The sequence below is a fragment of the Anabrus simplex genome, chromosome 1 (assembly GCF_040414725.1).
Source record: "Anabrus simplex isolate iqAnaSimp1 chromosome 1, ASM4041472v1, whole genome shotgun sequence".
Taxonomy (NCBI): Eukaryota; Metazoa; Arthropoda; class Insecta; order Orthoptera; family Tettigoniidae; genus Anabrus; species Anabrus simplex.
Window position 1 is genome coordinate 1,686,840,193 of NC_090265.1, and position 144,179 is coordinate 1,686,984,371.

Sequence of the window (144,179 nt, forward strand, 5' to 3'; positions counted from 1 at the left end):
CATTCCCTAATTTATGCAAGCTCCCTTAGTTTCGCTAGGTGGAATTTCTTCAATCAATTGAACTTGCTTATTAGGAATTCAGGCACTTCAACAAACAAGGACTCTCAAAGACATTTATGTTAGTGTGCCAGATAGTTCTCGACTATCAACGTGTCAATTCACAAAGACTATCTTTTCAAGATAGAAGTGTATATAAAGACAGTAAACCTGTACATATTGTATAAAGACAAACTTTTCTCAAGATTCAATATTCATTTTTGCTTCAAAATAAATTTCTGTTATTTGTGTAAATATCATAAAGTGAAGCAATAAAAGTTGTGTTTTGTAAACTTCAACCTTGGTTACAACACAACTCTATGGCGACGAGGTAAAAAAGCACACCTCTACAATTCTTCGGCCCCAGTCGCCAACTCTATGGCGACGAGGTAAAAACAGCAACAAACTACACGTCATCAGCCCCAATCGCCAACTCTATAGCAACGAGGTAAACACGACACTACAATTCAACAGGCCCAGTTGTCAACTCTACGGCGACGTGCTAAACAACAACGACACTCCAACCAGTTCTGACACACAGCTTACCTTACTCTTTCTTGCACGCATCTCGCAATGGCTACTGCGGAACAACTCGCTACGGTCTTCCAAGCCTTACAGCAGCAACAACAACAGTTTATGCAACAACAACAGGCAGCATTAATTCAGGCTATTCAAGCTATTTCTGTCTCTACACAGCCATCAGCTATTCCTCCGTTCTCTGCTTTTGATCCGGCTAAGGAAGAATGGTCAGTTTATTTAGCCCGTTTACAACAGCATTTCATCTGCCATTCTGTCACAGATGATCAACGCCGCCGCGCACTATTTCTTAGTTCGGTTGGCAATGCTACGTGTGAATTACTACGTAAATTAAGTCCGGAAGAACACTTATCTGAGGTACCCTTCACGCAGCTATTGGCCCGTCTCACGGAACACTATGCCAAAGCTCCTCACATAGTGGCTGCTCGCTATAAATTTTTTCAGAGCAGAAAACAACCCCATCAGACACATACTGAATGGATAACTGAATTGCGTGGTCTAGCTAAACCCTGCCAGTTCATCTGCTCCAAGGACGGTTGTGGTTCATCCTACACTGATTCTCTCATTCGGGACATGATAATTTTACATACTCCTGAAGACAAAATACGTTTTGACGCTGTCAAGCAGAGTAACCCTTCTTTAGAAGACGTCCAGCGTATTGCTACGGTTTATGAGCTTACTACCAAGACTGCCGCAGCCATAGCTTCTCCACACGAAGTTGCACAAGTCTCGCCTCAGGCCCGCAAGTCCTCTGCTACAGTGAACCGTACGGATAAGGCGCTCTCCACCAAACATTCTCGCCAGGTTCCCTCTCGTAATGCTACACGGAAGCCCAATTCTAAAAGCACCTCGAAACCCCTGCCTTCCTGCCGAGGTTGTTTCAAGCATCATGAACGTCGTGACTGTCGTTTTTTCAAAGCTACTTGTGAACGATGTCATAAACTTGGACACATTAAGACTGTCTGTCAAAGTTCGCTCCGCCCTGCTAAGACTACTGCAGCACGCCGGAAGCATATACAGCCCCGCCAAGACATGGAAGTTGATCAGATCAATCTTCTTCTTCCCACAAAGGATTCTCACAAAATCATCATTCCTCTCTCATTCTCTGATCGATCTGTCGATTTTCAATTAGACACTGGATCTCCTGTCTCTATTATTAACCTGACTACCTACCACGACTTAGGTTCACCTTCATGCTCTCCAGCTGACATCCAGCTTGTGACATTTAACAAGAAGAAAATTGACATCAAAGGTCAAATCAAGCTTCAGGCTAGTTATAAAGGAATTCAGAAGGCCATTCCTCTTCTCGTAGTTAACAACTACACTGCATCAAACATTATGGGCATGGATCTATTTAACTTATTTGGTTTCCAGATACATGACAACATTAACGTCGTATCTACATTGCATCCTACTTCTGACGTTGCCGCTCTCCTAGCGCAGTTTCCTGAAGTCTTCGACTCTCAGCTCGGAACAGCCAAAGACTATACAGCTCACATACAGCTGAAATCCGGAGCTAAGCCTCGCTTCCTCAAGGCACGTCCAGTACCCCTAGCACTTCAAGACCAGGTCACGAAAGAATTAGAAAGATGGATACAAACTGGAATTGTTGTACCAGTTACTTCTAGTCAATGGGCTACTCCACTCGTGGTAATCAAGAAACCTGATGGTAATGTTCGACTTTGTGGCGATTTTCGATCTACAGTCAACGCACAATTCGACACAGATATCTTTCCTATTCCACGTCCAGAAGACTTATTCCGTCGTCTCTCTGGTGGACAATTCTTCTCTCGAGTTGATCTTAAAGAAGCATATCTCCAGCTACTTTTAGACGAAGAATCTAAGAAATTTCTCACACTCAACACTCCTCTCGGACTGCTACAGCTCCAGCGGCTCCCATTGGGTGTTTCATCCTCAGCGGCTATTTTTCAGCGCTATTTGGCTCAACTCACCGCCTCCATTCCCGGTTGTGCTAACTACCTGGATGATATTATTGTTACTGGAAAAGATCATCAGGAACATCTAACCAATCTACGCCTCCTTCTCCAGAAATTGAAAGACAATGGCCTACGAGCGAATCTCGCTAAATGTACCTTCTTTCAGCCTCAAGTTCACTACCTAGGACATATACTGGATAAGAATGGAATTCGTCCTAGTACACAGAATGTCTCAGCGATAGTAAACATGCCAGCACCTCAGAACCTCAAGCAGCTTCAGTCCTTCATAGGCAAAGCGAACTATTATAATAAGTTCATTCCACGCTTCGCTACAGTGGCAGCTCCATTAAACGCTCTACGTAAAAAAGGTGTTAAGTTTCAGTGGACTCCGCAATGCCAACAGGCATGGAAAACAATCAACAACGCCTTAATTCAAGCTATACAACTCACTCATTTTCAGCCCGACAAGATCATCACGCTAGCTACTGACGCTTCAGACTACGGTGTCGGTGCCGTTCTCTCCCAGAAGGATTGTCATGGACAAGAACGCCCCATCGCCTTCGCTTCGAAAACACTTAATGACCATCAACGTCGATACTCACAGATAGAGAAAGAAGCTTTAGCCATCATCTTTGGTATTCGCCGTTTCAATGAATATCTCTATGGCAACCATTTCCTGATCATTACCGATCATAAGCCTCTCGTACACTTATTCCATCCTGGTAATAAGATCCCAGAGAATTCCCTCAGAAAGCTTCAAAGATGGTCCATGTTCCTTTCTGATTATTCCTATCAGATTGTCTATCGAGCCACATCCCAGCATTGTAATGCTGATGCCCTCTCCCGCTTACCCGTTGGTCCTGATACTGCCTTCGATTCTCAAGAATCTGAATGTCTTCAGTTGGACATAGAACTTGAAGATACTGTATCCAGTTTTCCTATTGATGCTCCCTGCATAGCTAAAGCTACGGATAAGGACAGTACACTTGCTACTGTACGTACTTACATCCGCAACGGTTGGCCTCTTCAGAGCACACTTCCTGCCCACCTGGCACCTTATCATCGTATGCAGCATCGTCTCACGACTCGTGCCGGAGTTGTATTACTAGAAGCAGGCACCATCTTCCGAGTGGTTATCCCACTTAGCCTCCAGAAACAAGTTCTCGAATTATTACACCAAAGCCATTGGGGTATCTCCAGAACAAAGCAACTCGCCCGTCAACACTGCTACTGGCCCGGTATTGATGCCGCCATCGAAAAGCTAATACGTCATTGTGAGCAATGTCAAACGAATCAGAACGCCCCGTCTTCTGATCTCGCTTCATGGCCTCCTGCTACTACTCCATGGGAACGAGTTCACATCGATTTCGCAGGTCCTTTCCTCAATTCCATGTGGTTAATAGTCATCGATTCACTGTCAAACTTTCCATATGTCGTGGATATGCATTCGACTACTACAACCGAAGCTACCATTCGTGCTCTCCAGAAAATCTTTACTACAGAAGGCTTACCACAAGTACTCATTTCGGACAACGGACCTCAATTTACAGCTACTGCTTTTCAGAACTTTTGTACACATAATGGCATTCGTCATATCCTAGCACCACCTTTTCACCCTCAATCTAATGGTGAAGCTGAACGCTTCGTACAAACATTTAAAAGAAGTATGAAGAAAGCTGTCTCTTCAGGCTTAACTAAAGACCAAGCCTTGCTCCAACTCTTAAACAACTACAGAACTCTACCCGGCGCTGATAATATTACTCCTGCACAGAAGCTCCATGGACGACCTCACAGAACTTTACTTTCTCTGTTACAGCCTCTTCCGGCCCAGCATAAGACCTCACCAACGAAGTTCTCCCTCAACGACAAGGTCTACACCAGGACATTCAAATCCAACCCACTCTGGATACCTGGAGTCATCTGCAGATCTTTGGGTCATCGTCTATACGAGATACAGACTACGGAGAAACGTATCTGCCGCCATCAAGATCAGATACGTCTGCGCTACCGCCCCTGTCCAGCTATTGATGCTATTGCTAAACCAGATAAATCTATTGCCGAACGAGCTTTAGATCATTTAATAACAATGGGTTCCTTTCAGGACGAGACAGCGCCACTCCGCCCAGTTCCAGCTCCGGACAATACAACAGAGAAATCAGCAGCTCCGCCCCAGCATCGCAGTCGCCGCCAGCGCCGCCGCCGTTTCACGCCGTACCGGCGTATTTAGGAGGGGAGGGTGTTGTATGTCCGGCGCTCCCGTCTCGCTCCGCCAGCCAGCTGCAAGCGCGCCTGTGTATCATTCTGCTAGCTTCGACGCGCAGCCCTCAGTGCGCGTGCCTGACCATCGAGTGTACTATAAATAGGAGCTCCCTACCTGCTCACTTGCCCACTTGCCCCGGTGTCCAGCTCCAGAATACACCCTACGTCGAGCACGGAGGCTACTCCTCTTGAAAATGTGCTTCGACCAGGTGGACTGAATTTCTGGCAGTACGAGGTTTCACCTCTGGTCACCGCTCCCTTACCTGTTTCCGCTGCCTATGCTCCGTAATTCTTTTACAAGCCATTTTCATTCCCTAATTTATGCAAGCTCCCTTAGTTTCGCTAGGTGGAATTTCTTCAATCAATTGAACTTGCTTATTAGGAATTCAGGCACTTCAACAAACAAGGACTCTCAAAGACATTTATGTTAGTGTGCCAGATAGTTCTCGACTATCAACGTGTCAATTCACAAAGACTATCTTTTCAAGATAGAAGTGTATATAAAGACAGTAAACCTGTACATATTGTATAAAGACAAACTTTTCTCAAGATTCAATATTCATTTTTGCTTCAAAATAAATTTCTGTTATTTGTGTAAATATCATAAAGTGAAGCAATAAAAGTTGTGTTTTGTAAACTTCAACCTTGGTTACAACATTAATTACTGCATCTTGCCACTAATGGAGAAAAGAAATACGGAACATCTAGGACAAATGTCAGATTATTTCACTGGAAGACTTAAGGAAAATTTCAGTGGACTTTCAGTAATGTTTGTGGAATTATTATATTATTATTCTTATTATTAAACATTGAAAATTTACAGGATTTAATTTCATCTAAATAAACAAATGAGTTTAAACAAGTTTCTGTGAGAAAATTCCCTTGATTAAGAATTAACCGTTCAGAAATGTGTATTGATGTAATGTTTGTACAGAAGAATTAAGTTATTTAACTAAAACTATGTTATTATTGTTAAATTGTTGTATTTCCTGTTATGAATTCCAGCATAATTTCTTCATCCTCTGTGAATCATTCCCTCCTTTGTATTCCATTTTTCATTTGTAACTAATTATTTCCATTATGTATAATATCCGATTTGTTTCTAAGTCAGCACTAAGACAGAAATATTTACCAAAATAATGAAAATAAAATGTTCTAAATAAGAAATAAAGGGAGGTTTCCGGCACGTTAAAGAGTCTTAAATGGGACGAAATTCCAGTTTACTTTGGCTTATAATTAGTGGTATATACGAAAGACCTTGATTATTAATTAATATAATTATTTTATTTTCCAGTAAAATGTTAACTGATACTTCATGAGTAAAACGTAGGTTAATTACTAATCACCAAGGGTCATAAAATTATTATTAACTAAAAAATGGTAACAATCAAATTAAAGCCCCTTATTGTTATTTACTATCAATCTGAACTTTTATGAAATTTCCAGAAAACGGAGTGCGCCATCTCTCCGCCTTTCTTCTGCTTTAATTGGTCTCGGTACAACTGAATGTGCTTTAATACCCTGAAAGAGCATCTTTTGAAAACGTTTTGTAAAGCTCACAAGTTCTCATCATCAAAGTAATTCGTTCAACAACCGTTGCGCTTCAGGAGTGACTGCCTATTCTTGTGACGTCATCAGCCGTGCTGTGAGGCCTGTTGTATTAGTAGGTACTGGCACGGTGCTCTGTAGATTAAAGATGGCGTATGACAGCTGACGAAATTACCCGCATGATAGCAGCACGGTGCTCTGTTGATTAAAGATGGCAGATGACACCTGTCAAAAAAAGCACATGGCTTTGTTTCCAAACAAGAGCACGTGGAATTTGCCGCCACCACATTTCAAAGGTATCTAACTAAAGAGGGCAGCACTATGCTCTGTTGATTAAAGATGGCGGATGGTAGCTGTCAAAAAAGCACGTGAGTTTGTTTCCAAACAAGAGCACGTGGAATTTTTAAATATGCCGCCACCACATTTCAAAGGTATCTAGCTAAAGATGGCAGCACGGTGCTCTCTTGATTAAAGATGGCGGAACTTGAGAACTTTTCAAATTGCCCGCTACTGCGTGCTTAAGGTAGTAGCCATGAAGAGGGCAGCACGGTGTTCTGTGGATTAAAGATGGCGGATGACAGCTGACGAAATTGCCCGCATGATAGCAGCACGGTGCTCTGTTGATTAAAGATGGCTGATGACACCTGTGAAAAAAAGCACATGGCTTTGTTTCCAAACAAGAGCACGTGGAATTTGCCGCCACCACATTCAAAGGTATCTAGCTAAAGGGGGCAGCACTGTGCTCTGTTGATTAAAGATGGCGGATGACGGCTGTCAAAAAAGCGCGTGAGTTTGTTTCCAAACAAGAGCATGTAGAATTTTCAAATTGCCGCCACCACATAGAGGGCAGCACGGTGCTCTCTTGATTAAAGATGGCTGCTGTCATGTGGAATTGCCTGCCACCACATTTCAAAGGTATCTAGCTAAAGAGGGCAGCACGGTGCTCTCTAGATTAAAGATGGCTGCTGTCAAAAAGCATTTTTCAAATTATCCGCCACCACATTTCAAAGGTAAGTAGCTAAAGAGGGCAGCACTGTGCTCTATAGATTAAAGATGGCGGATGACAGCTGTCAAAAAAAGCACGTGGATTTGTTTACCGATTCAAATCTCGCGCTAGTGAGGTTAAGTTGGTAGCACTAAGGTTTAGGCCCGTTAAGACGGCAGCACTGCCGATGACAGGTGACGAATTTGCAGCTACTGCGATAAAGAGGGCAGCACGGTGCTCTGTAGTTTAAAGATGGCGGATGACAGCTGTCAAAAAGCACGTGGATTTGTTTACCTATTCAAATCTCGCGCTAGTTAGGTTAAGTTGGTACTACTGAGGTTTAGGCCCGTCAAGATGGCAGTACTGAGGTTAGCGATGCGTTGTTGTCTGTCAAAATGCACGTGGCTGTCAAAAAACACGTGGATTTGTTTACCAATTCAAATCTCGCGCTAGTTAGGTTAAGTTAGTACTACTGAGGTTTAGGCCCGTCAAGATGGCAGCAGTGAGGTTAGCGATTCGTTGTTGTCGATGATAGCTGTCAAAAAGCACGTGGCTTTGTTTACAAATTCAAATTTCCCGCGGGTGGTGGAGGAGACCTCTGGGAGGCCTCTGGCTGTGGTGGTGGTGGAGGAGGCCTCTGGGAGGCATCTGGCTGTGGTGGTGGTGGAGGAGGCCCCTGGGAGCCGGTGAGGGTGGTGGCGGCTGAACCCGCCTATTATACTACTAGCCATCTTCCCAATGTTAGGAAGGTCCGTCAGATACTACCAGACAGAGAAGTTCAGTCATGGATGAAGCTGCAGCACAAAGGAAAGGGCGTTGGACTCTTCCAGTAATACACGCCAGGGAACAAATGGATAAGAAATCACCGAGGCTTATCCTGTGCCATCCAGATGACAGCGAACGTGTGCGCCGTTCGCTCCGTACTGGGAAAGTCCCAGGACAACACCCTCTGTCGGCGTTGCCACAGAGAGCACGAAACTCTTGCCCATGTCCTGGGTGTCTGTTCCGCCATCATACAATTCGACACATGATCGCGACCTCGCTGAGGGATCACGGTTTCACGATGCACGAAGAGGTTTTTGACCTAGCTACAGGCAGGAGTAACATCGTATTGACATGATAGCCTTTCAACCAGCTAGCAAGCAAGGACTAATCTTAGATCCCACAATACGCTTCGAGTCGCACGTTGGCCAGGCCGAAGAGGTGGACGCCGATAAGAAGTCGATTTACCAGCCAACCGTGAACCACTATGAGGACTTGTATAACCTAGACAATATTTCCGTCCATGGACGCATGATCGGAACTCGAGGCACAATCCCTAAATTTCTTGTATAGGTATGGCATTCTCTCGGTCTCAACCGAACAAGACTTCTCGACATCGCTATCGCCGCAATACGAGGTTCAGTAACCATACTCCGCAACCATTTATATAACATTTGAAGAACCATACATCATGCCACATTCCAAATTCGTTTCCAACTTATTCCTGAGCCTTGTGATAGGTAGGCATACTAGCAAACTTAGAAGACAAAATACTGTGTAGTTGATATAATTTGCCCTTGTGGAAGCCTCCTCATGGGGAAAGTTGTATTAATAAAAAAATAATTAAAAAATAATTAAAACATAAATAAAATTAATAAAATAAAATTTTATCGTACGTTTTACAGATATCATCGTTTTGATGATCATCTTGTATTGCTTCAACTTGTTGCTTATAATATTGTTTCCTTTTCTTCCGAATCAATTTACTGCAATTTTTCTGTTTCTCTCAGTAGGCTTGCTCTATAACAGGATCCCTATTAGACCGCAACCATTCTCTACATAAAACCATTACTTCATTCACTGCATCCTGAAATGTCGGATCAAACCATTTCTTTTTAGTTTTACTCTATTTGGGTAAACAACTCTCTGCTACTGATAGAATACTGTACATTGTTTAATATTATTCTATTCTGTATTCCCTATTCTGTATTCCAGTTTACCTCTACCACTTCATTTTTCTCTGTAAGTGTACTATTATCTAACAGTTCGAATCTATTTTCAATTTCAATATTATATTTTACTCTTTCCTCTGTTATTTTTAAATTTTCCATTTCATATTTCTTATTGAAATCAGAAGAAGACTTCAGTGTTGTTTTCAATTTAATTTTGATTGTTGCAATCACTAGATTGTGGTCACTTCCCATTTCAGCATCTCTAAAGAATCGGACGTCAGAAATGGCATGTCTATGTGGTCAATCTGATTTGCTGTTTTGCCATCATAGGTATACCAAGTTTCTTTATGTATTTGTTTGTGAGGAAAAGTAGTACTACTAATGATCATGTTAGCTGATACAGGAAAATTTATCAGCTGTACTGCATTAATTTTCATCACTTTCATTATGCAGGTAAATGAAATGGCGTATGGCTTTTAGTGCCGGGAGTGTCCGAGGACAAGTTCGGCTCGCCAGGTGCAGGTCTTTTGAATTGACACCCGTAGGCGATCTGCGTGTCGTGATGAGGATGAAATTATGATGAAGACGACACTTACACCCAGCCCCCGTGCTAGTGAAAGGAAATTAACCAATGATGGTTAAAATTCCCGACCCTGCCGGGAATCGAACCCGCGACCCCTGTGACCAAAGGCCAGCACGCTAACCACTTAGCCATAGAGCCGGACCATTATGCAGGTTTTCTGCACCGATAGTGGGCTGGAAGAAATTATCTTTTTCTATTTTTTGCATTGAAGTCACCCTATATTATCTCCACATCATGGCGTGGCACTCTATTCCATTTCCGGCTGTATGGCTAAATGGTTAGCGTGCTGGCCTTTGGTCGCAAGGGTCCCGGGTTCGATTCCCGGCAGTGTCGGAAATTTTAACCATCATTGGTTAATTTTGCTGACACGGGGGCTGGGTGTATGTGTCATCTCCATCATCATTTCATCCTCACCACGACGCGTAGGTCGCCTACGAGGGTCAAATCAAAAGACCTGCACCTGACGAGCCGAACTTGTCCTCGGACACTCCCGGCACTAAAAGCCATACGCCATTTCACTCTATTCCATAATTCTGATAAATCTTCATAAAAGGTATCCTTGATATAATCTTTTTCATTCGATGGTGCATAACAGTTTATTAAGGATCAATTAAACCATTTGGATCTTAATCTTAAATAGCACAGGTTAACAGGTTCAAAGGAGATGACTGAAGACGGGAAGTTATTCAATACACAAAAGGCAGTGCCAAACTCATGTGATCCGCTTTCTTTACCACTACCGAGATCGATAGCTGCAGTCGCTTAAGTGCGGACAGTATCCAGTAATCGGGAGATAGTGGGTTCGAACCCCACTGCCGGCAGCCCTGAAGATGGTTTTCAGCTGTTCCCCATTTTCACACCAGGTAAATGCTGTGGCTGTACCCTAATCAAGGCCACGGCCATTTCCTTCCCACTACTAGCCCCTTCCTATCCCATCGTCGCCATAAGACCTATCTGTGTCGCTGTGGCGTACAGCAACTTGTAAAAAACTTCTTTACCACTATTGAAAAAGTATACTTTTCCATATCCTGTATATCTGTTCCCAGTAATCTTGTTTCCTGTATTGCTGCAACTACAATTTCGTATTTTTCTAACTGCTGACTTAACATTCTAAAAGATCCAGATTTATACATCGTTCGTACATTCCATGTACCAATCCTCATATCCGATTTCCAGCCAATAGTCGTCTTATTGTGAACATCTATGTGAAATGTTCGTAAAAAGCATTGTTTTCCGCAAAAGGGTTGTTAACCCTATGTGCAACCCCCAACCTGGAGGACCAGTCCATTTTTTTTCCAAGGTAGGTGGTTTACTTCCTACTACTCTCCAACTAGCCAACGGCCGTAGCCTTTTGACACGCCGTGAGATCTCCGAAGTTAAGCAACATTGGGCGTGGTCAAGATTTGGATGGGTTACCACGCGCTGTTGGTGGGAGTAAGGGAATGGAGGAGCGGAAAGGAACTGGCCACCCTACCGTTCGTAAACTCCGGCTCAGGCACACCTCTGCGGAGGTTCGAACCTGCCTTCGGGCAGAATACCTTACCTAACCTAACCGAACTCTCCAACTCTACTGACTACAGAGCCGGCGAGCTTTCCCAATAACAATGGGACGCACCCGATAGAGGTAACTGGCAAATCCCCACGAATATATTGATGACAATTACTCGTACAATTGTTGCCTTAGAGCCAATACAATAACCACAAAAAACAAACAAACACATGAAACAATCAATTTCACAATTTCACAAGAAATAAGGTGTTTGTCAAACCAATTAATGTACTCAAAAGCCTTCAAGTAAACCAATGGATAACATCCCAAAAACAAGCAAGTTCCATCAGTTCACTACAATTCAGTCTCATAAAAAAAAAAAAAAAAGCAACAAACTAGTATAAGGAAAACTTTAAACTTCAAAGAATAAGAATGACTTGTTTATAGTACCATAGCAAACATCACTTATCCTTCACACCATAATTTTCACATCCCCCCCTCCCAAAAAACTACTAAAATATTCAGGATACCAGTATAATAATAATAATAATAATAATAATAATAATAATAATAATAATAATAATTTCGTGTGGCTATTTCTAGCCGAGTGCAGCCCTTGTAGGGCAGACCCTCAGATAAGGGTCGGCGGCATCTGCCATTTGTAGGTAACTGCGTGTTATTGTGGTGGAGGATAGTGTTGTGTGTGGTGTGTGAGTTGCAGGGATGTTGGGGACAACACCAACACCCAGCCCCCAGGCCATTGGAATTAACCAATGAAGGTTAAAATCCACGACCCGGCCGGGATTCGAACCCGGGACCCTCTGAACCGAAGGCCAATACGCTAACCATTCAGCCAACGAGTCGGACTAGAATACCAGTAAATGTATCTATCAAATATGACTTAAAGTTACAGAAAAGCAGCAACAAATGTAAATAAATTCAGTAAAACTATTATTATACTGTAATAGTATTAATACAGAACTCTTCACACATGTTATCATCATGGTTTATAGAGGAATTAATTAATTAAGATAAGTACATTTTTCCCTGATACACGATTTAATTCAAAATGAAGACATGCTTAGAGACAGGAGTATTGTCCATGATACATGCTTATCTGAGATCACGCTCTGGTTCAGTATCTTATCTCATTCCAATCATCTGATTGATTTGGTATCTTCGAATTTCAGTCAAGTAATCCCAGGGTTTGATTCTTTTAGCGCACCTGAGTGCTCGTGTCCTACCAGATAGTACTCTAGCGCTCATCTACTGTGGCGATGGGGGAAGCTGCAATAGTTCCTGCTCATCACAATGCAGAACACTGACAGGCAGGAAAGTGAAGTACAGTTGTTTTGATATATTGTTGTTGGGTTAGACACTCGCGCGCTATCCGTGTCACAGATCCTTGCACCAACATTAATAACTACGGGACGTCATCTACACATGTAAATACAGTTCAAACCACAGAACATACTTTCACACAAGGTTTAATTCTCCAGACATTTACAAACCTCAAACAATCACATCATTTTCCTTTTACTTTCCAATGAGTACATAACCAAGTTCAACGAAGTAAACAACACAAAGAACACGTATTACTGGTTTCTCACAATTGTGGCAGATTATCAAGTCCTTAAAACTAAAGCAAGCGGCTGCGCTAAAAAGGTCACGTAGCTATCAGCTTTCATTCGGGAGATAGTAAGTTCGGAACCCATTGCCGGCAACCTTCAAAAAGGTTTTCCGTGATTTCTCATTTTCACAGCAGGCAAATGTACCTTAATTAAGGCCACGGTTGGTTCCTTCCCACTCCTAACCCTTTCCTAACCTTTCCTCGACATAAGACTATCTGTGTCGGTGCGACGTACAGCAATATCTAAAGTCTCTTCTTCTTCTACCTCTTTTCCCACACTGATAAAAACACATGTGGATTTGGCCATGTTTTACGGCCGGAGGCTCCTCCTGACGTCAGCGTTATGTGGAGGGATGTAACCACTATTTCGTGTTTCTGTGGTTGTTGGTAGTGTAGACTGTTGTTTGAATGTGAAGAGGATTGTGTTGGAACAAACACAAACACCCAGTCCCCGAGCCAGAAAAATTAATGAGACGCGATTAAAATTGTTGTCCCGAACGGGAATCGAACAAGCGATCCTATGAACCGAGGGCCTCATCGCTGAAAATTCATCCAAGGAGTCGGACCTTAAAACTAAAGGGAGAGGGCTAACGAGTCTGTGGTAAGACCCCAACTAGAGTAAGGTTCCAATGTATTGGACCATCACCAGGATTACTTGATTCAAGAACTGGGAAAAAATCCAAACAAAAGCAACGCGATTTGTTCTGTGTGATTTCCGACGAAAGAGTAGCGTTACGAAAATATTGCGAAGTTTGGGCTGGGAAGACTTGGGAGAAAGAAGACGAGCTGCTCGACTAAGTGGTATGTTCCGAGCAGTCAGTGGAGAGATGGCATGGAATGACATTTAAGCTTGAATGAATTTTTTAAAGGTAGGAAGGATTATAATATGAGCCCGCCTCGTAGCCATGATCGTTACGGCGTCAAGTTTAGTCTATATGGCCTGGCACCGTGCTTATCCGGTTCGAGTCCCGTTGGTAAAACACTTTTCACCATCAGAATGTTCGCCGGCAGGGTAGAAGAGGTGGTGGAATACAATCTGTAATCACTAGATTGCGTGCCAAAAGCCTGTATTCAATTCTAAACCTCTCTGCAGTGCTCATATGGAGTGAGGGTATATGACGCTGTTGATGGTGATTCGTCCGTCGGCTGGAGACGTAAAGCTTTGAGCAGACCCCTTGGTATTAATCGCCACGAGTAGGCTACGTGCTGATACCGGGTTTCACCCTCTCGCTACTTCATTATCATTAGTCATCAAACATTCAGACGCGCAGGTAAGCCATGGGTATCACATAAAAATACCTGCACCAGGCGAGCCACACATATCCTCGGACGCTCCCGGCACTAAAAGCCGTACGATAAATATATAAAATTATAATATGAAAATAAATTTGCAATTTAATAGGACAAATAGGATCAAATACGCGTTTATAGGAAGAGGAATTAGGGATTGCAATGGATTGTCAAGAGAAATATGCGATACATTCCTAACTTCTTTGAAATTAGAGAGTACGACAATATTTATATTAAGAAAGAATATAACACAGGACGAGGTGCACAAAGTTTGACGGATATTGCTCGGTTCTGATGATGATGCTTGTTATTTAAAGGGGCTTAACATCTAGGTCATCGGCCCTCTACTTTTCTTGAGGTCCGGGAAGTATACTCTTCTGACATTCCAAAGTGCAGTATTAGTATTGTTTTGTTCATATGGCCCCATCCCCCTACGGGTAGGGGCGGTAAAATAACATCCCCGGTTCCCTGCCTGTCGTAAGAGGGGACTAAAAGGGGCCCAGGTGCTCTCAACTTGGGAGAGTGGGTTGGTGACCACGGGGCCCTGAACATTACTTCCACTTACTTGTGACTGGCTCCTCACTTTCATCTATACTATTCGACCTCCCTTGGTCAACTCTTGTTCTTTTCCGACCCCGACGGTATTAGGTTTGCGAATCGTAGTGAGTCTTTCATTTTCACGCCCTTCATGGCCCTTGTCTTCTTTGCTGATTTCATTTTTCGAAGTGTCGGATCCCTTCCATTTTTTTCCCTGATTAATGTTATATAGAGGATGGTTGCCTAGTTGTACTTCCTCTTAAAACAATAATCACCACCACCACCTCAAATGGCCTCAGCTACTGTGAGCACTTACGATGCGAGTGTTGAATGCACCTTTGCCCACCTTCAGAAACCCCATTACTTCTGCCGGCTTTGAATCCACGCTCTTCAGATCAGGAGGCGGACACACTTCCTCTGAAGCACAGAGGGATCAGACCGCCGATAATGCTAGACACAGTTATTAGGAACTTCAAAGCCATCTGGACCACGACAAGCCATAGCACAGGTAACGTCTGTTATCAAGGTGATGCCGGCCGTGAAAGAGTAAACTGATAACAAAGTGATTACACTGGATTTTTCAAGACGAAGTCCTGATCGAACATCTTTGAAGTTTATTGAATGAACGTATTCATTAAAAGTAACTTCGCACTCGTACATTTTCTGCGCTACACGGAAAAGCATGGAATCATAGATATTGTTTTGGGCTGAGAAGACGAGAAAGCGAGTACAGATTCTTTAGTTGTTCCCTTCTTAATAGCCTCTTACAACATGCAGGGGGTACAGATAATGCATCCTATGACTCCACCCACAGGCGAATAAAGAGTTCCGATAAATCGAAAGAATGCATCCACACACACAAAAGAAATGGTAAGACTCATGTATGTATGTTCAGTCTTCAGCCCTAAGGCTGGTTGGATCCTCGACAGCTCTGCCATCAGCTGTCATAGATGGCCTAGGCATCACTGAAGAGGCGTACTAGGGAAATGAGGAGTGAGGTAGTTTCCCGTTGCTTTCCTCACTGAGCCAGAAGTTGCTATTACATATCAGTCTGCCAAGCCCACTGAAATGCATGCACCAACCGACCCTATGAGCAACGTTTTCACAGCATTCATGGCAGGAACTGGCTGCACAAGGAATGGCATTACTAGCATCGCTCATACCTCAGTCACTTTCATATTGTCAAAGCCAAGGATAAGACAGAGACAGATCAATGAAAGTAACAAAATTGCTCTAGCCCATACCAGAAGACATAGTGCACTGTAAACACTAGGTCCTGCCAGAAAAGGCATAGTTGCGAGAAAATGAAAGACATTCTAGACTTCGTAAATACAATACAAAACTGATGATGATGATTATGTTGTTGTTGTTGTAGATTGTCCAACCCTTGTCCCGTTTCTCTACGGGGTCTGGTGGTATGAGGTGAGGTGAGATGAATCTGTCGTGGCGGGTTTTTATGACCGGATGCCCTTCCTGACGTCAACCTCATCAGAGGAGTTAATGAGATGAAATAAATGATGTGATATATGTGATACTAGGAATTGAATTGAATTGAATTTATTGATAATGATGATATACATGCCACTGAGGCTGAAAAGCCCCTTTATGTAGCGTCTACTTATAACACAATACAAGTTTATGAATATACTAACTACATTTTAGAATATTAAAATATCAAATTAAACATTAAACTTAAAATTAAACTTAAAATTAAAATACAGATACCAATTCCAATAAAGTTAAAACATAAATCATATAAGAAGTAGAAAAGCATATCATTCGATTTTTTAATATTTTAGGCTACAAGAATCTCAGGAATATAAAAAACAGAAACAATTTTCTTAGAAATATACATATTTCTTATTATTGGACACAAGAATACCTGATCTCAGCCCCTTGCGTACTCCTCCAGGAAGATAGATGTTAAGGACTGCTTTAGTTGGGTGCAGTTCCTGTCATTTGCGAAACGGTGAAGGTTAAAGACATTGAAGATACGGGATGCAGTGCAAACAAAAGATTTGTTAAATTTAGTACGGAGAGAGTGAAACCCAGTGCCGGCACGTAGTCTACTCCTGTCGAATAGCACCAAGGCTTAACGTCTCCATCCGACGGACGAATCACCATGAGCAGTGTCATATGCCCTCACTCCATATGAGCACTGCTGAGGGGTTTGGAATTAATTCCAGGCTTTTGGCACGCAATCTAGTGATTGGAAATTGTATACCACCACGTCCCCTACCCTACCGGCCAACATTGTGTTGGTGAAATTTTTTTTCGACCAACGGAACTCAAGCTGGCTGACCTCGGTGTCAGACCGTTTAGACCTCAACGCCTTAACGATCATGGCCACCAGGTGGGCTTTATTATTATTATTATTATTATTATTATTATTATTATTATTATTATTATTATTATTATTATTATTATTATTATTATTATTATTATTCTACCGCTTTTCCCACACACGTGGGGTCGCGCGTGCGAACTGTGTCGTACATGTGGATTTGGTACTGTTTTGCGGTCTGATGCCCTTCCTGACGCCAACCCTACGTAGAGGAATGTAATCACTATTTGCGTGTTTCTGTGGTGGTTGGTAGTGTAGTATGTCGTCTGAATATGAAGAGGAGAGTCTTGTTACAAACACAAACCTACGGTCCCCGAGCCAGAAGAATTAATCACACACGATTAAAACCCCGACCGGGCCGGGAATCGAATCTGGGACCCTCTGAACCGAGGGCCTTAACTCTGAGTATTCAGCCAAGGAGTAAGATTATTATTATTATTATTATTATTATTATTATTATTATTACTGTACCGGGAGGTGCGCCTCAACGCCGCGCATTCGAACTAGTGCCTAAATGAACTCCTCTATTGGTAAAACAGTGAATCTGAAACTACACCAACTTGGAACTTTAATCAGAAGATGTCACCACTAAAATATTGAGTAATTTTGTTATTGTGCAGTTTCTTAACCTGAGTGAATTTCTACTTGTTTTGTTTGACATTCATCAAGAAGTTTGGACATTTTTCCACAGCAGATACCACTAAAAACTATGATCATGCACCCTGGTGCGAGTTGTAAAAAGTTATAATTTAAAGAAGTTTTGTATTTCTAGATTTTTTGTAATTGATTGATGTTCATTTATTTTTGGGTTGGCAATATTTCCTTTTTCTTTCCGCCAGTTTTGAATCTAGCCAATCCCTAATTTCTGTATTTAATTTTCAACCTATCGCAGGCTTCTTGTTCGATTCTAAGTGTAACTTTGAAATTCATCCAATAAAATAGAGAGGGTGTGGCTAGTTTAGTCTTGAATGATCTCGAACCTTCCATGAGGGTTTATAAACTGCGGATTTTCTCGTTTCTTGACCAATTGATCGACATCTATCTGAGTGTGTGTGTGTTAATCGGGAGGCGGGCGGCTAGAACATCTACAAGGTAATGGCCACACAACTGTATTCTTTCTTCCTACCTCCGCAGTTTAATCCTAGGAAAAGGTCCAAATCATTTACTATGTAACCTACTTTTCTAAAATGTAACTTCTCTTTTAACTTCATTAAATCTTTAACTGTAGTCCAGGGATAGAGAGTGATGTACCCTCTCGAGTTCCCTTTCATCTTAATTTGAGGTGGCTACGTTTTCACAACCTTTCGTTTCTGTAATATATTAAAGTTATTTCCATCCGTGCCACCTCAAGTAGTTTGGGAATAGCCCCTGCTTCATCGGCCGAGAGCCCTAGTGCAGTGTACGCCTCCACTCAGTTTGTGTTCGGGCCGTTTATATAGCCGTTGGTTTCGGATTCACTGTAGGTTGGGTACTAGATACTCCTGTATAACATTATCTTTCAATTTGTAAGTTGTACCTTGATGGGCGAGTGATTGTAATTTTATGATATTGCCTTGAATAGGCTAGAAGATACTGAGAGCCTGTTTGCTCTTTTTCAAAGTTTTGGTAAGATTAAAGAGTGCCTTTGGAAGGCTAGATATTGTAATTTTGGGAGCAAGTGCTCTTGAATTAGGGGATTTCTGCCTCTCAGTAAATAATTCCTCTTCTTTTGTAAAATTGTAAAACTGGTGGCATAAGGCCCAAAGTATTAAGGTTCTGCTACTTGTACCTGTAATATGTCATGAAAAAATTGTTAAGTTTGAAGTTCTGAAAATATAAACTTCAGTTTAAGTTTTAAATTAATTTTGATATTGTAGTCAGACCCATTCAGCCCGCACCTTCTTTCATCATCTCTTTCTGCTCCACGGGTATCCCTGGAACAATTATTATTATTATTATTATTATTATTATTATTATTATTATTATTATTATTATTATTATTATTATTATTCAGTCCTGTGGTGTAGAGGTAGCGTCCCTGTCTCTTGTTCCAAGGTCCTGCGTTCGTTTTCCGGCCAGTTCAAGGATTTTAATTCAGGACAGAGGAGTAGAACAGGGTTCACTTGATACGAGATTTTTTCACGGTCTTAGTTACAGGAAGAAAGCGCACAGTGAGAAGATGACGCTACTGACCTAGTGTAGATAGAGGAACACTGGTTTCCATGGTTACAATAGTGTCGGGAAATCGATGACGCTGATCAGTTCCAAATAGACTTCTAGCCAATGTGTTAACGCGTGCACGATATGATGTTACATAATCCTAAAGTAAACGACTCTTGTGGGGTCTGAACCCAGGATTATTCACGTTTAGCCTTGCGCTTAGCGCAGTATGAGGTAGTGGTCCCGACTTCGAAGGTGACACGTCATTAGGTAACATTATCTATTACTTGATGTTAGTTTAATGTCACATTTCATGATATTTACTTCGTGACTACTCCTCGTAAGTGTTAAACATGCACGGTACTTTGTAACATTGTCATTTATTTTGAAACAATTCTGTTTCCAATAACAGTTTGCTTTGGCAGAAATGAGATTTCAACTTTCGGCGGCGCAGGTGGCCCCCTACACTTGGTGCCACTTACTCGACTTGATATCATAATCCTGGGGAAGTAAAAGTGCTCTGCGACTATTCTTCTCACACTTGTCTTATACTGGATCCGATTCACTCCTCAACGGCTACTGAAAAATGTCTCCGAACATGCACTGGAATACGCTAGAGGCAATGGAAATTGCAACAACATGAAGAAGTATGCCACAATGTTCCAAGTAGGCCTTATACAGGGTGCGCCGGTGTGAGGCAGTAGTGCGATGATAACACGTAAAGATGCACCTCCACGCACATGTAGGCACAGATCAATATTATGGTGTATCCACCCGGACCTACAAGCCACTGCTGAATCGTGAGCGGTAAAGAGTCAATAAAAATCATGAATACCGTGCTAGTTGGCCGTGCGGTACGGGTGGCGCAGCTGTGAGCTTGCATTCGGGAGATATTGGGTTCGAATCCCACCGTCAGCAGTCCTGAAGTTGGTTTTCCGTGGTTTCCCATTATCACATCAGGCAAATGCTGGGGATGTACCTTAATTAAAGCCACGGCCGCTACATTCCCAGTCTTAGCCCTTTCCCATCTTTCGTCGCAGAAAATCTTCGATGTGTTGGTGCAACGTTAAACAAGTAGCAAAAAAAAAAGTCCAGAATCACGTCCTGCGGAATTGCCGGCCAAGCTTGTTGCAATGCGAGGGTCTGATCGTCACAGTTCGGGGTGGCTGAGGGAGTTCTACAACCGTCTACGCAGCCATCTTCAATATGGCTTAGGTCCGGGGACCTGGTTGGCCCCTGCAAAAACCGTAATGTCTTAGAGAGTTTCCCTGCAATATGACGACGACAGTAGTGGCCATTTTCCTGCTGAAACATTCTATGTGCAACGGTCGCCATCAAACGAAAAACCACTCGATTGACAATCCTGTCCACATACTGCTGAACAGACATTGAGCACTCAACAATCGCTAATGATGATTTCACATGGAAACCTCCCGAGTGCTTCATGACCAGGGAATGGATTTCTGTATAAATACATATCTATTTAGGAAACTAAAATTAATTATATTTTGTATGATCTTTACGCCGGCCCCGTGGTGTAGGGGTAGCGTGCCTGCCTCCCACCCGGAGGCCCTGGGTTCGATTCCCCGCCAGGTCAGGGATTTTTACCTGGACCTGAGGGCTGGTTCGAGATCCACTCAGCCTACGTGATTAGCATTAAGGAGCTATCTGACGGTGAGATAGCGGCCCCGGTATCGAAAGCCAAGAATAACGGCCGAGAGGATTCGTCGTGCTGACCACACGACATCTCGCAATCTGCAGGCCTTCGAGCTGAGCAGCGTCGCTTGGTAGGCCAAGGCCCTTCAAGGGCTGTAGTGCCATGGGGGCGGGATATGATCTTACGAATCATGACGTGAGGAGATGAAAAATTCTGTGTTTATTTTCCATATTTTTCATATTTTGGAGTTTAGCATATATGTTCTTTATTTTTAGTCATTAAAATCAATACACTCCATATTTCAAAAAAGTATTACATTCTATTAAATTAACAGTCCTCTCAATAATGGAGATACACATTAATAATTTATATTTAATCATTTAATATTTTTACTTCATGTGCAGCTTAACAACCAGCAGTGTGTCAGTGATTCCCCGATTATTTCGTAATTTGGGCATTCCTTTTCGTTGCTTTATGGGACTCTATTAGGAACGTTCTGCATGCCATAAACTCCGAAGTTCCAGCCTCAGCTAAAGCTACAAGAACAGTTATCTGTGACACATGTGTGAGGAATGACTAAAGTTTCATTCAGCATAATTTTTCATGCATCATAAAAGCACTCAAATGATTGCAAAACTTGCATCTGTCATTTTATGAAAGTTTCAAGATTGTGAATAATACTGTAGAACAACTAAACTGTGATAGAGTTACAGTTGCAGATATAGCAAAAATGAAGATGGAAACTGTACTTTCAAAAAATCTTAGTGGACATTGTGGAGTTCAAATAATCTCTCATTACCTCTTCTGATGTAGATCTTTCCAGTACCTAAAATAACATTTTGTAATCCATTGTTTTGCTAACAGGGAATTAAAAAATTTGTTTTCTTCGAAGTTCATATTAAAATGAGAACTGCAGCTTTATGTTTCATGTAGGTCTACTTTGTTTAGCTTCAGTGAACTTCAATATTGAATAGAAATGACGTTTTTTTGTCATTTTAAGTCCATATACTGTATACTGTAATTCCATACCGGTATTTCATTAAACATAACTAAATATATATGTATATATTTGATTAATTTTTACTACATATAAATCCTTTCCCTGCTTATGACAATAACATCGACGTGGACTCTCTCTCCAGTACGCCTTCGGACACGATCACTGCGGCTCAGCATGGCCGTTCCAGACACCAGGACAGCCTCACACATCGATGTTGGTTCAGTGGAACAGCTGCTGCAAGGACATGGGATTGTAAACCAGCTGCAGCAAACGATTACCAATTGATTCTCCCGTAATGTGTGCTGCCACAGTAGTTCGACTTTCAGCTACTGTTGCTCCGGGGTCCGGTGTGATGTTGCGATCCTCCCGCACTGGTGTTCTTCCTGTTTCTCCGAGCATGTCGCCCTTCATTTGACCTCTGCAGCCATAGCTCGTACAGATAACCTACCCTGACGCAGACCAGTTATACTTACCCTCTCAACCGGTGACAATTGCTGATATCAAATACAGTAGAGATAATACGCGACACTCAAGCGAGATATCGGGGGACAGCTATTAGAGCTCTCTCTAGCGGATTGACCTGAGAACTACTGATTCTCTCATAAGAGCACGTGCATTTGTGTGTGAAGTTTTTGGTGTTATTTACAGTGGCGAAGCGTGAACTAAGTAAGGGGGTAGACAGAAATTTATTTTATTTAAACTGTTTTAATCATATTATTATATGGAATTTTGTTTTCGACGCATACATCTGTATTCAGTATTATATTAATGACTATGAAAATAAGACAAACACTATAACTACCTATAACCCTATGTGCACTTGCTTTATTTTTAAATATAGGCGAAATAAGCCGCGGGAGTTGTCAAATAACATACTTTTAGAATAAAAATAGCAATATATTTCATTGTTATGTAGATTTAATGAGAGAAATAAGAAATAAATAGTTGTTCGTACAAGTCACCTTAAAGAATATTCTTGTAAATGAGTTTAATCCGCCTGTCCTTCATTTCGGCAAATATATCTATTACTCTCGTCTTGAAGTCAGGAGTCTTGCTAAGATTCCACAGAAATTTCTTCTCTATAGCTAGAGTTCCCAAGTTAGACAGTCTCTGGTTGGTCATCCAATTCCTTAAACACGTTTTAATTAATTTGAATGCACTATAGCGCGTTCACTAGAAACTCACTTTAACGGAATATACAGCATCAAGTTAAGCAATTTTTTTTCCGTATGCGTAGGCCTACTCTGGAGTACCTTATTAAGACTGGAAACCAATAGTTATTGGGGTTATAATACCGCAACTAATATTGGCGGGCAAGAAAATACACGTACTTGAAGGGTTTTGATGCTGTCATTCATTTATTAGGTGTAAGTTTACTATACTTCATATTTAAATATTATTAATTTATGTTTAGACGTGTCTTATAATAAAGTAAATTCAAATTAATAACATTAAAATCATGTCTAAGATGGTAGCCAATAAGAGCACTTTTACAAGAGAGATCCAAATACTAGCCAATGAGAGCAAGAAGAGACGCTGGTAAGTCTGTCTACTGGGCGGAGACATCTCGCTATAGGAAAGTCATAGTTCCACAGTCAGCACCTACAGATAGCGTTAGTGTTGCTCTATCTGAAAGCTTTGAAAATCAAAGGGAAAATACACAGAATGGACAGCGTCTACTTTCGCCTACGTGCTTCGTGTAACTAACGCGAGCCTTAGCATTGCCGAAGTGAGACGAAAATAAGTAAAGGGGGGAATACAATAATGTCACGAATCTGGAAATATTTAATGTTCTAAAAAGTAATTGAATTAACTAGACAATATTTTTTTTTCACAAAATGTTAAGGGTACACGCTGTCTACCCCGTCTCCCCTGACGCTTCGCCCCTGGTTATGTATGCGTTTTCAGCGAGTTCACATAATTAAATAGTAGTGTGTGCCATTCCTTGATATCTCCTCTCAACATGAGGGGAAAGGTATGTGCTGTGTTTGGCTGCAGTAACTATGAAGAAGCCTTTCTCGTGGACAGTCGAGATTTTCTTCTGAAGACGCAGAGCAAAGTTGTCTGCGAAACGTAAAGAATTTCACCTTATTTTATTGACACGGCATAAGCCCAAAAGCCTATATCATGTCTATAAGTACGGGCCGTGAAAGCATCACTGGCAACATAAATAATAATATTAGTTTTAGGAAATAACTGCGTATTTTAATTTTGAAATCACAGTCACATACCATAATGGCCCAACCACGCAGTCTATCATACATCCCCAGTCACATGAAACAGTCAGAGGTGTTCAGAAGGAAATCTCTGCAAGCAGTTTTTAATTTTATATACTCTACGTCTTATACAGTTCCTAACATCAGCTGGAAGGGCATTCCAAAGTCGCGACCCAGTCAAAACGAAGGATTTATTGTATTTAGAAGAGCGGTTAACGGGAATAGCGAGAGAAGAGGTATTAAGATTATGGAATGAAGACAGAAAATGAAATTTCGAAGAAATATATAGGGGAAGATTTTCATCTAGAGTTCGATATACGACGTCACTACTCTATGTATTCCGATAGCTTTAATGTCCTCAGTGGCGTACTGGACATTCTCCTGACAGCTGTCCAGGTAATGAATCATTCATATGATGGACTTTTGTTCCCAGAATATTAATACTAGTTGTTATCTCGTCCTGATAATGGTCGACTTGCAATTCATTCCCATACACTTGAACTCCTATCTGCTCGGACTATATAAGTGGAGTTCCACGCTGACCATCCCTTGTTTCTTCAATATGGTGGCGAGGAAAGAACGGAAAGTTCGGCCTGTGGCCGTCATGGAGCCGAAAGAGAAGGAGGTGAAATCTCGCATAGGGTTCGATCCCATGGCGGTGACATGGATGGAGAAATACAGTGACACTATGGATAAGATCTGGTCTCGAATACCGAGCTTCCTAGCAAAATGTATCGTGACGGCTTCCGTCTTCACCCTGGGAGCAACCATGAGAGGTGAGTAGTTCATGAATGTAAACGCTCTGAAGGTATTCACTCTGTCTGAGTCCCATTTTCAAAACGCATAAAAGCATGACTTAGGCCTACAGGTCATGAAACATGAAAATACGAAACGATTATTATTATTATTATTATTATTATTATTATTATTGACATTTCATTCGCCGTGCTGGTTAGCGATCACGAGACGGGCTACCGCAAGTTCTCCCGACCTCTGCTGCTGTGACAGGAAGGTTCTTGTCATGTGGTAGATGTTCAGCATGACAGCTTTCTACATTCCTGGGAGTGTTTAGACGACGTCCAAATCCTGCAGGTGTTGTTGCAGCTTATTGCGCACAAGTCCTGTGGCAGAAATGACTGAATTTCCAGGTCCATTCCGCACAGTTTTCGAACTACAGTGTACTTTTCAATCTTCTAGACATAGGCCTGGTAGAGATTGTGATCTGAAGGGACCGTCACATCCTTAAGAGCAGTCTTCCTGTCAATAAGGACAATATTCGGCCTGTTTGATCTTATGGTCCTGTCTGTCTGCAGAGATCGGTTCCAATACTGCTTTAACCTTTCATTTTCGAGCACATCAGACGTCTGTACTCATAATATGGAATTTTTTGATCTTTATGTCCCGACTTGATTCTCAGATCTTTATGTACAATTTTCGCTACTTCATCAGGCCGATGAGTATATTCTTTACCTGCCATGAACTCACTGTACGCTCCAGCGTCTCAAGCTGTTTCTCCGCATCTCCTGCATCCGTCGGTCACTTCTTCCTTTAAGATATATTTGCGGTAGTTACGGGTGTTTATAACTCTATCCTGAATTGCTATTTCTCCATGGAATTAGCTGTGTTTTAGCCAGGGAGTGGATTACAGTCTGTCAACATATGGGAGACTTAGATGGTGAGGTATTTCAATCTGAATCCGTCTTCCATCTTTTTCTGGGTCAAGAATTTTCCTCGTAATTTTCTGCTTCCTGGTTTGCTGTAGTTGTTCTGTGTTGGCAAATTTTTGAGTCGACATGCTTTTAAGATTGAGGAGTCAGTCAGCACAACAGAACAGCTGCGAATCGATTTTGACTGAACAGATTCCTGTCTATTATTTCTGATATATCCATTTGGGCTTTCTCCAGGTCCTTGTTGACTTCTTGGATCCATGATATGCTTTTCAGTTTTCCGGTGAATATCATGATCTTGTTTGTAAGCTTTGTTACTGGGAGTTTTTGAACGTGTAGATAGAAGTTTATTCTTCGTTTCCTGATGTCTGCTTCCAGACTTGACAGTTTCTCTATTGTTTTACGGGATATCAATCTGAATCCTTCTTCCGTCTTTTTCTGGGCCCAGCATTTTCCTCACGATTTTTCGTTCTTCCTTCAGGAAGTTTTCTAGATCTTTTCTGCTGAGTATCAGCGTTTCGCTTGCGTACAGTAGTTTGTGGAATGACATCAGTAGACGAAAGAGCTTGAGCTAAGCTTTTAAAAGTAGGAAAGGCCATAACATGGAAAGTTTATATATTTATTTCACACCACCAACAGAGATGTTTCTCCAATTACAGGTAGCTTAGTCACTATGCATTAATTATTAAAAATAACGAATGTCAGAAAGAACTTAATATCTAAAAATAAAAATATACAACATTATTAACAAGTAGAGCAGCAAACGGAATTTACAGCACATTAATACTGTTTCAAGTTTGAATATACTTAATATCTAAAAATTAATAAAAGAAGTAGAATTTTTCAGGTTCGAAGTGGACTTATGACCTAAAATACTTAATATCTAAAAATGAATTAAAAAGTAGAAATACAGAAACATAAAATAAATTAGGAATTAGTATCTACAAAAGAAATAACTCCAATCTTAAACTGACACCAGTTAAAGCAACTGACATATAAAAAAAATCATGGAAAGTAACGCATGAAATATATGTGTGTGGTAAGAGATGAGTTGTGGTAATCAGTATGAACAGCACATTAAATCTTAAGTACAAATAGACGTTAGTAATGTCAATTTGTTTGCAGTTTTCTCTACATTTTCTTTATCTATATTTAAATTATATAAATTTAAATAAAATAAAACACTAAAATGAAACACAAATTAACCAAGAAATAAGTATAAATGTAGTACATATATACACCTATAGCGTAAACCTTCAGAAATAGTGAATTTAACTCAAAGTGCCCAGCATAGTGCGACCATTACTGTAACTGTGTGCCTTCTTCAATAATTTTACATAATAATTGTATCTAACAGCAAAGTCTAGATTAAGATCAGGAAATTTATGAACTGTGACGTTATAAGTAGTACACATTCTGAACATCAGTGAAGTGTGGTGCTGTAGTTTTATCTTGAATTGTGACCAAATCATTCATTGAAATGTACAAATGCAAACGTTGAGGCAATTTTCTCACGCGCGACCTCTCGTGCTCTTTAAAAACTCACGCAATTTTACCAGATATTGCAAAAATATTGATAATTTTTTACATTGAGAAAATATTGTTACTGGATAATTATGTTAGTACTAGTTGAAAGGCAGTTAAACAGGGCACATATTTATATTTTTATCAGAGCACTCACTGCAAAAGGAAAATAGCAGCTCGAGTGTTAAGAAAAGCCTAGGTAAGCAAATGATAGGGAATCTGCCACCTGGATGACAGCCCTAAATGCAGTTCATTGATTGATTGATTGATTGATTGATTGATTGATTGATTGATTGATTGATCACCGAATTATAGTGTCTAATCTTTGTGAGTATGGATATGTATTTTAGTTGTAAATGTCGCGTGTTCTCTCGTATGCTCTCTTGAGTTTCTGTAGGCGCTTTCTCCGTACTTTCTTTTCTAAACCAGTTGGTTCTAGGATCTCGCCGAGGTATTTCAAGTATGGAGGCCAATTTATCCGTCCGTATTTCGTCGTTAGTTTCTCAATGTTGAATCCAGTGCAAATGAACTCAGTTTTCTCAAATGAGATTTGTAGCCCAGCTTTTTTAGCGCATTCCTTGGAGGACTTCTATCTGTTTGCTTGCTCTTATTATTATTATTATTATTATTATTATTATTATTATTATTATTATTATTATTATTATTATTATATTCGACCAGCTACGGACCTCGTCATTTCAGCTATTTTCTTCCATTGTCCTTAACTTTTGCCTAGTATTCCCACATTTCTTTTCATTAGGTTTCTTTTCTGTCTTCAGTCCAGTTTTCGTCCGTTTTGAGTTTTGCACTTTTTCTGGAAACCACGGTTCCTTCAAAGTTTTTATCGCTGGATTTATTGGCATGCAAAAGTAAACTTTGTGAGATAAACTTCTGGTACCCTCGGCGTCTCCGAAAACCACAAAAGTAGTTTGTGTGATATCAAACATGTTGCTATTATTATTATTATCCATTTCATTAATAATTTTCTGTGTATCAAATGGTTTTAAACCGTATTCTATGTCATACTATTGTTGTGGTTTATTTTTGATTTAGTTTCTCTTAAAATCGCATATATTTCTAAATAATTGTTAAATATTTATTTATTCTAAACAAAAGAGGGATATCCGACCGCAATTGCGGGTGACCGCAAAGGTCCGGAAAACAATACATTCTTTATACATAATAGAAATGTAACATAATAATTCATTATTATCTAATAAGAAATAAATGTTGGCTTAACATTGTCAATATCAAATATTCATTTAATTATTTACTTCTGTATTAAATGCACTGATTTACATGGCGGGACTCAGGCTATGGAGCCTGTCCGAAATGTATCTATTTATTTATTTATTTATTTATTTATTTATTTATTTATTTATTTATTTATTTATTTATTTATTTACCGAGTGGAGTGACCGCGCGTGTTAGCGCGCTAAGGCTGTGGAGCCAAGCTCCGCATTCGGGAGGGGAGTGGGTTCGAACCCCACCGTCGGTTGTCCTCAGAATGTTTTTCTGTGGTTTCCCCAGTTTCAATTCCCGGCAAATGCCAGGAGAGTTTCACAGCCGATTCCTTCCACATCCTTACCCAATTTCATTCACCATAATTCATTTCATCTTATCTAGCAACAGGACTCATACAATTCTTTACTTTTGTATTTATCTTTACTTAATTCGACACTGATCCTGCACATTATTATAATATTTTAGAATTTAAGCCAAATGTGTTTAATATCCCGATTAGAAACGCCAAAGTGCCGAAATTTTTCCCTAAACTTGTTTGTTCATCTAATGACCGCATTTAAGCATTAATGAATATATTTGTTTATTTGTGGGGTTGTGATTACCTGAAAGTCTCAGCTCCTTGCTATCGAGTCGGAAGGCCAATACCCGAATTTGGGTGGATTCCGGGTTCGAAATTCTTACCTGATATATCATGTGTGGTCAGGAAGGACGTCCGGACTTAAAGCTTCAACCAAAATATTAAATGAAACAGGTTGTTCAAACGACCCCTGATAAGCCTGGGATGAACTGCAGAAAGTGTATTTATTTATTTATTTATTTATTTATTTATTTATTTATTTATTTATTTATTTATTTATTAGCTTCTACCCTCGGTTTCGCCTACGCGTTCATGTTTTCCAGTATCCAAAAAATAATTTTTGCAAGCATTCGGGATAGGAAGGGGCTGCCTGGCCAAGGCGGTAAAGGCGTGCTCAGTTCACCCGAAAGGACGTGGGTTCGATTCCCCGTCAGAAGTCGAAAACTTTAAGAAACTTCCGGAGGTGCACATGGCCATTAGGTTCACTCAGCCTACATCAAAAATGAGTACCAGGTTAATTCCTGGGGGCAAAGATGGCCGGGCGTAGAGCTAACCACTCTAACCCAATTAGTGCCGGAGTTAAGGATAGTGGAAGCCTTTATCTTCCACCGCTCGAAGGGCCTTCATGGCCTGTACGGAGATAACTTTGCTTTTATTCGGGATAGGATACAAATGTATGACATTCAACACGTGAACAATCCGTGGCCAGATTCGTTGTGGGTGACGGAAGAATCTCTGTCTTGTTCTTAGTTATCAGGTGACAGATTCCCTATCATCTGTTTACATAGGCTTTTCTTAAATATTTTCAAAGAACTTGGGAATTTATCGAACAGTTCCCTTGATAAATTATTCCAATCTCTTATTTCTCGTCATATAAATGAATATTTGCCTCAACCATCCTCTTGAAAACCATCTTTATCCTGATGTTCTGATCTTTCCTTCTTTAAAAGCCGAGTTGAGTGACCCAGACGGTTGAGGCGCTGTCCTTTTTACCCCCACCTTGGCAGGTTCGATCCTAGTTCAGTCAGGTGGTATTTTAATGTGCTCAAATACGAAAGCCTTGTGTCGGTAGATTTACTGGCACTGAAAAGAACTGCTGAGGGACAAAATTCCGGCACCTCGGAGTCTCTGAAAACCGTAGAAATAGTTAGTGGGACGTAAAATAAATAACATTATTAGACTATTATTATTCCTTCCTTAAAAAGCTCCACCCAAGCGTATTCATCTACTAATGTTATTCAACGCCATCCCTCCAGTGACAGTTCGAAACATATCATTTAGTCGAACAGTTCGTCTCCTTACTCCTAAGTCTTCCCAGCCCAAAGTTTGCAACATTTTCGTGACGCTACTGTTTCCTCGGAAATCACCCAGAACAAATCGTGCTGTTTTCCTTTGGATCTTTACCATTTCTCGTATCAAGTAGTCTCGGCGTGCGTTCCCATACAATGGAACCATACTCTAACTGGGGTCTTACCAGAGACTTATACGCCCTCTACTCTTCATCCTTACTGCAACCCCTAAATATCCTCATAACCATGTGGACAGATCTGTAACCTTTATTTACAACCTCGTTAATGCTGTTACCCCAATGGCGATCTTTCCTTATGTGCTTATAGGTACTTACAGTGATTCCCATGAGGTAATTACAAAAGTGTCCACCAAGCTCGATAGCTGCAGTCGCTTAAGTGCGGCCAGTATCCAGTATTCGGGAGATAGCAGGTTCGAACCCCACTGTCGACAGCCCTGAAAATGGTTTTCCGTGGTTTCCCATTTTCACACCAGGCAAATGCTGGGGCTTACCTTAATTAAGGCCACGGCCGCTTCCTTCCAACTCCTAGCCCTTCCCTGTCCCATCGTCGCCAAAAGACCTATCTGTGTCGGTGCGACGTAAAAAAAAAACAAAAAACTGTCCAGGTCCTTTTTGTGGACGCTCACAATTCTGTGACTCATTTATTACTCTATACAGTATAAAATCATCCGCAAATAGCCTTAGCTGTGATTCCTGTTCTTTTTTCGTATCATTTATATAAATAAGAAAACACAAAATTCCAATAATACTGACTTGCGTGATCACCCTTTTAATCATTACAGGATCAGATAACACTTCATTTACGCTAATTCTCTGAGTTATATTATACATTTAACCACCCGTTCATCCACTCTTTTATCTAGTTCAGTAGCTCTCATTTTCGTCAGCTATTTCCCATGATTTGCTCTATCGAAAACCTTGAATAGTTCAATCGCGATACAGTCCATTTGGTGTACTGAATCTAAAATCTATATATATAAAATAAGAGTCATGTCTGTACATTGCTCAGAATTTGAAAAGAATGGCATTTCTGTATCGGTCATGTCCACAGTAACAAGGAAATGCACTTTTTACTTTTCCGTAATGTCTGTCTGTCTGTCTGTCTGTATGTATGTATGTATGTATGTATGTATGTATGTATGTACACGCATCACTACAAAACGGCTAAATATAATGTAATGAAAATCGGTATGAAAAGTCGAGAAATAAGTCGCTACAATCTAAGCCATAAATAATTTTATTCACGCTGATGAAAATGGTAGTTTAGGGGAAGACCTAAAACTTTATTCTCAAATATTTATATTATTAATGGTCCTATCTTAATGAAAATCAGTATTCAAAGACAGAAAATAAGTCGCTACAATCTAGGTCGTAAATACTCTTATTCGCGCTGAAAGAAATGGTAATTTAGGGGAAGGCCTAAACTTAAATTCTGGAATTTTTATGTTATTAGTGGCCCTATCTTAGTGAAAATCGGTATGCAAAGTCGGGAAATAAGTCGCTATAATCTAGGCCATACTTATTTTTATTCACGCTCAGTGCAGTGGTAGTTTAAGGGAAGGCCTAAAATGTAATTCTCAAATATTTGTGTTATTAGTGGTCCTATCGACAAATACTACATTACTAAAGTTATATAGTATTAAATTTCCGATCATTTATGTCTTATACATTTTACCGTACCAGCTATGATAACAGAGATATTCATGATATTTTTGCTGCTAAATCCATATCAGCGCCAAGTCACGAGAAAATGGATAAACAGAATTTAATGAAAATCGTTATGTGAAGTCGGGGAATAAGGAACTACAGTCTACACTATAAGTAATTTCGTAAGATATCCTAATATCGCAGAGTCGAAAGAAAACTAAATGTGAAGGCCTACAATACAGAAAGCTCATAACACTGAACAAGAATAACATTACATTGACCATTGTTTGTTGTGATGTGCTTTGTGTCTTTTGTTGCCAGTCATGTCCGATAGACGGGATTACCGCTGTATACCGAGTATATTTTTAATTTGCTTTACGTCGCACCGACACAGATAGGTATTATGGCGACGATGGGATAGGAAAAGGCGAGGAGGGGAAAGGAAGCGGCCCTGGCGTTAATTACGGTATAGCCCCAGCAATTGCCTGGTGTGAAAGTGGAAGACCACGGAAAACTATCTTCAGGGCTGTCGACAGTGGTTTTCGAACCCACTACCTCCCGGATGCAAACTCACAGCTATGCGCCCCTAACCGCACGGCTAACTCGCCCGGTCGTACCGAGTATAACAGCTTGCCTGAATATTGGCGGGAAGTAGCTGGGGAGTTAGATAACTTTCTTCTTAAGCATGCCAATTCTCTGGTTCATAAATTTTCTGATATTACTGGTTCATCACAGCAGTCAATCCGTACTCTGAGGCACTGACTGGAATGCGCAGTGTGTATGTTTAACGGAACAGTGGCAGAGGAGTGTTCATGGCTGTCTGCGGCCTGGTCATTCCAGCACTGGAACTTTGGACTGTTAGATCGGCATCGTAGTACTATTCGTTAAAAGTGAGAACATGTGCGGTTTTTCATTTGATCGAGTATTTTATATGACAACATTGCTTTTAAACCCTGTATTCCTACTGACGTTTTTGTAATGGCCTAAATTAAATGTAGTTAGGAAAACCACAAAGACAGTATTTCTGAGAATCCCGTAGAGAAGCATGGGTACATCACCTAGTATCTGCTATAGCTTGCTGAAATCCTACAAGTTGAGTTTCACTGGGACAATCTTTCCTAAATTGAAACTGCCTTCTAACCAACCAATTAGCCATTTCGCAAACGTGTCTAGTATAATCAGAAAGAATGTTTCCCCAAAGCTTACGAACAACACAATCATGTCAAGCAGACTGGCCTGTAATTACCCGCTTGTAATTATCACCCTTTCCCGCCTACACTGGGGCTACTATTACAACTTTCCATTCATTCGGTATCGCTCCTTCAGGCAAAGAGTAATCAAATACGTATTTCATATATGACACTGTATCGCAACCCATAGCGTTTAATACGTGTATGTTGAGTAATCAGCCCGAAGGCTGGTTTGATCCTCGACAGCTCGTTGATCAGCAGTTAAAGGGATGACCTAGGCGTCACTGAAGGGGTGTACTAGGGAAATGAGGAGTGAGGTACTGCCCCGTTGCTTTCCTGACTGAGCCAGAAGTTGCTATTATACACTGACTGACAGAGCAAATGCAACACCAAGAAGGAGTGGTTCGAAAGGGATGAAAGTTGGGGAGAAAACAGAGACGGCACGGACGAATAATTGATGTTTATTTCAAACCGATATGCAGGTTACACAATGCGTACGGCATCGACTCAGTAGGATGTAGGACCACCGCGAGCGGCGATGCACGCAGAAACACGTCGAGGTACAGAGTCAATAAGAGTGCGGATGGTGTCCTGAGGGATGGTTCTCCATTCTCTGTCAACCATTTGCCACAGTTGGTCGTCCGTACGAGGCTGGGGTAGAGTTTGCAAACGGCGTCCAATGAGATCCCACACGTGTTCGATTGGTGAGAGATCCGGAGAGTTCGCTGGCCACGGAAGCATCTGTACACCTCGTAGAGCCTGTTGGGAGATGCGAGCAGTGTGTGGGCGGGCATTATCCTGCTGAAACAGAGCATTGGGCAGCCCCTGAAGGTACGGGAGTGCCACCGGCCGCAGCACATGCTGCACGTAGCGGTGGGCATTTAACGTGCCTTGAATACGCACTAGAGGTGACGTGGAATCATACGCAATAGCGCCCCAAACCATGATGCCGCGTTGTCTAGCGGTAGGGCGCTCCACAGTTACTGCCGGATTTGACCTTTCTCCACGCCGACGCCACACTCGTCTGCGGTGACTGTCACTGACAGAACAGAAGCGTGACTCATCGGAGAACACGACGTTCCGCCATTCCCTCATCCAAGTCGCTCTAGCCCGGCACCATGCCAGACGTGCACGTCTATGCTGTGGAGTCAATGGTAATCTTCTGAGCGGACGCCGGGAGTGCAGGCCTCCTTCAACCAATCGACGGGAAATTGTTCTGGTCGATATTGGAACAGCCAGGGTGTCTTGCACATGCTGAAGAATGGCGGTTGACGTGGCGTGCGGGGCTGCCACCGCTTGGCGGCGGATGCGATGATCCTCGCGTGCTGACGTCACTCGGGCTGCGCCTGGACCCCTCGCACGTGCCACATGTCCCTGCGCCAACCATCTTCGCCACAGGCGCTGCACCGTGGACACATCCCTATGGGTATCGGCTGCGATTTGACGAAGCGACCAACCTGCCCTTCTCAGCCCGATCACCATACCCCTCGTAAAGTCGTCTGTTTGCTGGAAATGCCTCCGTTGACGGCGGCCTGGCATTCTTAGCTATGCACGTGTCCTGTGGCACTCGACAACACGTTCTACAATGACTGTCGGCTGAGAAATCACGGTACGAAGTGGGCCATTCGCCAACGCCGTGTCCCATTTATCGTTCGCTACGTGCGCAGTACAGCGGCGCATTTCACATCATGAGCATACCTCAGTGACGTCAGTCTACCCTGCAATTGGCATAAAGTTCTGACCACTCCTTCTTGGTGTTGCATTTGCTCTGTCAGTCAGTGTATATCATTCTGCCATGCCCACGTAAAGGGATGAACCAATCGACCCTATGAGCGATATTTTCACACAATTCATAACAGGAACTGACTGCATAAAGAATGGTATTATTAGCATCGTTCAAACCTCAGTCACTTTGATATCGTCAAAGCCAAGGATGAGACACAGACAAGTCAGTGCAAATAAAAAATTTGATCGGGACATAGTGGGCTCGAACCCCCCTGTCGCCAGCCCTGAAGATGATTTAACGTGGTTTCCCATTTTCGCGCCAGGCAAATACTGGGGCTGTACCTTAATTAAGGCCACAGCCGCTTCCTTCCCATTCCCAACGTCGCCATAAGATCTATCTGTGTCGGTGCGACGTAAAACAAATAGCAAAACTTTGATCTAGAAGACTTAGTGCACTGTGTACACTACGTTTCGCCAGCAAAGGCATGCCTTTAATACAGTAGGTATATCTCCAGAAATCTTGTCAATCCCAGATGCTTTTCCGGCTTTCAACTTTTGTATCTTTTTATAAATGTCTTTATTATCATAGGTCAATTTCAGTAATTCGCCAGTAGTCACCTCCTCTATGTCCGGCTCCATGGCTAAATGGGTAGCTTGCTGGCCTTTGGTCACAGGGTCCCGGGTTCGCTTCCCAGGAGCGTCAGGAATTTTAACCTTAATTGGTTAATTTCGCTGGCACGGGGGCTGGGTGTATGTGTCGCCTTCATCATCATTTCGTCATCACAACGCGCAGGTCGCCTACAGGAGTCAAATCAAAAGAATTGCATCTGGCGAGCCGAACTTGTCCTCGTACACTCCCGGCACTAAAAGCCATACGCCATTTCCATTTTTTTTTTACTTCCTCTATCTGGATATTATCCTTAAATCCAATTACCTTTACATACTCCTGAATGAATACTTCTGCGTTCTGTAAGTCCTCTCAGATTCCAAATTCAATCGCAATTGTAATTTTACTGACTACTTGTTACAAACGTTATTTGTAATCGTAACTGAGTAAAACACTTGTCAGATAACTGTATGTTAGTAACCGAGTCGAAGGAGATTGGTCATATTGTGATTTGACAACATTCGCAGCGGAACAGTATTCACTTAGTTGTGACGAGGTATTCCACGTTCAAAGGACCTGCGGGCGTTGCTTCGACACAGACTCTACACATTATTTTAATATTCTAGAATGTTAAGTTTGTTTGTCCAACCCTTGTCCCGTTTCTCTACGGGGTCGGGTATGAGATGAGATGAATCTGTTGTGACATCGACCTCATCAGAGGAGTTAATGAGATGAAATGAATGAAGTGTTGTATGATAGCAGGAAGGAAGAAGTCGAAACCCGGTTCCGGCAAATAGCCTACTTCTGTCGAATAGCACCAAGGGTTCTGCTCAAGACTTAACGTCCCCATTCGACGGACGAATCACCATCAATAGCGTCGTATGCCCTCACTCCATATGGGCACTGAGGAGAGGTTTGGAATTTAATCCAGGCTTTTGGCACGCAATCTAGTGATTATAAATTGTATACCACCACCTCCCCAACTTCCCTGCCGGCCAACATTCCGATGGTGACAATTTTTTCGACCAATGGGACTCGAACCGGCTAACCACGGTGTCAGACCATTTAGATTTCAACGCCTTAGCGATCATGGTCACAGGCGGTCTTATTTTAGAATTTTAAGTAGTGTTTAATATCCCGATTAGATGCGACGAAGTGCCGAGAAATTGCCCTGAACGTGTCTTTTCATCTAAGTATTGCACTATACAGCTGCTCTTTGAAGGCGTGGAGGTAGGTCGCTACGTGTTATCCCACCAGGACGCCGCCCATGACAGAATGCGAGAGATAACGCGTCAATGTCAACAAGTACATTATAAAGTTCGAAAGAGTGTAATATTATGTCGAGAAATATTGAGATAAGAGCCGGGTTATCACGAGAACACAATGGTGAGAAGAATGTCAGGATTAATTACCAAGACCATGCCAGATGTTCACTGGAGCGCACAGCCAGCTGTGTTGTTTTCTTCAAGTGGCTCTTATCGGCAAAGACGTGATAAGAGAATAAGACTTCCTATGCAAAAAATATAACGACTTGTTCTTATCATAATATATTACTTTCAAATATAATGAAACCTCCGTGTAACGTAGATCGATAACGCCATAAATCTGTGGAAGATCTCGGCAAATTTCCTATCTTAATATCGTTAATTATTAATCATGAGTGTCAAAAGCAATTTCGGAAACATGTTGTTGTGACAATATACAGGGTTTCTCTTATAAACCCAGACCGAGAGTACGGTGTTTGCACTCGTTACAGCAGCTGCCTCAGCCCAACTTACGTCGCGCGCGGCCGCCCTACTTTAAGCGTGTCTACAAGCTTACGTGAAACCTTACCTTATAAAAGATGCTCGAAGTGCCATCCTTTATAATGAGGGACTTCATAGACACCATTAGGATTTTCTGCACACCAATAGCGAGAATTATGACTGTTCATGCGACCATTAAGATGATAATGATGATGCTTGTTGTTGTAAGGGGCCTAACATCAAAGGTCATCGGCCCCTAATGGTACGAAATGAAAGAACAAAAATTGCAAAGGCATCCACTGACCAAAATAAAAAGAAAATATGCCATGAAGAATGAATGGATGGACAGGAACTCAACAAAACACAAAACAAACAAACAAAAACCAGTGGATCGGACGCAATACGGATCGAAAATGACATTATTACCGACCAAGGAACCACTTATAAAGCACAATGATGCATGGTGTCTAAAGGGGGTGCAAAATCCACGTCTAAGGCCCCACAGAATGGTACATGTCGCGAGTAAAATAGAACCATGGTATGTGTCATGTAGGGGTATTAATCAGAAGTAGCGAAGACTCACGGTGTTCCACAAAAGATGGTACTACTCACAAGTATTGCAATACGTACAAGTAACGCAGACCTATGGTGTGTCTCACACAATGGCCCAACTCAGAGTCAACGCAAACCGAGAAGGTTCCCCACCTAGGTGTACTAAACACGGGCGCCGGTATTACCGTGGTGTTCCTCACAGAGTGGGTACTAATCACAGGCAACGCAGACCCACGGTGCTGCTCATATAGTGGTACAACTCACAGGCTACGTCCAGACCCGCGGTGTTGCACACATGGGTACGATGCACGGGGACTGGAATCCACCAGGCCAGGCTTTTACTGCTACTAATCACAAACTTATTTCGTACCGAATTTAGTGGTACTACTCGCAAGTACAGGCAACCTATGGTGTTCCCCGCGTGATGGTACGATTCAAAATTAGTTTCATGGTTCTAATTCAGTCAGCACTTGGTCGCCCCTTTTAGTCGCCTCTTACGACAGGCAGGGGATACCGCGGGTGTATTCTACATGTGCGTCCCCCACCCGCAGGGGGTAGTGTGTTTGGTCCGCGAGAGGTATTTTATTTCCCTCAAGTCCGCCGGCAAGCCGGTTAGGACCCCCCTATCCGCCACCTGGGACGCGCCACGTGGGAGTATCACCTCTCCCCCTGCTACGCCTGCGTAGCAGGTTCGTGGACCATTAAGATGAAACCAGGCCTCAACCGAAAAGAAAACAAGCTTTGAATCGAATAAACGATCATTCAATAATGCAAATTACCACTCACAATACCTCACTCTTGTGGCTGGATCAGCAGGTTTTAAACACTGGGCCCGTGTAAATCAGCACGGTTTGATGTGTAACAATTTGTAGCTCTGTGTGCAGAAGAAACCGAAACCCCTACTTGTTGTGGTGGTGGTGGTGGTGATGATTATTGTTTTAAGAGGAAGTACAACTAGGCAACCATCCTCTATATAACACTAATCAGAGAGAAAAAATGGAAGGGGTCCGACACTTCGAAAAATGAAGTTATCGGCCAAAGAAGGTCAAGGGCCACGAAGGGCGTGAAAATGAAAGACTCCCTAGCCCTCGCAAACCTAATAGCGTAGGGGTCGGAAAAGAACAAGAGTTGACCAAGGGAGGTCGGATAGGACAGATGAAAGTGAGGAGCCTGGCACAAGTAAGTGGAAGCAATGCCAGGACTCAGCTAGCGGCCCCGTGGTTGCCAACCCACGCTCCAAAGTTCAGAGCCCGTGGGGTCCCTTTTAGTCGCCTCTTACGACAGGCAGGGGATACCGTGGGTGTTATTCTACCGCCGCCACCCTCAGGGGGGCCCTACTTGTTGTGCTAATTTTGTGAGTGATTTATTCGGTGACCGTTCAAGATTCGCTTTTCCTCTGTTGGAACTGTTTGTGTGCGCGCATGTTTTTTTATTATTGAGTACTGAGGCGGTAGTTACAAATTTATTTACAATTATGTGAATCTGTGCTCATGAAGGTGGCACTTTACCAGGAAATTGCTGAACGAATGCGTCGCGTACCCGTCGAACCGACTCGTACTTAAAGTAACTTTTACATACGAAAATACGGTGTTGCAATGATAACCGTCTCACCATGTTAACAGATGCTATGCCGAACATGTGCACGCGCCTTACAAGGTGAAGAACTACGCGCGCGCCTCCCGTACAGCTGCTTAGGTCTCGGAAAGTAAAAACGCCGCTGGACGGTCTGCGTTTATAACAGAGATCCGGGATGTCTTGACCTCGAAAGCCGTAAGCTGTTCCCTGCGGAGGGTAGGAGGTATGGCTAATGATCAAAGGATGGGAATTTCTACGAATGGATCGAAGTGTGAAATACACAACTTTTAAAAATAGACAACCTTCCCAGTTACTTTATAGTGCCTGGGTTTAATCCACGTCTGGCCCGTGCTCAACGTACCTACATTTCGAAACAAAATTAGCAGCGAATTTTAGAAATCTACGTCGGCAACATATCAAGAAAAGAAAGATGCGAAACTGAAGAAAATTATTGGAAAGCGATTGAAGAGAGGAGTTCCAGATTATGTGGATGATGCTGCAATAAAATGGTTTAATTGAATGAGAGATCAAACAATTCCTACAGGAAGTTCTATGACATGCCAAGAAGCCCTAAAATTTGTCATACTAGTAACGTGTTGTTTTAAAATGAAGATGTATACTTTTTCGCAACATACCAGAGAAATGAATGAGAAAAATCTCCGACCCGGCTATTCTATTGAAGGTCAACTTTAGGATTCTAGCAAGATATGGCCGATATTTTAGACTCAGGAGGTATTGACCTATTGAAGGCTTTTAATAGGGTATATCATGGGAGACTTCTGACAAACATGAGGAATACTGGACTACACGAAAGAGTGACTGAATGAGTGCTACATTTCTAGAAAATAGAACTCAAGAGAATTAGAATAGGTGAACCATTATCTGATCCTGTAATCATTAAGAGTGGAGTTCCTCAAGGCAATATCGTTGCACATTTATTATATATAAATAAAGTAAAGATCTGGAATCAGTGATGACTTTTCGCGGATGACTTTATACCGTACTAGCAAATGTACCCGTGCTTCGCTACGGTATTCTAAATTGTATACGGATATCGACGTAAATACTGTGCGTGCAGCAAATGAGATTGTTTTAAAATTGCATATCTCTTAGCCTTATCCGAGAAATAGCATGGGGAGGTCCACATATGTTGTTTCCAATGTAAAGTGAGGGTTGCGGAGTTGTGATGATAACGGCAGGCTCACTTGCCTACTGCCATTCACAATCGAGTTGGCAAGTTTACATTATAATTGCAGGCCCCAATGCCTACTGCGCGGTCACAATCGATTTGAGGAGTTTTAGTTACAATGGCAGACTCATTTCCTACTTTCAGACAGGTTACAGTTGAGGAGTTTTTATTATAATACCAGGCAACTTCCCTACCACCAGTCAAAATTGAGTTGTGCAGTTATCATTATAATGACAGTCCCCGTTTACTGCTGCTAGCCAGCTTACTGCCAGTCACACAGAATTAGTGAGTTTTCATGAAAATAGCAGGCCACTATGCCTAATGCTAGTCAAATTTTAGATTGGAACATTTGTTTATAATGGCAGGCACCCTGGCCTAGAGCCAAACACAATAGAGTAGGGGACTTTCGAACAAAACTGCATGATCCCCTGCCTTCTGCAAGACAAATCGAAAAGTGAATTATTCATTAAAATGGTAGGCCCTCCTTACTAATGCCAGTTACACAGGAGTTGGAGAAGGACCCCATTCCTACCGCCAGCAGTCAAAGTCGGTGTAGGGAGTACTGATTACAATAGCAGACACATCCTTTCTCGATCGCTACAAATCGACATCAATGAATATATACAGATGGACATACGAAAGTATATGAATGTTTACAGTATTGCAGACCTTCATTTACAGATTAACTGCTGCTAAACGGTACGTCATATCGACAAAGGATTGTACCGTAAGGCGCAGTATTTAGCGATCTAAATGGCTGGTCCTATGATATTTTCTCGCATCTAATCTTTTCATGGGTCAGATTGAATCAGAAACGTTGAATAGGTTGAAATTTGTGTAAGAATATCTTACATTGCATTACTTTTCGGATAATTATGTGACATAGCATTTGGCTCACATATGGGTACTGGGTGGGCCAATGTTCGTGTAGAGTTTGATCATACTATCTTTCCTGCAAGTGATTGAAATTATGCACATGAGAAGAAAAGGTTTAGAAATTAATTTCCATTAAGGCAGGTAGATTTCCATTAAGTTTGGTTGTGTGTATTTTGAGGGAGTGCAAAATCACGGTTTCAGTTTCGTATAAACCCCCAATTAGTTCAGGGATTTAGAAACAATATTTGCAGTAAAACATCCCCAAAGGACAGGTGGATTCTAAATATGAATTTTGGTGGAAATATATCCAGTAGTTTTCAAGTTAGAGAAAGACAAACAGACCAACAAACAAACAAACAAACAAACAAACAAAGAAACAAACAAACAAACTAACCAACAGACACCAAGGAAACCTACCCTCGGACAGATGGATGCTACATATAAAGTTTGGTTCAAATATCTTGTTAGTTTTCAAGTTGTAAGAAGTACGCTTTAAAAGCACCCGCTCTTGCGTTAAGTCAGCTGGGATTTGTACCGAAAAACGGTCCGTTAATGATATCTCCTTACTAAATCCTGTTATCGAAATGATACATATGAGAAAAAAAGTTTAGAAATTAATTTTCATTAAGGCAGGTTGATTTCCATTAAGTTCGGTTGAGTATACTTTGAGGGAGTGCAAAATCACGGTTTCGGTTTCGTAAAAATCTCCACTCAGTTCAGGGATTTAGAAACGATATTTGTGCTAAAACCTACTCAAGGACAGGTGGATTCTAAATATGAAGTTTGGTGGAAATATATATTTAGTAGTTTTCAAGTTATAGAAGGACAGACAAACAGACAAACAGACAAACAAACAGACACCAAAGCTAAAAATGATGCAGATGGTCATTATTACACCTGAAACGGATAACTGTACGGAAATTTCGCCAAAATAATCAATGTACAGACACACGGTCGTTACGATTTTATTTACATAGATGACGGATAAGCATGAGCACGTTGAAAAGTATAGACTTCCACTTCGATATTCATTTGACGTATAAGGGAGAGAGATACGACAAAATGTCACAGGACCAAACTTGTAGATCACTCCGAATTGAAAACTTGTAGATCACTCCGAATTGAAGGGACATTGTGCCATCCGTTTTGTGATACGGCTTACCGTTTAGCCAAAAAATAGCTCAAAAGGAATGTCTGCAGTCATTAAAATTGCCTCCATATTTCGATATCTTTGGGGGTAAAAAGTGAAAAATTGAAACATCTTGGAATTTTCCCGTCGGTTAGGGACCAAAAGCTATACTTTCACCAAATTTCAATTGTCTACTTCGTCTGGCAGGTTGTGCCGCCATCTTGATTTGGGGGATAGGGGATAAACATGAGGAAATTCCCGAAAATTTTTAAGCCCACGAAACCTATAGGTTATCGTTTTGGATATACTATACGACTGTGTTCTTATGCTGAGCCCAAAATTTGAGCCCCCCCAGCGTGCCCCCTTCAGGGAATTTTGAGAATTTCCGATTTTTCTAGGGATCCTGGGGTCATCAGTTTCCCTCGTACCAAGTTTCAAATTTCTGAGATTTCTGGAAGTGCCTCATTAATTCACGTCTTTTTTCATTTTTAAATATTTATATATACATCGCTCCAGCCCGACTTGCTTTTATATATATAGATACAATTAGCTGTTCGGCATTCAAATAAGTATACTGAGTTTGATTGCTTTAGCTGTCCGGCTCCATGGCTAAATGGTTAGCGTGCTGGCCTTTGGTCACAGGGGTCCCGGGTTTCATTCCCGGCAGGGTCGGGAATTTTAAACATCATTGGTTAATTTCGCTGACACGAAGGCTTGGGTATGTCGTCTTCATCATCATTTCATCCTCATCACGGCGCGCAGGTCGCCTCCGGGAGTCAAATCAAAAGACCTGCACTTAGCGAGCCGAACATGTCCTTGGACACTCCCGGCACTAAAAGCCATACGCCATTTCATTTCATTGCTTCAGCTCTTGTGGTTCCTCAGAAAAGCGTACCTAAAATTTTGTATATGTCACTTTTAGAAACGTAATGTTAGCTGACGGCTGACGTAGGGTTCCTAGGTTTCATTTCAAAAAATAGTGGACTTCCCAAATTCTTAACATAGACGTAGGCCATTCACTCCTGAAGGAATCACGGAAAGAAAACATGTTACTGTCATCTTACGATGTTACGATTTTATTTGAATAGGAATCAAATCAATAAAAAGATGAAACGTTAATAACTTAAAAAGAATTACGGTTATTGTTCTTTATCTCCCCATTTTCCAGATGTCTGTCTGTTAGGTCATCAGCCCAAAGACTGGTTGGATCCTCAAATAGCATCACCAAAGGCTATGCAGTTATAGGGAAACCACAAAAACCAATGGCAGTACCAAAATGAGGCGAACTAGGCAAGATGAGGAGTGAGGTAGTTTGCCATTGCTTTCTTCACTGGGCCAGACAGTGCTATTGTAACACAACTAAGAAAGTACACTCATGTCCCCGTCCCGCGATGGTTCAGTTCTTTTGAGGCACAACGGAGGTGGATGGAGAGTTGCTATAGTAAGCCCTGTGTATAAAGGAAAGGGTGATAGACATAAAGCTGAAAACTACAGGCCAGTAAGTTTGACATGCATTGTATGTAAACTTTGGGAAGGCATTCTTTCTGATTATATTAGACATGTTTGTGAAATTAATAACTGGTTCGATAGAAGGCAGTTCGGTTTTAGGAAAGGTTATTCCACTGAAGCTCAACTTGTAGGATTCCAGCAAGATATAGCAGATATCTTGGATTCTGGAGGTCAAATGGACTGTATCGCGATTGACATGTCTAAAGCATTTGATAGGGTGGATCATGGGAGACTACTGGCAAAAATGAGTGCAATTGGACTAGACAAAAGAGTGACTGAATGGGTTGCTATATTTATAGAAAATAGACCTCAGAGAATTAGAATAGGTGAAGCTTTATCTGACCCTGTAATCATTAAGAGGGGAATTCCTCAAGGCAGTATTATTGGACGTTTATGTTTTCTTATATATATATATATAAATGATATGAGTAAAGGAGTGGAATCGGAGGTAAGGCTTTTTGCGGATGATCTTATTCTCTACAGAGTGATAAATAAGCTACAAGATTGTGAGCAACTGCAGCGTGACCTCGATAATGTTGTGAGATGGACAGCAGGCAATGGTATGCTGATAAACGGGGTTAAAAGTCAGGTTGTGAGTTTCACAAATAGGAAAAGTCCTCTCAGTTTTAATTACTGCTTTGATGGGGTGAAAGTTCCTTTTGGGGATCATTGTAAGTATCTAGGTGTTAATATAAGGAAAGATCTTCATTGGGGTATGGGATTGCACATGGCTATGAGGGTGTTTAGGGGTTGTAGTAAGGATGTAAAGGAGAGTGCATATAAGTCTCTGGTAAGACCCCAACTAGAGTATGGTTCCAGTGTATGGGACCCTCACCAGGATTACCTGATTCAAGAACTGGAAAAAAATCCAAAGAAAAGCAGCTCGATTTGTTCTGGGTGATTTCCGACAAAAGAGTAGCGTTACAAAAATGTTGCAAAGTTTGGGCTGGGAGGAATTGAGAGAAAGAAGAAGAGCTGCTCGACTAAGTGTTAAGCTGGCTGCATGTACCTTTTTCACAACATGGCCGGCCATCACTCATCACATTCTACAGAACTGTTTATTTCACTCTTGGTAGTTTCACAGGGCTTGAGTCAGTTTTCCCCTTTCGATGCACTTAATTCTACATTTGTCGATTCTAAATTCCATACAAAAGTCTCTCAAAAAACGATTCGTTAGATGCAAACAAATGAATCGTTATCGGTTTGAGTTCAATTTATTGAAAGACTGGCTGTAGTGCCCGGCTCTGCTCGGGGACTTTTTTTAAAGTTTACTACAATCAATCAGTCAATACTGATCTTCATTTAGGGCAGTTGCACAGGTGGCAGATCCCCGATCTGTTGTTTTCCTAGCCGTTTCTTGAATGATTCCAAAGAAATTGGAAATTTATTGAACATGTCTCTTGGTAAGTTATTCCAGTACCTAACTCCCCTTCCTATAATCAAATATTTGCCCAAATTCGTCCTCTTGAATTTCAACTTTAACTTCACATTGTGACCTTTCCTACTTTTAAAGATACCACTCAAACGTATTCGTCTACTAATGTCATCCATCCCTCCACCGACAGCTCGGAACATACCACTTAGTCGAGCAGCTCGTCTCCTTCCTTCTAAGTCTTCCCAGCCAAAACTGTGCAACATTTCTGTAACGCTACTATTTTGTCGGAAATCACCCAGAACAAATCTTTGGATTTTTTCCACTTCTTGAATCAAATAATCGTGGTAAGGGTCCCATACACTGGAAGCATGCTCTAGTTGAGGTCTTGCCAGAGGATTGTAGGACTTGTATTACCTGTTTGAAGTGATTTTTGTAGATCGCTTTATTGTGACGTTTACTGATAGTTGACGAACTCTTTTGTAGATTTAAAAATGTTGTTATGTGTATATACAGATACACAGTAATTTTTAAGTTAACATTATTTAGTACAACTAACTTATAAGTCCGACACGTTGGCTGAATGACCAGCGTACTGCCCCTCGGCTCAGGAGGTTACGAGTTCGATTCCCGGCCGGTTTGGGGATTTTAATCGCTTCTCATTAATTCTTCTGGCTCGGAGATTGGATGTTTGTGTTTGTCCCAACACTCTCCTCTTCATATTCATACAACACATACTACCATTCTACCGAAATCCCTCCATATAGGGTTGGCGTCAGAAAGGGCATCCGGCCGTAAAACAGAGCCATATCCACATGTGCACTGAAGTTCGCACCCACGGCTCCACAAGGTGTGGGAAAAGCGGTAGAAAAAGAAATAAAGAAAGAAGTTATAATTGTACGTATTTACGCGTCGTGCTATAAATATGATGTACATGATTCCAGCTGACACTGAGACTGTCACCAATCAGCCGAGGGACCCCGAAAACTATAGAATCTACATTCTTCTATCATTTTAGACATTTTCCTTTTCACCCCTTCTGAATCTCATGCCGATGGAGGCTGAATTTGGACTTAAACGGCATCCAGAGTGTCACAGTTTATCTCAGCGGCCCTTAAAACTATAGATTCAACACTAATATCAGTCGTTTTCGATTATTATTACATGTCATCCCCTCCCCTTCACAATATTATTTTACAGATAGTAAATAATATGTGCCGGCCCCGTGGTGTAGGGGTAGAGTGCCTGCCTCTTACCCGGAGGCCCCGGGTTCGATTCCCGGCCAGATCAGGGATTTTTACCTGGACTTGAGGGCTGGTTCGAGGTCCACTCAGCCTAAGTGATTAGAATTGAGAAGCTATCTGATGGTTAGATAGCGGCCCCGGTCTAGAAAGCCAAGAATAACGGCCGAGAGGATTCGTCGTGCTGACCACACGACACCGCGTAATCTGTAGGCCTTCGGGCTGAGCAGCGGTCGCTTTGTAGGCCAAGGCCCTTCAAGGGCTGTAGTGCCATGGGGTTTGGTTTTTAAATAATATGTGTACCAAGTTTGCTTTAGAGCTATTCTGAAACATAATCTCGGTCATTTTGGACATTTTACAGTATGATTTACAGAGCTTATAATATACCCAAGTCAGAAGCAGATCGTAAAAATGAGTTGATACTATTTATTTTATAGCAAAAAGAAACGGGTTCAACAGGCAATTTGTGGATAAAATTATTAGCAAAATTGAGAAGAAATCATTTTCCACATTAACCAAGGATACCAAAAAGAAAGAAGATAGTTACGCCCTTTTTACCTATAGTCACAGTAAAATATACGAAATCACGAATGTTTTCAAGAAACTTAATATGAAAGTTTCTTTTAAAACAACCAATAACAAAGCTCATCTTTTCTTCAATCAGCACACTATCAATAACGGCAGTAGCAAATTTCAGAAATTAGGTGTTTACAAATTAAAGTGCCAGCAGTGTTCAGCCAGTTATATAGGACAGACAGGCCGCAATTTTAACATAAGGTATAATGAACACGTTAATGCGTCAAAGTACGGCAGATTCTCAGCATTCGGTTCTCATATGGATGATACCAATCATACATTCATGGGCATACAACAATATCTGGAGTGTCACTATTCATCTCAGCGACCCCCAAAACTGTGCATTCTACGTTAATATTGGTCGTTGTCTATTATTTTTTATACTTCATCCCTTTTCCATCCTCGCCCAAAGGGGTACTATGGGTGTATTACCCACACAGTATTTTTTCCAGATAGTAAGTCATATATGTACCAATTCTGGTTGACAGATATGCTGGAACATCCATAATCTTTTGCCACTTTGGACTTTATTCCCCTCTTCTCACCGAATGCTGATAAGAGTATGGAAATATGGTTCCAAAAACAATAAATATCTCAGCAGATTAACGCTAGCTATGAGTTTAAGATCTTTTAACAGTATATCTCGTTGGGATTGTCTTCACTCATGTACGTGTGTACGTCGAACACCAGGCCTGTATTCTACTGTAGAATCCTTGAGCTGACATTGGCATGGTTACGGCCGGTTGTTTCTTAATCCGATTTCTAGAGCGGGGGTAGTGTGGTGCCAGTATTTCCATAACGGTTGATTTTAGGGCCTTAAACATGGTTTTTGGGCCCGTATAGTTTTACCGAGGTCAGGCTTAAGATGAGCTTCGCCTCGGCCTTGTGCGATAAATACGATATTTCGCCTACATTAGCCTATGTTAACGTGCCAAAGGGTCTAAACCTAGGGAATGGATGGGCCTGTTACTATTTTTTTGTAGACGTGGTTACCCGCAGGATTTGGTTCAGATTGGTGGAACAGTATGGATTTGTATAAGTAGCAGACAGATATTCTGCTTTATATATATTTATGATGATTTGATTCTTCCAAAGGGAAATTTGACATTTTAAAATTTTCTTTATTGCCTTCCTTTTCACGTCCAGGTCCCCATAAATCAGAGATGGCCGTAAATGAATACAATTCCCGCACATTGACACTGGACTCTACCGTAATTTACCAGCGAATGTGTTTTCTCTGCAGGAGAGTGGCTGGTGGTACTGGTGCACATCGCCAAGTATTTTGGATTCCAAACTGGTGAAGCGACCAAAGATTTCAGCCTCAATTGGTCCGAGTTCAGCCTTGAGTCTATCTACCTGAAGAACCTGGGTTACTATTGGCTGGCTGCCTCGTTTGTGTCATACGGCATGTACTTTGCCATCGGAGGATTTCTACACGTAAGTAGATCGCTTATCTTACACTAAACGCGATTCAAAGTTTTAAATCAGTTAGTTCAAAAGATTCAAGGTTATAACAGCATTAAATTACGAGATGCCATTGGCTGCTATAGTCGCAAATTTAAAAGATGCGTTTTGACAATTCTTAGAGGGAGGTCCGTTTGCTGTCTACCTGGATGGGAAGAATCAGTAGCGGCGATTGGGGGCTGAGAGGGAGAGCCCCCCCCACTTTTGGAGAAAACAATCCATTTCAAGCCTTCTTAAACTAGGAATTATTAAAAAAATGTACAAGCCCTGTTGTCTTATCAGCTAATTCTTTCTTTTATTTTCTTTATATTAACAAAATTATTGGCGGAAATACGTTGCGCGTTATAAACTTCATATTAGAGCCTGTATTGTCAAAGTATCAACTTGTGAAAATTTGAATTTTATAATTCCACTTTACAATACTGTAATTGTCTTTATTAAAAAGACTACATTAAATTATACTCGTGAAACATATTTCGTCCTCTTATGGGACATTTTCAGTCACAAATACAAAACATTAAAAATAAGGCGAGGACACGTTGAAATAAGTACATAAAAAGTCTTTGTATCCTGTGATGCGGCGTGATGGCGTCTTGTCAATTTTCAACGTTAAAATGGCGCGGCGTAAACATGATACGAAGCATGAAGTCCAATTAAAATCATAGGTTAAAATTGTTGTTCACAACAACAAATTGTCAATTATAATACAACGTAAGTGGCTGTGCGAATAAAATTATGTACATATTGGACATAAAACCGTGTTGTGGTAATGCCACACTAAAATAGCTTTCTTGATTAGGAGGTGGAGTTGTACTGATGATGCAAGTTGAACTTGATTGTGTGTTGACAATAGGGTCCTAAAAAAAGAAAAAGAAAAATATGATTGAACTGAAGAATAAATTCAGTTAAAATATGAACTAAGAGCCCATCCAGTCACTCACCTCCTTGCCCGTCCTACGTCGACCACTCCACCTCAAGTGCTAAAGCTAACTGAGTGACGTCCTCGAAGGTCGTTGAGGACTGACTGTGAGGGGAGGTTGAGGGGAGTTTGATGTAAGAGGAGAGGCGTGAGGTAAATTATTACTCACGCGCCGTCGTGAAAATAATTTATTGATTAACTCCTCGAAAAGTACATTGATATCCTACGATATCTCATTAAGATTATAAATCGGGTTGCATTTTTGATCATATATATATATACAAATGTTTTCTAAAATATTCAGTAGATTTCCCTTCTTGCATAAATGGAGAATTTGAAGACCTTGTTGTATGCCCGTGAATGTCAATCAATCAATCACTACTGATCTGCATTTAGGGCAGTCGCCCAGATGGCAGATTCCCTATCTGTTGTTTTTCTAGCCTTTTCTTAAATGATTTCAAAGAAATTGGAAATTTATTGAACATCTACCTTGGTAAGTTATTCCAATCCCTAACTCCTCTTCCTCTGAACGAATATTTACCACAATTTGTCCTCTTGAATTCCAACTTTATCTTCATATTGTGATCGCTCCTACTTTTAAAGGCACCGCTCAAACTTATTAGTCTACTAATGTCATTTCACGCCATCTCTCCGCTGACAGCTCGGAACATATCACTTAATACCAATATAGTTGGTCCGTTATTGGACACTATAAATTTTCCAGCTAACTCATTCTTAGAATTTCATAGACTCTTATCCTCAAAGGATAACATAAACTTTTAGCCCGATCTCATGTTTTAAACTTTAAATATCTATGACCTAATCATAAGTTCTTAAGATTGAATCACAAGCCATTTTTCAAGATTTTAGACATACCAAACGTTTGTAAATATTTGAGAGCAAACTTATTCCACCATAATTTGAAATGAATGTATTTTTATCAACTTTTCCACTATTAAGTTCTAGTTAATAAGGCACGCTACCAATGATTCTGTCTTCTATGATATTAGTAAAATAAGTTTAATATTGTAAAATGTACAAATAGTTTTTAAGTCATTAGTTGTAAACATAAACCAAACTTTGAGATTCTAGATCGGCTGATGATGCTCTATAAGGGAGCGAAACATGTCCCGCTTATAACTTTTTATAAGAAACTCTAAATGTAATAACATTTTAATGCATTGAATAGTTGCAACATTTTTGTAATGCTACTCTTTTTGTCGGAAATCACCCAGAACAAATCGAGCTGCTTTTCTTTGGATTTTTTTTTCCAATTTTTGAATCAAGTAATCCTGGTGAGGGTCACGTACACTGGAACCATACTCTAGTTGGGGTCTTACCAGAGACTTATATGCCCTCTCATTTACATCCTTACTACAACCCCTAAATACCATCATAACCATGTGCAGAGATCTGTACCCTTCATTTACAATCCCATTTATGTGATTATCCCAATGAAGATATTTCCTCATATTAACACCTAGGTATTTACAAGGACCCCCAGAAGGAACTTTCACCCCATCAACGCAGTAATTAAAACTGAGAGGACTTTTCCTATTTGTGAAACTCACAACCTGATTTTTAAACCCGTTTATCATCATACCATTGCTGCTGTCCATCTCACATTATCGATGTCATGTTGCAATCAAAAGCAATGTTTAAAACTAATCTTATAACAGACTTTATTGCCCTTCGCGTTTGTTAACGATATAAGTTGACATTAAGATGATTAAAGGTATTATTTCCCAATTTGTGTTCGACAACTTGATTCAGCACGCCCAAGACGCCAATAAAATTTCGGAATATCTTCATCATCCTCACACTAGTGATAATATATTTCTGTATTTGCCAGAAATGACAGGTGACCACAAGCAGCTCGGATTTTACAGCAAATTTACATTATTAAATAGTCTACGGAAGGGTCCACATATAAACTGGCATACCGTTTCTTTTTAAAATCCTGATACATCACGTTAATCGAAATACGGGCTAGAGATCAGCGTCCTATACACCTATATAATTAAAAGTAGCACCGGTAGTGTTAATGTTAATTCTTACTGTCAGATAAAGGTTCTCACCCACTCTCTCTCCGTATAACTGGGATACACGATTCTGTTAGGCTAGTCTATGTAGGGAAATGTCGAATAAGATTAACCACTTTCAATTAACTCTTGGGTTTTTCACCACTGGAAGTACAACAATTATAATTGTTTCCCGGTTGTACTGGAGATATACAATCAACCGGAAAATTACTCACTATCATCAATAAATTGTTAAAAATTATACCAGCTGTAATGGAAATGACAGGATAATTTCTGATTTCTGCTCAGTTGCTTTTCTTTATGTTGGTCATTTCATCGTCGATAACCGGTACGCCGGAAAGTCCTCAGCATTAATTTCAAGATTTCCTTAATCCAGACAATATTTTGGAGTAGCGATATGTAGCTCATGGAGTCAATCGGAGTTAATTCTTGTGTCAAAGAATGCTTCTCACGCACTCTTTCTCCGACTCGAGCAACAATGTATGATTGGCATCGTCTATATGAGAACCGAATGCTGAGAATCTGCCGTACTTTGACGCATTAACATGTTCATTATACCTTATGTTAAAATTGCGGCCTGTCTGTCCAATATAACTGGCGGAACACTGCTGGCACTTTAATTTGTAAACACCTAATTTTTGAAATTTGCTACTGCCGTTATTGATAGTGTGCTGATTGAAGAAAAGATGAGCTTTGTTATTGGTTGTTTTAAAAGAAACTTTCATATTAAGTTTCTTGAAAACATTCGTGATTTCGTATATATTGCTGTGACTATAGGTAAAAAGGGCGTAACTATCTTCTTTCTTTTTGGTATCCTTGGTTAATGTGGAAAATGATTTCTTCTCAATTTTGCTAATAATTTTATCCACAAATTGCCTGTTGAACCCGTTTCTTTTTGCTATAAAATAAATAGTATCCAATACATGTTTACGATCTGCTTCTGACTTGGGTGTATTATAAGCTCCGTAAATCATACTGTAAAACGAGGCCCTCTTATGTGCTGCCGGGTGTACGGAATTTTGTCTAATTAAGTTCGCCGTTTGAGTGGGTTTCCTGAATATTTTAAACCTAAGTTTATTAGAATCATTAATAATTGTAATGTCAAGAAAATTTAATGCTTTATTATTTTCACGTTCGAAAGAAAATTTAATCGGTGAATCCATATTGTTTAATTGTTCTAATACCTCCTGTCCATTAGTAATGCTATAGTCTATTATTGTAAACGTATCATCTACATATCTCAACCAGCTTTTTATTCCTTTAATGTTGTTGATTTTGGTATTTTCAAGAAAATCCATATACATTTCCGCCATAATTCCTGAAGCTGGGGCCCCCATAGGAAGACCTTCCTGTTTATACATTTGGCAGTTGAAGGTAAAGTAATTTCTTTTTTTAAGCCCCTATTGTCAACACACAATCAAGTTCAACTTGCATCATCAGTACAACTCCACCTCTTAATCAAGAAAGCTATTTTAGTGTGGCATTACCACAACACGGTTTTATGTACAATATGCACATAATTTTATTCGCACAGCCACTTACGTTGTATTATAATTGACAATTTCTTGTTTTGAACAACAATTTTAACCTATTATTTTAATTGGACTTCATGCTTCATATCATGTTCACGCTTCACCATTTTAACATTGAAGATTGACAAGACGCCATCACGCCGCATCACAGGATACAAAGACTTTTAATTTACTTATTTCAACGTGTCCTCGCCTTATTTTTAATGTTTTGTATTTGTGACTGAAGATGTCTCAAAAGAGGACGAAATATGTTTCACGAGTATAATTTAATGTAGTCTTTCTAATAAACACAATTACAGTATTGTAAAGGTGGAATTATAAAAATTCAAATTTTCACAAGTTGGCGGAAATACGCACAAAATGTTGTTCGTCACGGCTAACCAATTTGTATAGCACCACAGCAAGTAGTGGAGCATTTCCATCTGCTATAAAGAAGGGTGGTAGGGGAATTTTTTTCCAAGGTCATGGACACTGAGGTATGATTCACTCGCTTGCCCCTTGGCAGTCTCCTTTTGCATGTTAGTTTCGTAGAGTGTAGGCAAATATCATAATTACGCCGCACTTCTATTTAATTATAATACATGTGTAGCCTAATATTGTTCCTTTAGTGAAAGATTTTTGGATAGTGTTGAATCAAAATCTCAAAAAGCTATTACTACCACACTTAAGTTGGTGGTGGTGGTGGTGATTAACTGTCAACCTTTACCTCTATGTCGAAATTCGCTTAGAGAGCACCAAGAACTTTCCATTTTGTAGCCTTTACTTTTTTCAGTTTTGATGTATATCCCCCCCTCCCCGCGCACTATATCCCACACTTCTAAGTCTCAATCGCCACTACTGGGGAGAAGGAAGTAGGAGGTATGGTTGCTACGGAAACGTGAGCGGACTCACTGCGATTGCCATGGAGATAAGCCTGCTGGCCGGCTCGTATTGCTTGGAGTTGCCAAACCTCTCACTGCAGTAAGTTTCTGAAAGTATAAAGATCAAAATATGAAGGAATAGTTGGAATTCAACAGAACAAACGAAGAAGTGAGCCGGAAGCGAAGGGAAGAAGAAAGGGATCCAGGAATGTGCCAACACCGTCCAATGCTCCTCCCTTCAGCCCTATCGGTCAAAACGCTTCTCTTATTATGGGTATAATAAATAGAGATAGACGAATCAAAGTCTGATATTTTCCGTCTGTGGTGCAGCCATGCTAAGTAGTCTAATTTAGTGAATGTGATCATTCACCCCCGTGGATTGGATCCATGAGAAACGATGAGCCTTTTAATACCTCAGCAGTTTGGTAAGGTGTCGGATAGTGATTCGGCTAGTGAAAATATGCACACAGTGGACTTCGTATCGGTAACAGATGCAGTTTCTCCTTCAACCAGACGTAATCAATCTTGCAGAAAATAGTCATTCAATCCTTACCACACAACTGATCCTCTGGTGCAAATGGAGGAGGCCTTCCCAGTTCCAGGCCTCTCCCACATCGTCCCCTTCCTCTTCTGCAAGTTGCTTTACGTCGCACTGACACAGATATGTCTTATAGCGACGATGGGACAGGGAAGGGCTAGGAGTGGAAAGGAAGCGACCGTGGCCTTAATTAAGGTACAGCCCCAGCATTTGCCTGGTGTGAAAATGGGAAACCACGGATAATCATTTTCAGGGCTGCCGACCTTCCCATTCTAACAGTGTGTCCGCTGTTAAGGGATCGTTATGTATCCAACACTTCCAAAGAAATATACCAATTGTTATCCACTGACTGTCCGGCTCCATGGCTAAATGGTTACGTGCTGGCCTTTGGTCACAGGGATCCGGGTTCGATTCTCGGCAGGATCGGGAATTTTAACCATCACTGCTTAATTTCGCTGGCCCCGGGGCTGGGTGTAGCCTATGCGTTGTCTTCATCATCACCTCATCCTCATCACGACGTGCAGGTCATCTACGGGCGTCAAATAAAAGGACGTGCACCTGGCGAGCCGAACTTGTCCTCGTGGCACTCCCGGCACTAAATGCCATGCGTCATTTCATTTCATCCTCTGACTGGCTACGAAATTCGGTCTCTGTGCACATTTTTATACGCTTCACCTTAGACGTATCAATGAATAAGCGGTATGTTCCGAGCTGTCAGTGGAAAGATGGCGTGGAATCATATTAGTTGACGAAAATAAGGGGCCCTCACCAGAAATACTTGATACAAGAACTGAAAAAGATTCAAAGGAAAGCAGCATGATTTGTTCTGGGTGATTTCTGACAAAAGAGTAGCGTTACATAAATGTTGCAAACTTTGGGCTGAGAAGACTTGGGAGAAAGGAGACGAACAGTTCGACTAAGCGGAATGTTTCGAGCTGTCAGTGGGGAGATAGAGATTAGTTGGAACGTTAGCAGACGAATAAACGTCAGTAAGTTTCTGAAAGTATAAAGATCAAAATATGACGGAATAGTTGGAATTCAAGAGGACAAATTGGGGCAAATACTCGTTTACAGGAAGAGGAATTAGGAACTGGTATAATTTACCAAGAGAGATGTTGAATAAATTTCCAATTACTTTGGAATAACTTAATAAAAGAGTAGGTAAGCATCTGATAGGATATCTACCACCTGGACGACATTCGTAAATGCCGATCAGTGGCGACTGATTGATTGATTGATTGATTGATTGATTGATTGATTGATTGATTGATTGACTGACTGATTGATCGATAAGCTCTTAAAGGTAGGAAATATTATAATATGAAGATATATTTGGAATTTAAGACGATACATTGGAGCAAATATTCATGTATACGACGAGTTTCTACTTTTGAGTAAGATGAGACAAAATACTCTTGCTCCAAGAATCTTGGAGCACGTAAGTCACCAAACTTGGTACCACTCGTGGATTACGAGACACATTGCCCATGGAAGCATTTAAATCACACCGAAAACAGCGTTAAGTGGCTTGACTTCCTTGCATCTTCAGAAGGGAAATGAAGACCATCGCGAGATTTCTGAATTAACAGCCTAGTCTTCATTGAATTTTTGTGGGCTGCTTAGACATTTGATTCGCTTACGTACAATCTTCACAACATAACCAGCTACAGTATGTAGCAAAATAAATTTTCAGATTTCTTCTTCTACTTCTACTAGCAATTGTACCCGTGCTTCGCTACAGTATTCCAGATTGTATACGGATATCGAAGTACATTTTTAAATTGCATGTAAATTGGCGTTATCCGAGAAAAAGCATAAGGAGGTCCGCGGACGATGTTTCCAGTGTAAAGTGCGAATTGTGGAGCTGTGATGATAACGACAGGTGCACTTGTCTACCACAATTCATTATGTTTTAGAAACGTTGAATAGGGTGAAATTTGTGTAAGATTTTCACACAGTGCATTACTTTTCAGATACTTATGCGACAGCTTCAAACATAGAATTTGGCTCACATATGGCTACTGGGTGGGCCAATATTCGTGTAGAATTTGATGATCCCATGTTTCCTATAAGTGAATCAAGCCATCAATTGTACGTGTACAAAGTGCAAAATTTAGGTAAATCCAGAAATAGAGAAATATTTAATGTATAAGGGATAGAGATACGACAAAAGGTCCTAGGACCGAAGTTGTAGTTCACTCTAAATTGAACGGAGATTGTGCCATCCGTTTCGTGATACGACTTACCGTTTAGCCACGAACTACATCGAAAGGAAGGACTGCACCGTCATTAAAATTGCCTCCATATTTCGATATTTTTTCGGGGGTAAAAAATAAAAGTTTTAAACATCTCGTAAATTTTCCGTCGGTTACATGCTAAAAGCTATAATTTTGCCAAATTTCAATTTACTAACTTGTCTGGGAGATTGTGCTGCTATCTTGATATGGGGGAGTGGGTTAAAAATCAGGACCTTAAGGAAGCTTTTAAGCCCATAAAACCTGTAGGTTCTGGATAAATATCACCGACTGTGTTCTTATGCAGGTTTGAAACTCCCTGCATGTACCCTCAGAGAATTATGATAATTTGAGATTTTTCTAGGGATCCTGAAGTCATCAGGTTGTCTGGCACCAAGTTTTAAATTTCTAAGATGCCTAGAATGGTCTCACTAATTTACGTCTGGTTTCATTTTTATGCCTTAATTTATATATATACTGTACTATATATATATATATATAGTACAGTATATATAGATCGCGCCAAACAGACTTCCATTTATTAGTGTGGATAATATTTTACCCGCTTACCTAGTGCTTCTAGGGGCGTCTTACTCCCACAGTACGTTTTCCAGGTAGTAAGTCATTCTTGAAAGTCACACTGGAACATACACACGTCCATTATCTCGGTCATTTCTAACAATTTATTTTTTCGCCCTTTCTCACCCCCTATGCCAATGGGGGCTGAAGTTAGACTTTAAACATCCGGAATGTTACTATTCATCTCAACGACCCGGAAAACTATGGATTCGGCAGTATATTCGATTACTATTATATCTCACTCCCCCTTCCCCTACCCTAAAGGGGGCTAAACTTTGAGTTTTAAAAAATCGGAATGTTACTATTCATCTCAGCAACTATGTATTCGACACTATTATTTCTATATATCATCATTATTCCTATGTATAACTCTCCCAACGCCCCCCACCACGAAGGGGGCTGAACTTGGACTTTAAAAAATTCCGGAGTGTCACTGTTCATCTCAGCGACCCCGAAAAGTATGGATTCGACACTATTTTCGATGATTTTTATATCTCAGCCCCTCGCCCCCCCCCTGCCCCTAAGGGTTCCTGGGCTGTCTTACCCCCACGTGGTTTGTCTCCTAATACTAAAAATCCGGAGTGTACAATTAACTTCGGCGACCCCGAAAACTATGTATTCGACACTATTTTCCTTTAATTTTATATATCACTCCCCCTCGCCCCCCCAAAGGGGGTTGAACTTGAACTTTAAAAAAAATCCGGAGTGTCAATATTCATCTCAGAGACCCCAAAAAGTATGGATTCGACAGTATTTTCGTTAATTTGTTTATCTGACCCCCCTCGCCCCCCGCCCCTAAGGGTTCCTGGGCTTTCTTACCCCCACGTTGTTTGTCTCCTGATACTAAAAATCCAGAGTATACAATTCACTTCGGCGACCCCCGAAAACAATGTATTCGACATTATTTTCGTTTAATTTTATATATCACTTCCCCTCGCCCCCATACGAAAGGGAGATGAACTTGGACTTTAAAAAATTCCGGAGTGTCACTGTTCATCTCAGCGACCCCGAAAAGTATGGATTCGACACTATTTTCGATGATTTTTATATCTCAGCCCCTCGCCCCCCCCCCCCCTGCCCCTAAGGGTTCCTGGGCTGTCATACCCCCACGTGGTTTGTCTCCTGATACTAAAAATCCGGAGTGTACAATTCTCCTCGGCGACCCCGAAAACTATGTATTCGACACTATTTTCGTTCAATTGTATATATCACTTCCCCTCGCCCCCACCCCAAAGGGGGTTGAACTTGAACTTTAAAGAAAATTCCGGAGTGTCAATATTCAACTCAGCGACCCCAAAAAGTATGGATTCGACAGTATTTTCGTTAATTTGTTTATCTGACCCCCCTCGCCCCCCACCCCTAAGGGTTCCTGGGCTTTCTTACCCCCACGTTGTTTGTCTCCTGATACTAAAAATCCAGAGTATACAATTCACTTCGGCGACCCCGGAAAACTATGTATTCGGCACTATTTTCGTTTAATTTTATATATCACTCCCCCCGCCCCCATCTGAAAGGGAGCTAAACTTGGACTTTAAAAAATTCCGGAGTGTCGCTGTTCATCTCAGCGACCCCGAAATGTATGGATTCGACAGTATTTTCGTTAATTTGTTTATCTGACCCCCCTCGCCCCCCGCCCCTAAGGGTTCCTGGGCTTTCATACCCCCACGTTGTTTGTCTCCTGATACTAAAATCCAGAGTATACAATTCACTTCGGCGACCCCGGAAAACTATGTATTCGACACTATTTTCGTTTAATTTTATATATCACTCCCCCTCGCCCCCACCCCAAAGGGGGTTGAACTTGAACTTAAAAAAATTCCGGAGTGTCAATATTCATCTCAGCGACCCCAAAAAGTATGGATTCGACAGTATTTTCGTTAATTTGTTTATCTGACCCCCCTCGCCCCCCCGCCCCTAAGGGTTCCTGGGCTTTCATACCCCCACGTTGTTTGTCTCCTGATACTAAAAATCCAGAGTATACAATTCACTTCGGCGACCCCCGAAAACTATGTATTCGACACTATTTTCGTTTAATTTTATATATCACTCACCCCCCCCCCGCCCCCATGCGAAAGGGAGCTGAACTTTGACATTTGAAAAATGGGGAGTGTCACTGTTCATCTCAGCGACCCCGAAAACTGCGGATTCGGCACTTTTTTCGACTATTTTTATACCTTGCCCCCCCTGACCCCCCTAAGGGAGCTACGGATGGCTTACTCCCACAGTGCTCGTCTCCAGATAAAAAGTCATAAGTGTACCAAGTTTGGATGAAATTGCTCCAGTGGTTTAGGAGGAGATGTGTCATTTACACACACACACACACACACATACATGCATACATCCATTTTTATATTTAGTACTAGCGAATGTACCCGTGCTTCGCTACGGTATTCTACATTGTATTCGAATATCGAAGTAAATAGTGTACATGCAGTAAATAAGATAGTTTTAAAATTCCATGTCTCTTAGCGTTATCCGAGAAAGAGCATGGGGAGGTCCCCGTACGTTTCCAATGTAAAGTGTTTGTTACGGATTTGTGATATAACGGCAGGCTCACTTGCCTACTGGCATTCACAATCAGGTTGGGAAGTTTACATTATAATTGCAGGCCCCATTGCCTACTATGCGGACAGAATCGATTTGGGGAGTTTTCGTTAAAATGGCAGCCCCCATTTCCTACCTCCAGACAGATTACAGTTTTTATTATAATGGGAGGCAATTACCCTACTATCACTCGAAATTGAGTTGTGCAGTTATCATTATAATGACAGGCCCCTTTTCCTACTGCCAGCCAGCGTACTGCCAGTCACACCAAGTTGGTGAGTTTCCATCAAAATAGCAGGCCACTATGCCTAATGCCAGTCACATTTTAGATGAGTACATTTCTTTATAATGGCGGGCACCCTTGCCTACTGCCAAACACAATCGGGTAGGGGAGTTTTAAACAAAACTGCATGCTCACTTACCTTCTGCAAGTCAAATCGAGAAGGGAACTATTCATTACAATTGTAGGCCTTCCTTACTAATGACAGTTACACAGGAGTTGGAGAAGGAACCCTTTCCTACTGCCAGTCAAAGTCGGTGTGGGGAGTACTGATTACAATAGCAGACCGACCCTTTCTCGATCGCTAAATCGACATCAGTGAATATATATAGATCGACATACGAAAGTATATGCGTGTTTACAATATTGAAGACCTTCATTTACAGATTAACTGCTACTAAACGTACGTCATATCGACAAAGGATTATACCATAAGACACGCCGGATTTAGTGGCCTAAATGGCTGGTCCAATGATATGTCATCTATTCTTGGGTCAGATTTAGAAACGTGGAACAGGGTAAAGGTTTTGTAAGATCATCTCACATTACATTACTTTTCGGATAATAATGTGACAGCTACATACGTAGCATTTGGCTCACATATGGCTACTGAGTGGGCCAATTTTCGTGAAGAGTTTGATGATTCTGTATTTCATATAAGTAATTGAAAGTATGAATAATGCATGTGAAAATTCCAAATTGACTTAACATCGATTAATAGAGAAAAATCAAACGTAAAAGGGATACAGATACGGCATAAAGTCATAAGACCAAGGTTGTAGATCATTCCAAATTGAACGGAGATTGTGCAATCCGTTACGTGATAGGAATTTCCGAAGGTCTGCACCATCATTAAAATTGCCTGCATATTTCGATATTCTTCGGGGATAAAAAATGAAAAATTTAATGATATAGGATTTTTCATTCGTTACAGGCTAAAACGTATAATTTTGTCAAATTTCAATTATCTTCTTATTCTTCTGGCAGATTATGCCACAATGTGGATTTTGGGCGAGGCGGGTAAAAATTAGGACTTTCAGGAAATCAAAAATTATGGAGATTGTTATTATTACCCCTTAAACGGAAAGCTGTACGAAAATTTCGCCAAAATAGTCAGTGTAGAGGTACACAGTCGTCACGATTTGATTTATATAGATAAGGAATCTGCTCCATGTAAAACACCTTTTGGGCTATGTCCGCTGGACTTAACCTGCAAAAGTGACCATTCATGATATCTCCCTTATTAATCCTCCTGACGAAAAAATGCACATGAAAAAAAAGGTTTAGAGGTGGAATTCCATCAGGTTTGGTCGATTTCCAGTCAGGTTGGTCTTGTTCTGTATATATTGTGGAAGAGTAAAATCACCATTTCGGTTCCTTATAAACCGCCAGTCCATTCCGGAACATGAAATGTTATTTACGTTTAAAACCTACCTTTGGACAGGTGGATGCTAAATATAAATTTTGTTTCGAATGTCTTCAGTAGTTTTCAAGTTGTAAGGAATACGCTTTACACGCACCCGCTCGTGAGTTAAGTCCGATGGGACTTGTACAGAAAAACGGTCCTTTAATGATATCTCCCTTATTGATCCTCGTATCGAAATGATGCACATGAGAAAAAAAGGTTTAGACATTAATTTCTACCAAGGTAGGCAGACTTCCATAAACTTTTGTTGTGTATATTTTTTGGAAGTGCAAAATCACTGTTTCGGTTTCGTATAAACCCCCAGTTAGTTCAGGGATTTAGAAACAATATTTGCCCTGAAACCTATCAAGGTCAGGTGTATTCTAAATACGAATCTTGGTGGAAATGCATCCAGTAGTTTCTAGCATTCACGTACATACGGCGTAATTAAGGAAGAAAATAATACAGTTAAGAATGTTGAAACTAATAGAAAATGGATTATAACTGAGGACAGCCGGATAACGACAAATAAATAAATGCCGTGAGTTATGGATATAATAAAGCGCTAACAGAGGAGAAATTTAGGTTCAGTGATTCTTAGGTAAACAAATATGAAGATGACTAATGGTGTTATTACTTAATCTATTCGAGGGCGGTTATAACCTCCAACGATATTCCGCCAATATCCCGCAGATGAGCCGATTGATGCCTCTCTTGCCATCTACCCAAGGAACAACCACGAATTTAAAAGCATGATGAGGAAAATGGCAATACGTTACTTCCCTACTGGCATGCAGTCAGAGACGTTGCCATGGTAACCTGTAGGTTCGTTCTCGGTCTGTCGGTCACTAAATGCAGAGCATGATACCAGCAGAAAATTGTAAATTTCTCCGTCATGTGAAGAGTAAGGTAAATTATGAACATAACGAAAGTTGTTTATAATGAAGAGACGTTTCACGTACGGTAAACGAAGTTTACAGAAAATCAATAGTATAAGAGAAAATAGAGGAAAACCACTGTGGTTTTCCTATAAACACCCCGTCTATTCAAAGATTTTAAAATTATATGCATATCGGAACCTTTCCTGGGATGAGTATACTCTAAATATGAAGTTTGGCTGAGATCTATCCAGCCGTTTCGACGTGATGGTGGGAAAACCACTCTGGTTTTCCTATAAACCCCCCGTCTATTCAAGGATTTTAAAATGATATGCATATCTAAACCTTCCCCGGGATTAGTATACTCTAAATACAATGTTTGGTTGAGATCCATCCAGCCGTTTCGACGTGATGGTGGAAAAACCATTCTGATTTTCCTATAAACCCCCCATATATTCAAATATTTTAAAATGATATGCATATGGAAAACTTCCCCGCGATGAGTATCCTCTAAATATGAAGTTTGGTTGAGATCTATCCAGCCGTTTCGACGTGATGGTGGAAAAACCATTCTGGTTTTCCTATAAACCCCCTGTCTATTCAAGGATTTTAAAATGATATGCATATCAAAACCTTCTCCGGGATGAGTATACCCTAAATATGAAGTTTGGTTGAGATCTATCCAGCCGTTTCGACGTGATGGTGGAACAGACAAACAGACAGACAAACAGAAACAATTTTATTTATAAAGATTTTTACACTCGTTCTTCACCCCCTTTCCATCCCCGCCCAAAGGAGTCCTACGAGTGCCTTACACAACAGTATATTTTTTTCCCAGATATTAAGTCTTATTTGTACCTATTTTGGTTGACAGCTATGCCCAAACGTACATGCATAATCTCACTGCTCTAGAATCCTGGAGCTGACGTTGCCATGGTTACGGCAGTTCATTTCTTTATCCGATTCCTAGAGCAGGGGTAGTGTGGTGCCAATATCTCCGTAACGGTTGGTTTTAGGGCCTTAAAACATGGTTTTCGGGCCCGTAGGGCTTACCGAGTTTTGTTCTTTGCGTCAAGAGGATTAAATTGAGCTTTGTCTCGTCCTTATACGACAAATTCGATATTTTGCCTATAATAGTATAAGAGAAAATGGAGGAAAACCGTTTTTCCTATAAAACCCCCGTCTTTTCAAAGATTTTAAAATGATATGCATATCGAAACCTTCCCCGGGGTCAGTATACTCTAAATATGAAGTTTGGTTGAGATCTATCCAGCCGTTTCGACGTGATGGTGGAACAGACAAACAGACAGACAAACAGACAAACAGAAACAATTTTATTTATATAGATGACGGATAAGCACGAGCACGTTGAAAAGTGCAGACTTCCACTTCGAGATTCATATCTCCTAAACGGTTTATGATATTAAGAAACGGTTTGCGCCATCAGACGCCCCATTTATCGCTCTACATGTTTGTTTCTAAACCATTTCCCCATATCTCCCATATTAAGGGGGTAAATTGAGTTCAAAGTTTGAATAGGGTGAAATTTAGGTGCATTTTTAACATTTTACATTACATTTTGCCTACTTATGTATAAGCTAGAATCATGAAATTTGGTACACATATGTCCCTTAATCGTGCCAATGTGCGCACACAACGTGATGATCCTATCATTCTTATAAGTGTGTCAAACAATAAAATATACTTGTAAAAATCACCAAATTTACGAACAATCCAGAAATACGGCCAAATTTAACGTATAAGGGAGAGAGATACGACAAAATGTCACAGGACCAAAGTTGTAGATCACTCCGAATTGAAGGGACATTGTGCCATCCGTTTTGTGATACGACTTACCGTTTAGCCAAAAAATAGCTCAAAAGGAATGTCTGCACAGTCATTAAAATTGCCTCAATATTTCGATATCTTTGGGGGTAAAAAGTGAAAAATTTGAACATCTTGGAATTTTCCCGTCGGTTAGGGACCAAAAGCTATAATTTCACCAAATTTCAATTGTCTACCTTGTCTCGCAGGTTGTGCCGCCATCTTGATTTGGGGGGATGGGGGATAAAAATGAGGAAATTCCCGAAAATTTTTAAGCCCACGAAACCTATAGGTTATCGTTTTGGATATACTATACGACTGTGTTCTTATGCTGAGCCCAAAATTTGAGCCCCCCTCAGCGTGCCCCCTTCAGGGAATTTTCAGAATTTGCGATTTTTCTAGGGATCCTGGGGTCATCAGTTTCCCTCGTACCAAGTTTCAAATTTCTGAGATTTCTGGAAGTGCCTCATTAATTCACGTCTTTTTTCATTTTTAAATATTTATATATACATCGCTCCAGCCCGACTTGCTTTTATATATATAGATGACGGATAAGCATGAGCACGTTGAAAAGTGCAGACTTCCACTTCGAGATTCATATCTCCTAAACGGTTTATGATATTAAGAAACGGTTTGCGCCATCAGACGCCCCATTTATCGCTCTACATGTTTGTTTCTAAACCATTTCCCCATATCTCCCATATTAAGGGGGTAAATTGAGTTCAAAGTTTGAATAGGGTGAAATTTAGGTGCATTTTTAACATTTTACATTACATTTTGCCTACTTATGTATAAGCTAGAATCATGAAATTTGGTACACATATGTCCCTTAATCGTGCCAATGTGCGCACACAACGTGATGATCCTATCATTCTTATAAGTGTGTCAAACAATAAAATATACTTGTAAAAATCACCAAATTTACGAACAATCCAGAAATACGGCCAAATTTAACGTATAAGGGAGAGAGATACGACAAAATGTCACAGGACCAAAGTTGTAGATCACTCCGAATTGAAGGGACATTGTGCCATCCGTTTTGTGATACGACTTACCGTTTAGCCAAAAAATAGCTCAAAAGGAATGTCTGCACAGTCATTAAAATTGCCTCAATATTTCGATATCTTTGGGGGTAAAAAGTGAAAAATTTGAACATCTTGGAATTTTCCCGTCGGTTAGGGACCAAAAGCTATAATTTCACCAAATTTCAATTGTCTACCTTGTCTCGCAGGTTGTGCCGCCATCTTGATTTGGGGGGATGGGGGATAAAAATGAGGAAATTCCCGAAAATTTTTAAGCCCACGAAACCTATAGGTTATCGTTTTGGATATACTATACGACTGTGTTCTTATGCTGAGCCCAAAATTTGAGCCCCCCTCAGCGTGCCCCCTTCAGGGAATTTTCAGAATTTGCGATTTTTCTAGGGATCCTGGGGTCATCAGTTTCCCTCGTACCAAGTTTCAAATTTCTGAGATTTCTGGAAGTGCCTCATTAATTCACGTCTTTTTTCATTTTTAAATATTTATATATACATCGCTCCAGCCCGACTTGCTTTTATATATATAGATGACGGATAAGCATGAGCACGTTGAAAAGTGCAGACTTCCACTTCGAGATTCATATCTCCTAAACGGTTTATGATATTAAGAAACGGTTTGCGCCATCAGACGCCCCATTTATCGCTCTACATGTTTGTTTCTAAACCATTTCCCCATATCTCCCATATTAAGGGGGTAAATTGAGTTCAAAGTTTGAATAGGGTGAAATTTAGGTGCATTTTTAACATTTTACATTACATTTTGCCTACTTATGTATAAGCTAGAATCATGAAATTTGGTACACATATGTCCCTTAATCGTGCCAATGTGCGCACACAACGTGATGATCCTATCATTCTTATAAGTGTGTCAAACAATAAAATATACTTGTAAAAATCACCAAATTTACGAACAATCCAGAAATACGGCCAAATTTAACGTATAAGGGAGAGAGATACGACAAAATGTCACAGGACCAAAGTTGTAGATCACTCCGAATTGAAGGGACATTGTGCCATCCGTTTTGTGATACGACTTACCGTTTAGCCAAAAAATAGCTCAAAATGAATGTCCGCACAGTCATTAAAATTGCCTCAATATTTCGATATCTTTGGGGGTAAAAAGTGAAAAATTTGAACATCTTGGAATTTTCCCGTCGGTTAGGGACCAAAAGCTATAATTTCACCAAATTTCAATTGTCTATCTCGTCTCGCAGGTTGTGCCGCCATCTTGATTTGGGGGGATGGGGGATAAAAATGAGGAAATTCCCGAAAATTTTTAAGCCCACGAAACCTATAGGTTATCGTTTTGGATATACTATACGACTGTGTTCTTATGCTGAGCCCAAAATTTGAGCCCCCCTCAGCGTGCCCCCTTCAGGGAATTTTGAGAATTTGCGATTTTTCTAGGGATCCTGGGGTCATCAGTTTCCCTCGTACCAAGTTTCAAATTTCTGAGATTTCTGGAAGTGCCTCATTAATTCAAGTCTTTTTTCATTTTTAAATATTTATATATACATCGCTCCAGCCCGACTTGCTTTTATATATATAGATGACGGATAAGCATGAGCACGTTGAAAAGTGCAGACTTCCACTTCGAGATTCATATCTCCTAAACGGTTTATGATATTAAGAAACGGTTTGCGCCATCAGACGCCCCATTTATCGCTCTACATGTTTGTTTCTAAACCATTTCCCCATATCTCCCATATTAAGGGGGTAAATTGAGTTCAAATTTTGAATATTGTGAAATTTGGGTGCATTTTTAACATTTTACATTACATTTTGCCTACTTATGTATAAGCTAGAATCATGAAATTTGGTACACATATGTCCCTTAATCGTGCCAATGTGCGCACACAACGTGATGATCCTATCATTCTTATAAGTGTGTCAAACAATAAAATATACTTGTAAAAATCACCAAATTTACGAACAATCCAGAAATACGGCCAAATTTAACGTATAAGGGAGAGAGATACGACAAAATGTCACAGGACCAAAGTTGTAGATCACTCCGAATTGAAGGGACATTGTGCCATCCGTTTTGTGATACGACTTACCGTTTAGCCAAAAAATAGCTCAAAAGGAATGTCTGCACAGTCATTAAAATTGCCTCAATATTTCGATATCTTTGGGGGTAAAAAGTGAAAAATTTGAACATCTTGGAATTTTCCCGTCGGTTAGGGACCAAAAGCTATAATTTCACCAAATTTCAATTGTCTACCTTGTCTCGCAGGTTGTGCCGCCATCTTGATTTGGGGGGATGGGGGATAAAAATGAGGAAATTCCCGAAAATTTTTAAGCCCACGAAACCTATAGGTTATCGTTTTGGATATACTATACGACTGTGTTCTTATGCTGAGCCCAAAATTTGAGCCCCCCTCAGCGTGCCCCCTTCAGGGAATTTTCAGAATTTGCGATTTTTCTAGGGATCCTGGGGTCACCAGTTTCCCTCGTACCAAGTTTCAAATTTCTGAGATTTCTGGAAGTGCCTCATTAATTCACGTCTTTTTTCATTTTTAAATATTTATATATACATCGCTCCAGCCCGACTTGCTTTTATATATATAGATGACGGATAAGCATGAGCACGTTGAAAAGTGCAGACTTCCACTTCGAGATTCATATCTCCTAAACGGTTTATGATATTAAGAAACGGTTTGCGCCATCAGACTCCCCATTTATCGCTCTACATGTTTGTTTCTAAACCATTTCCCCATATCTCCCATATTAAGGGGGTAAATTGAGTTCAAATTTTGAATATTGTGAAATTTGGGTGCATTTTTAACATTTTACATTACATTTTGCCTACTTATGTATAAGCTAGAATCATGAAATTTGGTACACATATGTCCCTTAATCGTGCCAATGTGCGCACATAACGTGATGATCCTATCATTCTTATAAGTGTGTCAAACAATAAAATATACTTGTAAAAATCACCAAATTTACGAACAATCCAGAAATACGGCCAAATTTAACGTATAAGGGAGAGAGATACGACAAAATGTCACAGGACCAAAGTTGTAGATCACTCCGAATTGAAGGGACATTGTGCCATCCGTTTTGTGATACGACTTACCGTTTAGCCAAAAAATAGCTCAAAAGGAATGTCTGCACAGTCATTAAAATTGCCTCAATATTTCGATATCTTTGGGGGTAAAAAGTGAAAAATTTGAACATCTTGGAATTTTCCCGTCGGTTAGGGACCAAAAGCTATAATTTCACCAAATTTCAATTGTCTACCTTGTCTCGCAGGTTGTGCCGCCATCTTGATTTGGGGGGATGGGGGATAAAAATGAGGAAATTCCCGAAAATTTTTAAGCCCACGAAACCTATAGGTTATCGTTTTGGATATACTATACGACTGTGTTCTTATGCTGAGCCCAAAATTTGAGCCCCCCTCAGCGTGCCCCCTTCAGGGAATTTTCAGAATTTGCGATTTTTCTAGGGATCCTGGGGTCATCAGTTTCCCTCGTACCAAGTTTCAAATTTCTGAGATTTCTGGAAGTGCCTCATTAATTCACGTCTTTTTTCATTTTTAAATATTTATATATACATCGCTCCAGCCCGACTTGCTTTTATATATATAGATAGATGACGGATAAGCATGAGCACGTTGAAAAGTGCAGACTTCCACTTCGAGATTCATATCTCCTAAACGGTTTATGATATTAAGAAACGGTTTGCGCCATCAGACGCCCCATTTATCGCTCTACATGTTTGTTTCTAAACCATTTCCCCATATCTCCCATATTAAGGGGGTAAATTGAGTTCAAAGTTTGAATAGGGTGAAATTTAGGTGCATTTTTAACATTTTACATTACATTTTGCCTACTTATGTATAAGCTAGAATCATGAAATTTGGTACACATATGTCCCTTAATCGTGCCAATGTGCGCACACAACGTGATGATCCTATCATTCTTATAAGTGTGTCAAACAATAAAATATACTTGTAAAAATCACCAAATTTACGAACAATCCAGAAATACGGCCAAATTTAACGTATAAGGGAGAGAGATACGACAAAATGTCACAGGACCAAAGTTGTAGATCACTCCGAATTGAAGGGACATTGTGCCATCCGTTTTGTGATACGACTTACCGTTTAGCCAAAAAATAGCTCAAAAGGAATGTCTGCACAGTCATTAAAATTGCCTCAATATTTCGATATCTTTGGGGGTAAAAAGTGAAAAATTTGAACATCTTGGAATTTTCCCGTCGGTTAGGGACCAAAAGCTATAATTTCACCAAATTTCAATTGTCTACCTTGTCTCGCAGGTTGTGCCGCCATCTTGATTTGGGGGGATGGGGGATAAAAATGAGGAAATTCCCGAAAATTTTTAAGCCCACGAAACCTATAGGTTATCGTTTTGGATATACTATACGACTGTGTTCTTATGCTGAGCCCAAAATTTGAGCCCCCCTCAGCGTGCCCCCTTCAGGGAATTTTCAGAATTTGCGATTTTTCTAGGGATCCTGGGGTCAACAGTTTCCCTCGTACCAAGTTTCAAATTTCTGAGATTTCTGGAAGTGCCTCATTAATTCACGTCTTTTTTCATTTTTAAATATTTATATATACATCGCTCCAGCCCGACTTGCTTTTATATATATAGATGACGGATAAGCATGAGCACGTTGAAAAGTGCAGACTTCCACTTCGAGATTCATATCTCCTAAACGGTTTATGATATTAAGAAACGGTTTGCGCCATCAGACGCCCCATTTATCGCTCTACATGTTTGTTTCTAAACCATTTCCCCATATCTCCCATATTAAGGGGGTAAATTGAGTTCAAATTTTGAATATTGTGAAATTTGGGTGCATTTTTAACATTTTACATTACATTTTGCCTACTTATGTATAAGCTAGAATCATGAAATTTGGTACACATATGTCCCTTAATCGTGCCAATGTGCGCACATAACGTGATGATCCTATCATTCTTATAAGTGTGTCAAACAATAAAATATACTTGTAAAAATCACCAAATTTACGAACAATCCAGAAATACGGCCAAATTTAACGTATAAGGGAGAGAGATACGACAAAATGTCACAGGACCAAAGTTGTAGATCACTCCGAATTGAAGGGACATTGTGCCATCCGTTTTGTGATACGACTTACCGTTTAGCCAAAAAATAGCTCAAAAGGAATGTCTGCACAGTCATTAAAATTGCCTCAATATTTCGATATCTTTGGGGGTAAAAAGTGAAAAATTTGAACATCTTGGAATTTTCCCGTCGGTTAGGGACCAAAAGCTATAATTTCACCAAATTTCAATTGTCTACCTTGTCTCGCAGGTTGTGCCGCCATCTTGATTTGGGGGGATGGGGGATAAAAATGAGGAAATTCCCGAAAATTTTTAAGCCCACGAAACCTATAGGTTATCGTTTTGGATATACTATACGACTGTGTTCTTATGCTGAGCCCAAAATTTGAGCCCCCCTCAGCGTGCCCCCTTCAGGGAATTTTCAGAATTTGCGATTTTTCTAGGGATCCTGGGGTCATCAGTTTCCCTCGTACCAAGTTTCAAATTTCTGAGATTTCTGGAAGTGCCTCATTAATTCACGTCTTTTTTCATTTTTAAATATTTATATATACATCGCTCCAGCCCGACTTGCTTTTATATATATAGAAGAAGAAGAAGAAGAAGATTATGCTTGCTTTATTATTACACAGAGATATTTTATTTTGAACACTGCAGAGATCTAAACTTAAACTGTATATCCGAAGAAATTATTCGAATCCGAGGAATGAATATTACTTCGCTCGCGGCATGCCCAATCATGAGTATGGCTTCAATAATATTAGTCATCAGTTTCAGAGTCGTGTTCATTGCAGAGGGCAGGATTCTTATTCTTAAGAAGGATAATTGGTGCCACAATCGTCCGCTCTAAGATGTTCGGGGGTACTCCAGGTGACTCCAAGTCTTTCGAAGCTCTGCCGTGTAGTCGATTGACTTGTAAAAGTGTAGAACATCGGGTAATTCTTATAAAAGTTGCTTGTTGAAAGAAATGAAGGCATGATATATGATAGCAAGAATGAAGAGGATGAAACCCGGCGCCGACACATATGCCACTCCTCTCGAATAGCTCAAGACTTAACGTCCCGATCCGACGGACGAATCATCATCAACACCGTCATATGCCCTCACACCATATAAGACCAAAAACAGCTTCCTACGTCCTGGACGTAAAATGGCTCTTTGAATATTGTGTTCTCTACCTATCTCTATGTACGTTGCCTAGCGACAGCGACTCTATGCATTTAATCTTGGTGACAGCACGTTGGATTGTCATATCCCAATGCACGTTTTCCGATGGTTTTTCTTTCATAACTTACCAACGAAAGCGAAAATGAAAATTCCGGCTTCGAGGTGCATTCGGACCCCTTTCCATCTACCTATGTTCAAAATTTCAGATCTCTACGTGCTGTAGATTTTGCTGGGCATCGCGCACAGACAGACTGACAGACAGACAGACAGACAGACAGACAGACAGACAGACAGACAGACAGACAGACAGACAGACAGACAGACACTTCCTTTTATAATATTAAGATTACTTCTTCTTCTTCTATTACTACATCTTCTTCTTCTTTTCTGGCCGTAAATGTGCTGATAAAGGGCACACCCCAGTATCACTCAGGGTCGGCTTTTCTGATCCTCAGAGATTACTCCCTTCGGTTTGATGTCTGCGTCAATGGAATGCCGTTTCTCTTCAAAGCCTTTTTCGCTGTTCGCCACCACGTTGCTCTAGCACAGGGATGGCGAATCTAAGACACGCGTGTCACCAGGTGACACGGAAACAAGATTTCTGTGGCACCTCAGACAACATACTAACATATTTGAATGTTTTTAACATGTAATAAATAGGTCGGAAATCTAGCAACATAGGATATTTTAATACTACGCTTTAATACATAAGTATGTCTCAGTTAATTGTATGGCCATATCTTTTACAAATTTGATTAGGTTAAGTCCAGCTCTGTGGTGTAGTGGTTAGCGTGATTAGCTGCCACCCCCAGAGGCCCGAGTTCGACTCGCGGCTCTGCCACGAAATTCGAAAAGTGGCACGAGCCTCCGGAGGTCAAAGGAGTAGAGGTGGGTTCGATTCCCACCTCAGCCATCCTGGAAGTAGTTTTCCGTGGTTTTCCACTTCTTCTCCAGGCAAAATGCCGGGATGGTACCTAACTTAAAGCCACGGCTGCTTTCTTCCCTCTTCCTTGTCTATCCCCTCCAATGTTCCCATCCCCATGCAAGGCCCTTGTTCAGATAGCAGGTGAGGCCACCTGGGCGAGGTACTGGTCATCCTCCCCAGTTGTATCCTACGACCCAGAGTCTGAAGCTGCAGGACACTGCCCTTGAAGCGCTGAGTCCGAGGGAAAAGCTGACCTGGGAGGGTAAACAAATAAAGAGGAAGAGGAAGAAGATTAGGTGAAAGTAAAAAATGTATTCTTAAAATTTATTGTTTAAGATGTAATTTTCAGTGATTTTGCAAAATAAAATTATGAAACATTCAGTCAGTCGAATGCATTTATGTGTAATGTAATCTGATACCTAAATGAAGTCAAATGATGGGTTTCATGATAATTTTAAAGGAAAATAACCGATGGCACGCTAGACAGTAAAAGTAATAAGACCTTAACTGACATGCTAGTCGGTAAAGGTTTGCCATCCCTGCTCTAGGACGTCCTCGTCCTCTCCTTGGTTCCTAGGTTGCAAGAGCTCTCTGTACGGGATGCTATATATCTCGACGTTCTACGTGCCCTTACCTGCGCAACTGCCGATCCTCCAGTTTCCTACTGATAGGGGCAGTATTAAATGATCCCCGCACATGCCCTAATGTTCAGTCGGTCAAACAGAGTGACACCCGCTTACCACCGCAGCGTCCGGCTCCGTGGCTAAATGGTTAGCGCGCTGGTCTTTGGTCACAGCGGTCTCGGGTTCGATTCCCGACAGGGTCCGGAATTTTAACCATTATTTCGCTGGCACGGTGGCTGGGTGTATGTGTCATCTTCATCATCATTTCACCCAGGTCACCTACGGGAGTCAAATTAAAAGACCTGCACCTGGCGAGCCGAACTTGTCCTCGGACACTCCCGGCACTAAAAGCCATATGCCATTTGATTTTACCACCGCACCGTGACGTGCAGTTGTTGATCGTACTTCTGTCTTGCCCAACATTCACAGCCGTAAATGAGGGCAGGTCCGATGACAGTCGCATATATCTTGCCTTTCAGCATTGTAGGCATATGCTTGTCACACAAGACACCTGTTAGCAAACGCCATTTCGCAAATGACATTTTCAGATAATTCACTTAAATTAATATGTCGCTGTTTGAGTCATCAGTTTGATGCAGTTCTCAATACGATCCTATCCTGCGCTTAACATTTTATTTCTACGTAAGTACTACTTCCTGCATCTACGGTAATCTGCTTGTCATATTCATGCTTTCGTCTACCACTACCGTTCAATTTCTTTTACGACTTCACGTCACACAGAAGGAGAGAGAAGGATGTGACCTTGGCCTCAATTAAGGTACAGCCGCATCATTTGCGTAGTGTGAAAAAGGGAAAATACGGAAAACCATCTTCAGAGCTGGCAACAGTAAGATTCGAACCCACGATCTTCCGAATTCATTGCGCTCAGTCCTACCGTTCTTACCACCTACACTTCCCTCAAAAACTAACTGAACAAGTCCTGGTGTCTTAAGATTTGTCCTATCATTCTGTCTCTTCTTCTGGTCATATTTTTCAGTACCTACTCTGTTGATAAGACTTTTAAACTTTTCAGTCTTTCAAAACACTAATTATAGCACTATAACATACCTGTAAAAACATAGTAATAAAGAATGACATGTTTCGTTCCACAAGATCGTCCTCACATTCAATCAAATAACTTTTTTTTTTTTTTTTGCTAGGGGGCTTTACGTCGCACCGACACAGATAGGTCTTATGGCGACGATGGGATAGGAAAGGCCTAGGAAGTGGAAGGAAGCGGCCGTGGCCTTAATTAAGGTACAGCCCCAGCATTTGCCTGGTGTGAAAATGGGAAACCACGGAAAACCATTTTCAGGGCTGCCGATAGTGGGATTCGAACCTACTATCTCCCGGATGCAAGCTCACAGCCGCGCGCCTCTACGCGCACGGCCAACTCGCCCGGTCAAATAACTTTTAGCCATGCGTATATATGTAGAATATTGTTTATATTTCGTAAACCTGTCAATGATTATTAATGGGTGATATTACTGTATAAGCGTGCGGGATAAAATGTAAAAGTCCTCCACTGTCACCTTAGTAACTTTGAGAAAGCTTTCTGTACTCATCTTAAGCTGCTAACCGTCCGTTATCACCAGCGACTGCGTTTGGACTGAAGCCAGTTCCCTTGCTCCCGTCGAGGTTTGCTATGTAGTGCGCTGAGGAAAAGGTGGTAGGCGATAACTCTGTTCAGCAGAGAGGCGAGGGGAATGCATATAAAATAACCAAGTATGTGTTCCCTAAAATCGACGAAAACGTCAATTTATAAGCTGTGATCAAAGGATACAACAATTGCCGTATATTCTCTTATTCACTTTCACTGTCTGTGTGTGCAGTGGTTCTGGTACGTCCGCCGGAGAGATCACCCTGAGGAGTGGAAATGCCAGCCTCACAAGTTCCTGCCCCCGGAGTTGGAGCGGCACGAGATCATGGTGGGGTCCTTCAGTCTGTTGCTCACCAGCTCGTTCACAGCCACGCTGGCTTGCTACATCAGCAACGGCGGCTGGTCCATGATCTACTACGAGTTTGATGAGTACACCTGGTGGTGGTGGTTTGTGCAGTGGCCGGCCATTTTCATCTATCAGGTAAGCCACAGTAATGGTGAACTACCGTAATGGCCCTTTAATGACCATAAAATTACTCATTTAATCTTGGAATTACAATCATGTTCGTAAAAAAACAGAACACCTTGAGAGACTAGAGATAGGAAGTTCCTATTCACAGGACATGTTCATTAGTACGTTCTTCAGAAAAGATTCTCTTTTCAGTCACCTAGGTTCAGCATGTGTCCTGTAGCTTAGCAGGAACTGGTCCTCCACGAGCACGAATAACTTGTTCCCTGCGTGATGGCATCGACACATATAAGGCGCGAATGGCGTCCTTGGGTATAGACATCCATGCTGCACTCATCTAGTTCCACAATTCATCTTTGGAGGTTGGCATTGGGTCACTGCGCCTCACCCGTCGTTACACTATATCCCACACATTTTCGATTGACAAGTCCTCGGGAATCGGGCGGGCCAGGGCAACAGTCTGACATCCTGTGACAACAAGAAGGCACGTGTTCGTGCAGCAACATGTGGTCGCGCATTGTCCTGCTGAAATATGGCGTCTGGGGTGTCGTACAGAAAGGGAGTGGCTACGGGTTGCAGGATGTCATTCAGGTTGATCAAACTGGTCACAGTTTCCTGGACACGCACCAACTGTGATTTGTGGTTGTACCCAATAACACCCCACACCATAAGACCTTGAGTTGGCGCTGTATGTCTTGTGCGAATGCAGTCAATGTAATGCCTCACCCCCTGTCTGCGGTGAACCAAAATGCGGCCATCATTTTCAAACAAACAGAACCTGGATTCGTCCGAGAACACTATATGCTGTCATTCCTGTCCCCAGTGACGTCGTTGCATACACCATTGCAGTCTACCATATTTATGCACATTAGTCAAAGGTAGGCGGAGAAGTGGACAACGCGCCGGTAACCCAGACCGTAATAAACGGCGATGGACTGTCGCTCCTGATAGCGTACGATGTGTTTCACTGTTCCACTGTTGCGCCAGAGCTGAGGAGGACGCAGATCTGTCCTGCAATGCCATTCGGATGAGGTGTCGATGTTCTCGGGGGGTGGTCTGGGTGGTGCGGCCAGACCCATCTCGTCGTGTTCTACGGTCTTCTGTGAACCATTTTGTACACACCCGTTGCACTGCTGACACACTTCGTTCCACATAAGTAGCAATTTCCAGGGTGGATGCATCACGTTCTCTCATGCCAATAATGCGCCCGCTTTCAAACTCATTTATTTGACGGTACGGTTCTCGCATACATCTGCGAGTCATCCTGAACGTCTGATGAAGTCACTCTGATCGATTACATTCAGCTCATAGCGACAACGAGAGCCGCAGGTACATTTTACCAGACGGTAGTGGTGCCGAAATATCAATGTGGCCTTGAACCTTAGGACCAACATGGGTCCAATGCTAATAATATCTTCATAACATACTAATGCACATGTCGTGTGAATAAGAACTTCAAGGTGTTCTGGATTTTATGAACATGAGTGTAATTATCTAAAATACAGAGTTTTCCTCGGTTTCTGTCTGAGGAATAGAGACTTCAACTACTTGGTTTAATACCTCAAAATATAACAGCAGATGCAAGAAATACGGCAACAAATTTCCCGTTTGCTTGAGCATAAGTCAATGACATGTTCATTTTGTGAGTTGATTACTCTTGCGCCAGTAAACGATCATGACGAAAACCAAGTTATAAGTCAACAGACAGTGATCAATGATCTGCATTTAGGACTGTCTCCCAGGTGACAGGTTCCCTATCACGTGTTTACCTAGCCTTTTATTTCAAGTTTTCAAAGAACTTGGGAATGTATCGAACATTTATTCCAATCCCTTACTCCTCGTCCTATAAATGAATATTTGCCCCAATTCGTCCTCTTGAATTTATCTTCATATCTTTCCTGCTTTTAAAAGCTCCGCTCAAGCTTATTTGTCTACTGATGTTATTCCACTCCGTGGAACATACCGTTTAGTCGAGCATCTCTTCTCCTTACTCCCATGTGTTCCCAGTCCGAAGTTTGCAACATTTTTGTAACACTACTACTTTGTCGGAAATCACAAACAACGAACGTGCTGCTTTCCTTTTGGACCTTTTCCAGTTCTTGTATCAAGAAATCCTGGCATGGGCCCCGTGCACTGGAACTATACTCTAATGGGTGTCTTACCAGAAACATCCTTAATACAACCACTAATTACTCTCATATCATGCGAAGAAATCTGCAACCTTTCGTAACAACCTAGCTAATATTATTACTCCAATGAAGATTAGATATAACAGATATTTTAGATTCAGGATGTCAAATGGACTGTGTCGCTATTGGCCTATCTAAGGCTTTTGATAGGGTAAATCATAGGAGCTTACTGACGAAAATTAGGGCTGTTGGACTAGACAAAAGAGTAGTTGAATGGGTGCCTACATTTCTAGAAAACAGAACTCAGAGAATTAGGGTAGGTGAAGTGTTATCTGTTCCCGTAATGATTAAAAGGGGGTGTCCTGCGGAGCAGTATTATTGGGCCTTTGTATTGTCTTATATATATATAAATGATATGAGTTTAATTTTTTAATTTTGTGTGGCTATTTCTAGCCGAGTGCAGCCCTTGTAAGGCAGACCATCCGATAAGGGTGGGCGGCATCTGCCATGTGTAGGTAGCTGCGTGTTACTGTGGTGGAGGATAGTGTTATGAGTGGTGTGTGAGTTGCAGGAATGTTGGGGATAGCACAAGCACCCAGCCTCCGAGCCATTGGAATTAACCAATGAAGGCTAAAATCCCCGACCCGGCCGGGAATCGAACTCGGGACCCTCTGAACCGAAGGCCAGTACGCTGACCATCCAGCCAACGAGTCGGACAATGATATGAGTAAATAAACGGGATAACAGATAATGGTATTTGCGGATGATGTTGTACTGTATTGAGTAGTAAATGAGTTGCAAGATTGTGAGCGACTGCAGGGGGACTAGACAGTGACGTGAGGCAATGATATCCGGGATGAAAAGTCAGGTTGTAAGATTCAACAAGAGGAAAGTTCTCTCACTTTTAAATACTGTGTTGACAGGGTGATAGTACCTCATAGGGAACACTATAAGTAGCCTATAAAAGTGTCCTCTGTGTATAATTGTAAATTTATTATGTGGTGATACTTATTTTAAATTTTACGTATCCCTTAAGAAGTCTCCGTGTACCCTATATCGCAGCTTGTTTGCTTGTTCCAGGACTACGCCACCTACTGGCTGCACAGGATCTACCACACCCCGTTCCTCTACAAACACTTTCATAAGCTGCATCACAAGTACAAGCAGCCCACGGCCTTCTCAGTGACAGCGATCCATCCGGTGGAGATAATGCACATCCAGATCTGCCTGTGCGCCCCCATATTCATCGTACCCATCCATTTCAGTGAGTATTCCATGCCTAGGGGCAGAATGTTAAGTCGGAATAAGATAAAATGAAATACTTTATTAAAATTCATTTCAACAGAACGAGTTTTATAAAATGTGAAGTGTTCTTTTATAGGCAGATGTAAATGGTTCTATTTTTACAGAACTGCATCGCACCGACGGCATCGCTACATTAGGCACATGCTGGGGCTGTACTTTAAAGCCACAGTCGCTTTCTTTCCCTCCCTAGCGTCCAAGAGAATTTATAGTTTAAAAAAAATACTACTAATGGCGTTAGGCCTCGGAAGACCATGGCGGTCAGCATTTACAGAGTGAGAGAGCATACAAGTCATAACCTATAAATTAATGCTACAGTCTGATAAATATTGGCAAATTACAGCGCATAATTGTGGAGTTATATTTGATAACATGATGGAAATTGAAGTGGGCAGTGGGGTATTTAACTTCACTAAAGAAGAGTAAAGATGGTTCGGTTCTGCTGTTGAGAGTAATTCTTAAGGCGGCCATACACGAGCGGGATTTCCTCAAGGTTCGGCCTGAACAGTCCAATCCGTGAGGAATTCCTCAACGTGTGTGGTGGCGTCCTTGAGGCCTAGCTGGGTGCGAGAGATCAAAAATTCCCGAACAAAATTCAATTCTTTTCCGCCTTGAGGCCAAGCAGGTCGGATTTTCCCAGTCTCTTGCTGCGTGTATGTGTCGACAGCAGTAGGCCTTGAGGATTTGTGAAGTGAAGTGATTGTCGGGAGTGTCCTATTTCGTCATGTCTCGAGAACGTTCAACAGAATATAATACAACTGTACCAGAATGAACCTTACTTGTGGTGAGTTCAAAAAATTACCATGATGAAAATTATTTGCAACACCACGTGAACAACCAACCACCACCAGTCAACTTGGAATTGAACCTTGAGAAAATCCCCAAGGCCTTTTCCTTCAGGATTTCCTTGAGGATATCCTCTCCGTGTGTGGGCGAGGGTTCGGTTGAGGAAATCCCCAAGGAAATCACGGAGGCTTTTTCCTTGAGGATTTCCTGTACGTGTATGGCTAGCTTTACATGACAGTATAATGTGGTTCAAGTTGGCTATTTCTCTAGCGTCTTCTGGGCAGTGAGGGGTGTCTTAAGACCTTGATCCTGTGTAGATGACTCGGATAGCATCCATGACCCAGACGCATTATTATTAAAGATTAAAGGTGTCTGCGAGTTAGTTTCAACTTCTTGAACCAGATTTGCGTTGGTATGGTGGGCTGAATTTTAGCATAGCGCTTTCTTCTTGTGGGTAGGAAATCAGAATGTGGTAACTGTTTGTAAAGGCGGGGTTCATATGTTGCGGCTTCTTTCGCTAGCTGGTCTACTATCTCGTTCATCGTTATACCAGCGTGGCCTTTAATCCTTAGGAGATGTACTTCCTGAGCTGCTTTCTGGGCGGTATGAATTAAGTTCAAAATGTATAATACATACTGATGTCTAATGGAAGGAGTACTGTCCCAATGAGAATTTCGCAGCTTTTGAAGGGCACATTGTGCGTCAGAAAGTATTCGAATTTTACGGAAGTGACGAATTCCATAGCTAATGGCTGAGTGGATAGCTAAAATTTCTGTAGTCGAATTTCTAGTTCGACGTGAAATCAACTTGTAATGGACACAAGAGGCATTGCAGAAAAAATGCACGTTCACATCTCATTAAATCAATCTCTTTGGAAATGTCAAACAAATGACGCAACACAAAGAGTTTGTATCAGTTTATACTGAGAACCGCCAGAGATGGTTTCCAATACAACACAACTAGCAAAGAGGTGGTTGTGGTGGTGATTATTGTTTTAAGAGGAAGTACAAATAGGCAACCATCCTCTATACATCACTAACCAGAGAGAAAATAATGAAAGGAATCACATTTCGAAAAATGAAGGCATCGGCCAAAGAAAGACAAGGGCCACGAAGGGCCTGAAAATGAAAAACTCCCTAGGCCTCGAGTGCTCTAATACCGTCAGGGTCGGAAAAGAACAAGAGATGACCATTGGAGATCGGATAGGATAGATGAAAGTGAGGAGCCTGGGACAAGTAAGTGGAAGCAATGTCAGGACTCAGCTAAGGGTCTCATGGTCGCCAACTCACGCTCCAAAGTTCAGAGACCTTGGGGCCCCTTTTAGTCGCCTCTTATGAAAGGCAGGGGTTACTGTGGGTGTTATTCTATCGCTCTCACCCACAGGGAGAAACTAACAGAATAAGATTCCAACATAATTAAAAGTGCAGTATGTCCTGAAACAAAGTTCCATGCAAAAATGCATTGATCATCTCTGCCAGGTGGAGAGGAGGAGACAGGTTCCAGATGGCAGAGAAACTCGATCCTGTTGGGTGATCTGTTATTGAGTTGAAACCAAATGTGCTATCACGAGGGTCAGGATTTATAGGCACGTAAATAGGCACCAGCAGTCAAATAGGCATGAGAAATTACTCATAATTTAATAGTACATTCATTGAATGTGGAAGGAATTTATGAATGCTACAATGAAATAGATGCCTTTGCTGGCAAGATGTAGTGTTTACAGTGCACTAGGTCTTCTGGTATGGGCTATCTCAAATTTGTTACTTTCATTGACCTGTTTCAGTCTCATCCTTGGCTTTGCCAATATGAAAGTGACTGAGGTATGAGTGATACTAGTAATACCATTGCTTATGCAGCCAGTCCCTGTTATGAATGGTGTGAAAATATCGCTCATAGGGTCGGTTGGTGCATGCATTTCAGTGGGCTTGGCAGACTGATATGTAATAGCAACGGCTGGCTCGGTGAGGAAAGCAACGGGAAACTACCTCACTCTTCATTTCCCTAATACACCTCTTCGGTGACGCCTAGGCTATTTATGACAGCTGTTGGCGGAGCTGCAGAGGATCAAACCAGCCTTCGGGCTGAATACCCAACATACACACAATGAAATACGATTGTAGTCATCAGTCGCACAAAGATAAAAGGGACCTCTTTGGCAGCCTTTCATAGGTAGGCAAATTGGGATCACCAGCGATCCACTGCTTCAGCAAGTAGGACTTGGAAGATTTTTCTTCAAGGATTGCCAAACACACTTCCTGAAACGGGACGATGACCTACTGTACATGTTAGACCAGTTTAACACGGCCGCTTCCTTCCAATTCCGAGGCCATTCCTATCCCATCGTCACCATAAGACATATCTGTGTCGGTGCGACGTAAAGCAAAGCAAAAAAAAAAAGACCAGTTTAAACAACAATCATCACTTCTTGAAAGTAGATCTCAATATGGTCTGAAGACAAATCCCCCTATGGGTGGGGGTGGTAGAATAACACCCACGGTATCCCATGCCTGTCGTAAGAGGCGACTAAAAGGGGCCCCAGGGGCTCTTAACTTGGGAGTGTGGGTTGGTGACCAGGAGGCCCTCAGCTGAGTCCTGCCATTGTTTCCACTTACTTGTGCCAAGCTCCTCTCTTACATCTATCCTATCCAACCTCCCTTGGTCACCTCTTGTTCTTTTCCGAACCCGACGGTATTAGGTTTGCGAATCCTAGGGAGTCTTTCGTTTTCATGCCCTTCGTGGCCCTTGTTATCTTTGGTCGATACCTTAATTTTCCGAAGTGTCGGATCCCTTCCCTTTTTACCTCTGATTAGTATTATATAGACGATGGTTGGCTAGTTGTACTTCTTAAAGGAATAATCACCACCACCACAACCTCGGAAAATAGGTGCAATAAGTATGGTATGAATATTAGCCCTTCGAAGACTAAATTGATGTCAGTAGGTGAGAAATTCAACAGAACTGAATGTCAGATTGGTGATACAAAGCTGGAACAGGTAGATAATATTTGAAGTATTTAGGTTGTGTGTTCTCCAAGGATGGTAATATAGTAAGTGAGATTGAATCAAGGTGTAGTAAAGCTAATGCAGTGAGCTCGTAGTTGCGATCAACGGTATTCTGTATGAAGGAAGTCAGCTCCCGGACGAAACTATTTTTACATCGGTCTCTTTTTCAGACCAACTTTGCTTTACGGGAGCGAAAGCTGGGTGGACTCAAGATATCATATTCATAAGTTAGAAGTAGTTCAACAATGATAAAGGTGTTTTAATTTATTCCACCTATTCAATACTTATATTATCACGTATAGTTGTTACATAATTAAATTCTTAGTTACATGGGACATGTTTCGCCCTCAATTAAGGGCATCTTCAGCCTAAATACAATAATCAAAAATACAACTAAATTAAAAGTGGACGTTAAATAGGAATAGGAATAGATTTATGGTTGAGATATGTAGATGATACATTTGTAATCATAAACAAAGATGTCACTAATAGTCAAGAAATCTTAAATAAATTAAATGAAATCGAACCTAATTTGAAATTCACGAAAGAGGACGAAGTCGATAACTCATTGAATTTTCTAGATATAACAGTTACGCGTAAGGTTAACACTTTTGATTTCCAAATATTTAGAAAACCGACACAATCATCTACAACTATAAACAATTCCTCTTTACACCCGAGTTCACATAAACAAGCATCTTTTCACAGTCTAATTTATAGAGCATTTAGAATCCCTCTATCTCCCATGAATTTGAAGAAAGAATTGAATTATATTAGATACCTCGCTAAACAAAATGGTTTCAAAATAGAAATGATCAACAAATTAATCAATAAAATTAAGAACAAATTATCTACGAATCTGATACCAGAAAAGACCAAAAAAACTGAGTATGCTACATTCACTTTTAATAATCCAGCTATACACCAGATTACTAGCGTATTCAAGAAACATAATTTTAATATAGCTTTTAAAACTACTAATACTAACCAGTCCATATTCTTTAATCATAAAAAAGTTAATTATGATAAGAATCGTTATTTAGGATCGGGAGTATACAGACTTAAATGTACTCAGTGTAATTTTTCATATGTTGGACAGACTGGGAGAAATTTTATGATAAGATACATGGAACATGTTAACGCGGAAAAACATAGGAAATACTCAGCGATGAGTTTGCATATGAGGGAGACTGGCCACAGATTTGAATCCATAGAGAAAGACTTAACGATAATTAGAAACATACAAAAAGGAAGAATGCTGAATGAATTAGAAAGTTTATACATCTATTTAGATCAGACGTACAATAAGCAAAAGAATCTCAATGAAACCACGGACAATAAAAGTATGTTACATGAATTAATGCCGAAATTATTAAAGTCAGTTAGTTCGAATAAATTTAGGATACCTAATGTATTTAATTCTTCAAACCCTAATACTCCTCCCATACCTACAGATATTAGGCCTACTTCCAGCAATGCAGTTGACTCCGCCCCTTTGTCAGCCTCGTCACATTTGACTCCACCCATCCTCTCCTCCCTTCCGCACTCCCCTATTCCTTCCCCTCCGAGTTCGCTACCGCCTCTGCAGCACAGTTATAACACCAGACTTAGAGCCAACAGACGGGCAGCAACCAACTCAACAGTAGTTAAGAAATAACAACTTCCACTTACATGTAAGTCCTCATCTGTTTCAAAATTATGTAAGACTGAATTCTCTCCTTACGTTCAATTTCTTATTTCTTCTTTTCCTTTTCTTACAGAAAACTTATTTCTGCATTTGTTGACATTTTCTGGCAAGGATTCAGCCATTTTATTACCTACCGGTGCTAACGGCCTCTTACAATTTTTCAATAGATGCTTCTGCCTTACTTACTACGAATTTCATCAACGGCCTTGAAAAGATTGTATTCATGACAATCAAGTTTATGCTTGTGTACACGCCCTCATGTCGTTGGCTTTTTATTACTACCACTTTGATTTTCCAATATTTTATATGAACTGTTTTAATTCGAATTTTAATAGAAGTTTTAGTCTCTGACAAGATTATAGTTTAATCATAAGACAGTTTTCCATTAGCATCTTTTTATTTTATCATTTTTCACAATTTTATTGTTCTGAATTTTAAGAACAGACTAAACTTTTAACTTCCACTTTTTATTTTAGTTGTATTTTTGATGATTGTATTTAACGTCCACTTTTAATTTAGTTGTATTTTTGATTATTGTATTTAGGCTGAAGATGCCCTTAATTGAGGGCGAAACATGTCCCATGTAACTAAGAATTTAATTATGTAACAACTATACGTGATAATATAAGTATTGAATAGGTGGAATAAATTAAAACACCTTTATCATTGTTGAACTGTTAAATTTTCAATACGGACCTAAAATGAGGTTTATAACATGTAATAAGTTAGAAGTAACAGACATGAAAGTAGTGAGAATGATTGCTGGTACAAATAGGTGGGAACAATGGCAGGAGGGTACTCGGAATGAGGAGATAAAGGCTTAGTTAGGAATGAACTCGATGGATGAAGCTGTACGCATAAACCGGCTTCGATGATGTGGTCATATGAGGCGAATTAAGGAAAATAGGTTACGTAGGAGAATAAGGGACTCTGTTATGGAGGGTAAGAAAAGTAGAGGAATACCAAGACGACGATGGTTAGACTCAGTTTCTAATGATTTAAATATAAGAGGCATAGAACTAAATGAGGCCACAGCATTAGTTGCAAATAGAGGATTGTGGCTACGTTTAGTAAATGCACAGAGGCTTGCAGACTGAATGCTGAAAGGCATAACGGTCTATAATGAAAATGTATGAATGTATTGTACCTTTCGTTTATTAATGTTCCCGCGGTGACTTCCTCTATTACGCCGCGTTGGAGCATTAACTGAATATACACTTGTTTAAATATTGCTCCGGCTACAAAATTCAAAGCATCGGGTCGTAAATCATACCTAGACTCTGAACTGGGATATAATTTATGAACACGAGCTACCACAAGATGGTGCATATTCGTTTCTCAGGGTAAATTCGCTTCATTATATTCCCATACGCGTTAGACAAATCGTAGATTCCGTTGAAGAGTATCTGTCCGTTCAAGCAGTCATTCCGTATCCATACGTCAAGGAAATTATCTGATCATCACCTAGTATCTAGCATAAATTAATTCAATAGATCCGTATATTATCATACTACTATGTACTACAAGTTACTTAAGGAATAGAAACGCAAAATCAAAACTATATCTAGTTTATTAGCATGCTAATGTATTATAAAATTGAATAATATGCATCTATCGGCAATAAAGAAAGGAAAATCGTGTGAAATTACAAATATCATTCTCAAATGCTTGACTTCCGAGATAAACATATTTGAAAAATCTTTAAATTTTCATCATATTTGCTTACATTTTCGTTAAGTTTCAAAAAATATATCATATCTTCCATGTTTAAATTGATACAAGGGGAAGAATAGTGACCAAAACTTTATTAATCCAAGGAGGAGTGGAATATCTTCCTTTTAATATTGTTTGGGATTTTCTTTGGGGCATCATTTAGGTTTCATCTTTCATTTCGGTCTGTTTGACCAAATTTACTTGGATACATGTTTGGATTTTCACTTGTGACTCATCACGTTACGAGATAAGCATTACCATGTTTAAATCTGGGTTCAAAACACCCATGCAGTTATTAACATTCCTATCATAACCCAAAATGAATAAATTAAAACTGTACATCACCGTATGTACAAAATAAATCAAATAATCCTATTACAGAGTGCCATATATATAGTAGTACGTTAGTCTAACCTGCGAAAATCGTGCCATGCATTCCTAATCATATGCCAATATATTTACTTATTCTCAAATATCTCTTCGCTGTGCCAAGATTTTCTCAAAGAAAACCGTACTTCATATTAGCGTTGACGCGCTGACCTTCAAATATATAAATATGCGAGACTCCATTCTATTCCTGAATATTTATATTACGTAATGTATAACAAACACGTAACCTATCAATATCTTCCGCTGAAAGTTACTACGAGACACATTATGCTTGGCTCAAGACATACATTCAACTTAACATGGCCTAAATCCTTCACTTGCAGTGCTAATTCTAACATAAATATCATATGTAACACAGGAATTCGCAATTCAATCATCTATCCCTTTCTCAAACAACGAACAGAAACATATCTCCTCACTCTAATTACATCTTGCCACATTAATATTCCATTTCCTTCATATATATATATATACCTCCATATTTAAAAATATATTCATTCAATTCCTCTTAAATAACCTCTGTGTTACGGTAGCAATACTTAATAACCTGATTATTCTCTCATACACTGCAACTTCGTAATATTTCAAACATTTCCTTACAATACAATTATCGTACTGGCCATGATTGCAACACATGTTGACCTGAAGTTTTAGGTTACGTCTCGTATCTCGCCTGCATTTTCTACAACCACAACTGGTTAAATGTTTCACGGTCTACACGTATGGATTGGCACTAAACATGCACGAATACTCAATCAGATCTAGTTTCCATTAACCTTAAAATTATTACATTAGCACCATAGTTATATTGCAGAAATTGGCACACATCATCGGCTAATAATTGGCATTTATACTCTAATATCCGTTCATTGGCACTAGCACTCCTGCACACATATAAATATTTTTCATCAATTGATTCCAAATTCATTACGATGCAACTCATAATACTTATCTCGTAACGGGATTTTGCTGCTGGATCTCTCCTGGTCTAGGGCATCTTGGAGTAGGCAGCCCCTGCAGTCCAAAGATTACGTCATCTGCGGCTCCGGCTGGGAATCTTGGCTTGAGCTATTTCATCTTGAGCGACCATTTCCATCTGTTTAAGCTGACTCCATCTTGTCACCAGTTCTCATGAAATCATAAAAGAACAAATACATAGTAGAATTCATATTATACTGGTGAATAGTAGGCTACTCAATACGTAATATTTGTCTTCAGAATCTCGTATTGGTCGAAAATATTCTTTTTTAAATTTAGAGATTTCTCTAATTCGGCCTACTTTTTGCTATTTCTTTCGCTTAAACAGATATTGTCTCCCTCCTGGAAACAATAAATTATGCCTTCCTTAGCAAGGATTTGCCGCTATAATACTAATTTCGGCAATGTATGACTCGGCTGTAGTTTCCTTTCGCTTCTGAGTTTAGGTGTTACAGTAACAAATATTTTCCTTCAAATCTACTCCTTTTCTGCCGATATTTTTGCAGATGTAATCTTCACTGCTGTTTGTATATTAATACTTTAGTATTTAACGTTGCGTTGACCCTTTTATATCCTTCCGTAAGTCGTGCTGCTCCTCTTCAACTCGTAACTTTTTCTTCTCAAGGTAGTCAAGAATCGGTTTCATTCAAATTTTTTAGTCCATCATTATTTAATCTTGAGATTCCTTTTCCTTGCGGCCGGACGATATCGATTTACTAGATCTCTACTCTGTGTATTTGCACATTGCCTGAAGCTATTGTGCGCCATATTTGTCCACTGTTTCCATGACATTTACGGCCGCTAATGTAACGTAATGGTACAGTATGTATAATAATAATAATAATAATAATAATAATAATAATAATAATAACAATAATAATAATAATAATAATACCGAGCTCGATAGCTGCAGTCGCTTAAGTGCGGCCAGTATCCAGTATTCGGGAGATAGTGGGTTCGAACCCCACTGTCGGCAGCCCTGAAGATGGTTTTCCGTGGTTTCCCATTTTCACACCAGGCAAATGCTGGGGCTGTACCTTAATAAAGGCCACGGCCGCTTCCTTCCTATCCCTAGGCCTTTCCCATTCCATCGTCGCCATAAGACCAATCTGTGTCGGTGCGACTTAAAACAAATAGCAATAATAATAATAATAATAATAATAATAATAATAATAATAATAATAATAATAGGAGAACCCCACCTTTGATGTAATTAATGATCATGGATATAATTTTCTGTTCTCAGTTCCATTCTACGTGGTAGCACTTTACACCTACTATCACGGAATCATAGACCATTCCGGAATAAACTTCAAGGCGTTCTGGTGGCAGCCCTGGCAGCCAGATGCAATCTTCCATGACAACCACCACCAGTATTTCCACGTTAACTTTGCCTTCAACATCTACATCTGGGATAAGGTGAGTTTTTTTAAAATGCTCTTTATTCGGGGCATCGACCTACTTTGCCCCTACTTTGCACCACATGTTATGAACCTGCGTGTATCTGGAAACTGCGAAAGTGTAATGTGTTGAGTGTGAGGAAAGGAACATCAAGGACGACACAGACACCTAGTCCCCAGGCCAGGGATATTAATCATGTACAATAAACAAACCCTGACCCGGCCGGGAATCCAACCCGGTGCCACCGGGTGACAGGCGGAAGCGTTGCCCCCTACCCCGCGGGGCCGGACGGAGTTTACTCCATTGCCTCCTTCCCATCCCACCTCGAATAGAGTGTTTCCTTTCCTAAGTAGTAGTCCATCTGAAACAAAGAAAACTTGAGACTACTGACGGATTTCAGAACTCTGCAAAGGAAGTAACGATAGATCCCGAACCAGGGGTATTTCACAAGCACTTTGAGATCAATCGCTCAACCATCAAACTAAAGATTGATTTCCTTGAAAAAAAGCTGTTTCAAAATCATTCCTAAATGCAGGAAACAAAGCAGAGGCAATGAACTCTTTCGCAATCCCTGTCCTCATCTACTCCTCTGGTGCCATTAAATGGTCTGAAACAAATTTGGTGGACTTGGAGAGACAACTGAGGACATGTCTGTCAGACAACAAACAGAATTCTTCATCCTAATTCTGCAATTGAGCGAATTAATTTTCCACGTCTAAATATAGGAAGAGCAATACTTAACCTCTGGAAGATATGCCACAATCAGACAGAAAACTTATGGAGATACTTCCATTCAAAGCGAGATCAAAATCTGTTCGCTGCTGTCTGTTGTGCTGATGATACGTTTACTCCACTCAGTCTTAAAAGCATGTCGACTCTTCAAAAATTTTCCAACAAAGAACAACTACAGCAAGCCTGGAAGCAGAAAGAATTCCACTGTTCATATCCTCACCATCTAAGTCAACAATATGTTGACAGCCCGAAGTCCACTCTCTGGCTAAAACACGGCAACCTTCACGGAGAAACATAAGGGTTCTTAATAACAATCCAGGATAGAGCCATAAACACCCGTAACTACCGCAAATATATCTAAAAGGAAGAAGTGAACTACAGAAGCAGGACATGCGGAGAAACAGCTGAGATGGAGGAGCATATTACGGGAGTATGTAAGGCCATGGGTGGTAAAGAATATAGGCTACTCATCGGCATGACGGAGTAGTGAACATATTACACCAAGAGCTGGGAATCAGAAAAAATCTGATGTGCTCGAAAATGAGAGGTTCAAGCTGTACAAGAACCGATCCCTTCAGGCAGAGAGTATCATAAGATCAAACAGGATATTGTCCTTATTGACAAACAGCTCAGGAAGGCTGATCTTCAGGATGTGACGGTAGCTTCAGATCACAATGTCCATCAGGCCTATGTCTAGAAGATTGAAAAGTGCAATGACCCCTCTGCAGAAGTTCGAAAACTGTGAGAAATGGACCTAGCAACAGTGATGCTTTTAGTCATTTCCTCCCCAGGACTTCTGCACAATAAGCTGCAACAACAGCTGCAGGACCTAGACATCGCCTATACACTTCTACAAATGTAGTAAGCTGTCATTCTGAACACCTTCCGCATGGCAAGATTCTTCCTATCGCAGCAGTAAAGGCGGGGGCGGGGGGGCACTTAAACAGCCCGGCACCTGATCGGTGATCCGCCACGGCGGGTGAAATAATAATAATAATAATAATAATAATAATAATAATAATAATAATAATAATAATAATAATTTGTACATATATGAACCTGTAGTTTCATAATCAAGAGGGTGACTCCTTGCTTAGGCCGAGTCAGGCCATTATGTTACCGGCACAAGCCGAGCCTTCCTAAATTGATACAAATAATAATAATAATATGTTCTCCAACATTTTGGATACACGTGCGTTGGATTGTTACATAGAACCCTTTTTTTTAACCCTGGAATTTTCAATTTTGACACTTAGACCCTTTTTAATTTATAGTATTCAATCAGAGAACCACAACCAAGATAGATGAAATTCGCAACAACCTCGAGGCGAATTCGAGGCTGCAAGGATACGCTTGATAATTTCTATCAACCATCAAAACTTCAATTTTATTTTTACAGGGATACCATCGTTCCAGCTATCAAGGACATGTCTCATTATGTTCACTGCCCGTGTTGAAGGGAACGCAGCCCTGGCTAACTCCTGCCTCGATATGGAAATAACCCGATTAAGTGACTGGAAGAAAGTCCACCCGTTCGAATGGAATGGTGTATGGCTTTTAGTGCCGGGAGTATCCGAGGACAAGTTCGGCTAACCAGATGCAGGTCTTTTGATTTGGCTCCCGTAGGCGACCTGCGCGTCGTGATGAGGATGAAATGATGATGAAGACGACGCATACATCCAGCCCCCGGGTCAGCGAAATTAAACAATTATGCTTAAATTCCCGATCCTGCCGGGAATCGAACCCGGGACCCCTATGGCCAAAGGCCAGCACGTTAACCATTTAGCAATGGAGCCGGACGACCGGTTCGAAATTTGAGCATACAGAAGGATGTTGATAATATTTTGGACAGAATATATCGTGTTGTCTTATATACATTTTACCAGGCCAATCAGACTTTCGGTACAACCATATCCTCCAAAAGTTCCCACAGTCTGTTCAATTTCATAGAATCGAAAGCTTTGAACAGCACAAAGAACTAATACAAAATTACATTAAACTCTGTAATTAATTCAATTAGCTGGTGCACGTCTACTATTTGTTCTTGCAAGAAGAGGACGCTGGACAAGGATATTGTTTGCAACACTAGCAGGCTGTTCACGAAACAGATTATTCTTACTTAATAATTTCCTTGTACTTTTCAACATACCAGGCTAGTGGACGTCACAATTTTATATGTTAGAATATTTTTCAGACCTCAAATGCTTTAAAATATGCACAGTTCTAGTCCTTCAGGCAAGCAACTCAATGTTGAAAACATCCTAGGGATATGAGCTACGAATTTTAGGTAAATAAAATGTAGTAAAATACGAGAGTAGATTAGATTAGCATTTCTACTACTTCGAGCGCGAATGTGAGTCAAGGCATTGTTTCACTTAAGCACCACTACGAGCGCAAATGTGAATCAATGCAGAGTTTCAGTTGAGCCCTTATAACTACATTCGGTGTGAATATTGTTAAAAAAAAACATATTGAAGATATTGAACCAATGAACACGTTACAGAAGGAGTTATGTAAACAAGTTAATTTTGCTGGGATTTGAATAAAAGAGAAGACGAGTAAAGAAACACGTGATTTTAGGCTATTTTTCCGGAACTGCATTTAGGCCGGAAGTGATTTTCGAATTTTTTTTTTTAGTTTGATAGAACTATCCCAGACTCACAATTTGAAACCTTTCCGGGCCTTTTATCTCTTCAACGTCGGACTCGTTGATGAACGGTCAGCATACTGGCCTTCGGTTCAGAGGGTCCCGGGTTCGATTCCCGGCCGGGCCGGAGATTTTAACCTTAATTGGTTAATTCCAATGGCCCGGGGGCTGGGTGTATGTGTTGTTTTCATCATCATTTCATCCTCATCACGACGCGCAGGTCGCCTATAGGAGTCAAATAGAAAGACCTGCACCTGGCGAGCCGAACTCGTTCTGGGATATCCCGGCACTAAAAGCCATACGACATTTCATTTCATCCCTTCAACTTTCGGCACAATTGAGGAAATAATTTAATTTTATATTTTTCGTAGTATGGTGGCCCCTATTTTGACTGCTAAGAAATATTTTCAGCATTAAAAAGTAAGATCAAGCTTTCTCAAATAGGAGTTTGCATCACAGCCCCATGTCGTCTCGTTCTACGAATTGACAAAGGAACCTTTCTTCATTGAAGAACTACGAATAAGATTACATCTTATCAACTAAATCGGAACAGAAACTTTTAACCTCCTGAGGCCCAGAACATTTCTCTTTTGGTCAAATGTCATAAAAGTGGGATGGGGTGAAAGTTCCTTTTGGGGATCATTGTAAGTACCGTATCTAGGTGTTAATATAAGGAAAGACCTTCATTGGGGTAATCACATAAATGGGATTGTAAATAAAGGGTACAGATTTCTGCACATGGTTATGAGGGTGTTTAGGGCTTGTAGTAAGGATGTAAAGGAGAGGGCATATAAGTCTCTGGTAAGACCCCAACTAGAGTATGGGACCGTCACCAGGATTACCTGATTCAAGAACTGGAAAAAATCCAAAGAAAAGCAGCTCGATTTGTTCTGGGTGATTTCCGACAAAAGAGTAGTGTTACAAATATGTTGCAAAGTTTGGGTTGGGAAAAACTGAGAGAAAGAAGAAAAGCTGCTCGACTAAGTGGTATGTTCCGAGCTGTCAGCGGAGAGATGGCGTGGAATGGAGTGGCGTTTATAAAAGTAGGAAAGATCACAATATGAAGATAAAGTTGGAATTCAAGAGGACAAACTGGGGCAAATATTCATTTATAGAAAGGGGAGTTAGGGATTGGAATAACTTACCAAGGGAGACGTTCAATAAATTTCCAATTTCCTTGAAATCATTTAGGAAAAGGCTAGGAAAACAACAGATAGGAAATCTGCCACCTGGGCGACTGCCCTAAATGCAGATCAGTATTGATTGATTGATTGAAGTGTGTACTTCTTTAACGGTGTCTTGGTGGGAGACAGTGAAGTGAGAAGCATATCCCACCAAGGTGAATGAATTCCCAAGAAAATGGAACACCAACAAAAGATAAAATTTTGTTTATTTTATTTTAAAAATATTTCGTTTACAGGATATTCCATTTTTAAACAGTGTCCTTTCAAAATGACACCAGACCTCAGGAGGTTTTAAACATGAGGAGGGAGAAGAGAAATCAAATATGGTCATAGTTTTACATCACAGATACCATGGTGGACGGGAAATGGGAAAGGGAAAACCAAGAAACAAGACACTTATTCATGAGATTGGCCATTCATGGTTTTCACCATAAAATTTGTAGGAACCCAAAATATCATGACTCGAATGAAACTTGCGTGTGCAAAGTGTGTGAAAAGCAGTGCGGTAGATACCACATTACCGAGTGCACGAAGAGAATTAAATCCCTAAGGGATTACAGCAAAGAATAAACAACTAGTACTTGTTGTAATTACTAATCTCTTTGCACAGTTTTGCGCTGTATATTATACTAATATATTACAATATAATAATGTTACTTATAAATCTCTAATGATAAAATAAAACGTTTTTGGATGTTTGTGGAATTATTACGTCTGAACAACTAGGTGTGTCTGGATTAAATTTCACATGCAATTAGTGTATGACCGGGGTCATTACCCATCCAGGATTAAGTCTGAACTATTAGTTTTTACATATATGAATTAAATGCAGGGTGCGAATCGCGGCGGCAATTTAAACATCAGCAATAATAGGCGTCTATTACGAAGTGCTTACTGGTTACTAATATTTTTATTGAACTGTGCAGTGACTAACGGAAAAAATATAACTGCCTACAAGGAATAAGTTTCCACAGTTTATCATTGCTGTTATAACAACATAATTCAAACAAAATGGGTTAATTTACATTTTTCGGGTGGAGGAGGTAATTTACTTACAGGGAAATTAGATACCCCTAACCCCTACAGCCTGAAATAAACACTAGTAGTTAAGCCCTTCTCCCTACCCCCCCCCTCATTCCTTATCACTGCACTATGCTCGGGCCACTTTGGACCGGGTTTCCTTTTCATTCTTCCTTGGAAACCTTCCACTCTTAAAAAGTTCTTAAAAATATATTTTCCTATTCACTTTTTATTTATTTCTAAATCTTTTATAACCTCTTGTATCCAACTCGTTGTTGACTTTTCTTCCCAAGGTACTCAAATATCTGTTTTTTCAATCTGTTATCATCCATTCTACATAAATGTCCAAAAAATAGATTTTTTTTCTTGTTGTTTCTGTTATATTTTCTATGATTTGGTAAATTTCCTTGTTACTTCTTATTTTCCATTGTTCTCTTGTTGTCATTGGTCTAAGATTTTTCTAGTACTTCCATTTTATCTATAGTTCAAAACTAGACATTCACTTGCGTAAAGACATGCTCGTTCCACCATTGTAATGTAGTGCCTTTTTATACAAGCATTTCTTGTTGTAAAAATTCTTAGTGAAGCCATACGCTCTTTCTATCTTGTGTAAGCTTTCTTCTATAGCAAATTTTCCTAAAACAATTTCTTGAATTATTTCTCCCACGTATTGAAGTTATTTTCTTTCTCTATTCAAACGATATGCGTAGGTCCGGCCCCGCGGTGTAGGGGGCAACGCGTCCGCCTGTCACCCGGCAGCCCCAAGTTCGATTTTTGGCCGGGTCAGGAGTTTTGATTTACATTTTTAATATCCCTGGCCTGAGGACTGGGTGTTTTCCCCCTGTGGATGGGGGCGGTAGAATAACACACACAGTATTCCCTGCCTGTCATAAGAGGCAACTAATAGGGGCCCAGGGACTCTGAACTTTGGAGCTGGGTTGGTGATCACGGGGCCCTTAGCTGAGTCCTGACATTGCTTCCACTTGTGCCAGGCTCCTCACTTTCATATATCCTATGCGACCTCCCTGGTTCAAATCATGTTCTTTTCAGACCCCGACGGTATTACGTATGGAGGCCCAGGGAGTCTTTCATTTTCATGCCCTTCGTGGCCCTTGTCTTCCCTTGGCCGATACCTTCATTTTTCGAAGTGTCGGACCTATTATTTGGGGTTATATAGAGGATGATCGCCTAGTTGTACTTTCTCTTAAAACAATAATCACCACCACCACCACCACCACCACCGTGTCGTCCTTAACATTCCTTTCCTCACATTCAACACTTTACACTTCCGCAATTTCCAAATACACGCAGGTTCACAACATATGGTGCAAAGTAGGGACAAAAGATCTTTCTAGGTCGACGCCTCGAATAAATAGCATTTTAAATATAAGAAAAATATGTGTTGTCAAAACTTTTGGAGTGTTTTTTTTATGTTTGTAATAAATTTATTATTTTCTACAGAGATTCTCAAACGTGTTTTGTTGGCTGTTTCTTCCAAGAGATTGATTTGTGTTGTTGCATCTGTCAGGTTATCTGAAAGCATAGCAAAATTGTCTGCAAACGCCAGGCAATTACTTTCAACACCTTTGTTTTTTCTCCCCAGAGTTACTGGCAAAACTTTTTGTTCTTTCAATTTTTTTTCATGCTTTCATATTTTAATTTAGTTCAACGGTAATTTCTGTTTTGACCTCCGTATATATGGCCTTTATAAAGCCGAGTTTACACGAGGGCAATATGCAGAACAGGACAATACTGTACTGTCCTGTGTTCCGTAAACAGCTCATCAGTTGCGCAGGACAGGACAATGTTCACACTTCAGAAAAGCAGATCCAAGGAAAATGAAGAAAATCATTACATATCGTGTATGCAGAAGTATTAGATATAGTAGGAGATAAATTAACCAACAATAATAAAATACTGTGGATACGAGAATAGACGGCACGCAATTCTTCATCAGGATAATCTACGTTATTGTTAAATAAATTAGAAGAAGATCCTCAATAATACAAAAAAATTAAACTTTCGAACCACGGCATTTTTGACCTACAGGCTACACGCTGCCCGCACCAGCGCCTGATCGCATCAGAATCTTGTATTCTTGTTTACTTCTGTCAAGTACGTCGATCTGAGGCTTCTGATCTTCTTTTTCAGTTCCTTTCAGTCTAAATCTAATTAGCCATGCCTTCTATAGATTTTCCGATCGTGTTGTCATGACATTGTTTATTACTGTATTCCCCACAGGCATTCATGCTCTCTACAAACACTAATGAACTTGGAATTTAAGTCGTAATCCTACTTTGGTGGCATTTTGGCGAACACTTGTCCTCGCATCCGCCCTTTATTTCCTTATTGTTTTGTCCTGTACGCGTTCACACGAGGACAGGACAGTAAGAGCGATGGTGGGGTGGGGTTGGGGGTGGGGGTGGGGGGAAGACATTGTCCCGACAGATAGGAAGCAAGGCTAACTCGCAAGACAGTAGCTCAGTCATTGTCCTGTCCTCGGATCGTTCGTGCACACGAGGAAAAATATTGTCTTGTCCTGTTGTACTGTCCAATCTATTGTCCTCGTGTAAACTCGGTTTAATGATTAATTCTCAGAATCCTAATTACTTTTTAACCTCCATATTTATGAAAGGGGAGCTGTATAATCAGGAGTAAATAAAAGCAGCCTTTTCGAGTCACTTCTTAATAGACCATAAATGTTTTACGATTTGGTGTAGTATGTGGAAGCAGTGGTCTTACGTATGTCATACAAGACGGGTATAACAGGCCTTAATGTACAGAAAATAATTACGATTTTTTTAATCCCTTAATAATCCAATTTCTTTTGCAGCTACATGGAACCTACAGGCAGAAAGATCGGATCTACACCGAGGATACTTTCTATGGTGTAGGGAAATCGATTGCTGACGCGACAGACTCCGAACTCCAGGCTGATATAAACGAGCGTCTGTCAGAAAATCCATTGGCTTATCGCAGCAACAAGCTGGAATTTTCTTTGACAGACTCTGAACTGAAGAGCAAGAAGGCCGTGACATCCAAGAAAAGCGACTCGGGAAACAAACGCCAGGCAAAGAAACGGTAGCAACCAAGTAGCAACTAGTAACAATTGATAAACTTGAATAAATTTCAGTTCCTGTCTCAAGGAACTTATTTATAACCAAAGAACCAAGAAAGAGGTGTGGTTTTGTAGTGAAGAATCATCGACTGTGATACGTGTTGTGAACCCACAGTAACTAAAGTGAGTACTGTGTGGGTTGGAGAATAAGGTGAAGTGATCAATGAGGACATCAAAATATCGCTGAACCCCTGACGTAACATAGGCTGTCCATTGCATGACAACATGAGTAATTCTGAACAGGAATTGTTTGTGATAATTAATGTATTAACAGCTTTCATTATAAACGATACAGAAATACTGAGATCCTTATTATTTATTTTGACATAGTCACATATTTGTTCAAAGAGCGTGAAATTTAGTTCGTGTTGTCAGAATCTCATTTCCCCCTGTGGGTGGGGGCGGTAGAATAACACCCACGGCAACCTCTGACTGTTGCAAGAAGCGACTAAAAGGGGCTCCAGGGGTTATTAACTTGGGAGCACGAGGCTCTCAGCTGAGTCCTGACATTACTTCCATTTACTTGTGGCAGGCTCCTTACTTTCATCTATCCTATCCGACCTCCCTTGGTCAACTCTTGTTCTTTTCCGACCCCGACGCTATTAGAGCATTTCAGGCTTAGGGAGTCTATTATTTTCACGCTCTTCGTGGCATTTGCCTTTCTTTGGTCGATACTTTCATTTTTTGAAGTGTCGAATCCCTTCACTTATTTTATCTCTGATTAGTGTTATATGGAGGATGATTGCCTAGTTTTACATCCTCTTAAAACAATAATCACCACCACCACCATCTCCCCCTGTGGGTGGGGGCGGTAGAATAACACCCACGGCATCCCCTGCCTGTCGTAAGAGGCGACTAAAAGGGTCCCCAGGGGCTCTGAACTTTGGAGCGTGGGTTGGCGACCATGGGGCCTTCAGCTGAGTCCTGACATTGCTTACACTTACTTGTGCCAGGCTCCTTACTTTCATCTATCCTATCCGGCCTCTCTTGGTCAACTCTTGTTCTTTTCCGACCCCGACGCTATTAGGTTTGCGAGGGCTAGGGAGTCTTTCATTTTCACGCCCTTCGTCACCCTTGTCTTCCTTTGGCCGATATCTTCATTTTTCGAAGTGTCGGGTCCCTTCCATTTTCCCTCTGATTAGTGTTATATAGAGGATGGTTGCCTAGTTGTACTTCCTCTTAAAACAATAATCACCACCATCACCACCACCACCACCACCACCACCACCACCACCTTTCTCATACTTGGTTACAAGTAAATTTGACCAGGCTGGAGAGAATAATATTTCGAGATAAATTGATACAAAAACACGAAACAATGTAAGTTTAGGAGAGCGCATGCAAATACAGGAACGTCTGGGCCCAACAGAGATACGTGGAGCGAGAATAATAATAATAATAATAATAATAATAATAATAATAATAATAATAATAATAATAATCTTCATCGTCATTTATTTATTTATTTATTTATTTATTTATTTATTTATTTATTTATTTATTTATTTATTTATTCTACGGGCAACATAGGACCACTCCAGTCAATTACACAAAGAAAATTCGACGTTTCTATGCTTCCAATATTTCTTTATCCTCTGAGATGCCGACATCCTTTCCTCAGTTGAGAACACTCTGCCTTGTGCCCTTTTATTAATTTTGGTTTGTAGTCTCACATATGAATCGTTGAGAATCTTAATCTGTTTTGTTCTTGAGATCATTTAGTGTTATTTGGAGTTCATTAGTATCATTCTTAATTTATGTGATCCATTTAATCCTGGTATTATTACTCCATAATTTTTCTATTATTATACTAATTCTAGTTTTCGATGTTGTAATAAGATGTTCAAAAATGAGATGCGCTTTTCTAATTGTGCTCAATACTGGTTCGATTTCCTTATAAACTGTGTTATTTGAAGCTATTCTCCAATGGTCATTAACTTGATATTGTTTTTTCTTCTTTCGTTTTGGCCGACTATGGACCACGTTAATTCGAATTCAGCTTCATCTGTTCCTGGGCTTTAATCCTCGTCCAGTTCCTTCATCCTTTCACTCTGTAATCTCTTTTTTTCTGTCCATGGTGCTTGGATACGGGATTTAACTTTTCCTTGAAACATCTTCGTGGTCTTGATCCTCGACTTGTAAGCGTCCCTGTTGCTGATTTCCATTTCTTCTGTTCCAATTTCTTCCAGGTCCTTTTCAACTCCTGGTACCAGCGCACTGTAGTTTTCCTAGTCTCAAAAAATCGTATTATCTGATTGGTCAGTCCTCCCAGGTTCATTTTGTAGATATATCCGAAGAACATGGCTCTCCTCTGCCGGATGGTATCTGAGGTCTTTGTATTCTGCCTGAAGGCAGGTCCGAACCTCCGCAGAGGTGTGTCTGAGCCGGAGTTTACGTACGGTGGAGTGGCCAGTTCCTTTCCGCTCCTCTATTCCCTTACCCCCTGCCAGCAACGCGTGTAGACCATCCAAATCTTGACCACGTCCAATGTTGCTTAACTTCGGAGATCTCACGGGATCCGGAGTTTCAACACGGCTACGGCCGTTGGCTAGTTCCACTACTTGATATTATTTATTTATACATGTTATACTTATTATTCTTTCTATCTTAAGTATTTTATCTTGGACCGAGCTCGATAGCTGCAGTCGCTTAAGTGCGGCCAGTATCCAGTATTCGGGAGATAGTAGGTTCGAACCCCACTGTCGGCAGCCCTGAAAATGGTTTTCCGTGGTTTCCCATTTTCACACCAGGCAAATGCTGGGGCTGTACCTTAATTAAGGCCACGGCCGCTTCCTTCCCACTCCTAGCCCTTTCCTGTCCCATCGTCGCCGTAAGACCTATCTGTGTCGGTGCGACGTAAAACAACTAGCAAAAAAAAAAAGTATTTTATCAATTTCATCTGTATTAGTAGTTTTGAAAATAGTTTCACTTGAATAATAAGGGGCACTTCGGGGAATGAGGATTTCAGTAGAATAACTTAACCTGGACAATTTAAGCTTTAACAAATAAAAGAGTAAGAAATATCCCACGAAAATTCTTTCTTTCTTTCTTTCTCAACCTGCATATGGTCCAGGGTTGGATTTTCCCTCGGACTCAGCGAGGGATCCCACCTCTACCACCTCAAGGGCAGTGTCCTGCAGCGTGAGACAATGGGTCGGGGGATACAACTGGGGAGAATGACCAGTACTTCGCCCAGGTGGCCGCACCTGCTATGCTGAACAGGGGGCCTTCTGGGGGGGATGGGAAGATTGGAGGGATAGGCAAGGAAGAGGGAAGGAAGCGGCCGTGGTCTTAAGTGAGGTTCAGATGAGTCCTGGCATTGCTTCCACTAACTGGTGCCAGGCTCCTCACTGTCATCTATCCTATACGACCTCCCTTGGTCAACTCTTGTTCTTTTCCGACCCCGACGCTATTAGGTTTGCGAGGGCTAGGGAGTCTTTCATTTTCACCTCCCGAGGCTGAGTGGACCCCGTTTCAGTCCTCGTACCACATTTCAATTTTCGTGCCAGAGCCGGGAATCGAACCCGGGCCTCCGGGGGTGGCAGCTAATCACACTAACCACTACACCATAGTAACTCCGGATCACGTAGCTTTTTTTTCAGTTAATTATACTACGGTAAAGTAATTAGGATATGTTCATAGGCTATTCAAGTTTAACCGAAATCCATCAAGTCCAACTCATGCGCATACAAGGAGGGCTTGTTCAGTGTTGTGACAGGAACGAAATAGTAGAAAAAACGACAGTTTTATGCAAGAAAACTTAAAGAAACCAAAGAATCCTATTAAAATGGACAGTGTCTTAACAGAGTTCTTTACGGTAGACCTGAGATAACATCTCTCTTTTATTTAAAACCCAAAGGAATGACGTATGGCTTTTAGTGCCGGGAGTGTCCGAGGACATGTTCGACTCGCCAGGTGCAGGTCTTTTGATTTAAACCCCGTAGGCGACCTGCGCATCGTGATGAGGATGAAATGTTGATAATGACGACATATACAACCAGCTCCCGTGCCAGCAAAATTAACCAATGATGATTAAAATTCCCGACCCTGCCGGGAACCGAACCGGAACCCCTGTTTCCAAAGCCGAGCAAACTAACCATTTAGCCGTGGAGCCGAACATCCAAACAGGTGAGTGAGCCAATGCACTTACTGGCGCAGTACAATCTATATTTTTTTAAAATCTTCGAAAAATTATGGTCATTCTGTAATGTGTGTTTTTCTGTTTTTACACATAGCCCCAGTAAGAATTTCTACTCCAACGGTTTAGGGACCACCGGTTGGTTTTATAGTCCTAGCTCTTGAAGAGGAGGACGGTCACAACTCAGAATATGTCCGAGATGTCGACTCCTAGGAAATATTTCTCCTGAAGTCTCGAGCAACAATGGCAGTAAAATTACGCCTACGATTGAGGATGTAGAAAGATTGGCAAATAATCTACATTGCCATATAGTATCAGGAGTAAAAGAAATTAGTCGTGAAAGAGTGAAATATGATGAAAAGACTTCATAGAGTAATATGATTTGTATGGAATGTGAGCTAGGTACCCTTGATAATACTGTATAAGCAACGGAGTAGAAAGGTTTGCTTCCACTATCGAAGTAGTTTATTGATCAACATGAAAGTCTGCAATCTCATACTTCGAAGATTGTGAAGAGGAAATATGGGCGGATAGGGAATCTCCTAACTGATAGGGAATCTACTATCTGGACGAGAGCACTCAGAGTAGATCAATGATGATTGATTAATTGATTGATTGATTGAAATAAAATTCAGTATTTCTTGCTTCAAAAATGCGTAAAGAAAGAAATCGAAGATGACTGAATGCCATGTAAGCAATGCTAACGCAACTTGTTCAGAGATCTCTTACAGATCTCTTCAGGTGGTAATGAGGGAACTTGTAGTAAGGATGTGAAGGAGTGCGCAAGACCCCCTTTGGAGTATGGTTCCAGGGTATGGGACCCACACCAGGACTATTTGATAGAGAACAGGATAAGATCCAAAGGAACGCAGCAACATTTGTTCTGGGTGATTTCCGACAAAGGAGTAGTGTTACGAAACTTTTGTAAACTTTGGACTGGGAAGACTTGGGAATAAGGAGACGAGATGCTCGACTAAGTGGTATGTTCCAAGCTTTCGGTGGAGAGTTGGCGTGGAATGGCATTAGTAGATGAATAAGATTGAGTGCATATTTTAAAAGTAGGAAAGATCATAATATGAAAATAAAATTGGTATTCAAGAGGGCAATGGGGTAAATATTCATTCATAGGACAAAGAGTAAGGGACTGGAATAGTTCAAGGGAAATATTTGAAAACTTTCCAAGTTCTTTGAAAATATTTAAGAAAAGGCTAGGTAAACAACTGATAGGGAATCTGCCACTTGGGTGACAGCCCGTAATTTAGATCAATTATGACTGACTGACATTGATTGATTCATTGATTCATTGATTCATTGATTGATTGGTTACCAGGAATTTACGAAACGAGGGTGGGATCAATGGCGGAGAGTAAGCTAAATGAAACTGGCGTGGTTTTAGATCACAGAGGGGATTCACTATGCGTCAACTACTTGAAGAATGCTACGAAGAGAATAGACAGTTACGATTCATAGAGAACGCCCATGAGAGGGTCATTAGCTAGGCTGGGGGATTATGGAATTAGGAGTAAATTATTCAAGGCAATAAAAGGCATTCATATCGACAATAGGGCCACAGTGACAATACTGATGGTAGAAGGAGTTCTTGGTTCAAAGTAGTTACAGGGGTTATCGGCAAGGCTGTAATCTTTCTCCATTGTTATTTATAGTTTACATGGATCATCTGCTGAAAGGTTTAAAGTGGCCGGGAGGTATTCTGTTAGGTGGAAATGTAGGAAACAGTTTGGCCTTTGCCGACGATTTGGTAATAATGGCACCAAGCGATTGGCTGCGCGGTTTGCGTCACGTAGCTGTCAGCTTGCATTCGGGAGATAGTGGGTTCGAACCCTGAAGCTTGCTTTTCGTGGTTTCCCATTCTCACACCAGGCTATAGGGCCTACCTTAATCAAGGCCACGGTCAATTATTTCCCGTTCCTAGCCCGTTCCTGTCCCATCGTCGCCATAAGACCAATCTGTGTCGGTGCGACGTAATGCAAACTGAACCATAAAATGAAATAAAGAAAAATAAAAAAATAAAAGGTATTAAAGGCATACTGCGATGAAAATCATGCAAAGCATTTTCCGCCTCGATAATGGATAGTCATGGAGGGTGTCTGAAAGAAAAGACCCTCTAGGTCTTGCGAACCTAATCCTGACGGGGTCGGCAGGGAACAAGAATTGACCAAGGAAGGTTAAGTAACATAACAAAAATAAGTCGAACCAATGCCAGGTCTATATTCGGACAAGAGGAGGTCACTTTCAACATATCGTCAGATACGTGAACAGAGAAATAATAATAATAATAATAATAATAATAATAATAATAATAATAATAATATTAATAATAATAATCGTGTTTTTACGTCCCACTAACTACTTTTGACGGTTTCTGGAGACGCCGAGGTGCCGGAATTTTGTCCCGCAGGAGTTATTTTACTTGCCAGTAAAATCTACCGGCACGAGGCTGACGTATTTGATCACCTTCAAATACCACCAGACTGAGCCTGGATTGAACCTGCCAACGTGAATAGGGTGTTCCCGCTAGCGTTGTCTGTCTGTTAGGTCATCATCCCAGAGGCTGGTTGGATCATCAAATAGCACCACCAAAGGCTATGCAGTTATAGGAAATCCACAAAAACCAATGCCAGCACCAAAATGAGGCGTAGTAGGCAAGACGAAGAGTGAGGTATTTTGCCATTACTTTCCTCAATGGGACAGACAGTGCTATTGTAGTATGACTAACCCTATGAGCAACATCATTCACAACCCTCAGACGCAATGGATGTGTACGAATGTCATTACTCAGCACAACCCATACCCCAGCAGCTTCGATATTGTCGCAGCCATTGATGAGGCTAGGGCTTCACTGGAAGCTACACTTTGCTCTGGCCTGTGCCAAGAGATGGACGCGAAAGTACTGTATCCGTCAAGAACTGACAGGCAGCGTCAGACCTATAATGTTCTATACAGTCGATTAAAAAAAATATGAGCACATGGTATTGTATTTCCTCGCGCGTGTCTTGAGTAGCTCAAATGGCTGAGTGGTGGAGAGCTCAGATTGGCAGGCTCGATCCGCTGATATTTGGAAGTGCTCAAATACGTCAGCTTCGCGTCGGTAGATTTACTGGAACGTAAGAGAAATCTTGTAGGACAAAATACCGGTTCCGTGGCGTCTCCGAGTAAGCGAGACATAAAATAACATCATCATTATTAATATTATTGTTATTAACTTTCGCTCAGGTAAACTTTCCCTAAAATAATTGAACCTATGCTTGAATTGAAATAGTTATTATTCTTTGTATCATATAATATTGTAATTATTATAACTGAACAGAGCCTCCGTGACTAAGGTGGCAGCGCGCCGGCCTCTCACCGCTGGATTCCGTGATTCAAATCCCGGTTACTCCATGAGAGATTTGTGCTGGACAAAGCGGAGGCGGGACAGATTTTTCTCCGGGTGCTCCGGATTTCCCTGTCATAATTCATTCCAGCAATACTCTCAAGTGTAATTTCATTTCATCTGTCATTCATTAATCAATGCTCCAGAGGAGTGGGACAGGCTTCGGCAGCCGGCACAATTCCTATCCTCGCCGCTAGATGGGGGCTTCATTCATTCATTCCATTCCTGACCCGGTCAATAGACTGGAAACAGGCTGTGGATTTTCATAACTGCACAATGTTTGTTGTGGGTATCCAGAGTGGTCGTATCTACATGGGAGATTAATTATATTTTGATAATAATTATCCCTGATAAAATATTGAATAAGAGGGAAATACGATACCATGTGCTCATTCATTAATTAGGTAACCAGTAATTACGACTTCTATAACACCTTCATTCAATTCGCATTACTGAGGAACCCATTCCTTATTATATTAACTAGCACCGAGCTCGATAGCTGCAGTCGCTTAAGTGCGGCCAGTATCCAGTATTCGGGAGATAGTAGGTTCGAATACCACTGTCGTCAGCCCTGAAAATGGTTTTCCGTGGTTTCCCCATTTTCACACCAGGCAAATGCTGGGGCTGAACCGTAATTAAGGCCACAGCTGCTTCCTTCCCACTCCTAGCCTTTTCCTGTCCCATCGTCGCCATAAGACCTATCGGTGTCGGTGCGACGTAAAGCAACTAGCAAATATATATATATATATTAACTAGCAAGATACCAGTGTTTCGCTACGGTATTATACTGAAATTTATAATTGAATGCTTATTGTTTTAGATATATAATCCGCCGAAATTCGCGATCTAACTCGTCTTCTGAGAGAATCCCCCAAAATTCGACGATCTGACTCGTTTTCTGAGAGATTACGGCAAGGTTCCTCCCAATTCTTCAATCTTTCTTTCCAGCAATCGATTTCGTACTTCCCGGGCTAAGTCCAGGTATTCCACCCGGACAGTTGGGTCCCTAAATCTTTGCCATCATTTTCTATAAACATTTTAATATGGATCAAATCCTTGAGGAGATCCGGCGTGGTGCCATCTTGGGTGCCTTGGCGGTACTGAACCCGCGGCCGGACAGCAATAGTAGTCATTTCCCGGCCAGGAAACGTTTCCAGCGCGGTCCGCACATTTTGACGACGGTCCGGAACATTATTATTATTATTATTATTATTATTATTATTATTATTATTATTATTATTATTATTATTATTGTGGGTAAAATTAGTTGAATTTAGGTATTATTATTATTATTATTATTATTATTATTATTATTATTGTATACAAGATAAGGTATACTGGAACACAACATAAATTTATTGCTTCAATATGACTTTATACAATATATACATGAATTTAACTTAAACATTTCTTGAAGCTGAGTAAATTCGCAAGTAATTAATCTTGATAGTAGACTGAGAGTCTGTAGAAATGTACACTTTATACACATTAACTTTATGTACACTCGAAGCTATCTTGATGAGATAGTTTGTAAAAAGGTAGAGTTCATGATAGTCGAAAACTATCGGTTTTATAAGCGTAACTTGCCATGAAAGTTCCTACTAACATAATGCAGTTATTTCTATTGGCTTGTCATGAAACGACATGAATATTCAAAATTAGAGAATCTAATGTAGGTGTCGGAGCCTGAGTGAGGACTGAGGATATGTAGAATACAGGCATCGGGGCTCGACGTGGCTGCAGGAACGGGAGCTGAGGCAGTGGCCCGAGGTGAAACCTCATGCAACCAGAATTCAGTCCACCTGGCCGAGACACATGTTTAAGAGGGATAACCTCCGTGTTCGACGTTCAGTGTAATCTGGTGCTGGACACGGGGGAGTCTTACTAAGTGGCTGCCAGGTGCTCCTTTTATAGTGCAGACTGACGTCACAAGCAAGCGCACTGGAGTCGTCTCGTAGAGTCTCGCATAATCCAAGCTGCGGCGTGCGCGGTGCTGGCTGGCGCAGAGCTAGGAGCGCGAAGGACACACAACACCTTCCCCTCCTAATTACGCCGATACGGCGCGAAGCGGCAGCGATGCTGGGCAGGAGAGTCGGCTGTCTCTGTTGTGTCGTCCGGAGCCGGGACTGGGCGGAGGGGCGCTGAATCGTCCTGAAAGGAACCCATTTTAATTAAGTGATCTAGAGCTCGTTCAGCAATAGACTTATCAGGTTTGACAAGAGAATCAAGAGAAGGATATGGACGGTAGCGGAGACGTATCTGGTTCTGGTGGCGGCAGATGCGTTTCTCAGCAGTCTGAATCTCGTAGATGGCCCAAGGAGCGGCAGATGACACCACGTAACCAGAGCGGATTGGACTTGAATGTTCTTATGTAGACCTTGTCGTTGACGCTGAACTTCGTGTGCGAGCGCTTCGGCTGGGCCGGAAGAGGCTGCAACAGAGAAAGTAAAGTTCTGTGAGGGCGTCCATGGAGCTTTTGAGCGGGAGTGACCTTGTCAGCGCCGGGCAGAGTTCTATAATTTCCTAAGAGTTGTAACAAGGTTTGCTCTTTACTTAAACCTGAAGATACGGCTTTCTTCATACTTTTCTTAAAAGTTTGCACAAAACGTTCAGCTTCACCATTAGATTGAGGGTGAAAAGGCGGTGCTAGGATATGCCGAATGCCATTATGTGTACAGAAGGTCTGAAAAGCAGTAGCCGTAAATTGCGGTCCATTGTCAGAAATTAGCACTTGAGGTAATCCTTCAGTTGTGAATATTTTCTGAAGTGCACGAATGGTAGCTTCTGTAGCAGTAGTGGAATGCATGTCCACTACATCGGGAAAGTTAGATAGAGAATCTATTACGATGAGCCACATGGAGTTGAGAAAAGGTCCGGCGAAATCGATGTGTACTCGTTCCCATGGAGAAGTAGCAGGAGGCCATGAAGCGAGGTCAGAGGACGGGGCGTTCTGATGAATTTGACATTGTTCACAATGGCGGATGAGCTTCTCGATGGCGGCATCAATACCGGGCCAAAAGCAGTGTTGACGGGCGAGTTGCTTGGTGCGTGATATTCCCCAATGACTTTGATGTAACAAGGCGAGAACTTGTTGTCGTAGACTAAGTGGGATAACCACTCGTAAGAGGGTGCCGGTTTCCAAGAGTATAACTCCGGCACGAGTCGTGAGACGATGCTGAAGACGATGATAAGGCGCAAGGTTGGCAGGAAGTTTGTTTTGAAGAGGCCAACCATTGCGGATGTAAGTACGTACTGTAGCAAGTGTCCTTATCCGTTGCCTTAGCGATGCAGGTAGCGTCAATGGGAAAGCTGTATACGATGTCCAACTGAAGACATTCTGATTCTTGAGAATCGAAGGCAGTATCAGGACCTACTGGTAAGCGAAAGAGGGCATCAGCATTACAATGCTGGGATGTGGCACGATAGGCGATCTGATAGGAATAATCAGAAAGCATGGACCATCTTTGAAGTTTTCTGAGAGAATGCTCAGGGATCTTATTACCAGGATAGAATAAGTGCACTAGAGGCTTGTGATCAGTAATGATCAGGAAATGGTTGCCATAGAGATATTCATTGAAACGGCGAATACCAAAGATGATAGCTAAAGCTTCTTTTTCTATCTGGGAGTAACGACGTTGATGCTCATTGAGTGTTTTTGAAGCGAAAGCTATAGGACGTTCCTGTCCGTAACGATCCTTCTGGGAGAAAACGGCGCCGATTCCGTAATCGGAGGCGTCTGTAGCGAGCGTGAGGAGCTTGCCGGGCTGAAAGTGAGTGAGTTTGACAGCTTGAACAAGGGCCTTGTTGATCGTTTGCCAGGCATGTTGGCAGTGCTGAGACCAATGAAATTTAACACCTTTCTTGCGTAAGGCGTTCGATGGAGCTGCAGCTGAAGCGAAGCGTGGAATGAACTTGTATATAGTAGTTCGCTTTGCCTATGAAGGATTGGAGCTGCTTGATGTTCTGCGGTGCAGGCATGTTGACAATCGCCGAGACATTCCGTTCACTAGGTCGAATGACGTTTTTATCGAGGATATGTCCTAGGTAGTGAACTTGAGGTTGAAAGAAGGTGCATTTAGCGAGCTTCGCTCGGAGGCCATTTTCTTTCAACTTAGTGAGAAGGAGGCGCAGATTATGTAGATGTTCTTGATGATCTTTGCCAGTCACAAGAATGTCATCAAGGTAGTTAGCACAATCGGGAATGGAAGCAGTGAGCTGTGCTAAATAGCGCAGGAAGAGACGCCCAAAGGGAGACGCTGGAGCTGGAGCAGTCCAATAGGAGTATTGAGCGTGAGAAATTGCTTGGATTCTTCATTTAAATGTAGCTGTAGATAGGCTTCTTTAAGATCCACTTTAGAGACGAATTGACCACCGGCTAAACGACGAAATAAGTCCTCAGGACGGGGAATTGGAAAGACGTCGGTTTCAATCTGTGAGTTGATCGTAGATCGAAAATCACCACAAAGTCGTATATTGCCATCAGGTTTCTTAATTACGACGAGTGGAGTAGCCCATTGACTGAAAGTGACAGGTACTACTATACCAGCTTCCACCCATCTTTCTAACTCCTTAGTAACTTGATCTTGAAGTGCAAGTGGTACTGGACGGGCTTTGAAAAAGCGAGGCTTAGCTCCTGATTTCAGCTATATGTGAGCTGTGTAGTGTTTGGCGGTGTCTAGCGTAGAGTCGAAGACTTCTGAAAATTGCTCTAGGACAGGGATGGCGAACCTTTTCCAACTAGTGTGCCATTTTAACTCTGGTTTATTATTATCATCTGTTGACTGTGCCACTTGTTGTTTTCCATTTCCATTAAGGGATGTCTACAACCTACACCCCCCCCCCTCGCAACTTCCTTTCAATTTCCCGATTATGTTTCATAATACGTTATTTATTTATTTATTAATTTATTGAGTTATTTATTTACTATATATATTTGCATAACGGGTGCAATATATCTTGTAAATACATTGATTGCATGTTCCGTGGGGCCGCGGCGGTTTCCTACCCGCTCGTAAGCCTATCTCATCGTCGCCACAAGTCCTATCTGTGTCGGTGCGTTATTAGATATAAAAATCTAAAGTACTAATATTGCGAGCTTCATTATCTTCTCATGTTGTAGTTTGTACGCTCAACAATTAAACTAATTTCTCCCTCATCACATTTCCATAAGAGAATCTAAAAAAAAATAAAAGCTATCCTTGTTTGTAAGGTCACATTCATGCTTTCTTCAAAACATACTGCATACATGTGGGAGTTATCCAAATTAGCTTTCAACTGCTCCGAAACTTCTTCACTCATTTTTATTATTCTATCCTTGACAGCAGTTCAGCTGGCTGGGATTCCTTTAATCATGTTAATTAGTAGTTGTTTGTTAGGGAAGTTTTCAAATGATGTGTCGGGCGTCAATAGGAAACTTTCATTCAACAACTCACCGTCAGAAATCTGTTTCCCATGCATGCTGTACTATGCAGTGAGACAGAAAGAAACAGCCGCACTGATGTTATTCCTTGACCGGAAAGATGATACAAAAGAACTAGTTTGTTTTGTGTAATGTTGGATATTTTGTGAAACAAACTCTCTTCTTTCTTCATTTGAAATGGAACAAACATTTGAATGAGCAGTCTCAAAATTGCGCTTTACATTAAATGTGGGGGATACAACTGTTTTCGAACACAGGCAACACATCTTTTTAACAGTCCGAATTCCCTTGGCCAGAGTTCTTGAAAAATACGGTCACCACCTTTGTTAAGTTTCTGTTTTTTTCGGCACCAAAAACATATTTGCGATGTCCGTATACCAAACCACCAGAAAACGACACTATCTCATTGACTTTCGGACCTATCAGTGTAGCAGTGTTGCCATATTGCACGTCCGAATGGAACTAGAATTTAGATTTTCGATATTTATTTCTTACACGTGAAACACTGTAAGATATGCACTGTCTGTAGTATAAGACATATACATAAAATATTATTATGTTCATGTGGCGTGTCACCGAAATCGTGTCCGCGTGTCACCTAGTGACACGCGTGGCATAGGTTCGCCATCCCTGCTCTAGGAGCTCCGTAACATCAGAGGTAGGTTGCAAAGTAGAGACTACATTGACGTTGTCATGAATTTGGAAGCCGAATAAATTGAAGAGATCCATGCCAAGAATATTAGATGCGGTGTAGTTGTTGACTACGAGTAAGCGGATGACCTTCTGAATACCTTTATAACTGGCTGGAAGAGTGATTTGGCCCTTAATGTCAATCTTCCTCTTGTTAAATGTAACAAGCTGCATGTCAGCCGGAGAGCACGAATGTGAACCTAAGTCGTGATACGTAGCAAGGTTAATGATAGAGACAAATGATCCAGTATCTAACTGAAAATCAATAGAGCGACCAGAGAAGGAGAGTGGAACGATTATCTTGCTAGAATTCGTGGTAGGAAGAATAAGATTGATCTGATCTATTTCCATGTCCTGTCGGGGCTGTGTACGATGCGGGCGTGCCGAAGGAGTCTTGGCGGGGCGGAGCGAACTCTTACATACTGTCTTGATGTGCCCAACTTTATGACAGCGATCACAAGTGGCTTTGAAGAAACGGCAGTCACGGCGTTCGTGATGCTTGAAACATCCTCTGCAGGAAGGCAGGAGTTGAGACGTGTTCTGAGAAGTGGGCTTTCTTGTAGAAGAACGAGAGGGAACCTAGCGAGAACGCTTGGCAGAGAGCGACTTGGCTGCGCTGTTCAAAGGAGCAGACGACTGGCGGGCTGGTTGAGAGACTTGAGCGACCTCAAGTTTAGTAGCTATTTCCGCAGCAGTCTTGGTAGTTAGTTCGTATACTGTGGCAATACGCTGGGCGTCTTCCAAAGAAGGGTTACTCTTCTTGACAGCGTCGAAACGAACTTTGTCCTGGGAAGTATGGAGAATGACCATATCCCGAATGAGCGATTCTGTATAGGGCGTGCCACAACCGTCCTTGGAACATATAAACTGGCAGGGCTTGGCTAGACCCCGTAATTCCGCTATCCACTCGGCATGAGTCTGGTGCGGATGCTTCCTGCTTTGAAAAAATTTGTAGCGAGCGGCTACGATGTGTGGGTCTTTAGCATAGTGTTCATTGATACGAGCTAAGAGCTGCGCGAAAGGCACTTCAGAGATTTGCTCCTCCGGCCTTAATTTTTGCAGTAATTCGCACGTAGAATATCCAACCGAACTGAGAAAGAGAGCACGTTGGCGCTTTTCATCCGTGATTGAATGGCATATGAAGTGTTGCTGGAGGCGGGCGAAATAGACGGACCATTCTTCTTTGGCTGGGTCAAAGGCATAAAATGGAGGAACGGCTGTGGGCTGTGCAGAAGCAGAAATAACTTGAATAGCTGTAAGCAATGCTGCTTGCTGTTGCTGCATGAATTGCTGTTGTAGAGCTTGTAAGACGGCAGCTAATTGTTCAGTCGTTGCCATGTTGGGATGTGTGAGAGAGAATAACTTGCGAAGCAGCGTGTACGGAGCTGGCTGTTAACTAGACCTTCACTCGAGCGGCTGATAGTGAGAGAGAGCAAGCGAGCAGGCGCGTGCAGAACAGGTGCTGCGAGAGAGAGAGAGACAGCCTTTGAAATGTCAGCTGACTGTCCGTAGTTCGAATGAGGCGGTTGTACGGAGCACGGTGTTGAAATGTGGCGGTAGACCCGTTGAATTTTCTTAGTGGCCAATTTGTTGACGACACACTGTAAGAACTTTTCCACGTCGCCAATTTGTTGACGACACACACTAAGAACTTTACCTCGTCGCCAATTTGTTGTGTTGTATACAAGATAAGGTATACTGGAACACAACATAAATTTATTGCTTCAATATGACTTTATACAATATATACATGAATTTGACTTAAACATTTCTTGAAGCTAAGTAAATTCGCAAGTAATTAATCTTGATAGTAGACTGAGAGTCTGTAGAAATGTACACTTTATACACATTAACTTTATGTACATTCGAAGCTATCTTGAAGAGATAGTTTGTAAAAAGGTAGAGTTCATGATAGTCGAAAACTATCGGTTTTATAAGCGTAACTTGCCATGAAAATTCCTACTAACATAATGCAGTTATTTCTATTAGCTTGTCATGAAATGACATGAATATTCACAATTAGAGAATCTAGTGTAGGTGTCGGAGCCTGAGTGAGGACTGAGGATATGTAGAGTACAGGCATCGGGGCTCGACGTGGCTGCAGGAACGGGAACTGAGGCAGTGGCCCGAGGTGAAACCTCATGCAACCAGAATTCAGTCCACCTGGCCGAGACACATGTTTAAGAGGGATAACCTCCGTGTTCGACGTTCAGTGTAATCTGGTGCTGGACACTGGGGAGTCCTACTAAGTGGCTGCCAGGTGCTCCTTTTATAGTGCAGACTGACGTCACAAGCAAGCGCACTGGAGTCGTCTCGTAGAGTCTCGCATAATCCAAGCTGCGGCGTGCGCGGTGCTGGCTGGCGCAGAGCTAGGAGCGCAAAGGACACACAACAATTATTATTTATTATTATTATTATTATTATTATTGTTCTGGACCTCGCAGCAAGATGCAAGACCGCTATTTGGCGGTAAATTAGATCCGCTGCCATTGTCATTGATGACAGTATGACCAGCACCATTGTCGCGCGTAGGCAAGTGTGCGGGATTTATGGCGATACGAATGACATACTTCCGTGCATTAAGACCTTATTATAGAGGAGAACAATTGGACGGTCAATCTCATTCCTATCGTTTATTTCAAAGGTGTTTAAATTTGTATTTAGATGCCAGGAGAATCTACTGTAATCTAAGAACGTTCTCCGAAGAAAAAGATGGCTCTTGAAAACGAACCCAGGAAAGATTAAAAATGATCGGTTAATGATCAGAATAAGTACATCGAAAATCTACAGCCTGTTTCCAGTCATTCGACAGGGTCAGGAATGGAATTAATAAAGCCCCATCAAGCGGCGACAATAGGAATTGTGCCGGCTGCCGAAGCCTGTCGCACTTCTCTGGGGCAATGGATAATGAATGACAAATTAAATGAAATTATATTGGACAGTGTCGCTGGAATGAATGATGACAGGGAAAACCGGAGTATCCGGAGAAAAATCTGTCCCGTCTCCGTTTTGTCCAGCACGAATGTCACATGGAGTGACCGGGATTTGAACCACGGAACCCAGCTGTGAGAGGCCGACGCGCTGCCGCCTGAGCTACGGAGGCTCCTTATAAGTACATTATGAACAGTAAAATCAATTGGTCTCACCTCCTTTTACACCCCACCGCCGTTAAGTTTATTTACTCCCCCCCCCCAAACAAATAATTAAAAGAAGGCGTGTTTATTTATGTTTAAAGGAGATTCAAAACACCAATGTTCACGTCTATTACCTTCAGTTTTGAGATGTAAGTATCCTCATAAAAATAATTCACTTTTGTTTCACTTCCTTTCACACTCCTCCCCTGCCTTAATTTTCCGGCAAAAAATACTTTATTTAATAGTAAAGGATCTTCTAAATACCAATTATCACGACTCTAACTTCTTTTGTTTTATGTGTACTCATGAAAGGAATTCAACTTCTTTTTTCTCCCGCCGCCCAAGATGATTCCCCCCGCCCCCCCAAAACGCGTTTTTCTTTGTTTTTAAAGGAGATCCAAATACCAATTTTCACGCCTGTAACAACTTTAGTTTTTATTAGATGTAAGTATTCTCATACAATTAAGTCAATTAATTTTTCAATTCTTTCATCTCCCCCCACACTTCATTGGATTTTCCGAGAATACGTGTTCCTTTACTTTTAAAGCAGATTCCAAATATCAAATTTCACGTCTGTAACATCTTCATTTTTGAGATATCAGTAGCCTAATTAAAAGAATTCAATACCATTTCAGTCAATTTTACCCCCCCTCCACCCAAGTGATATTTCGGAAAACTAAAAATACACGTTTCTTGATTTTTAATAGAGATAAAAAGTACCATTTTTTACTTCTGTAACATTTTAAGTTTTTTGAGATTTTCTGTAGAAATTCTCACTTAAAAATTTCACCCGTCTTTTAGTTCCCCTTAAGTGGAGTTTCCAAAAACAAATCACCTATGTTTCTTTACATTTACAGGAGATTCCCAATACCACTTTTTACGTCTGTAACATTTTACGATTCTCAAGTATTCTGTAGATATAGTCTTTCAAAAAATTCACCCCAATTTGTCACTCCTGTTTAAACGCAATTAATTGGATTTTCCAAAAACAAAAATAATACGTGTTTCTTTATTTTTAAAGGAGATCCCATATACAAAATTCCAGTTATGTAAAGTCTTCAGTTTCTGAGTTATATGTAGCCTCATTAAAAGCATTCAACCCCTTTTTCAACCTTTGCCACCCTTCCTATTGGGATTTTCCGAAAACAAAAAAATACGTGTTTCTTTATTTTTAAAGGAGATTCTAAATACCAATTTTTACATCTATAAACTTTAAAAGTTTTGAGATGTAGATACACTCATTTTAAAAATTCACCCCCTTTTCACCCCCACAATTTGGATTTTCCAAAAGCAAAAAAATTGTTTCTTTATTTTTAAAAGAGGTCCCAAATACCTATTTTCAGGTCTGTAATATCTTCAGTTTCTGAGATATAAGTATCCTCATTAAAGGTTGATGATGATGATGCTTGTTGTTTAAAGGGGCCTAACATCGAAGGTCATCGGCCCCTACCTCATTAAAGGCATTCAACACCTTTTCACCCCTCCTATTGGGATTTTCCGAAAATAAAAAATTCATGTTTCTTTATTTTTAAAGGAGATTCTAAATACCAATTTTTACATCTGTAAACTTTTCAAGTTTTAAGATGTAGATACACTCATTTTAAAAATTCACCCCCCTTTCCATCCCCATTTTTGGATTTTCCAAACACGAAAAAATACCTGTTGCTTTATTTTTAAAGTAGATCCCAAATACCAATTTTCAGGTCTGTAATATCTTCAGGTTCTGAAATATAAGTAGCCTCATTAAAAGCATTCAACCCATTTTTCAACCTTTGTCACCCTTCCTATTGGAATTTTCCGAAAACCAAAAAATACGTGTTTCTTTATTTTTAAAGGAGATTCTAAATACCAATTTTTTACATTTATACACTTTAAAAGTTTTGAGATGTAGATACACTCATTTTAAAATTTCACCCCCTTTTCATCCCCATTAATTGGATTTCCAAAAACCAAAAAATACGTGTTTCTTTATTTTTAATGAAGATTCTAAATACCAATTTGTACATCTGTAAACTTTCAAAGTTTTGAGATATAGATACAATCATTTTAAAATTTCACCCCCCTTTTCACCCCCTTAGCGACGGAATATCCAAAAATCCTCCCTTAGCGAGCATCTACATCTTAATATGAATGTATCCCCAAAATTTCATTTCTTTACGTCCAGTAGTTTTGGCTCGGCGATGATGAATCAATCAGTCAGGAAAAGTTACTTTATCTATCTCTCTATCTATCTATCTATCTATCTATCTATATATATATATAGATAGATAACAACATTTCACCTAATTGTGGTAAAACATGTTACATTTGGAAAGTGTTAAGAATACATAGCGTTAAAGCAGGGCGAGGATTTATAGCCGCTAAAAATGCCCAAAATAGGCAGGCAAATATGCACTTAAAATCGTAAAACAGGCACAAAATGGCAAAATAGGCACTAAAACCAACTCGAATATACTATCTCTTAGCAATTAAAATTACTCAGCACACGTGAACCATGCCACTTCGTTCTCAGCTAAAGGTTTTACGCCAATGAACAAGTGGTCACCAAAATCAGGAAAAGGTAAAAATAATAATAATAATAATAATAATAATAATAATAATAATAATAATAATAATAATAATAATAATAATAATTATAATAATAAATTATAATAATAAATAATAATAATTATTATTATTATAATTATTATAATTATAATTATAATTATTATATAATGTCAACTAATGTCATTCCACGCCATCTGTCCACAGACAGCTCGGAACATACCACTTAGTCGAGCAGCTCGTCTCCTTTCTCCCAAGTCTTCCCACCCCAAACTTTGTAATATTTTCGTAACGATACTATTTTATCGGAAATCACCCAGAACAAATCGAGTTATTGAATCAAGTAATCCCAAGGGTCCCATACACTGGAATCATACTCTCGTTGGGGTCTTACCAGAGACGTATATGCCCTCTCCTTTACATCCTTACTACAACCCCTACATAAACATGTGCAGAGATCTGTACCCTTTATTTACAATCCAACTTATGTGATTACCCCAACGAAGATCTTTCCTTACATTTACACTTAGGCACTTACAGTGATCCCCATAAGGAAATTTCACCCCATCTACACGGTAATTAAAACTGAGAGGACTTTTCCTATTAGTGAAGCTCACAACCTGACATTTAATCCCTTTCATCATCATACTATTGCCTGCTGTCCATCTCACAATATTGTCGAGGTCTTTTTGCAGTTGCTCGCAATCTTCGGCAAAAAAGCCTTATCTGTGATTCCAGTTCCTTACTCATACCATTTATATCTATAAGAAAACATAAAGGCCCAATAATACTGCCTTGAGGAATGTCCCTCTTAATTATTACAGTTTCAGATAAAGCTTCGCCTACTCTAATTCTCCGAGATATTTTTTCTAGAAATTTTGCCACACATTCAGTCACTCTTTTCTCTAGTCCAACAGTCCTAATTTTTGCCAGTAGTCTCCCATGATCAACCCTATCAAATGCCTTAGGCAGGTCAATAGCGATACAATCCATTTGACCTCCTGAATCCACGATATCCGAACTGCCTTCTATCGAACCTGTTATTAATTTCGCAAATATATCTAATATAATCAGAAAGAATACTTTCCCAAAGCTTATATGCAATGCATGTCAAACTGACTGGCCTGTAATTTTCAAGTTTACGTCTATCACTCTTCTACTGTAGCAACTCTCCATTCATTTGATATAGCTGCTTCATGCAAACAATAATCAAATAAGTACTTCAGACATGGTACTATATCCCAACCCATTGTCTTTAGTACATCCCCCGAAACCTTGTCAATTCCGGCTGCTTTTCTAGTTTTCAACTTTTGTATCTTACTGTAAATGTCATTGTTATCATACTTCGTTTGTTCGATCAAATTTTTGTCAAATTCAAGACTTGACAAAACTTCACGCGAATTTTCAATACTTCACAGTTTACTTGTCAAGTCGTTTGAAATACTTGGAAAGTCTTGAAAAGTTTTCAAAAGTCTTGAATGTGAATCAGAAGATGTAATAAATCAAAGGACTGCCACGTTTTTGACAGAATTGACCGATGGAATTCGAGTATTAACGGTGCGTACAATGCCGCTAGGCATGCTGGGATTGCCGAGACGGGAATCGAAACAACAAAAATGGTTTCTTTTTCTTCATTAACCCACTACGGACGTTATACATTTTGTTTGTAGTTACTAACGTGAGGTCCCACGGATCACTACCGAAAATATGGGCTAGAAAATGCCGAAATATTCATTTTGATGTTTTAATTGTGTATCATACATTACTGATTTAAAATACATAGAACATAAGCAGTTAATAGCAATATTAAAGCATCAAAAGTAATAAGTAATATTACGTGCAGTTCCTATGGTACCAAACAAGAGACTTCGGAAAATATCAATCAATCAATACTGATCTGCATTTAGGGCAGTCGCACGGGTGGCAGATTCCCTATCTGTTGTTTTACTAGCCTTTTCTTAAAGGATTTCAATGAAATTGGAAATTTATTGAACATTTCCCTTGGTAAGTTATTCCAATCCCTAACTCCCCTTCCTATAAATTAATATTTGCCCCAATTTGACCTCTTGAATTCCAACTTTATCTTCATATTGTGATCTTTCCTACTTTAAAATACGCCACTCAAACTTATTAGTCTACTAATGTCATTCCACACCATCTCTCCGATGACAGCTCAGAAAATACCATATAGTCGAGCAGCTCGTCTTCTTTCTCCCAAGTCTTCCCAGCCCAAACTTTGCAACATTTTTGTAACGCTACTCTTTTGTCGAAAAAAAACCACCACAGAACAAATGTCAGTATTTGCAGTCTGTAACACACATTTACATAACTGCATCCTCAACGTAGTGTTCACACAACGGAGCATATTTTAAGTTGTTTAGAATAATTTATTATCTCACGCTACAAAAAAAAAAAAAAAAAAAAAATCCCTGTGTAACACTTCATTTCATCGTATAAATGAAACTCCTCTCCCGAGAATTTTTGTAAAAATTAGTCTCTGTGTTTATGAAACGTGGGTCCATCAATCTCATTTTTGGTGTTGCAGGATTATCACCCATATGTCAATTCAATGCGAATGTCTGTACTTTGAAAATAAAAGTAAGCTCATGCCCTCGTCCTGAGGTGGTGCATCTCATTTCTGGCATATACAGGTGAGCTTCACGTACCATTTTGACCATATGCCAGCACTCCTGCCATTTTTAAATCTTTGACGCTACTGGATATTGAATCAATCAATCAATCAATCAATACTGATCTGCATTTAGGGCAGTCGCCCAGGTGGCAGATTCCCTGTCTGTTGCTTTCCTAGCCTTTTCCTAAATGATTTCAAAGAAACTGGAAATTTATTGAACATCTCCCTTGGTAAGTTATTCCAATCCCTAACTCCCCTTCCTATAAATGAATATTGGCCCCAGTTTGTCCTCTTGAACTCCAACTTTATCTTCATATTGTGATCTTTCCTACTTTTATAAACGCCATTCAAACTTATTCGTCTACTAATGTCATTCCACGCCATCTCTCCGCTGACAGCTCGGAACATACCACTTAGTCGAGCAGCTCTTCTTCTTTCTCTCAATTCTTCCCAACCCAAACATTGCAACATTTTTGTAACGCTACTCTTTTGTCGGAAATCACCCAGAACAAATCGAGCTGCTTTTCTTTGGATTTTTTCCAGTTCTTGAATCAGGTAATCCTGGTAAGGGTCCCATACACTGGAACCATACTCTAGTTGGGGTCTTACCAGAGACTTATATGCACTCTCCTTTACATCCTTACTACAACCCCTAAACACCCTCATAACCATGTGCAGAGATCTGTATCCTTTATTTACAATCATATTTATGTGATTACCCCAATGAAGATCTTTTCTTATATTAACACCTAGATACTTACAATGATCCCCAAAAGGAACTTTCACCCCATCAACGCAGTAATTAAAACTGAGAGGACTTTTCCTATTTGTGAAACTCACAACCTGACTTTTAACCCCGTTTATCAACATACCATTACCTGCTGAACCGATGCCTCTAAGGATGGCAGGTAATAGTGATAACTATTACACTAAGGAAGTGGACATCTCACAAATGAGGAATATAAAGAATCGCTCTAGGTTATACAACTACGGATTTGAGGTCCCAGGGACCAAGCTGTTGCAAGAGTCACTTCCAGAAAATACTGGCAGCGTTGTTCGCAATGGGAACACAGAGAAGAATGGAAATTAGGAAGCTAGACAGAGAAAGTGCTTTTTAAGACCATTGATGCAAGTGAAGGGAGGAAAATTAGAGGCTGAACGGTCCCAGTGAACTCACGTCAGTAGTTAAGGGTTAACGGATGTCGTATGTGTATTAATTGCTAAGTATGAGGCACATCCTTGCCTATATTCAGTGGACTCCGTAGAGTACCACAAGAAAATGAAGAGATTGCAAGAGAAATATCTCAAAGAAGTGGACAGCTTTTATGTTTATTACCGTACGGTTACCTGTAAGTAAACACTGTCAGCAATGATCGATTTATTACGATCTTCGCATATTATTTTTATGATGGAATTCCTAATATACATTCATGTAATGAAATATCAATTTCCGTTGCATTGCTATTATTTTTATTCAATTTATGTGAGTAAATGCAATATAACATAACCTCTGCAAATGACGTTATGGCACTTATAACATTGCAAAAATTATGTTGAAGATAACCACATTAATATTTCCCCCCTGAGAATTATAGTATACTGCGCGCTTCTCTTCATTTTAAGAATGTATCCCACTGACAGTTCAAGAACCGAACTGCTATTTGTCATTCCTCCATGTAAAAAACAAAATGTTATCAAACCTTGACAAATCTTTTCAAACCTTTTTAACGATCTTTGACAAGATTTGGCAACTTTTCCCGTGAAGTATTGAATTGAAAGAAAACTTTGATGGTGTACTACAGGCATCAGATGTCTTACTACACAATTCTTTACTTCCATTGAGGTTACTACTAGCTTAGCATTATAAGTGATAATACAGTAAAACCAAACCAAACCAAACCAAACCCCATGGTACTACAGCCCTTGAAGGGCCTTGGCCTACCAAGCGACCGCTGCTCAGCCCGAAGGCCTGCAGATTACGAGGTGTCGTGTGGTCGTTATTCTTGGCTTTCGAGACCGGGGCCGCATTCTCACCGTCAGATAGCTCCTCAATTCTAATCACGTAGGCTGAGTGGATCTCGAACCAGCCCTCAGGTCCAGGTAAAAATCCCTGACCTGGCCGGGAATCGAACCCGGGACCTCCGGGTAAGAGTCAGGTACGCTACCCCTACACCACGGGGCCGGCTGTAATACAGTAAAGTTAAAACACAATTACACAGCAAAAAAGTTAAACAAGTAATTGCATGGAAAGAAAATATTACAAGAAATACTGTTTGTTGACATTCTAAATCCAGTATCATCATATACAAATTCACATCTACTTTGTAAGCAAATGAAGATTTTCAAAATAGTGCATTACAATATGGATCTCTTACTTATTGCCATAAAATATCTTCTATTTGCCTGATTTATGCCAAATTGAGCTGCACCAGGGTGGTCTGGCATCCGGATTTGTCATGCTTCATGAGAACTTCGGGACTACAGCGCTGTTATAAATTGTACTACAACAGTGCAATGTAAAGGGCCCCATACACGCGCAGACTTCTGGAATACTTACCTGCACAGACTTGCCTCCGGGAGGTAAGTCGGAAGTATGTAGTTGCCCACACACGCTCAGACTAAATGACTATTTACCGAGGAAGTTGAATACGGTACGTCACGCTCAGCTGTTTTCTGTTTAAGATTATGGACTTCGGATGGTTGAAAAATGTATGCGGATCGAAATTAATTAGATACCGGTAGTCGGTATAGAAGATGAGTTGTTATTTGGATACAATTTAGCGCTCTGCACGAAAAAGACGAGCAAAAATAAATTTCAGTTTTCATATTTGTAGGTTACCACATTTACATTTTCTGCCGCAACTCTGAGATGGCGCTTTCGTCGCAAAGTCTCCGGCTGAATTCAAGCAGCGCTAGAATGTCAGAGACTTGCCTGCAGACTTTTTGTCGGCAGACTTATCGGCCATACACACAGAGACATGTCTGAAGAGACTGGTTTGTGCAGACTTACCTCCGACTAAGTCTGCGCGTGTATGGTGCCCTTTAAAGAACCATTCTGAATACTATGTTTAGAATAAAGAAACCAGTTGGAATATCAGAGCCTCCTGGTGTTTCTCTTAAATAAATAGTCAAAATATAATGGGCTATGGTCACATAAATCGGCGAATCCGAGTAAGTAAAAGATTCCATATTCAGTGAATGCTCTCAAGAACGGACTTAGAAATTGAGATCCCATTAATACGGTGCCGAGTTTTTGGTACAATTATTTTGCGCTTTTTATTAATTTTAATTAAATAATTTTAATTTATGACACCTGCCATGTAATGAAATGTCAATTTCTGGAAGATGGGATCGTCATATCTCTAACTTAAGCAGTTTACCCGCCCTAAAGATGGCTGACTAAGTTAGGGCAGAAGGTGTAGATAAATAATTTAAACTCTGTGGCCTAGGCAACGCATAACATAGAGAGTATAGTCACCACCTGTTTCGCTGTTTCCATGGTTATGTAAAATGGCCGACAAGTAGGGAAGAATGGTTGACGAGGGAAAGTAATAAATTGCCCATCTACCTGATGTTTACCATGGATTGATTGTAGAAATTAAATATGTCGGACACTTAGGGCACACAAATAGAAAAAAAATATGTCCTTAATAACACTTGTAACAGATCGTAGCCACAAGAAAACACTAACACATGGACAGCACATGTAGGGTTTTTTTTTTTTTTTTTTTTTTTGCTATTTGCTTTACGTCGCAGAGACCCAGATAGGTCTTATGGCGACGATGGGATAGGAAAGGACTAGGAATGGGAAGGAAGCGGCCGTCACCTTAATTAAGATACAGCCCCAGCATTTGCCTGGTGTGAAACTGGAAAACCACGGAAAACCATCTTCAGGGCTGCCGACAGTGGGATTCGAACCCACTATCTCCCGATTACTGGATACCGGCCGCACTTAAGCGACTGCAGCTATCGAACTCAGTACGCACATATAGATTGATCACAAATAGCTCCTAGAATCAGAACTGGGGCAGTAGATCTTAATAAATTTATATATTTATCAACACATCTACATCTGATCTTGATTCAAGGCCTGCTGCATAATAAGCATGAAACACATAACTGAAATTATATACACAACAGAAGTTGCTTCAAAGGAAGGGACGTTTCATATATTTTTCACATATATATGTTTCACAGATTTTACAGAAAATTAATAGTATAACAGCAAATTGAAGAAAACTGTTCTTGTTTTCCTATAAACCCCCAGTCTATTCAGTGACTTTTAATAATATGCGTATCTAATAATAATAATAATAATAATAATAATAATAATAATAATAATAATAATAATAATAATAATAATAATTGCTTTACGGCCCACTAACTACCTTTACGGTTTTCGGAAACGGCGAGGTGCCGGAATTTTGTCCCGCCGGAGTTCTTTTACGTACCAGTAAATCTACCAGCACGAGGATGACGTATCTGAGCACCTTCAAAAACGACCGGACTGAGCCAGGATCGAACCTGCCAACTTGGGGTCGAAAGGCCAGCAACCGTTTGAGCGCGCAGACTAGCCATGTAGAATTATGTCGTAAATACACATTATTTTTGTATCAACTAATTCAGTTTTCAACATTCATAAACAACTTTTATTTATAATCAAAACATGTTAACGCCCGACCACAGAATACACAAAAACCCAAAGAGTAAAGGAATAAACATAGCCAACTTTAACATCTACAAATATCTCGACATACTCCCACCTAATTTACAATTTTCTCAAAATTGGAAATTATCAAAACATTGAGGGTAACTGAACAATGGATGCCAAGTGGATTCTCTCTCCCCGGCCTCATGAAATCAAAGATTTAGTCTTTTAGGAGGAACCACATTTCTTCCTGCTCTTGTTCTTATTTCTTCAGGGGATTTAGAAAAAACCTCTTCCTTGAGCTGGGCTTTGTTTGGCAACTCTCGATGGTAGAGTGAACCTCTAAGGGGTACACTCTCTGTAGAGGACGCACAACGGTACCACTGCTAGTCTTCAGTTGAACCACCCGGACTCTTCCATCTCGCCCTGGAATGAGATGCTCAATTCTTGCCAAAGGCCAATCCATCCTCTTCGATTGTCCTTTTGATCTTGGAATACTTGGAAATTCTTAAGTCTCTGATCGTCTGGGAATTCGAAGGACTCTGCCTGAATGAGCAGAACAAGTTTATCTTCAGCTGCAGCTACCTCACTTGTCGATAACGAACCTCTTCTTTTAATTTCAGTGCGTCGACAGTTGTTGAGAAATCTGAAGATCCATCCCACCATACGGACAATATTTTCATATTTGCTGAACCGGTGATACAGCCACGTAGTATTGTGAGTGACTGCAATAAGATTATATTCGTTTGCCACTCCGTAGCTTATGTGAGATTCAGGCCAGTTTTCTTCTCCTTCAGCAAGCCATTTAGGCCCTTTCCACCATTCGGATTCGAGCAGTTTCGCGACAGTACATCCTCTTGAGGGCAGATCTGCGGGGTTCAACTCACCTGGTATGTGTCTCCAGCTTCGTACATCAGTGAGTTCCCTTATCTCCTTCACTCGATTCCTAACAAACACAGTCTTGTCTTCATTGCCAAGAATCCAGGCCAGCACAGTGCTTGAATCGGTCCAACAATGAACAGGGACTTCTTTCCAATCTAGACTTTCTCGAACTGATTTCAGTAGACGAGCTCCAATAAGAGTTCCTAATAATTCCACTTGAGGAATGGTCAGGCGCTTAAGCGGTGTTACTCTTGCTTTGGCTACCGCTAACCGAATGTGTACCTCTCCCTGGTAACCACTCCTGATAAAGACAACAGCTGCATATGCATTCTGACTTCCATCACAGAATACATGCAGTGAGATATCCTCCTCGCTGCCGAGGTGGCGCATCATTCCGATTTCTCTTAGGTGAGGCAGGTCCTTCAACCACCTCTCAAATTGTCGTCGAGTATCTTTGTCAATAGGGTCGTCCCATCCTAACTTTCTGGTCCATAACTCTTGAATTAACATTTTCAACCTTATCGTTTCTGGAACGGTTAGTCCAATCGGATCAAAAATGCGGTGAACTATTGAAAGAACAGTCCTTTTTGTCAGATTTTCCATTTCCCACGATTTCTCCCACCAATCCATATTGATCTTCAAAGTGTCATCTCGATGATTCCACCTAATGCCAAGCAGTGTAGACTCCTGGGGAGAGTTGTCTCCAGTCCACTCCCACCCTCGAAGGTCGAACCCGGCCCTCGCCATAATGGTCTTCGAAAGATAAACGAATTCCTCTACTTCTTCTGCTCGGTCGAGGCTTGTCACTAGATTATCAACATAAAAATTATTCTTCAACGATGCCGCGATTTTTCCCTCCTTTGGATCAGTTGATTCCACACATTTTTCTAGGTGGTATCCAATAACTGCTCCAAGAAGAAACCGACTAATGGTAACACCGAATACCACTCTGGCATGACGAAGGACTCGTAGGTCTTTCTCATTATCTTCATACCACAAGAACTTCAAGTAGTCTCTCTCGTCTGGGTGTATTCTTATCTGCAAAAATGCCTTTTTTGTATCAGCTGTGATACCTATCCTCCGTTGTCGAAACCTCAAGAGCAATTCTGGTATGATTTCAACGAGGTTCGGTCCTTCTTCAAGGCAGTCGTTCAGTGACGGGATACCCCTCTCTTTCGCCGACGCATCGAATACTGGACGCACTTTCGTAGTTGCACTAGTTTCCTTCAATACCGGGCGGTGAGGAAGGTAGTGTCCTGTAGATAGATCCATTGCACCTTCGACAATGCCTTCTTTCACCCAGTCTTGTAAGATGGTATCATATTCTTCGTAGACCCCACGCTTTGCCTTTAATTTTCGGGTCATTCGAACTAATCTGCCTTCTGCAATCTCTCTATTGGTTGGAAGGTCTGGAGCATCTCTCCTCCATGGAAGACGTACCTCATACCTGCCATCTACAAAATTAACCGTATTTTTGAAATATCTGAGTGCTGACATCCTCTTCTCCTCCTTTGTTGCATTCTCTACTGGATCGGTGATCCCAATGGTCTCCATTTTCCATAGATCAGATACAGGTAGTTGAGTAATACTGAGTGCAGTGACTGTATTCGCAATACTTGCATGCTGAGCTAGATCGTTTTTTCCTATGGTGCATACTTTCTTCTTCTTCCCCGTTACCGTCCATCCTAAACGGGTTTCAATGGCAACCAGGCCAGAAGGTAGAGTCTTTATTTTGCCCGTCCACAACTTTCCCGCGATGTCAGAACCTATCAAGATGTCAATCGGAGCCCTAGAATCTCTGTACATTGGAATGTGTTCTCTCAGCAACTCTTCCCTCACTTCCTCCCTGACTTCTACTGATGGAACCGCAGCTGTAATTGTTCTCTGGTCTAGCGCCATGAAGTTGCATGCAAAGTCATTACATAAGCTGAGTAAGTGCACTTTATAGCATCTGTGCTTGACTACCCCTGTTGGCTTACCACCAAAAAGAGAGTGTATAATGTTTTCTTCCCCAATTGGAAAGTAGTTCATTTCTTCGACCAAACTACTAGAAATGTACGAACGTTGGGATCCACTGTCTATCAGTACCCTGGCCTTCTTGATTTTGTCACCATTCTTTACATAAACTAGCAGAGTCTGTAGATAGACCTCCGTTTGGGAGCTAACTGTCAAATTGTTGTCAACAGATGAAGTATTGAACAAGGAAACCTCTTCTCGTTTGCTCTCAGGATGGCTACCCTCAATACATTCTTTCTCTTCCACTTGGTACTTCTCAACAGAGGGGCATAATAATGGCACATGCCGCCCACGACAAACAACACACCGTGCTCGACATTGCTGCGCAGAATGGCCTGCTTTGGTACAAGAAAAACAGCGCTTAACTTTAAACAGAACCCCTTTCCTATCTTCAAGTGACATTTTTTGTGCATGGAGGCATTCTGTCGAATAATGATTCACTCCTTTACAAAATACACACTTCTGAGAGTCAGATTCAATTCCGAGAGTAGCAAGATCGATTGCAGAGGCAAAATTAACCTTGTCCTTATCATGTGATTTCCCCGGATTCTTAGCCTGGCTATAGGAAAGGGACTGATTATTTGCCATTGCGACTCTCTCCTCCCCTTCTACTTCTCTTTTCAAAAACAACATTAAGTTATCCATTTGCTCCTGCAGTGTCCTATTGGGTTCATTGGAACGTTGCCACACCTTCAATATGTCTGTGGGCAGACACGATTCTATTAGCGGAAACAATAATGCGGCATAATTATCCGAGAAGACATTTAATGCCTCCAGTGCCCGTAACTGAGTTTCTAGTTTGTCATATAAAATACTGATCTTGACTGTCTTCTTTTCCAAAACCAAACTTAGTAGCTCCCGAACATAATACTCGATAAGGAGGTCATTACGCCCAAATCTGCCTTTAAGTGCTTGAATGGCCCTCCCGTAATTTTCACCTGAGGGAGGAAAACTCATAACAACCGCGCGTGCTCGTGAATTTTCTTTCGTAGCTTGAATCAAATACTGAAACTTTTCCTCCCTACTTAACGACTTACTCTCGTCAATTTGTGAGAACTGTGACCAGAATGATATCCAACCGGCTATTTCCCCGTCGTACTTATTTAATTCCAATTTCGGTAGACGAAGAGATATTTCGTTTCCCGAACGATCACCAACACAACTAGATGAAGCATGGGCAGCACTATTCATTGTGATCAAATCAGAGGCCTTACCTTTAATGCTGTGGTAACGTAAGGTATACTCCTCTGCTTTCTCCATTTCTGCCATCAGCACCTCTTCAATCTCCTCTTCCTTTGTTTCAGCACAGATGTTTTCACAAATCTGACTGTCCAGTTCCGATAACTCGTTTCTTCTCTCTTCGAGCACTAGTAAACGCGCGCTTATTAATTGTAAATCTGCATCCGTATGCGTCACTAGTTCGTCTATAGCATTGCAATTTTTCGTGAACAATGTGCGGATAACAGCTCTTTTCTTAGTTGCTTGTGTAGACGTCATGATTACGATGTACCGGTACGAATGTAAACAACAGGATACGGTATACTGGATATACAGACACAGTTATACTCGTTATCAAATTAAAACTCAACGAAGTCTACGCTATGTCCTGTCACGGTCGCCATATGTAGAATTATGTCGTAAATACACATTATTTTTGTATCAACTAATTCAGTTTTCAACATTCATAAACAACTTTTATTTATAATCAAAACATGTTAACGCCCGACCACAGAATACACAAAAACCCAAAGAGTAAAGGAATAAACATAGCCAACTTTAACATCTACAAATATCTCGACAAGCCATATGCACATATATATATATAAACATGCCCCTGTATGAGTATACTCTAAATACAGTATGAAGATATGAAGTTTGGTCGAGCTCTATACTGTCGGTTTGCCGTGATGGTGGAACAGGCAAACAAGCAGACACGACCGCTAAAGACGATTGATACGTCCTTGAGTTGACCTAAAACGGATAAACATCTGAAATCTTAGCAAAAACAAAATAAATGAAATTGACAGCGGACCCCATACAACTTGATTTATACAGACAAGCATGGGCACGGTTTATAAGTGCAGACCTTCATTTCGAGATTTACTGCTTTTAAACAGCATGTCTTATCGAAAAACGGATTCCGCCATCAGGCGGCTCTTTTAGCATTCTACATGGCTAGTCTTAGTAGTAAGGCAATATATGTTCTAAATCACTTGCGTCAGCATTTTTTGTGCTGAGTCAGCACCCGAAGTCATTGACCCCTAATAGTAGGGGTAAGGGTTCTGACCAGAAGTCATTGACCCCTAGCTGAGTAGTAGGGCAATGGGGATTCGCGGATTTTGCGTACGAGAGCAAGCCTATCCTCACGATTGCCATCATGGAGCGGTCCAACCTCACAGGACCTACTTTTACGGCCAGATATCCTTCCCATATTCACATGGCGTACTTTTACGGCCAGATGCACTTTCTGACGCCATCCTGGAGGGACATAACCTCATAGGGCCTAGTTTTATGGCAAGATGCCCTTCCCGTCGCCATCATGGAGATGCATGACCTCACAGCGCCTAGTTTTACTGTCAGATGCCCTTTCCGTCGCCATTTTGAAGGGCCTAACAACATAGTCGCCACCTTGACCCAGTTTTACGGTAAGACGCCCTTCCCGCCACCATTTTTGAGGGCCCTACGACACAGTCGCCATATGGACCCAGTTTTACGGTCAGATGCCCTTCCCGTCACCATTTTAAGTGGCTTAACTATAAGTCGCCATCTTGGCCCAGTTTTACGATCAGATGCCCTTCCCATTACCATATTGGAGCGGCCTAACAACACTGTTGCTATCTTTGGCCCTGTTTTACGGTCAGATGCCTTTCCCGTCGCCATTTTGGAGGACCTAACTACACAGTTGCCATCCTGGGCGCATTTTTAGGATAGATGGCCTTCCCGCACCATTATTTAGGGTCTAACTACCAAGTCACTATCTTGGCCCAGTTTTACGGTCAGATGCCCTTGCCGTCACCATTTTGGCGTGGCTTAACCTTACAGAGCCTAGTTTTACGGTCAGATGCCCCTTTCCGTCGCTATTTTAGAGTGGCCTAACTACAAAGTCGCCATTTTGCGCGCAGTTTTACGGTCAGATGCCCCTTTCCTCCTCACAGACGCCATTTTACAGGGGTCTATCCACAAAGTCGCCATCTTCCTAGTTTTATGGACAAATGCTCTTCCTTCCTCTTCCTCCTCATCTGGCCTAGTTTTACAGTCAAATCTCCTTCCCTCCTCATTTGGTAGTTTTACGGACAAATGCCCTTCTCTCCTCCTCCTCATCATCATCATCCTAGTAGTGTACTCCTCTTGATCTGACTTAGTTGTTTACGGTCAGATGCCATTCTCTCCTCATCTGGCCTAGTTTTACAGTTAGATGCCCTTCCTGACGTCAAGGGGTTTTGTGGTGAGGTGAATCTGTTAAGATAGAACTTTTTATTACCGGATGCCCTTCCTGACGACAACCTTATTAGGGTAGATAAATACGGCCAAGATTGTTTTTTTAAATAATCGGATGCCCTTCGCGAGGCGCGAGGTCCGGCCAGAGGGGCTAGCCATACAATAAATAATCATTAAACACACAGATGAAAAGCAATTACAGTTTTTTCATGATTGTTATTCTTACGTTATTGAAATCAAAATCTCTTTATTTGCAAATGAGGTGGCAAATGGTACACTAAAATACATTATTGTCAAGCACTAAATTTTAAATTAACAAGAGAAAAAAAAATATTTTCTAGAATACAACAATATACAATTTATGCTAACAATTTTGTTCTATTAAACAAACAGATCATCCTTAATAAATTTACACTGACTGACAGAGCAAATGCAACACCAAAAAGGAGTGGTCAGAACTTCATGCCAATTGCAGGGTAGACTGACGTCACTGAGGTATGCTCATGATGTGAAATGCGCCGCTGTGCTGCGCACGTAGCGAACGATAAATGGGACACGGCGTTGGCGAATGGCCCACTTCGTATCGTGATTTCTCAGCCGACAGTCATTGTAGAACGTGTTGTCGTGTGCCACAGGACACGTGTATAGCTAAGAATGCCAGGCCGCCGTCAACGGAGGCATTTCCAGCAGACAGACGACTTTACGAGGGGTATGGTGATCGGGCTGAGAAGGGCAGGTTGGTCGCTTCGTCAAATCGCATCCGATACCCATAGGGATGTGTCCACGGTGCAGCGCCTGTGGCGAAGATGGTTGGCGCAGGGACATGTGGCACGTGCGAGGGGTCCAGGCGCAGCCCGAGTGACGTCAGCACGCGAGGATCGGCGCATCCGCCGCCAAGCGGTGGCAGCCCCGCACGCCACGTCAACCGCCATTCTTCAGCATGTGCAAGACACCCTGGCTGTTCCAATATCGACCAGAACAATTTCCCGTCGATTGGTTGAAGGAGGCCTGCATTCCCGGCGTCCGCTCAGAAGACTACCATTGACTCCACAGCATAGACGTGCACGCCTGGCATGAGCGACTTGGATGAGGGAATGGCGGAACGTCGTGTTCTCCGATGAGTCACGCTTCTGTTCTGTCAGTGATAGTCACCGCAGACGAGTGTGGCGTCGGCGTGGAGAAAGGTCAAATCCGGCAGTAACTGTGGAGCGCCCTACCGCTAGACAACGCGGCATCATGGTTTGGGGCGCTATTGCGTATGATTCCACGTCACCTCTAGTGCGTATTCAAGGCACGTTAAATGCCCACCGCTACGTGCAGCATGTGCTGCGGCCGGTGGCACTCCCGTACCTTCAGGGGCTGCCCAATGCTCTGTTTCAGCAGGATAATGCCCGCCCACACACTGCTCGCATCTCCCAACAGGCTCTACGAGGTGTACAGATGCTTCCGTGGCCAGCGTACTCTCCTGATCTCTCACCAATCGAACACGTGTGGGATCTCATTGGACGCCGTTTGCAAACTCTGCCCCAGCCTCGTACGGACGACCAACTGTGGCAAATGGTTGACAGAGAATGGAGAACCATCCCTCAGGACACCATCCGCACTCTTATTGACTCTGTACCTCGACGTGTTTCTGCGTGCATCGCCGCTCGCGGTGGTCCTACATCCTACTGAGTCGATGCCGTGCGCATTGTGTAACCTGCATATCGGTTTGAAATAAACATCAATTATTCGTCCGTGCCGTCTCTGTTTTCTTCCCCAACTTTCATCCCTTTCGAACCACTCCTTCTTGGTGTTGCATTTGCTCTGTCAGTCAGTGTATATTGTTTACAAAATTCTACTTATAATATCTCCTATACTTACAAACTTAGTCAACTCATATACAGTATGCGGAATTACTTCAAATAATACTATGCAACTGGTATAAGATTAAAATTTACATTGCATTTATTTACTTTTTTTCTTTACCCATTTTGGAACCTAAGTAGCATAACGACCTGCTGCGTCTTAACCAGAGCCCCCTTTTGCCACCACTTTTCAGAGTTCCTGAAGGGCCTTCACAGCTATCGTAGCGGTCCCAGGGCCCTCGAAGTCCCCACTGTACTTCACCCCTACAGGCAGTCCCCTACTTTGGCTGTCCAAACTCCATAGACCAGGGGATGGAATGAATTTTCTTTTCTTTTTTTAATACACATTTTTTATTTACAATAGCCTGCACTGGTCGAATGCCCTCTAACATTTCATTTATTTTCCCTGTTGTTGTTTATTCTCTTCTTGAATACCTGTACAGATTTTGGAAAAGGATCAAACACTACCCCTGGTAAACTGTTCCACTCCTTCACGCCCTTCCCAATGAATGAAAATTTACCCCAGTCGCTTCTGCTAAAATTCCTTCTAATTTTATACTTGTGGTCAGTTCTGCCAATATAATTATTTTCCAAGTGAAGCCTCTCACGGATTTCTCCCCATGCTTCTTCTTCTGTATAGGCTCTATATAATCCTATAAGTTTTCTCCCTTCTCTTACTTAAAGTTTCCCACCCAAGTTCCTCTAACATTTCTGATACACTACTGTTTCTCCTGAAATCCCCTGTTACAAATCTTGTAGCTTTCCTCTGCACACTATCTATTTCTTTTATTAGGTATTCTTGGTGAGGATCCCAAACACTGTTTGCATATTCCAATAATGGACGAACCATACTTAAGTAACTTTTTCTTTTAATTCTTTGTTGCATTGTTTAAGTAGCCTCATTATGACATGTAACGATCTGTATGCTTTCCCAACAATGTCATCAACATGACCCCTCCAGTGCAAATTACTTTCAAATCTCACACCCAAGTTATCAAACTAGTAAGCACAGTGTAGAGGAGTCATATTTTTACCTTCTGATAAGACGCGAGTCTTGAGTTCAGCATTTTTACTTGCCTTTTTTCATTTTACCCTTTTGGGAGGTGAAAGAAGAGGAGGGTGCGGAGGGTGAATGAGGAAGGCGCGGTAAGAAGGAGGTGGATTTTATATGTGTAGCACGATTTTCTTGGTTCTGCAATTTTTACATTTATTTTTACTTCAGTCATCTTGTTTATCATATAATATTAAAACGTAATGCGAAGGAAAAGGAAGAGGAATATAAGTGTTATGTTAAACTATTATACTAAAAATAAAACAATATATCCTTTTTCTTTTTGTATTATTCATCATCAACATCATCGTCATCATAGCTGCCTCTGTGGATCAGTGGTAGAGTGACGGCCTCCGGATCCCAGGATAGCGGGTTCAAACCCGGCAGAGGTAGTTTGCACTTCATGTCGTACGATGTCGGCATGTAAAAGACCTCTGGTGACACATTTGGTGTTTACCCCACAAAATCAATTAAATCTCAGCCATAGACGCCCAAGAGAGTTTCGGTTTACTCGGTCTGCCATCTAGTGGGCCTAGAGTAAAACGGAACGTCAAAATTGACGAGCAGACAGCCAGATGGCGTCAACTTGAAATGTCTGCACACGGTAGCTGAGGCCATACGATTATTATTATTATTATTATTATTATTATTATTATTATTATTATTATTATTATTATTATCGTCATCATCAATCATATTTTTTGTATATTGGAAACAAATATAGAAAAATAATTTGGTGAAATATTATCATTACTATTAGTAATCTGTGACATTGTAAAACTATATCTTTTTGTATTCTGATTATTTTCTCATCATTAACATTATTAATAATTTTTTGTATATTGCAAACAAATGAACCTGGGGGGAGTCCGTGTGACTCCGGACAAAAGGGAGTGAAATACGTCGTTGCCAGCCATCTGCAACATAACATATTGGATTCAGCAAGAGAATCCAACTAGCCTCTTTCACTCCAACTCCAGCACGTAACCTGCATGAGGTGTCCCTGCTAAACTGAGCAACCCAGTGGAAACTGGTTCAGTGAACCGATCAGGTGCTGGGGGCTTCAGGGCTTACAACCCTGACAGTTAACAACTCGTTACCTTCGGGTGACCTGACCTAATCACTTGTGTGATAGACTGTATCAAACATGAAGTACAAACTTAATGAACATAATACCTCAATACCTCAGGTGGTAGAAAATCCACAAGTAGGTCATCGGATTCTGGGGGAACTACACCTTCATGCGACCCAGTCGGATCTAAACGAAACTTGAAACGAAATATTACGTATCTAGCCACAATCAATATAAACTCCTTGATCAAGACCGGAAAGCTTAAGCATACACTTGATGTACTGAACGACAAGAACATCAGTATAGCAGTTCTCCAAGAGACTAGGTTTCCGGACGAAGAAGCCATAGAGTCTCAAGGATATAGAATATATAAAGGGAAACCTGGTAACAGAGTAATGGAAAATGTACCATTCCTTGGGATAGGGTTTGCAGTACACCATCGACTGGTTACAAGCATACTTGACTTTTCATCACCAAACGATAGAACATCGGTGCTTTCCTTCAGTTGCAAGAATAGGGGATAATCTATGATTAACTTCCACGCTCCTACCAATGGCTCTAACAAGAAGAACCCAGAAATAACAAACCAGTACTTTGATGCCCTTGAGGAAACCCTAGACAAAGTACCAAATCACCATACGACTATATTGTTAGGAGATTTCAATGCCCAGATCGGTAGAACAGAAATACCGGAAGATTGTAGGAAGATATCCTGCCCATAAGAGAACCAACACCAATGGGGAACGCTTAATCAGTGTCTGCACCAAGTATGGATTACTTTTGATGTCTACAGCTTTCAAACACCTTCCCAGAAAGGCAATGGCATGGCGATGCCTAAATAGCATGATGGGTGAATTCCAAATCGACCACGTAGCAATAGACAAGCTGCACCACAGGGATATTATGAATGTCAAAGTGATACGAGGAGCCAACATTGACTTTGATCACTACCTGTCTCTGGTTAAAACGAACCTGAAACCACTAATAAAGACCACGGGTATAATAGCACAAAACACGAAGATCTCTAGGTTTGATATCACCAAACTCAAAGAAGACAGCACTAGTTACTAAGAGAGACTGATTCATAATACCAACAGAATTAACACATTTACAAAATGGGATCAACTTAGGGATGCCATTACAGTAGCGGCTCAGGAAACAATCCCCAATAGACCTAAAGGGAACAAGCATCCGTGGTGGTCCAGCGAATGTGATAAAGCTATAGAAGCTAGGCGGCTAGCGTGGATCAAATGGAATGTACATATTAGGGTACGAACACACCGAAGATGCATCGCAGCTCGCGGTCGATGCCTCGATGTCACCTCCTGGTAACACAAACACACAGTTTTAAATGGGACTGTTCATGTCAAAGATGCTCGCTTCCATTCACCATCGCGATTTACCAGGAGGTCTAGCGCGATGAAAAGAAAGTTTGTGTTCCCATCGCTGTAGAATGGGAGGCATCGATGTAGCTTGTTCGTGATTGGCTTGTCCGGATTGTGATCACGTGATATATCCCCCCCCCGTTCTACTGTGTCCTTGATCCAGGTGCTCACAGAGCCCGCGTGTGTATTCGTATGGTAGTTATTGTACTTAACAGTATCAATTTTTGATTCCACATTGTTGTATACGTATTGGAACGTCTCTAGGGACATTCTCATGGATGAATGAAATCTGTCCGGGTGGTGTTTCAGTTCTTCAAATTTGTGATATTCCACCAGCGCCTGCCTTCTTTGATTTATAGGATGAGAATTCCACTGGCGGGCTGACTGATTTGAAAGTAGCCACCATCGTGTGCTTATACACAATGAATCACTATCTCCACTGTCACTTGAATACATACTCTATACTTTTAAAAGTTCAGCAATAGAGGATAAATTATCTTTAACTTGAACGCGGAGATCTAAACATTACGTCCACTTACTGTAAACACATCTCAGAACACTGAAAGGTAAACCTCTCCGGTATGTTCACCCTCCATCGACCAAGACGTAAACCGCGACCGCGTCGTAAACCTCGAACGCGACCGCGAGCTGCGATGCATCTTCGGCATGTTCGTACCCTAAGAACGAAGCTAATTTACAAGCCTCTATTGCACAAAGGAAAACTACGTCGAGCATCATAGGAGGGGCCAAGAGGAAGCACAACCAGGAACTGATTAAGCAAGCAGAGGAGGATTTTGTAAGGAACAACTCTAGAGATCTATACAAGGGCCTCAAGCAACAAACAACCCAATTCGCTTCCCCTGCCTTACATCTCCAGAGACCAGATGGATCCCTGTGTCTTAATTACAGCGATTGCACCAAGACCCTAGCTAACTACTTCAAAGGACTCTTAAATGCAGAAGAACCTATTGAACGTCTCCAAGTTACAGAACCAACTAACCCTAATATTGAGTTTATCCCTCCTCCAACCTATGAAGAAGTCAGAGATATAATTAAACTACTCAAGAATAATAAAGCTTCTGGGGAAGACGGGATAGTAGCAGAAATGCTAAAACATGCCGGAGAACACACCTTCAGGAGCATACATAAAGTAATTCTGGACATATGGACTAGTGACAGGCTCCCAGATGATTGGACGTCAGCCATTATCCATCCAATCCACAAGAAGGGAAGCAAAACAGCTCCCAGTAACTACAGAGGAATATCACTCCTTGCTGTTACCTATAAGATATTTTCCAAGATTCTGGAACGCCATGTAACAAGACCGTTGGAAAAAGAGTTAGGAGAATATCAAGCAGGGTTCAGAGCATCGAGGTCCTGTAGCGAGCAGATACAAAATCTGAAGAAAACCCTTCAATACAGCAAGTCAAGAGCCCGACAATGGGTAGCTATATTTGTCGACTTCCAGAAAGCATACGACTCAGTAGACAGAATTACTCTTTATACGCCTCATTTGGGCCCTGTCACTGGTTTTTGCAGTTTCCCTATAACTGCATAGCCTTTGGTGGTGCTATTTGAGGATCCAACCAGCCTCTGGGCTGATGACCTAACAGACAGACAAGACATATAGAGAACTAGGACTTAACGACAAGATCAATAGGCTGGTGCAAGCCACCTTGCTCCATACCGCAGCCAGAAAAGTTTAGAGGACAACTCTCGGAGAATTTCGCCATTAAAACAGGGTGAGACAAGGAGATTGCATCTCATGCATATTATTTAATTGCGTTCCGGAAAAGATCATTAGAGAGTGGATGAGATTCCTTCCAGAGAACACTGGATTACGGATGGGGATTAAAGCCGACAACCTAACGATACCATGCCTAGCCTTTGCAGACGATCTGACTTTATTGGCAAATGACATACAGGAGGCTACTACTCAGCTCCAAACACTGCACTCAATAGCGGTTAAAACGGGTCTTTTGATCAACATAGGAAAGACCGAGTTTGTTACTAACATCAAAGATGCCCCTGGAATGATGAGAGTCAGTAATAATATCTACATCAAGAGAGTCAAAAGTGTAAAGCACCTTGGGGAATGGTTCTCAGAGGACCTCAGCGAAACAATGGCTCTTGAACACAGGAGACTCAAACTAGATAAGGCCTGTAGAAAACTATATGCTTAAAAAAATCTGTCGATGAATGTCAAACTAAGACACTACAATGCAGTAATCAGACCTTCAGTCCTCTATGCAGTAGAGTGTCTATATTTAACTAAGAAGACCCCGCTAAGATCCCTCGAGGTACAAGAAAGAAAGTTCCTGAAACGGATAGTGGGACCAAGAATTTTACCAGATGGAAGCCGATGGTATTAACCAAATCGTGAGCTATATAAACGCCAACAAAATCTCATAGATGTCGTCAGAAGAAGGCGACTGGCTTTTTACGGACACCTATCCAGAATGGGTTCATATAGGTTATCCCATAGGATCTTCAAGACTGCTAACAAGGGCAAAGCTACTGGATTCGTGTGGATGAAGCAAGTGGAGAAGGACCTTTGAGAACTCCATATAAATCAAAATGACATAGCTGATCGGAGTAACTATCATACAACTCTTAAAACTAAATCCTCTGTAACAATCCTCACAGAAGTTACCCACAGACCAAAAGACGAGACCAAGAAATGATCTGAGGAACGTAAGATTGAATTTAGCCGGAAAATGAAGGACTACTGGGCCATCAGAAAAGCTCGAGGTACCAACAAGAAAACAGCTGCCAAACCAACCGCTAAGAACACTAATTGTGGCAAACAACGACGATGACATCAAGAAACAGCTAAAACACAAGCACCGTGGTCCACAGATGGTCCTAACGAAATAAAAAATAGAAAAATAATTGGTGAAGTATTATCATTACTATTACTGAATTTGTAACACTATAAAACTACAATAACTTTTTGAATTCCGATTATTTTCAATTAAAAAATCATGCTATGACAAAAATGCAAAGAATATTATATTTCTCATATTACCACATCTTCAATATTGAAATGAAAATAGAATTTAAAAATGAATGATGATGTAATAATCTTTTATGATTTTTTGTATTAACAATTTTTATCGAAATGTAGTGCACCCGTTCAAATCCTGAGTTCCAACCAGCATTTATCTCAGAGGGGTTGCGGTTCGAATCTAACGCGAATAATAAACAACAAATATGAAGATACGGAATCTACATTAAATATATGGACGACATCTAATTAGTACTACGGGTAAAACGAGGCACTTTAAGGCTCATCATAAAAGCAAATAAAATAGATTAAAACAGATCAAAGGGAAAAATTGGAGGCTCCACCCTAGGAAAGTGGGCGGATATTTTAAACGGTCACCAGGGGTTTACTACTCTACAAGAACAAGAAATTGGAACTGTTTCCTTGCAAATGCTTAAGGAGCGTTTTATTTAAATTATCTTTTAGAACACACACAACATTTTGTTGACCCTTATTTTGCCTATAATTTGGCAAATTCTTCCTGAAAATTTACATTAATAAATTTGACACTGTAGACCACGCGTCCACTTGGCTGGTTGAACCGTTGATTGCCGAGGGTTGAAACACGATCCACGTGACAACACCACGACCACTTATGGTCGAGACCATTTTTCTGTTGGCAAGGTGGGCGCGATCACATGAATTATGTCATCACTTCCACCTTTATTGAGATGAGACCAACCCGTTTTGTACAATACCGTCCCCGGGTTCCTAACCCAAGATATTGCTACTGTTAACGGAAGGAAACGACAAAGGGACTCTAACCTAAACCTCCAGATGTAAGGATTTCTCCATCACATTTAACATCATAAACTTAGCTTATTATTTACAACAACTTGACATTAATACGTCATTTCGCCAGCTGACTTCCCTAGTCTCCGAACACATCAGTATCCGAAATAACTCATAAAAGACAATTATTATTATTATTATTATTATTATTATTATCATTATCATTATTATTATCATCACTGGAGATTATCATCATCACAACACTTAATCATGATCGATTTAATATTTTAATTTCATGTTTCACCATTATTATTATGCTCAGAAATAATATCGTAAATTCTTCTTCTTAAAATTATTATTATGATCAGTTAATTTCAGTTGTTACACGGCAGTTAACTATTATTATATTTAATGCATAACCCTTTACGGTTCCGGTTTGTTTGGCTAAGCATTCAGTTAAGACACAATTTACTTGGAATATATATAATTTCCATTTATTTTGGAAAGACCTCCTGTATTTACAGGCTGCCGCTAAGAACAAGGTAAAACATATCAATTTTATGTACATATGTATTAATAAAAGAAAATTCAAAATTAGCTGTAAAGGTGGTGCCTCATGATCTTGATGGAGGCTCGGAGGACGAGGGTTGCTTCATTGGGAGTTGGAAGCGCTTCCATGTGGCGACGAAGTGACGAGGTATGGTACCGCGAGCTCCGACCATTATCCCTATTATTTCAATTTCCTGAAGGTGGTATTTAGATTTGTAGTAAGGGATAGTGGGTTTGTATTTGTTAATCTTTTCTAGATTAACACATGTTAACTCCCATATGAATAACCAAGATCCGATTTCACAGCGTTCAAGACACAATAACGGTAATCGAACCGCAACCTTACTTCATTTCGTACTGCCCTTAATTTAAGGGACACCACGTTATCCCAAGACAAATCCCAAATTCCATGGCATCTCGCGGCTGGGAATCTCCATCCAGTCCCTGGGAGTGCTAAATTATTCCTTCGTTCTCATTTGAAGTCCAGTTATTCCACTGGAACTTTTCAAATAATTTTGTTCATTAATCCTCGGTACGTGGACTCTTCTGCCACTCATAACACCGGAATCGGCATATAACATCGATGTAGGCCTCGGGATTCATCTATTTCATCATCAACATTAGTACTATTCAATTTTATATCATGCCGGATTTCTGTCCCTCTCGACTTCCAAAATCAGAAATGGGTTTAACCCACTCTGGGCCGTGACCATCATATACAAGTGCCTCTATTGCTCCTAAACCTATTATGGTGATTATTATGGAGTCCAATAACATTAAATCAACAATTAATAGAAAAATCAAATTTACTACTCGAATTAAAGGCTTCCACGTGCCACATGGTATACCCACATTTAACTTTAATTGCAATCATTCTATAAAATCAGGCCCGCACCTTATTCACAAGCATTATTATTAAACACTCATTTAGACATAACCCATCCATTTATCACTCCGAAACTTCTAAAGATGATTCTATTTCACATCTACTGGCGAAACTTCACGGCACACATGATCACTGATATTTACATACAAAACCATCGGACTTCAATCCGGTCCCACAATATTGAAATTCACTGGCAACCCTGTACCTCTGGATAATCTTACAACATGCCTTAACATCTATAAGATTTACGAGAAACTAACATAAGTCAAACATCTCTGAAGCAATTCTAATATGAATCTCAATTTATCTTTAAGTGAAACATGCTCCTATACAATCAATCATGAACACTTCAAGCACTTGAACAAAACAAAATCAACCCTAATTTACTCTACTAAAATAATCAAGAATATTATGAGTGCTTGATACAATTATTTACACATTAATTTGTCCCTTTGTCTACCTAAATTGTACAAGGCGCAAAGCGGCATCGCTTGACGTTCAAGTTACCATATTAAAGGATATGATCTCCTCCGTTAACGTTTAGCAAGTCTACAGAATTTAATAGGTATTTGTACTCATCTCAGTCTGCAGTCTACTAGACCGGACGAAAAGCCTCATGGCCCTTCGTGGTTTAGCACTGCATTCTGTTAGCTGTCATGTTAGCTTGAAGAAGTAATCCTATGCACTTTGGAACTTTACATATTTGTACGCATTAAAGTTTTAACATATGCCAGTTTTTCACTCAGAACTTATTTAAATGAAACAATACACTTCTGGCCTTATATCTGACCGGCCTAATTCCGTTCCTTCCCGACACTTAGGAAGTGGTGATATTAACGCGATCGCCTTGAAGGCACGGCGCGCACTCGGTTTCCGAACTAGGCACTGCCGTTATATTGGCATCCTTGTCTACTAAAGTGCGCGAGACCAACCAGGCCTTGCTCCAAATCTGCAAGTTTTCGCAAACGTTTATGAACTGCTATAATTTTGCCGGTAGGCAATTACTGCTGGTGACTCTAAATTTTACGGAGTCGATTAGGTACACTATCTTAAAGACATAGTGACCGCTCTAACAAACTTTGGCAAGTGACTAGGCGACACGTACTGACCGCTCGCACAAATAATTTCAAGTGTCTGGGCAACACGTACTGACGGTCTGAATAACTATTATCAAGTGACTGGGCGACACGTACAGTTAAGCGTGGTGACGGTCTGAATACACAATTTCAAGTCGGTTATAAGCCGCATGGACTTATATTTATATGAGTTGCATCCCCTCTCCGGGTTCGCGAAAGGTCAAGATAGAGTGGGGAACTCCAGTTTCCCCGTTTGACGACACGCAGACCTAACTGTGGCTTAAACTTGTGGTACACTGATGTGATAATATATTTCTTGCCTTTGTGTAAAATTTCAACTCAGTTCTATCGCTGGTAATAAATATAATTGCGAATTTAACGCTCGTCTTCCTGGCGGGCAATTTGGCGCCAACCAATCAGCGAATAGCGTCATTAATTTCTAAGAATTATGACAGTAAATCTTAATTAACTTTTAATGTTGGGCCATGCTTCTAAAACTTGCCTGATTACGAATCTGTATTCAGTTTTTCTTTACTAATTCAACTCGCGAAATCAATCCGTATAACACCTACCATAATGTCATATTGGCTTGTTTGTTTCTTCCGGCGAAATTTTCCATTGCCCCACCGCTAAGCGGCAATTTGGAATCTCATCTAATTCTTATTGCTACCAACTGCAAGCTGCAACGCAGGGCAGGCGTAGCATTTCCCATGACGCCATTTCCAAGAATCTTGCGCGCCGTATTTTTCTTGTTCTAAATATCGCCTGGCCCTCAGACTTTGGATTTTCCGTTGACTCGGAAATAACCATTGTATTCTTTCTCCCACTTGCTAAGATTTCTCAGAAAATTAATTTCAACTTCCCACTGTTTTCCATAATCCCTCGTGGAGACAGAAGTCTGTGTAGATTTCACAATACCTTCGTAACTGGACGGTAGGCCTACAATATATAATATCTGATATTCTGGCACAGTGAATATGAAATATATTCATTTAATAAATAGTTCTAATTGAATGACGCAGCTGACCCCAGCAGGGTACAGCAGAAAACTTTGTATTTTAGATAACCTTATCCCTTCTCCACTTAATCGTTATATTTTCATCAATACAAGTTTCTTCAATAAAAAGGTACTATAACATCGTAAACTACTATAACTTACAGTATTCTGATTATTTACAATCTAAAATATCGTGACATAACAAACAGCTTAATTATTTTCGTACCCCCAAGGTACAATCGTGAGAGAATAACTTTTCCACTGTCGTTTATTATCAAATGCAATTAATGAACATTTATTCCGTTCAATAGTAAGAACATGATGTCTGCATGGAAGTATTCTCATCTGTCTACAGAAAGCAGCATTTTTGGATGCCAGTACGTTACGATAGTTTTGGACATGTAAATGTCTAACTACACTTGAACGCACACCTTTTTTTTTTCACAGATTGTGAATTTTCTGTCTCGTATGCATACATTTTTGGTGCTAAACCAATAAACTCAGTCATAATATTCATACTACATTCAACGTTCATAAGACCTATTACTACCGGGCGAGTTGGCCGTGCGCGTAGAGGCGCGCGGCTGTGAGCTTGTATCCGGGAGATAGTAGGTTCGAATCCCACTATCGGCAGCCCTGAAGATGGTTTTCCGTGGTTTCCCATTTTCACACCAGGCAAATGCTGGGGCTGTACCTTAATTAAGGCCACGGCCGCTTCCTTCCAACTTCTAGGCCTTTCCTATCCCATAGTCGCCATAAGACCTATCTGTGTCGGTGCGACGTAAAGCCCCTAGCAAAAAAAAAAAAGACCTATTACTTTCTTATTAAGTGGCTTAATGCCAAATTGATTACATGGTGAAAAAGAAGAAGTGTCGGAGTATTCAGAAAGGTTACGCATTACATCGTATATGATATATAAAACTATCTTTATCCATACACAAAAGTGAAGGATCTGTAAACTGCTGCTTTAAAAAAGAAATCTAGTATGACCATTCCAAATAAATTGGCTTTGCATAAACTACCTCAGTTTTTTATTTCAACAGTAATAAGATTACGATCAATGACATGATAGCTTTAAAAATTCGGCTTTGAGATGTACTTACTGCATCATATCGTCCATCCCATCATTAATTAACTGAATGTCACAATGTTTGCGAACATTT

At 40.9% G+C, this 144,179-nt stretch overlaps 1 protein-coding gene across 1 annotated transcript; it reads left to right on the forward strand.

The window, feature by feature from the left end:
- Positions 1 to 24,652: 24,652 nt before the first annotated feature.
- Positions 24,653 to 97,744, forward strand: LOC136881898 (uncharacterized). The gene is made up of 6 exons (XM_067154345.2): positions 24,653 to 24,897; positions 48,620 to 48,813; positions 75,115 to 75,363; positions 78,561 to 78,744; positions 88,585 to 88,757; positions 97,156 to 97,744. The coding sequence occupies exons 1-6, from the start codon at positions 24,684 to 24,686 to the stop codon at positions 97,405 to 97,407; spliced, it is 1,266 nt and encodes a 421-aa protein (XP_067010446.2). The 5' UTR covers positions 24,653 to 24,683; the 3' UTR covers positions 97,408 to 97,744.
- The last annotated feature ends 46,435 nt before the right edge of the window (positions 97,745 to 144,179 follow it).

Bases quoted from the DNA above. Each gene is read 5' to 3' on its own strand.
- LOC136881898 (XM_067154345.2), top strand. From the start codon at position 24,684: ATGGTGGCGAGGAAAGAACGGAAAGTTCGGCCTGTGGCCGTCATGGAG. The intron at 75,364-78,560 runs GTAAGCCACAGT...TGCTTGTTCCAG, and splicing joins CGGCCATTTTCATCTATCAG to GACTACGCCACCTACTGGCT. The intron at 78,745-88,584 runs GTGAGTATTCCA...TTCTGTTCTCAG, and splicing joins CATCGTACCCATCCATTTCA to TTCCATTCTACGTGGTAGCA.